Genomic DNA, 144,179 nt, shown 5'->3' with positions numbered 1-144,179 from the left:
TGAAACTATATCCAAAAATTATGATTAAACTCAAAGTGGAAGTATGTTTTCTAAAATGGTCATCTAGACGTCGTTCTTTCGACTGAAATGACTACCTTTACAAAAACAACTTGTAACTTATTTTTCCGACTATAAACCTATACTTTTTTGTTTAGATTCATAAAATAGAGTTCAATATGAAACCATAGCAATTTGATTCACTCAAAACGGATTTAAAATGAAGAAGTTATGGGTAAAACAAGATTGGATAATTTTTCTCATTTTAGCTACGTGAAAATTGGTAACAAATCTATTCCAACCATAACTTAATCAACTTGTATTATATATTATGTAATCTTGAGATACCATAGACACGTATACAATGTTTCGACCTATCATGTCGACACATCTATATATATTTCGGAACAACCATAGACACTCTATATGTGAATGTTGGAGTTAGCTATACAGGGTTGAGGTTGATTCCAAAATATATATAGTTTGAGTTGTGATCAATACTGAGATACGTATACACTGGGTCGTGGATTGATTCAAGATAATATTTATCGATTTATTTCTGTACATCTAACTGTGGACAACTAGTTGTAGGTTACTAACGAGGACAGCTGACTTAATAAACTTAAAACATCAAAATATATTAAAAGTGTTGTAAATATATTTTGAACATACTTTAATATATATGTATATATTGTTATAGGTTCGTGAATCAACCAGTGGCCAAGTCTTACTTCCCGACGAAGTAAAAATCTGTGAAAGTGAGTTATAGTCCCACTTTTAAAATCTAATATTTTTGGGATGAAAATACATGCAGGTTTTATAAATGATTTACAAAATAGACACAAGTACGTGAAACTACATTCTATGGTTGAATTATCGAAATCGAATATGCCCCTTTTTATTAAGTCTGGTAATCTAAGAATTAGGGAACAGACACCCTAATTGACGCGAATCCTAAAGATAGATCTATTGGGCCTAACAAACCCCATCCAAAGTACCGGATGCTTTAGTACTTCGAAATTTATATCATATCCGAAGGGTGTCCCGGAATGATGGGGATATTCTTATATATGCATCTTGTTATTGTCGGTTACCAGGTGTTCACCATATGAATGATTTTTATCTCTATGTATGGGATGTGTATTGAAATATGAAATCTTGTGGTCTATTGTTACGATTTGATATATATAGGTTAAACCTATAACTCACCAACATTTTTGTTGACGTTTAAAGCATGTTTATTCTCAGGTGAATATTAAGAGCTTCCGCTGTTGCATACTAAAATAAGGACAAGATTTGGAGTCCATATTTGTATGATATTGTGTAAAAACTGCATTCAAGAAACTGATTTCGATGTAACATATTTGTATTGTAAACCATTATGTAATGGTCGTGTGTAAACAGGATATTTTAGATTATCATTATTTGATAATCTACGTAAAGCTTTTTAAACCTTTATTTATGAAATAAAGGTTATGGTTTGTTTTAAAAATGAATGCAGTCTTTGAAAAACGTCTCATATAGAGGTCAAAACCTCGCAACGAAATCAATTAATATGGAACGTTTTTAATCAATAAGAACGGGACATTTCAGTTGGTATCCGAGCGTTGGTCTTAGAGAACCAGAAAATTTGCATTAGTGTGTCTTATCGAGTTTGTTAGGATGCATTAGTGAGTCTGGACTTCGACCGTGTTTTCTTTAAAAATGATTGCTTAACATTTTTGTTGGAAACTATATATTTTTAACATATGAATATTATGTGATATATTAATCTCTTAACGTGTTTGATATTATGTGATAGATGTCTACCTCTAGAACAAGTCCCATTGACTCACCTAATAATAATGAAGAGTCAAATGTAAATTGGAATGATTTGTGGACTGATTCACAAGTTCCCGAAGAGGAACCGGAAGGAGAGTCGGAACCGGAAGAAGAATCGGAACCGGAAGAAGAATCGGAACCGGATGAAGAAATAGAACCGGTGGGGGAAATAATAAAACGGTTAAGTAAAAGAAAATCCTCAACCAACCGACCAAAGTTAATTATGGTCAATGGTGTTTCCGCCAAGGAAGCAAAATATTGGGAGGATTACCAATTCTCCGATGAATCGGATTCCGACGAGAATTCCGATGATGTTATAGAAATTACCCCAACTGAATTTAAAAAGGCAAAAGAAAATAATAAGGGAAAGGGCATAAAAATAGAGAAATCTAATTCCAACCCCGATGAACTTTATATGTATCGTCAACCCCCGAAGTCCTTAAGTTGTAACAATGACCCGGGAACCTCTAAACCACCAGGTTTTTCTAAACCAATGTGGACAACGACGGCTCGTATTAGGGGAACATCATATATCCCTAGAAACTTGGCAAAACGAACCAAAACCGAAGAAGAAGAAACGAGCGAGTCGGAATAAGATAGTTGTATTCGTGTGGTGTAATATATGGAATATAATGTTCTTATGCTTTATGATATATGTAAAAATTGCTTGTATTAATAAGTATTTTTTTATGAATCTAACTCTTGTCTATTTTACAGTTTAAAAACACAAAATGGATAGACAACCCAATATTTTAAGAGACCTACCCGGAGACATGATTGATGAAATCTTGTCTAGAGTCGGCCAGAATTCTTCGGCACAACTATTTAAGGCTAGATCAGTTTGTAAGACATTCGAAGAACGTTCCAAGAATGTCTTGGTTTATAAGAGACTTTCGTTTGAAAGATGGGGGATATCACATTGGGAAACCCATAAGTTACGATGTGTTTACTTTGACGCATATATTGCGGGGAACCCAAATGCTATTTTACGCAACGGGTTAAGAAATTATTTTGACTCAATATATCCGAATATTGGACTTCGTGATTTAGAAAAAGCGGCTAACATGCAACATAAAGAAGCATGTTATGCTTACGGATTAGTAATGTTCGCTTCTCACCAAAGTGAGAACAAGAACATCGGGCTACAACTATTAAACAAAACGTTTCCACAAGTGACGGAGTCGGTAATTGGGGTAAGAAATGAGGTTTTTAGATTATTACGGGACTGTTGGACATTACGTAACCCTCGTCCCTTTGATGACGTTACAACACGCTGTCTTATCAACGGCCATAACAGTTATGTTGCACAAGACCAAGGATGGGAAGTAGTCCTAGTAAAACCAGAATGCATGACTTGTTTCTGGACGTATGAATTACGTGTCTTTATTGCCTTTGCTGAACGACTTGTGTACTAGCTAGAATTGTCTTCACAACTATCTTGTATCAAAGTTATTGTGTGCTATATTTCATGCTTTATGTAAAATAAGCGGTATTGTAAGTTTGTAAAATATTGTATAAAAGTTTGAACGCGAAATATTATTATAATCAGTTTTTCATATAGAATTGTAGTAGTTGAATTGTATATTAGCTACTAAGTATGAACTTAACGGGTAGGTACTACCCGAATTTAAACTTATAAAACGCTAATATGAAGAAAAAGCTTTTATAAATGAGTTCATATTATGCTACGAAATACTATTAACTACTCTTAATATTCTGTATGATTAACTTGTTCCATTTAACTATTTTGAAGGAAATGGCACCGACTACTCGACACACCGTGAATATGAATGAAGAGGAATTCCGTACTTTTCTAGCTTCAAACATAGCCGCAGTACAGGCTGCGCTACATACCAACAATAACCTTGGATCTAGCAGTACAGGAAATCGTGTAGGATGCACCTACAAAGAATTCACTGCCTGCAAACCTTTGGAATTTGATGGAACCGAAGGACCGATCGGATTGAAACGGTGGACCGAGAAGGTTGAATCGGTGTTTGCCATAAGTAAGTGTACTGAAGAGGACAAAGTGAAGTACGCTACGCATACCTTCACAGGTTCTGCGTTAACATGGTGGAATACCTATCTAGAGCAAGTGGGACAAGATGATGCGTACGCACTACCGTGGTCAGCATTCAAGCACTTGATGAACGAGAAGTACCGTCCCAGAACCGAGGTCAATAAGCTCAAGACAGAACTTAGAGGGTTACGAACCCAAGGATTTGATATTACCACGTACGAAAGACGATTCACAGAATTGTGCCTATTGTGTCCGGGAGCATTCGAAGATGAGGAAGAGAAGATCGACGCGTTTGTGAAAGGATTACCGGAAAGAATCCAAGAAGATATAAGTTCACACGAGCCCGCCTCCATACAACAGGCATGTAGAATGGCTCACAAACTAGTGAACCAGATTGAAGAAAGAATTAAAGAACAGACTGCTGAAGAGGCCAATGTGAAGCAAGTCAAAAGAAAGTGAGAGGAAAACGGTGATAAGAATCACCAATACAACAACAACAGCAATTACAACAATAATCGCAACAATTATCCCAACAATCGCAACATCAATCGCAACTACAACAAACGGCCCAACAACAACAACAACAACAACAACAGCAACTACAACAATCATCCCAACAACAATAATAACCGCAACAACAACAACAATCAGAAGCAACTATGCCAAAGGTGTGAAAAGAATCACTCGGGGTTCTGCACCAAATTTTGCAACAAGTGTAAAAGAAATGGTCATAGCGCGGCGAAGTGTGAGGTCTACGGACCAGGGGTTAATAGAACGAAAGGAACAAATGGTGTCGGAACGAGTAATGGCGGAGCAAGTAGTGTCGGAGCAAGTTATGCCAATGTAGTTTGTTATAAATGTGGAAAACCAGGCCACATTATTAGAAATTGCCCGAACCAGGAGAACACGAATGGACAAGGCCGTGGAAGAGTTTTCAATATTAATGCGGTAGAGGCACAGGAAGACCCGGAGCTTGTTACGGGTACGTTTCTTATTGACAATAAATCTGCTTACGTTTTATTTGATTCGGGTGCGGATAGAAGCTATATGAGTAGAGATTTTTGTGCTAAATTAAGTTGTCCATTGACGCCTTTGGATAGTAAATTTTTACTCGAATTAGCAAATGGTAAATTAATTTCAGCAGATAATATATGTCGGAATCGAGAAATTAAACTGGTTAGCGAAACATTTAAGATTGATTTGATACCAGTAGAGTTAGGGAGTTTTGATGTGATAATCGGTATGGACTGGTTGAAAGAAGTGAAAGCGGAGATCGTTTGTTACAAAAATGCAATTCGCATTATACGAGAAAAAGGAAAACCCTTAATGGTGTACGGAGAAAAGGGCAACACGAAGCTACATCTTATTAGTAATTTGAAGGCACAAAAACTAATAAGAAAAGGTTGCTATGCTGTTCTAGCACACGTCGAGAAAGTACAAACTGAAGAAAAGAGCATCAATGATGTTCCCATTGCAAAAGAATTTCCCGATGTATTTCCGAAAGAATTACCGGGATTACCCCCACATCGATCCGTTGAATTTCAAATAGATCTTGTACCAGGAGCTGCACCAATAGCTCGTGCACCTTACAGACTCGCACCCAGCGAGATGAAAGAACTGCAAAGCCAATTACAAGAACTTTTAGAGCGTGGTTTCATTCGACCAAGCACATCACCGTGGGGAGCTCCTGTTTTGTTTGTCAAGAAGAAAGATGGTACATTCAGGTTGTGTATCGACTACCGAGAGTTGAACAAACTTACCATCAAGAACCGCTACCCACTACCGAGAATCGACGACTTATTTGATCAACTACAAGGCTCGTCTGTTTATTCAAAGATTGACTTACGTTCCGGGTATCATCAAATGCGGGTGAAAGAAGATGATATTCCAAAGACTGCTTTCAGAACACGTTACGGTCATTACGAGTTTATGGTCATGCCGTTTGGTTTAACTAATGCACCAGCTGTGTTCATGGACCTTATGAACCGAGTGTGTGGACCATACCTTGACAAGTTTGTCATTGTTTTCATTGATGACATACTTATTTACTCAAAGAATGACCAAGAACACGGTGAACATTTGAGAAAGGTGTTAGAAGTATTGAGGAAGGAAGAATTGTACGCTAAGTTTTCAAAGTGTGCATTTTGGTTGGAAGAAGTTCAATTCCTCGGTCACATAGTGAACAAAGAAGGTATTAAGGTGGATCCGGCAAAGATAGAAACTGTTGAAAAGTGGGAAACCCCGAAAACTCCGAAACACATACGCCAGTTTTTAGGACTAGCTGGTTACTACAGAAGGTTCATCCAAGACTTTTCCAGAATAGCAAAACCCTTGACTGCATTAACGCATAAAGGGAAGAAATTTGAATGGAATGATGAACAAGAGAAAGCGTTTCAGTTATTGAAGAAAAAGCTAACTACGGCACCTATATTGTCATTGCCTGAAGGGAATGATGATTTTGTGATTTATTGTGACGCATCAAAGCAAGGTCTTGGTTGTGTATTAATGCAACGAACGAAGGTGATTGCTTATGCGTCTAGACAATTGAAGATTCACGAACAAAATTATACGACGCATGATTTGGAATTAGGCGCGGTTGTTTTTGCATTAAAGACTTGGAGGCACTACTTATATGGGGTCAAAAGTATTATATATACCGACCACAAAAGTCTTCAACACATATTTAATCAGAAACAACTGAATATGAGGCAGCGTAGGTGGATTGAATTATTGAATGATTACGATTTTGAGATTCGTTACCACCCGGGGAAGGCAAATGTGGTAGCCGATGCCTTGAGCAGGAAGGATAGAGAACCCATTCGAGTAAAATCTATGAATATAATGATTCATAATAACATTACTACTCAAATAAAGGAGGCGCAACAAGGAGTTTTAAAAGAGGGAAATTTAAAGGATGAAATACCCAAAGGATCGGAGAAGCATCTTAATATTCGGGAAGACGGAACCCGGTATAGGGCTGAAAGGATTTGGGTACCAAAATTTGGAGATATGAGAGAAATGGTACTTAGAGAAGCTTATAAAACCAGATACTCAATACATCCTGGAACGGGGAAGATGTACAAGGATCTCAAGAAACATTTTTGGTGGCCGGGTATGAAAGCCGATGTTGCTAAATACGTAGGAGAATGTTTGACGTGTTCTAAGGTCAAAGCTGAGCATCAGAAACCATCAGGTCTACTTCAACAACCCGAAATCCCGGAATGGAAATGGGAAAACATTACCATGGATTTCATCACTAAATTGCCAAGGACTGCAAGTGGTTTTGATACTATTTGGGTAATAGTTGATCGTCTCACCAAATCTGCACACTTCCTACCAATAAGAGAAGATGACAAGATGGAGAAGTTAGCACGACTGTATTTGAAGGAAGTCGTCTCCAGACATGGAATACCAATCTCTATTATCTCTGATAGGGATGGCAGATTTATTTCAAGATTCTGGCAGACATTACAGCAAGCATTAGGAACTCGTCTAGACATGAGTACTGCCTATCATCCACAAACTGATGGGCAAAGCGAAAGGACGATACAAACGCTTGAAGACATGCTACGAGCATGTGTTATTGATTTCGGAAACAGTTGGGATCGACATCTACCGTTAGCAGAATTTTCCTACAACAACAGCTACCATTCAAGCATTGAGATGGCGCCGTTTGAAGCACTTTATGGTAGAAAGTGCAGGTCTCCGATTTGTTGGAGTGAGGTGGGGGATAGACAGATTACGGGTACGGAGATTATACAAGAAACTACCGAGAAGATCATCCAAATTCAACAACGGTTGAAAACCGCCCAAAGTCGACAAAAGAGCTACGCTGACATTAAAAGAAAAGATATAGAATTTGAAATTGGAGAGATGGTCATGCTTAAAGTTTCACCTTGGAAAGGCGTTGTTCGATTTGGTAAACGAGGGAAATTAAATCCAAGGTATATTGGACCATTCAAGATTATTGATCGTGTCGGACCAGTAGCTTACCGACTTGAGTTACCTCAACAACTCGCGGCTGTACATAACACTTTCCACGTCTCGAATTTGAAGAAATGTTTTGCTAAAGAAGATCTCACTATTCCGTTAGATGAAATCCAAATCAACGAAAAACTCCAATTCATCGAAGAACCCGTCGAAATAATGGATCGTGAGGTTAAAAGACTTAAGCAAAACAAGATACCAATTGTTAAGGTTCGATGGAATGCTCGTAGAGGACCCGAGTTCACCTGGGAGCGTGAAGATCAGATGAAGAAGAAATACCCGCATCTATTTCCAGAAGATTCGTCAACACCTTCAACAGCTTAAAATTTCGGGACGAAATTTATTTAACGGGTAGGTACTGTAGTGACCCGAACTTTTCCATGTTTATATATATTAATTGAGATTGATGTTTACATGATTAAATGTTTCCAACATGTTAAGCAATCAAACTTGTTAAGACTTGATTAATTGAAATATGTTTCATATAGACAATTGACCACCCAAGTTGATCGGTGATTCACGAACGTTAAAACTTGTAAAAACTATATGATGACATATATATGGATATATATATATATAGTTAACATGATACTATGATAAGAAAACATATCATAAAGTATATTAACAATGAACTACATATGTAAAAACAAGACTACTAACTTAATGATTTTAAACGAGACATATATGTAACGATTATCGTTGTAAAGACATTTAATGTATATATATCATATTAAGAGATATTCATACATGATAATATCATGATAATATAATAATTTAAAATCTCATTTGATATTATAAACATTGGGTTAACAACATTTAACAAGATCGTTAACTTAAAGGTTTCAAAACAACACTTACATGTAACGACTAACGATGACTTAACGACTCAGTTAAAATGTATATACATGTAGTGTTTTAATATGTATTTATACACTTTTGAAAGACTTCAATACACTTATCAAAATACTTCTACTTAACAAAAATGCTTACAATTACATCCTCGTTCAGTTTCATCAACAATTCTACTCGTATGCACCCGTATTCGTACTCGTACAATACACAGCTTTTAGATGTATGTACTATTGGTATATACACTCCAATTATCAGCTATTAGCAGCCCATGTGAGTCACCTAACACATGTGGGAACCATCATTTGGCAACTAGCATGAAATATCTCATAAAATTACAAAAATATGAGTAATCATTCATGACTTATTTACATGAAAACAAAATTACATATCCTTTATATCTAATCCATACACCAACGACCAAAAACACCTACAAACACTTTCATTCTTCAATTTTCTTCATCTAATTGATCTCTCTCAAGTTCTATCTTCAAGTTCTAAGTGTTCTTCATAAATTCCAAAAGTTCTAGTTTCATAAAATCAAGAATACTTTCAAGTTTGCTAGCTCACTTCCAATCTTGTAAGGTGATCATCCAACCTCAAGAAATCTTTGTTTCTTACAGTAGGTTATCATTCTAATACAAGGTAATAATCATATTCAAACTTTGGTTCAATTTCTATAACTATAACAATCTTATTTCAAGTGATGATCTTACTTGAACTTGTTTTCGTGTCATGATTCTGCTTCAAGAACTTCGAGCCATCCAAGGATCCATTGAAGCTAGATCCATTTTTCTCTTTTCCAGTAGGTTTATCCAAGGAAATTAAGGTAGTAATGATGTTCATAACATCATTCGATTCATACATATAAAGCTATCTTATTCGAAGGTTTAAACTTGTAATCACTAGAACATAGTTTAGTTAATTCTAAACTTGTTCGCAAATAAAAGTTAATCCTTCTAACTTGACTTTTAAAATCAACTAAACACATGTTCTATATCTATATGATATGCTAACTTAATGATTTAAAACCTGGAAACACGAAAAACACCGTAAAACCGGATTTACGCCGTCGTAGTAACACCGCGGGCTGTTTTGGGTTAGTTAATTAAAAACTATGATAAACTTTGATTTAAAAGTTGTTATTCTGAGAAAATGATTTTTATTATGAACATGAAACTATATCCAAAAATTATGATTAAACTCAAAGTGGAAGTATGTTTTCTAAAATGGTCATCTAGACGTCGTTCTTTCGACTGAAATGACTACCTTTACAAAAACAACTTGTAACTTATTTTTCCGACTATAAACCTATACTTTTTTGTTTAGATTCATAAAATAGAGTTCAATATGAAACCATAGCAATTTGATTCACTCAAAACGGATTTAAAATGAAGAAGTTATGGGTAAAACAAGATTGGATAATTTTTCTCATTTTAGCTACGTGAAAATTGGTAACAAATCTATTCCAACCATAACTTAATCAACTTGTATTATATATTATGTAATCTTGAGATACCATAGACACGTATACAATGTTTCGACCTATCATGTTGACACATCTATATATATTTCGGAACAACCATAGACACTCTATATGTGAATGTTGGAGTTAGCTATACAGGGTTGAGGTTGATTCCAAAATATATATAGTTTGAGTTGTGATCAATACTGAGATACGTATACACTGGGTCGTGGATTGATTCAAGATAATATTTATCGATTTATTTCTGTACATCTAACTGTGGACAACTAGTTGTAGGTTACTAACGAGGACAGCTGACTTAATAAACTTAAAACATCAAAATATATTAAAAGTGTTGTAAATATATTTTGAACATACTTTAATATATATGTATATATTGTTATAGGTTCGTGAATCAACCAGTGGCCAAGTCTTACTTCCCGACGAAGTAAAAATCTGTGAAAGTGAGTTATAGTCCCACTTTTAAAATCTAATATTTTTGGGATGAAAATACATGCAGGTTTTATAAATGATTTACAAAATAGACACAAGTACGTGAAACTACATTCTATGGTTGAATTATCGAAATCGAATATGCCCCTTTTTATTAAGTCTGGTAATCTAAGAATTAGGGAACAGACACCCTAATTGACGCGAATCCTAAAGATAGATCTATTGGGCCTAACAAACCCCATCCAAAGTACCGGATGCTTTAGTACTTCGAAATTTATATCATATCCGAAGGGTGTCCCGGAATGATGGGGATATTCTTATATATGCATCTTGTTATTGTCGGTTACCAGGTGTTCACCATATGAATGATTTTTATCTCTATGTATGGGATGTGTATTGAAATATGAAATCTTGTGGTCTATTGTTACGATTTGATATATATAGGTTAAACCTATAACTCACCAACATTTTTGTTGACGTTTAAAGCATGTTTATTCTCAGGTGAATATTAAGAGCTTCCGCTGTTGCATACTAAAATAAGGACAAGATTTGGAGTCCATATTTGTATGATATTGTGTAAAAACTGCATTCAAGAAACTGATTTCGATGTAACATATTTGTATTGTAAACCATTATGTAATGGTCGTGTGTAAACAGGATATTTTAGATTATCATTATTTGATAATCTACGTAAAGCTTTTTAAACCTTTATTTATGAAATAAAGGTTATGGTTTGTTTTAAAAATGAATGCAGTCTTTGAAAAACGTCTCATATAGAGGTCAAAACCTCGCAACGAAATCAATTAATATGGAACGTTTTTAATCAATAAGAACGGGACATTTCACATATGAATCATATTAAGATATTGATACACTTGGTTAATTATGTTAAATGATAAGTAAATATATTATTAAGTGTATTAACAATGAAATACATATGTAAAAATAAGACTACTAACTTAATGATTTCGAAACGAGACATATATGTAACGATTATCATTGTAACGACATTTAACTGTATATACATCATACTGAGATATATTATATATCATAATATCATGATAATATAACAATTTAACATCTCATTTGTTATAATAAACAATGGGTTAACAACATTCAACAAGATCATTAACCTAAAGGTTTCAAAACAACATTTACATGTAACGACTAACGATGACTTAACGACTCAGTTAAAATGTATATACATGTAGTGTTTTAATATGTATTCATACACTTTTGAAAGACTTCAAGACACTTATCAAAATACTTCTACTTAACAAAAATGCTTACAATTACATCCTCGTTCAGTTTCATCAACAATTCTACTCGTATGCACCCGTATTCGTACTCGTACAATACACAGCTTTTAGATGTATGTACTATTGGTATATACACTCCAATGATCAGCTCTTAGCAGCCCATGTGAGTCACCTAACACATGTGGGAACCATCATTTGGCAACTAGCATGAAATATCTCATAAAATTACAAAAATATGAGTAATCATTCATGACTTATTTACATGAAAACAAAATTACATATCCTTTATATCTAATCCATACACCAACGACCAAAAACACCTACAAACACTTTCATTCTTCAATTTTCTTCATCTAATTGATCTCTCTCAAGTTCTATCTTCAAGTTCTAAGTGTTCTTCATAAATTTCAAAAGTTCTAGTTTCATAAAATCAAGAATACTTTCAAGTTTGCTAGCTCACTTCCAATCTTGTAAGGTGATCATCCAACCTCAAGAAATCTTTGTTTCTTACAGTAGGTTATCATTCTAATACAAGGTAATAATCATATTCAAACTTTGGTTCAATTTCTATAACTATAACAATCTTATTTCAAGTGATGATCTTACTTGAACTTGTTTTCGTGTCATGATTCTGCTTCAAGAACTTCGAGCCATCCAAGGATCCGTTGAAGCTAGATCCATTTTTCTCTTTTCCAGTAGGTTTATACAAGGAACTTAAGGTAGTAATGATGTTCATAACATCATTCGATTCATACATATAAAGCTATCTTATTCGAAGGTTTAAACTTGTAATCACTAGAACATAGTTTAGTTAATTCTAAACTTGTTCGCAAACAAAAGTTAATCCTTCTAACTTGACTTTTAAAATCAACTAAACACATGTTCTATATCTATATGATATGCTAACTTAATGATTTAAAACCTGGAAACACGAAAAACACCGTAAAACCGGATTTACGCCGTCGTAGTAACACCGCGGGCTGTTTTGGGTTAGTTAATTAAAAACTATGATAAACTTTGATTTAAAAGTTGCTATTCTGAGAAAATGATTTTTATTATGAACATGAAACTATATCCAAAAATTATGGTTAAACTCAAAGTGGAAGTATGTTTTCTAAAATGGTCATCTAGACGTCGTTCTTTCGACTGAAATGACTACCTTTACAAAAACGACTTGTAACTTATTTTTCCGACTATAAACCTATACTTTTTCTGTTTAGATTCATAAAATATAGTTCAATATGAAACCATAGCAATTTGATTCACTCAAAACGGATTTAAAATGAAGGAGTTATGGGTAAAACAAGATTGGATAATTTTTCTCATTTTAGCTACGTGAAAATTGGTAACAAATCTATTCCAACCAAAACTTAATCAACTTGTATTGTATATTATGTAATCTTGAGATACCATAGACACGTATACAATGTTTTGACCTATCATGTCGACACATCTATATATATTTCGGAACAACCATAGACACTCTATATGTGAATGTTGGAGTTAGCTATACAGGGTTGAGGTTGATTCCAATATATATATAGTTTGAGTTGTGATCAATACTGAGATACGTATACACTGGGTCGTGGATTGATTCAAGATAATATTTATCGATTTATTTCTGTACATCTAACTGTGGACAACTAGTTGTAGGTTACTAACGAGGACAGCTGACTTAATAAAATTAAAACATCAAAATATATTAAAAGTGTTGTAAATATATTTTGAACATACTTTGATATATATGTATATATTGTTATAGGTTCGTGAATCAACCAGTGGCCAAGTCTTACTTCCCGACGAAGTAAAAATCTGTGAAAGTGAGTTATAGTCCCACTTTTAAAATCTAATATTTTTGGGATGAGAATACATGCAGGTTTTATAAATGATTTACAAAATAGACACAAGTACGTGAAACTACATTCTATGGTTGAATTATCGAAATCGAATATGCCCCTTTTTATTAAGTCTGGTAATCTAAGAATTAGGGAACAGACACCCTAATTGACGTGAATCCTAAAGATAGATCTATTGGGCCTAACAAACCCCATCCAAAGTACCGGATGCTTTAGTACTTCGAAATTTATATCATATCCGAAGGGTGTCCCGGAATGATGGGGATATTCTTATATATGCATCTTGTTAATGTCGGTTACCAGGTGTTCACCATATGAATGATTTTTATCTCTATGTATGAGATGTGTATTGAAATATGAAATCTTGTGGTCTATTGTTACGATTTGATATATATAGGTTAAACCTATAACTCACCAACATTTTTGTTGAAGTTTAAAGCATGTTTATTCTCAGGTGAATATTAAGAGCTTCCGCTGTTGCATACTAAAATAAGGACAAGATTTGGAGTCCATGTTTGTATGATATTGTGTAAAAACTGCATTCAAGAAACTGATTTCGATGTAACATATTTGTATTGTAAACCATTATGTAATGGTCGTGTGTAAACAGGATATTTTAGATTATCATTATTTGATAATCTACGTAAAGCTTTTTAAACCTTTATTTATGAAATAAAGGTTATGGTTTGTTTTAAAAATGAATGCAGTCTTTGAAAAACGTCTCATATAGAGGTCAAAACCTCGCAACGAAATTAATTAATATGGAACGTTTTTAATCAACAAGAACGGGACATTTCACAGTAGGGGTTCCATGCATAACTGTATGTGTTATAGAATGCTTCAGCTGGGTTATAAGTAGGATACGGTGGTTGGATCTCTATAGACTAGGGAGGAAATAAGAGCTTTGGAGTAGGAATATAGTTTCTACCTATATGTTGGCAATGAGCTATGATGTGGTTTTTGTAGTGACCCGAACTTTTTCATGTTTATATATATTAATTGAGATTGATATTTACATGATTAAATGTTTCCAACATGTTAAGCAATCAAACTTGTTAAGACTTGATTAATTGAAATATGTTTCATATAGACAATTGACCACCCAAGTTGATCGGTGATTCACGAACGTTAAAACTTGTAAAAACTATATGATGACATATATATGGATATATATATATAGTTAACATGATACTATGATAAGAAAACATATCATGAAGTATATTAACAATGAACTACATATGTAAAAACAAGACTACTAACTTAATGATTTTTAAACGAGACATATATGTAAAGATTATCGTTGTAAAGACATTTAATGTATATATATCATATTAAGAGATATTCATACATGATAATATCATGATAATATAATAATTTAAAATCTCATTTGATATTATAAACATTGGGTTAACAACATTTAACAAGATCGTTAACCTAAAGGTTTCAAAACAACACTTACATGTAACGACTAACGATGACTTAACGACTCAGTTAAAATGTATATACATGTAGTGTTTTAATATGTATTTATACACTTTTGAAAGACTTCAATACACTTATCAAAATACTTCTACTTAACAAAAATGCTTACAATTACATCCTCGTTCAGTTTCATCAACAATTCTACTCGTATGCACCCGTATTCGTACTCGTACAATACACAGCTTTTAGATGTATGTACTATTGGTATATACACTCCAATGATCAGCTCTTAGCAGCCCATGTGAGTCACCTAACACATGTGGGAACCATCATTTGGCAACTAGCATGAAATATCTCATAAAATTACAAAAATATGAGTAATCATTCATGACTTATTTACATGAAAACAAAATTACATATCCTTTATATCTAATCCATACACCAACGACTAAAAACACCTACAAACACTTTCATTCTTCAATTTTCTTCATCTAATTGATCTCTCTCAAGTTCTATCTTCAAGTTCTAAGTGTTCTTCATAAATTCCAAAAGTTCTAGTTTCATAAAATCAAGAATACTTTCAAGTTTGCTAGCTCACTTCCAATCTTGTAAGGTGATCATCCAACCTCAAGAAATCTTTGTTTCTTACAGTAGGTTATCATTCTAATACAAGGTAATAATCATATTCAAACTTTGGTTCAATTTCTATAACTATAACAATCTTATTTCAAGTGATGATCTTACTTGAACTTGTTTTCGTGTCATGATTCTGCTTCAAGAACTTCGAGCCATCCAAGGATCCATTAAAGCTAGATCCATTTTTCTCTTTTCCAGTAGGTTTATCCAAGGAAATTAAGGTAGTAATGATGTTCATAACATCATTCGATTCATACATATAAAGCTATCTTATTCGAAGGTTTAAACTTGTAATCACTAGAACATAGTTTAGTTAATTCTAAACTTGTTCGCAAACAAAAGTTAATCCTTCTAACTTGACTTTTAAAATCAACTAAACACATGTTCTATATCTATATGATATGCTAACTTAATGATTTAAAACCTGGAAACACGAAAAACACCGTAAAACCGGATTTACGCCGTCGTAGTAACACCGCGGGCTGTTTTGGGTTAGTTAATTAAAAACTATGATAAACTTTGATTTAAAAGTTGTTATTCTGAGAAAATGATTTTTATTATGAACATGAAACTATATCCAAAAATTATGGTTAAACTCAAAGTGGAAGTATGTTTTCTAAAATGGTCATCTAGACGTCGTTCTTTCGACTGAAATGACTACCTTTACAAAAACGACTTGTAACTTATTTTTCCGACTAGAAACCTATACTTTTTTTGTTTAGATTCATAAAATAGAGTTCAATATGAAACCATAGCAATTTGATTCACTCAAAACGGATTTAAAATGAAGAAGTTATGGGTAAAACAAGATTGGATAATTTTTCTCATTTTAGCTACGTGAAAATTGGTAACAAATCTATTCCAACCATAACTTAATCAACTTGTATTATATATTATGTAATCTTGAGATACCATAGACACGTATACAATGTTTCGACCTATCATGTCGACACATCTATATATATTTCGGAACAACCATAGACACTCTATATGTGAATGTTGGAGTTAGCTATACAGGGTTGAGGTTGATTCCAAAATATATATAGTTTGAGTTGTGATCAATACTGAGATACGTATACACTGGGTCGTGGATTGATTCAAGATAATATTTATCGATTTATTTCTGTACATCTAACTGTGGACAACTAGTTGTAGGTTACTAACGAGGACAGCTGACTTAATAAACTTAAAACATCAAAATATATTAAAAGTGTTGTAAATATATTTTGAACATACTTTGATATATATGTATATATTGTTATAGGTTTGTGAATCAACCAGTGGCCAAGTCTTACTTCCCGACGAAGTAAAAATCTGTGAAAGTGAGTTATAGTCCCACTTTTAAAATCTAATATTTTTGGGATGAGAATACATGCAGGTTTTATAAATGATTTACAAAATAGACACAAGTACGTGAAACTACATTCTATGGTTGAATTATCGAAATCGAATATGCCCCTTTTTATTAAGTCTGGTAATCTAAGAATTAGGGAACAGACACCCTAATTGACGCGAATCCTAAAGATAGATCTATTGGGCCTAACAAACCCCATCCAAAGTACCGGATGCTTTAGTACTTCGAAATTTATATCATATCCGAAGGGTGTCCCGGAATGATGGGGATATTCTTATATATGCATCTTGTTATTGTCGGTTACCAGGTGTTCACCATATGAATGATTTTTATCTCTATGTATGGGATGTGTATTGAAATATGAAATCTTGTGGTCTATTGTTACGATTTGATATATATAGGTTAAACCTATAACTCACCAACATTTTTGTTGACGTTTTAAGCATGTTTATTCTCAGGTGATTATTAAGAGCTTCCGCTGTCGCATACTTAAATAAGGACAAGATTTGGAGTCCATGCTTGTATGATATTGTGTAAAAACTGCATTCAAGAAACTTATTTTGTTGTAACATATTTGTATTGTAAACCATTATGTAATGGTCGTGTGTAAACAGGATATTTTAGATTATCATTATTTGATAATCTACGTAAAGCTTTTTAAACCTTTATTGATGAAATAAAGGTTATGGTTTGTTTAAAAATGAATGCAGTCTTTGAAAAACGTCTCATATAGAGGTCAAAACCTCGCAACGAAATCAATTAATATGGAACGTTTTTAATCAATAAGAACGGGACATTTCAGTTGGTATCCGAGCGTTGGTCTTAGAGAACCAGAAAATTTGCATTAGTGTGTCTTATTGAGTTTGTTAGGATGCATTAGTGAGTCTGGACTTCGACCGTGTTTTCTTTAAAAATGATTGCTTAACATTTTTGTTGGAAACTATATATTTTTAACATATGAATATTATGTGATATATTAATCTCTTAACGTGTTTGATATTATGTGATAGATGTCTACCTCTAGAACAAGTCCCATTGACTCACCTAATAATAATGAAGAGTCAAATGTAAATTGGAATGATTTGTGGACTGATTCACAAGTTCCCGAAGAGGAACCGGAAGAAGAGTCGGAACCGGAAGAAGAATCGGAACCGGAAGAAGAATCGGAACCGGATGAAGAAATAGAACCGGTGGGGGAAATAATAAAACGGTTAAGTAAAAGAAAATCCTCAACCAGCCGACCAAAGTTAATTATGGTCAATGGTGTTTCCGCCAAGGAAGCAAAATATTGGGAGGATTACCAATTCTCCGATGAATCGGATTCCGACGAGAATTCCGATGATGTTATAGAAATTACCCCAACTGAATTTAAAAAGGCCAAAGAAAATAATAAGGGAAAGGGCATAAAAATAGAGAAATCTAATTCCAACCCCGATGAACTTTATATGTATCGTCAACCCCCGAAGTCCTTAAGTTGTAACAATGACCCGGGAACCTCTAAACCACCAGGTTTTTCTAAACCAATGTGGACAACGACGGCTCGTATTAGGGGAACATCATATATCCCTAGAAACTTGGCAAAACGAACCAAAACCGAAGAAGAAGAAACGAGCGAGTCGGAATAAGATAGTTGTATTCGTGTGGTGTAATATATGTAATATAGTGTTCTTATGCTTTATGATATATGTAAAAATTGCTTGTATTAATAAGTATTTTTTTATGAATCTAACTCTTGTCTATTTTACAGTTTAAAAACACAAAATGGATAGACAACCCAATATTTTAAGAGACCTACCCGGAGACATGATTGATGAAATCTTGTCTAGAGTCGGCCAGAATTCTTCGGCACAACTATTTAAGGCGAGATCAGTTTGTAAGACATTCGAAGAACGTTCCAAGAATGTCTTGGTTTATAAGAGACTTTCGTTTGAAAGATGGGGGATATCACATTGGGAAACCCATAAGTTACGATGTGTTTACTTTGACGCATATATTGCGGGGAACCCAAATGCTATTTTACGCAACGGGTTAAGAAATTATTTTGACTCAATATATCCGAATATTGGACTTCGTGATTTAGAAAAAGCGGCTAACATGAAACATAAAGAAGCATGTTATGCTTACGGATTAGTAATGTTCGCTTCTCACCAAAGTGAGAACAAGAACATCGGGCTACAACTATTAAACAAAACGTTTCCACAAGTGACGGAGTCGGTAATTGGGGTAAGAAATGAGGTTTTTAGATTATTACGGGACTGTTGGACATTACGTAACCCTCGTCCCTTTGATGACGTTACAACACGCTGTCTTATCAACGGCCATAACGGTTATGTTGCACAAGACCAAGGATGGGAAGTAGTCCTAGTAAAACCAGAATGCATGACTTGTTTCTGGACGTATGAATTACGTGTCTTTATTGCCTTTGCTGAACGACTTGTGTACTAGCTAGAATTGTCTTCACAACTATCTTGTATCAAAGTTATTGTGTGCTATATTTCATGCTTTATGTAAAATAAGCGGTATTGTAAGTTTGTAAAATATTGTATAAAAGTTTGAACGCGAAATATTATTATAATCAGTTTTTCATATAGAATTGTAGTAGTTGAATTGTATATTAGCTACTAAGTATGAACTTAACGGGTAGATACTACCCGAATTTAAACTTATAAAACGCTAATATGAAGAAAAAGCTTTTATAAATGAGTTCATATTATGCTACGAAATACTATTAACTACTCTTAATATTCTGTATGATTAACTTGTTCCATTTAACTATTTTGAAGGAAATGGCACCGACTACTCGACACACCGTGAATATGAATGAAGAGGAATTCCGTACTTTTCTAGCTTCAAACATAGCCGCAGTACAGGCTGCGCTACATACCAACAATAACCTTGGATCTAGCAGTACAGGAAATCGTGTAGGATGCACCTACAAAGAATTCACTGCCTGCAAACCTTTGGAATTTGATGGAACCGAAGGACCGATCGGATTGAAACGGTGGACCGAGAAGGTTGAATCGGTGTTTGCCATAAGTAAGTGTACTGAAGAGGACAAAGTGAAGTACGCTACGCATACCTTCACAGGTTCTGCGTTAACATGGTGGAATACCTATCTAGAGCAAGTGGGACAAGATGATGCGTACGCACTACCGTGGTCAGCATTCAAGCACTTGATGAACGAGAAGTACCGTCCCAGAACCGAGGTCAATAAGCTCAAGACAGAACTTAGAGGGTTACGAACCCAAGGATTTGATATTACCACGTACGAAAGACGATTCACAGAATTGTGCCTATTGTGTCCGGGAGCATTCGAAGATGAGGAAGAGAAGATCGACGCGTTTGTGAAAGGATTACCGGAAAGAATCCAAGAAGATATAAGTTCACACGAGCCCGCCTCCATACAACAGGCATGTAGAATGGCTCACAAACTAGTGAACCAGATTGAAGAAAGAATTAAAGAACAGACTGCTGAAGAGGCCAATGTGAAGCAAGTCAAAAGAAAGTGGGAGGAAAACGGTGATAAGAATCACCAATACAACAACAACAGCAATTACAACAATAATCGCAACAATTATCCCAACAATCGCAACATCAATCGCAACTACAACAAACGGCCCAACAACAACAACAACAACAACAACAGCAACTACAACAATCATCCCAACAACAATAATAACCGCAACAACAACAACAATCAGAAGCAACTATGCCAAAGGTGTGAAAAGAATCACTCGGGGTTCTGCACCAAATTTTGCAACAAGTGTAAAAGAAATGGTCATAGCGCGGCGAAGTGTGAGGTCTACGGACCAGGGGTTAATAGAACGAAAGGAACAAATGGTGTCGGAACGAGTAATGGCGGAGCAAGTAGTGTCGGAGCAAGTTATGCCAATGTAGTTTGTTATAAATGTGGAAAACCAGGCCACATTATTAGAAATTGCCCGAACCAGGAGAACACGAATGGACAAGGCCGTGGAAGAGTTTTCAATATTAATGCGGTAGAGGCACAGGAAGACCCGGAGCTTGTTACGGGTACGTTTCTTATTGACAATAAATCTGCTTACGTTTTATTTGATTCGGGTGCGGATAGAAGCTATATGAGTAGAGATTTTTGTGCTAAATTAAGTTGTCCATTGACGCCTTTGGATAGTAAATTTTTACTCGAATTAGCAAATGGTAAATTAATTTCAGCAGATAATATATGTCGGAATCGAGAAATTAAACTGGTTAGCGAAACATTTAAGATTGATTTGATACCAGTAGAGTTAGGGAGTTTTGATGTGATAATCGGTATGGACTGGTTAAAAGAAGTGAAAGCGGAGATCGTTTGTTACAAAAATGCAATTCGCATTATACGAGAAAAAGGAAAACCCTTAATGGTGTACGGAGAAAAGGGCAACACGAAGCTACATCTTATTAGTAATTTGAAAGCACAAAAACTAATAAGAAAAGGTTGCTATGCTGTTCTAGCACACGTTGAGAAAGTACAAACTGAAGAAAAGAGCATCAATGATGTTCCCATTGCAAAAGAATTTCCCGATGTATTTCCGAAAGAATTACCGGGATTACCCCCACATCGATCCGTTGAATTTCAAATAGATCTTGTACCAGGAGCTGCACCAATAGCTCGTGCTCCTTACAGACTCGCACCCAGCGAGATGAAAGAACTGCAAAGCCAATTACAAGAACTTTTAGAGCGTGGTTTCATTCGACCAAGCACATCACCGTGGGGAGCTCCTGTTTTGTTTGTCAAGAAGAAAGATGGTACATTCAGGTTGTGTATCGACTACCGAGAGTTGAACAAACTTACCATCAAGAACCGCTACCCACTACCGAGAATCGACGACTTATTTGATCAACTACAAGGCTCCTCTGTTTATTCAAAGATTGACTTACGTTCCGGGTATCATCAAATGCGGGTGAAAGAAGATGATATTCCAAAGACTGCTTTCAGAACACGTTACGGTCATTACGAGTTTATGGTCATGCCGTTTGGTTTAACTAATGCACCAGCTGTGTTCATGGACCTTATGAACCGAGTGTGTGGACCATACCTTGACAAGTTTGTCATTGTTTTCATTGATGACATACTTATTTACTCAAAGAATGACCAAGAACACGGTGAACATTTGAGAAAGGTGTTAGAAGTATTGAGGAAGGAAGAATTGTACGCTAAGTTTTCAAAGTGTGCATTTTGGTTGGAAGAAGTTCAATTCCTCGGTCACATAGTGAACAAAGAAGGTATTAAGGTGGATCCGGCAAAGATAGAAACTGTTGAAAAATGGGAAACCCCGAAAACTCCGAAACACATACGCCAGTTTTTAGGACTAGCTGGTTACTACAGAAGGTTCATCCAAGACTTTTCCAGAATAGCAAAACCCTTGACTGCATTAACGCATAAAGGGAAGAAATTTGAATGGAATGATGAACAAGAGAAAGCGTTTCAGTTATTGAAGAAAAAGCTAACTACGGCACCTATATTGTCATTGCCTGAAGGGAATGATGATTTTGTGATTTATTGTGATGCATCAAAGCAAGGTCTCGGTTGTGTATTAATGCAACGAACGAAGGTGATTGCTTATGCGTCTAGACAATTGAAGATTCACGAACAAAATTATACGACGCATGATTTGGAATTAGGCGCGGTTGTTTTTGCATTAAAGACTTGGAGGCACTACTTATATGGGGTCAAAAGTATTATATATACCGACCACAAAAGTCTTCAACACATATTTAATCAGAAACAACTGAATATGAGGCAGCGTAGGTGGATTGAATTATTGAATGATTACGATTTTGAGATTCGTTACCACCCGGGGAAGGCAAATGTGGTAGCCGATGCCTTGAGCAGGAAGGATAGAGAACCCATTCGAGTAAAATCTATGAATATAATGATTCATAATAACATTACTACTCAAATAAAGGAGGCGCAACAAGGAGTTTTAAAAGAGGGAAATTTAAAGGATGAAATACCCAAAGGATCGGAGAAGCATCTTAATATTCGGGAAGACGGAACCCGGTATAGGGCTGAAAGGATTTGGGTACCAAAATTTGGAGATATGAGAGAAATGGTACTTAGAGAAGCTCATAAAACCAGATACTCAATACATCCTGGAACGGGGAAGATGTACAAGGATCTCAAGAAACATTTTTGGTGGCCGGGTATGAAAGCCGATGTTGCTAAATACGTAGGAGAATGTTTGACGTGTTCTAAGGTCAAAGCTGAGCATCAGAAACCATCAGGTCTACTTCAACAACCCGAAATCCCGGAATGGAAATGGGAAAACATTACCATGGATTTCATCACTAAATTGCCAAGGACTGCAAGTGGTTTTGATACTATTTGGGTAATAGTTGATCGTCTCACCAAATCAGCACACTTCCTACCAATAAGAGAAGATGACAAGATGGAGAAGTTAGCACGACTGTATTTGAAGGAAGTCGTCTCCAGACATGGAATACCAATCTCTATTATCTCTGATAGGGATGGCAGATTTATTTCAAGATTCTGGCAGACATTACAGCAAGCATTAGGAACTCGTCTAGACATGAGTACTGCCTATCATCCACAAACTGATGGGCAGAGCGAAAGAACGATACAAACGCTTGAAGACATGCTACGAGCATGTGTTATTGATTTCGGAAACAGTTGGGATCGACATCTACCGTTAGCAGAATTTTCCTACAACAACAGCTACCATTCAAGCATTGAGATGGCGCCGTTTGAAGCACTTTATGGTAGAAAGTGCAGGTCTCCGATTTGTTGGAGTGAGGTGGGGGATAGACAGATTACGGGTCCGGAGATTATACAAGAAACTACCGAGAAGATCATCCAAATTCAACAACGGTTGAAAACCGCCCAAAGTCGACAAAAGAGCTACGCTGACATTAAAAGAAAAGATATAGAATTTGAAATTGGAGAGATGGTCATGCTTAAAGTTTCACCTTGGAAAGGCGTTGTTCGATTTGGTAAACGAGGGAAATTAAATCCAAGGTATATTGGACCATTCAAGATTATTGATCGTGTCGGACCAGTAGCTTACCGACTAGAGTTACCTCAACAACTCGCGGCTGTACATAACACTTTCCACGTCTCGAATTTAAAGAAATGTTTTGCTAAAGAAGATCTCACTATTCCGTTAGATGAAATCCAAATCAACGAAAAACTTCAATTCATCGAAGAACCCGTCGAAATAATGGATCGTGAGGTTAAAAGACTTAAGCAAAACAAGATACCAATTGTTAAGGTTCGATGGAATGCTCGTAGAGGACCAGAGTTTACCTGGGAGCGTGAAGATCAGATGAAGAAGAAATACCCGCATCTATTTCCAGAAGATTCGTCAACACCTTCAACAGCTTAAAATTTCGGGACGAAATTTATTTAACGGGTAGGTACTGTAGTGACCCGAACTTTTTCATGTTTATATATATTAATTGAGATTGATATTTACATGATTAAATGTTTCCAACATGTTAAGCAATCAAACTTGTTAAGACTTGATTAATTGAAATATGTTTCATATAGACAATTGACCACCCAAGTTGATCGGTGATTCACGAACGTTAAAACTTGTAAAAACTATATGATGACATATATATGGATATATATATATAGTTAACATGATACTATGATAAGAAAACATATCATGAAGTATATTAACAATGAACTACATATGTAAAAACAAGACTACTAACTTAATGATTTTTAAACGAGACATATATGTAAAGATTATCGTTGTAAAGACATTTAATGTATATATATCATATTAAGAGATATTCATACATGATAATATCATGATAATATAATAATTTAAAATCTCATTTGATATTATAAACATTGGGTTAACAACATTTAACAAGATCGTTAACCTAAAGGTTTCAAAACAACACTTACATGTAACGACTAACGATGACTTAACGACTCAGTTAAAATGTATATACATGTAGTGTTTTAATATGTATTTATACACTTTTGAAAGACTTCAATACACTTATCAAAATACTTCTACTTAACAAAAATGCTTACAATTACATCCTCGTTCAGTTTCATCAACAATTCTACTCGTATGCACCCGTATTCGTACTCGTACAATACACAGCTTTTAGATGTATGTACTATTGGTATATACACTCCAATGATCAGCTCTTAGCAGCCCATGTGAGTCACCTAACACATGTGGGAACCATCATTTGGCAACTAGCATGAAATATCTCATAAAATTACAAAAATATGAGTAATCATTCATGACTTATTTACATGAAAACAAAATTACATATCCTTTATATCTAATCCATACACCAACGACTAAAAACACCTACAAACACTTTCATTCTTCAATTTTCTTCATCTAATTGATCTCTCTCAAGTTCTATCTTCAAGTTCTAAGTGTTCTTCATAAATTCCAAAAGTTCTAGTTTCATAAAATCAAGAATACTTTCAAGTTTGCTAGCTCACTTCCAATCTTGTAAGGTGATCATCCAACCTCAAGAAATCTTTGTTTCTTACAGTAGGTTATCATTCTAATACAAGGTAATAATCATATTCAAACTTTGGTTCAATTTCTATAACTATAACAATCTTATTTCAAGTGATGATCTTACTTGAACTTGTTTTCGTGTCATGATTCTGCTTCAAGAACTTCGAGCCATCCAAGGATCCATTAAAGCTAGATCCATTTTTCTCTTTTCCAGTAGGTTTATCCAAGGAAATTAAGGTAGTAATTATGTTCATAACATCATTCGATTCATACATATAAAGCTATCTTATTCGAAGGTTTAAACTTGTAATCACTAGAACATAGTTTAGTTAATTCTAAACTTGTTCGCAAACAAAAGTTAATCCTTCTAACTTGACTTTTAAAATCAACTAAACACATGTTCTATATCTATATGATATGCTAACTTAATGATTTAAAACCTGGAAACACGAAAAACACCGTAAAACCGGATTTACGCCGTCGTAGTAACACCGCGGGCTGTTTTGGGTTAGTTAATTAAAAACTATGATAAACTTTGATTTAAAAGTTGTTATTCTGAGAAAATGATTTTTATTATGAACATGAAACTATATCCAAAAATTATGGTTAAACTCAAAGTGGAAGTATGTTTTCTAAAATGGTCATCTAGACGTCGTTCTTTCGACTGAAATGACTACCTTTACAAAAACGACTTGTAACTTATTTTTCCGACTAGAAACCTATACTTTTTTTGTTTAGATTCATAAAATAGAGTTCAATATGAAACCATAGCAATTTGATTCACTCAAAACGGATTTAAAATGAAGAAGTTATGGGTAAAACAAGATTGGATAATTTTTCTCATTTTAGCTACGTGAAAATTGGTAACAAATCTATTCCAACCATAACTTAATCAACTTGTATTATATATTATGTAATCTTGAGATACCATAGACACGTATACAATGTTTCGACCTATCATGTCGACACATCTATATATATTTCGGAACAACCATAGACACTCTATATGTGAATGTTGGAGTTAGCTATACAGGGTTGAGGTTGATTCCAAAATATATATAGTTTGAGTTGTGATCAATACTGAGATACGTATACACTGGGTCGTGGATTGATTCAAGATAATATTTATCGATTTATTTCTGTACATCTAACTGTGGACAACTAGTTGTAGGTTACTAACGAGGACAGCTGACTTAATAAACTTAAAACATCAAAATATATTAAAAGTGTTGTAAATATATTTTGAACATACTTTGATATATATGTATATATTGTTATAGGTTTGTGAATCAACCAGTGGCCAAGTCTTACTTCCCGACGAAGTAAAAATCTGTGAAAGTGAGTTATAGTCCCACTTTTAAAATCTAATATTTTTGGGATGAGAATACATGCAGGTTTTATAAATGATTTACAAAATAGACACAAGTACGTGAAACTACATTCTATGGTTGAATTATCGAAATCGAATATGCCCCTTTTTATTAAGTCTGGTAATCTAAGAATTAGGGAACAGACACCCTAATTGACGCGAATCCTAAAGATAGATCTATTGGGCCTAACAAACCCCATCCAAAGTACCGGATGCTTTAGTACTTCGAAATTTATATCATATCCGAAGGGTGTCCCGGAATGATGGGGATATTCTTATATATGCATCTTGTTATTGTCGGTTACCAGGTGTTCACCATATGAATGATTTTTATCTCTATGTATGGGATGTGTATTGAAATATGAAATCTTGTGGTCTATTGTTACGATTTGATATATATAGGTTAAACCTATAACTCACCAACATTTTTGTTGACGTTTTAAGCATGTTTATTCTCAGGTGATTATTAAGAGCTTCCGCTGTCGCATACTTAAATAAGGACAAGATTTGGAGTCCATGCTTGTATGATATTGTGTAAAAACTGCATTCAAGAAACTTATTTTGTTGTAACATATTTGTATTGTAAACCATTATGTAATGGTCGTGTGTAAACAGGATATTTTAGATTATCATTATTTGATAATCTACGTAAAGCTTTTTAAACCTTTATTGATGAAATAAAGGTTATGGTTTGTTTAAAAATGAATGCAGTCTTTGAAAAACGTCTCATATAGAGGTCAAAACCTCGCAACGAAATCAATTAATATGGAACGTTTTTAATCAATAAGAACGGGACATTTCAGTTTTGATGAACTTGCCAATCTTCAAATGCTCGATATCTAGCATTTTCATACTCTTGTGAAGCTATAAACCTTTGCATTTCTGTCATTTCATTTCCCCCTCCCACATTACCTGGCTGTTGATTTCTTTCAACCTGTGGATGTCTTCCATTATATGCTACTGCGGCGTTATTTCGCCTCTTCAAAACCTTAGCACCATGATATACATTTAAACCAATTGTATCGTGGGGTTCTGGTTCTTCGATTAATAATCCCCCCGACTTATATCCACATCGAGATACTCAGCAATTAATGTAATAAATATACCACCTCCTATTATACTGTGCGGTCTCATCCCCCTAACCATAGCTGATAAATAATAACCCACACAATAAGGTATACTTACAGCGCTTTGTGGGTCTCGAATACACATGTGGTAAAATAAATCTTGCTTATTTACCTTTTCCTTATTTTTACCTCGCTGTGTAATCGAGTTCGCTAGAAACCTGTGAATTACTCTTAATTCAGCTCTATCAATATCAAGATAAGAGTAATTTCCCCCTTTAAATCGGTGATGGCTAGTCATTTGACTCCATACACCATGCGTATCAAAATTTTCATCAATCTTCCTACCATTTAATATCAACCCTTGACAATCGGCAGATGCTAGCTCCTCAGGCGTATATATACGTAAGGCCTGAGCCATGTCTAGTAGAGACATGTGGTGCATCGAACCTTCTAACAAAAATCTAATAAAAGTTCGATCGGTTAAACTAGCTACCCGATCATTTATTTCTATACTACACAATAATTCTTCACACCATACTTTATATACAGGTCTACGCATGTTGAATAATCGTACCCAATCGTTAAAAGTAGAATTACCATACCTCTGTGTAAGTAATTCTCTAATCCATTCGGCCAATCCTACAGCTTCTAACGGTTCCTATTCTATTACCCTAGGTACTTCAACAGCTTTAGAATGAAGAGTGTGCAAGCTCCTTTGGTATTTTAGATAATCTATCCAACGTCTGTCTAATCTCATGTTCGGGTGCAAATCTTCCACGTGCATATCTGAAAATGTCATAACTGGATGAGGTATATCTTGTTTGTAATAGTTATCAACATCTTCTTGTTCCGCATTCTCAGGAGGAGCAATGCGAGCTTGGGATGAAGATTCACCCCTTTCAGTCTGTAAAACACATCAAACACAATTTTTGTGCATCCAAATATGCATTAGTGTCAGTAAAATCATCAATCAAAATAATTACAATGACATGTTCAATTTATATCAAACTTATGCTCATTTTCATATTTTTATCAAATCTACACTTTTTCAAATAAGCATATACGAAAATGTTCACCAAGTTCATAAGCATTCAACTTAAATAACATGTAAAAATAATCATTATTAGCAATTAAACAAGTTTCAAATGGCATTATCTCTCAAAAATCAAGTTCATAAATTTTAGACTTGAAAAAGTCCACTTTAATTCTCAAAAATCATGTTTAGGCTCAAAGTTTGGATCATTTAACTACCTAAACATGTTACACTACTTAATTTAGCAATAATTCATGACAAAAATTGGCCATAACCTGTTTATATCAAAAATCCCCAATTTTGCTCAAGAACACAAACCCTAGATTACTCAAAATTTGAAGTTTAAGGCTTCTAATCATGTTAAATAGCATCAATCTAGGTTATACAAGCATAATACACAAGTAATTTAAGCATAATTACACTAAAAAGCATCAAAATTGAATTGGGTATAAATTTGTTCAAGAACACTAATTTTCGGATTAAGTGGTGTTTAGGTGTAGAAATTTACCGTTTTCCTTGAGTAATTCCTTGATAGCATCCTTCTCAACATGATTTTTGTAAAAAATGTGATGATTTTTGGTGAAAAAATTCGATTTTAGGAGTGTTTGTGTGTGTTTTTTCGCTGAAAAATAATGAAAATGGGGAAGGGACTGGTCTGCTGATCCGTTTTATTTTTTTCTGGAATTTTAGAACTCCGCGAGTCGCGGTGTTTTCCTTTTACAAACTCCGCGAGTCGCGGTGTTTGTATTTTTTTTAATAAAAACCTTAACTTATAAAACAATTAATTAATTAATTCTAAAATTTTGTTTCCCTTGTTATTTAGGATGAGGTCGTTTCGGAACGATATTCTAGTCCGTCCCTTGACAAAATTTTAAAATTTGTCTATTTAAAGCGCGGTTTTAAAAGCAAAGATTTTTGGGTTTTTTTAATGTTTTTGACATACTTTAATTCAATAAGATTAAAAATAATGATAATAAAAGTTCTCGTCCCTCCTTCGGGTAAAGCAATTTCGGTTCAACGACCTAGTCTTCAACTCACGACGAATTTTAAAAATCATATTTTTAACTTAGCGAAATAAAGTAAATTTTTGTTTTTCAATTCACACCAAACTTAAATTTAAAATGCATAAAATTAAAAATTCACACCAAACTTAATTAAAAATTCATATTATAAATTCACACCAAACTTATATTATATTTTTGTTTTTATACATACAAAATTATATTAAAAATATCAATTTTTCAAATATTTACAATTTTAAATATATTAATTTAAAAAGTTTACAATATTATTTTAATTTTTATATATTAATTTTAAAACATGGTAAAAATAAAATTAAAAATCTTTTTGGCTTTTATCCCACTTTAATCAATCAAATATTATCAAAAATATGCGCCCCTCTTTTCGGTAAAGTAATTTCGGTTCCATGACCTAATTTAACTCATGACGAATTTTTGAAATATTTTGGGTTGATTGATTAAAGATATTTATACCTTAAGAATAAACGTTAAATTTCGCAGTGATGTAATAAATTTTTGTATGATATCAATAATTTCGGTCGCAAGACCTAATTTCATTGAATACCAATTTAATACTTTATAGCGAACAAATTAGCGTTTATTATCAAAAGGTTAAAAATAAAAATAAAATAAAAATAAAAACTGTACAAACTTACCTGTGAAATAGATTTCTTAGTGATATGCTCTAGCCCACTCATAAGATAGTCGGACTAATTGATTTTCCATGGCTACATAGGCGTAACCTCGAGCATTTAACGTTTTTTCTTCTAAACATATGAACGGTCCATCTCTGCATAAAGTAACAAATTCGGTATTTGAATAGGTTTGATTATTTGAACATTTACCTTCGTGTGACCATTTTCCGCATTTGTGACATTTTTCAAGGTGTCGTGCTCTTCTTTTCGCTGCGGATTTTGATTTTCCTTTACCAAATTGTAACTTATTATCTTCGCATCTGGATTCTTTTCTTACTCCGTCCAATTTACCTCTGATTAATGATACTATTTCACTCGGAAGTGTGTCATTATTACATTTAGTGATCAAAGCGTGTAGCATTAGACCATGGTTTAGTTCACAGGAAGTCTTCATTTCGTAAAAACCTAAAAAAAATAAAAATTCAGAATGGGGGGAGAAGACTAGTTCTTTAGGGTCTGCTAGGGAAAGACCATCCGGGTTCCATTTTCGAGAACTACACGAAAACAGAAAATTTAACTCTAACAGAAATACATATTATTATTTAAAGACTTGATTCTCCCCACACTTAGTTAGCTGTGGTATCAAAATTGTAATTAACTTCGTTGTCAATTTCCATCGGACTATCTATGTAATGTTTAACTCTGTGACCATTAACTTTAAATTCAATCCCATTTAAATTTATTAATTCTATCGTTCCGTATGGGAAAACTCTTTTGACTATGAATGGTCCAGACCATCTTGATTTCAATTTTCCAGGAAATAGCTTGAATCGTGAATTGAAAAGAAGAACTCTGTCTCCTTCTTTAAATTCTTTTGAACTTCTGATTCTTTTATCATGCCATTTCTTTGTTCTTTCCTTATAGATTAACGAATTTTCGTATGCTTCATGTCTTAATTCTTCTAATTCGTTTAATTGACTTAATCGTAGATGTCCGACTTCATGTAAATCAAGATTACATGTCTTTAAAGCCCAAAATGCTTTGTGTTCAATTTCTACTGGAAGATGACATGTTTTTCCGTAAACGAGTCTAAAAGGTGTGGTACCAATTGGAGTTTTGTAGGCTGTTCTAAAAGCCTAGAGTGCATCCTCCAATTTAATGGACCATTCCTTCGGATTTGATCCTACGGTTTTCTCTAGAATACGTTTTAAAGCTCGGTTGGTATTTTCAACTTGTCCACTTGTTTGTGGATGATATGCGGTGGAGATTTTATGAGTTACTCCATATCTTTTGAGAACTTTCTCAAGTTGATTATTACAGAAATGAGTACCCCGATCACTTATTAAAGCTTTCGGTGTTTCAAACCTTGCAAAAAGACGTTTTAAAAAGTTGAATACAACTCGTGCATCGTTAGTTGGGAGAGCCTGTGCTTCCGCCCATTTAGATACATAATCAATGGCTACGAGAATATAGAGATTATTATGAGATTTTGGAAATGGACCCATAAAGTCAATACCCCAAATGTCAAATACTTCACATACTTGAATGACATTTTGTGGCATTTCATCACGTTGACTTATTTTTCTGGCCCTTTGACAAGCATCAGAGGATTTGCAAAGAAGGTGTGCGTCTTTGTAAATTGTAGGCCAATAGAATCCAGCATCGTAAACTTTTCTTGCTGTGAGTTGAGGCCCATAATGCCCTCCTGTTGGTCCTGTGTGACAATGGTTTAAGATTTTACTAGCTTCATCTCCGAATACACATCGGCGTATTATTCCATCGGGACAACTTTTAAACAAATGTGGATCTTCCCAGAAATAGTGTTTTATATCACTGAAGAATTTCTTTCTTTTTTGGTACGATAATCCTTTTTCAAGGAATCCACATACTAAGTAGTTTGCATAGTCTACAAACCATGGAATATCATTATAATCTATCTTCAATAGATATTCATCAGAAAAGTTGTCTTGTATGGCCGATTCATTTAGAACTTCTAATTCGAGATTTTCAAGAAGAGAAAGATGATCAGCGGCGAGATTTTCTGCTCCTCTTTTATCTCGGATTTCAATATCGAATTCTTGTAAGAGTAAGATCCAATGGATTAATCTTGGTTTAGCATCTTGTTTCGAAAATAGGTATCTAAGAGCAGAATGGTCAGTATAGACCACCGTTTTAGCTAGAACGAGATATGATCGAAATTTGTCAAAAGCAAAGACAATAGCAAGGAGTTCTTTTTCAGTAGTTGTATAATTTGTTTGTGCTCCTTGTAACGTCTTACTAGCATAATATATAGGTTGAAATCGTTTTTCAATCCTTTGTCCTAAAACGGCTCCCATTGCAAAATCACTTGCATCGCACATTAGTTAAAACGGTAAATTCCAATTTGGTGTTATCATGATCGGCGCATTAGTGAGTTTCTCTTTAAGAATATTAAAATATTTGATACATTCCTCTGAAAAGATGAATGGAGCATCCTTTTCTAGGAGTTTATTCATAGGAGTGGCAATTTTAGAAAAATCTTTTATGAAACGTCGGTAAATACCGGCATGCCCTAGAAAACTCCTAACTCCTCTAACATTGGTGGGATGTGGAAGTTTAGCAATTACATCTACTTTAGCTCTATCCACTTCAATTCCTTCCTTTGAAATTTTATGTCCAAGAACGATGCCTTCTTTAACCATGAAATGGCATTTCTCCCAATTAAGAACTAGATTTGATTGTTCGCATCTAATAAGCATTCATTCCAGATTAACTAAACATGTTTCAAATGTATCACCGAAGACTGAAAAGTCATCCATGGAAACTTCCATGCATTCTTCTATCATGTCGTGAAAAATCGCCATCATGCACCTTTGAAAGGTTGCAGGGCGTTACAAAGTCCAAATGGCATGCGTTTGTAAGCAAAAGTACCATAAGGGCACGTGAACGTGGTTTTCTCTTGATCTTCGGGTGCAATTGGAATTTGAAAGTATCTGGAAAAACCATCTAGAAAACAATAGTAACTGTTTCCGGCTAACCTTTCCAACATTTGATCAATAAAAGGTAAGGGAAAGTGATCTTTTCTGGTGGCGTCATTTAATTTTCTATAATCAATACAAACACGCCATCCTGTTACAGTCCTAGTAGGAATAAGCTCATTTTTCTCATTTGTAATGACAGTCATGCCACCCTTCTTAGGCACGCATTGAACTGGGCTTACCCATGGACTATCAGAGATTGGATAAATTAAACCTGCATCAAGCAGTTTAATAATTTCTTTTTAACAACATCTTGCATATTAGAATTTAGTCTTCATTGGCGTTGCACATACGTTTTATGACCTTCTTCCATGAGGATTTTATGTGTGCAATACGAAGGACTTATTCCTTTAATATCATGAATCTTCCATGCAATGGCTGGTTTATGAGCTTTCAACACAGAAATGAGTTGTGATTTCTCATTTTCAGTAAGAGAAGACGATATTATTACAGGTAATTCAGATTCACCATGTAAATAAGCGTATTCTAAATGGTTTGGAAGTGGCTTTAACTCTAATGTCGGAGGTTCTTCTATCGATGATTTGTATCGATATCCGTCTTCTTCTTTTAGCATTTGAATTTCTTCTGTTGTTGGTTCATATCCATTAGCTATTAGTGTAGCTAACATTTCAGTTTCATCAATTGGTTCAGTTCCTTCTCCTAAATAACATTCTCCTGTTCCTTGTAATTCTGGAAATTCTTCTAACAATTCTGCATGTGAATCTATAGTTTGAATATAATAACATGTATCATCTGCAGATTACGGTTGTTGCATTGCTCTATCAACTGAAAAGGTAACACTCTCGTCCTCTATACTTAGGGTCAGTTTCTTACCGAACACGTCTATCATTGCTTTAGCCGTGTTTAAGAATGGTCTTCCTAATATGAGAGGAACTTGAGAATCTTCTTCCATGTCCAGAACAACAAAATCTACTGGAAATACTAAAGTACCAACTTTAACTAGCATGTTCTCCATTATCCCTCTAGGATATTTTATTGATCTATCGGCTAGTTGTATGCTTATTCTTGTTGGTTTCAATTCTCCAAGGTCTAGTTTAGCGTATAGTGAATACGGCATTAAATTTATACTAGCACCTAAGTCTGCCAATGCTTCTATTGAACTAAGACTACCCAAAAAACATGGAATTGTGAAACTTCCTGGATCAGATAGTTTTCCTGGTATCTTATTCAACAGCACTGCTGAACAATTAGCATTCATAGTAACGGCCGAGAGTTCTTTCATTTTCTTTCTATTTGTGATTAAATCTTTCAGAAATTTAGCATATCTAGGCATTCCTGAAATTACATCAATGAAAGGAAGATTTACATTTATCTATTTAAACATATCCAAGAATTTGGATTGCTCGGCTTCAAGTTTCTCTTTTTTCATTTTACTCGGGTAAGGAAGTGGTGGTTGGTATGGTTTAACATAAGGTTTATCCTTAATTGTGTTATCTTCATTAACCTTTTCAACTACCGGTTCTTTTTCCTTATCTTGGTCAGGTTGTGGTTCTTGTGGAGTAGGAATAGCTTCATCAGAAATTACAGGTATTTCAGGTGGTTTAAGTGTTGTACCACTTCTTGTGGTAATGACTTTAGCTGTTTCATTCCGGGGGTTTGCATTTGTATCACTAGGTAAACTTCCCGGTTTTCTTTCACCTATTAACCTTGCTAGGTTACTCACTTCTTGTTCCAAATTTTGAATAGAAGCTTGTTGATTTCTAAATGCTTGAGCGTTTTGTTCATTGGTTTGTTTCTGAGATGTGAAAAACTGTGTTTGAGTTTCAACTAGCTTCGTCATCATATCTTCTAAATTTGGCTTTTTAACATCGGTTTGTGGTGGTTTGTTTTGAAAATTAGGTCTTTGCTGGTTGTAAGTATTATTGGATACTTGTTGATTGCTAGGACCTTGTTGGTTGTTGTATGGAATATTTCGGTTATAGTTCTGATTTTGATTGTAGATTGGTCTTGGCGGTTGATAATTATTCTGATATATATATATATATATATATATATATATATATATATATATATATATAACAGGCCTTTGGTTTATGTATGAAACATTCTCTCTTTGTTCCATTGTTAGTTCAATACTGATACAATCTTTTGTCAAATGTGGTCCTCCACACTGCTCACAACTAATTCGTATTGAGTGAATATCTTTAGTCATCTTCTCCATTCGTCTCTCGACAGCATCTATCTTTGCGGAAATGGAATCAAAGTCATGGCTAGAATCGGCTCTAGCTGCTTTAGATGATCTAACGATATCTTTTTCTTGATGCCACTCATGTGAGTGGGAAGCAGTGTTATCAATAATTTTGTAAGCGTCAGTTGCTGTTTTCTTCATAATGGAACCACCAGCTGCTATATCTATGTCATTTCTTGTAGTGATGTCGCATCCTTGGTAGAATATTTGTACTATTTGACAGGTGTCTAAACCATGTTGCGGACATCCTCTTAATAACTTTCCAAATCTTGTCCACGCCTCATATAGAGTTTCATTTGGCTTTTGCGTGAACGTAACAATTTCTCCATGAAGTCTTACGGCTTTAGATGCCGGAAAGAATTGTTTAAGAAATTTTTCAACTAAAACGTCCCATGTATCAATCGCCCCTTCAGGTAACGATTCTAACCAATCTTTGGCTTCTCCCTTTAAAGTCCAGGGAAATAACATGAGATATATCTGTTCATCCTCAACTTCTCTTATTTTAAATAAAGTACAGATCCTATTAAAGGTACGAAGATGTTCATTTGGATCTTCCTTCGGCGCACCACTAAATTGGCATTGATTAGTCACCATGTGTAGAATTTGTCATTTGATTTCATAATCTGGCGCATTAATGTCTGGATGAGTAATTGCGTGACCTTGGCCAGTGCGTTTAGCTCGCATTCGGTCTTCCATACTTAGAGGTTCCAGATTTTCCATGATTGAATTTGTTGAATCTGAATCACTAGAGGATTCTGATTTAATGGTTCGTTTCTCAACAATCTCTGTTTGAATGATTGGTGGTTCCAGAGGAAAAATTAATGGTTCAGGATCTATGAATCGTCCCTGAATATTCTCCGGATTCTCAATTGTGAGGTCGGGTTCAAAATATGGACTATCGGAAATTTGAATTGGAGTACTTGGTCGACTGGATGACGATTCTAAAGAAAAATCAACGGCGGTAATATTAGCTAGATGTCTTGATTGAGTTACAGGTGGTGAACGTACAAAAGGTGGCGAACGTCTTGCTCGGTGCATTCACTGAATATCCTATTAGTTTTTAAAAGGAAAGAAAAATTATATAAGCTATCCAATTAATAGACTTTTCTGATTTTGCCCACGTTTCGAATAGCCAAAAGATGCAGCAGAGGGGCAGGATTCGTTTGGTCTCAATATAATTGAGTACTGTTTGGCTCCAATAACCCGGTCCACGTACAAATCCAACTATTACTACGAACCAGAAAATTTTGATGTCTATCAATTTAACCACTTAAAATAAATTTTCGTAATTTTAAGAAATTTAGAGAAGAAGTAGAATAAAAATCTATGTCCTAAAACTAGAATGGCGAGAAATGAGAAAGAAAAAAAGCGCGTCGAAAAAGGTCGAAAAAGAAAAGGGTTGAAAAATAAAAGGCGTCGAAAAATAAGAAAGAAAAAGAGTGACTTATAAAACTTTAAAACACTCGACTAACCCAACCTTATTATTATCACTAACTTAAAATTTAAATTGCAAATTGAGATTACTAATTTGAGTGATAATTGATACATAGGTAAAATGTGTCGAAAAATAAAAATAAGAAAGTAGCGCGTTGAAACCTAAAAAGAAACTAAAAACTAAAAACTAAAAGTTGCGTCTAAAAATATTAAGGCTTACAAGTAAAACTATATCCCAAATGGCAATAACTTAAAAAGGTACTAAAACTTAAAAAGGCGTCGCAAAATTCTAAGGCACCTAAATCTTAGTCTAAAGAAAAAGCACTTAAGGAATTTTACGGCAAATCCTAAAAATCTATAAATAAAAATAAGCTACGGCAAAATACTAGACTTAAAACTAGCTACGAGCGAAAAATACAAAAAATTATGCTAAAACAAATAAAAAGGGACAAAATATAAAAATATACTAAAAGTTGTAAAAATTACAATTTTATAAAAATATTATTTTTATATTATTTATTTAATAAAACCATTAATTTTATAAACTAATTAAACTAATTAAACTTAAAATACAAATTAATAAATAAACTAAACTAAATTATATAAAAATATAACCCTAATTAGGGTTTAATTTAAATAATAATAATAAAAACCCGTAATTAATGCGAATTCAGGGCTTCCTATGTGACCTGTCTGGGCGGCTCCGCGAGTCGCGGTGAACCCAGTTCAAAACCCCCGCAAGTCGCGGAGATTGCAGGCTCAAAAGAGACAGGTCAAGTTTCGACAGGTCAGTTTTTTTATTTATTTGTTTTTATATTTTTCTGTTTTATATTTTCTGTTTTAATAATTAAATAAAATATTTATATAAATTATATAAAAACTTATGTTTTAAAAACTAAAATAAAAATAGAAATACTTTATAATTTTATAAAAATCTTAAAAATAGATTTATATATATATATTTTTTTCGTTTTTTTTCGGTTTTTTTTATGTTTTAAATAAAAATAAAGTATTTAAATAAGACTTATATTTTTATAAATAAAAATAAAGAAACTTTATAAAACTTAAATATTTAACAAACTCTTAAAAATATTTATATTTTTATTTTCTTTTTATGTTTTCGAATATTTAAAACGTATTTTTTCAAAAGCGTATTTTTTATAAAAGTAAACTAAAAATAATTTTTTTTTTTAATATTAGCGTTGCGCTTCCGGCTTTTAAGCAAGAAATCGATTCCCCGGCAGCGGCGCCAAAAATACTTGATGTTTTCGCTAAGGGGTATAAAATACTATTAAATTTTACAAGGAAATATTATTAAATACGATACAATTTTACATAAGATATTTATTTATTTATAGAATGGATATACTTAAACCTTGTTACAACACTTATAAGCAGTGTACCTAATCGTACAGTAGTGTAGTTTTTAGTAAGTCCGGTTCGTTCCACAGGGAATCTTTTAAACAAAGCTTAACGCTATATTAGCTTTAATTTTATAAAAATACAAATATATATAAGTAATATTATTATTATAAAGGGGGGTTTTTACCGTTTAATGATCGGTTTGTCGATTTTTAAAACTTTAGTTGCAGTTAAAACCTAATGTAAAATATTAAATAAATAAAAGACTTAATTTAAAGCGTAAAGTAAATAACGATAATGAAATTGCGATAAATAAAAGTGCGATAAAATAAAATTGCGATGATTAAAAAGTACGATAATTAAAAGTGTAATTAAATATAATAACAATAAATAAAAGTGCGATAATTAGAAGTGCAATTAAATATAAAATAAAGGAAATAAAATATGAAATAAAATAATTATGCTTATTTAAACTTCCGTAATCATGATGTTTGACGTGTTGATTTTAGTTTTATGCCCATGGGTTAATTGTCCTTTGTCATGGATTATTCAATATGTCCTCTGGTTTTTGTCCATAACAGTCCATCAGTCATAAATATAAAGTGCGAGTATCCTCGTCAAATTATCCTTATACCCGAAGTCAAATATTCCAACTAATTGGGGACTTAAACTGTAACAAGGTTTTAATACTTTGTTTAATAATTACACCAGGTTATCGACTGCGTGTAACCCAAGGTTTTAATACTTTGTTATCAATTATGCCAAGTATCCTTATACATAATTTCACCCCTGTTTTAATAATTCTAGTGACTATTAATCCATTCCCGTGTCCGGTTAAATGAACGATTATTCGTACATATAAATACCCCGCCCATCGTGTTCGATTGAGTGTATATGGTTATTTATAGGGACGTCCAATTGTAAATCTTTATATTAAAATTAATAAACTATCATTTAGTTAAACAAATATAAAGCCCATAGTCTAATTTCCACAAGTGTCGTTCTTTTGTCCAAACCCCAATTATGGTACAAAGCCCAATTATGATTACTTCGATTTAAATAAGCATAATAATAACTTAGCTACGAGACATTAAATTAAAAAGGTTGAACATAACTTACAATGATTAAAAATAGTGTAGCGTTACACGGACAGAATTTCGACTTACACCCTTACAACATTCGCTAAATACCCTTATTATTATTAATTAAAATTAAAATTAAAATTAAAATATAAATTATATATATATATTTACGTATATGATAGAGAGATTGATATATATGGATATTTAAAACGTCGAATTGCGCTGGCTTTTATAGGCATTTTTGTCCAGGGAGGCTCCGCGAGTCGCGGCCTTTTTGGCTGAGTTTGTTTCTACAGCTCATCTCATTTTGGAACCTTTCTTGCCGACGGTTTTAATATATAAATAATATATATATAATATATATAATTAATTATATATTATATTATATTTATATACATAGTTAACTTGTAATTTTTAGTCCGTTGCGTCGAGCGTTGAGAGTTGACTCTGGTCCCGGTTCCGGATTTTCGAACGTCCTTGCGTACAATTTAATATCTTGTACTTTGCGTTTTGAATCTTGTACTCTTGTAATTCTGAGACGTTTCTTATCAATAATTGGAACCTCTTTGATTATATTTTGTACTTTTGAGCTTTTTGGTCGTTTGCGTCTTCAATTTGTCGAATCTGTCTTTTGTCTTCACCTTTTATTATTTAAACGAATATCACTTGTAAATAGAACAATTGCAACTAAAAGATTGTCTTTCTTGAGGAATAATGCTATGAAATATATGTTCGTTTTTAGCATTATCAGATGCATAACATGATCTTTCTCGGTTTTCGAATATATCAAGATATCATCTATGAAGACAATCACAAACTTGTCAAGATACTGATGACACACCCTATTCATTAAATCCATAAACACTGCTGGCACGTTTGTTAACCCGAATGGCATAACTGAAAATTCATAATGACCATATCTAGTTCTGAATGCTGTTTTCGGTATATCGTTCTCTGCAACACGTACCTGATGATATCCTGAACGTAAATAAATCTTTGAAATGTAGGAAGCACCCTATAACTAATCGAATAAATCATCTATTCTCGGTATCGAATACTTATTCTTTATTGTTCTCTTGTTTAAATCACGATAATCTATACACATGTGAAGCGACCCATCTTTCTTTTTCACAACTAAAATAGGAGCACCCCACGATGAAGAACTTGGTCGAATAAACCCCTTATCTAACAATTCCTGAATCTGAGACATCATTTCTCGGATTTCTGACGAAGCTAATCTGTAAGGAGCTTTTGCAACTGGCGTAGCACCTGGAACTAAATCGATTTTATACTCTACTTCACATACAGGAGGTAACCCTGGTAAATAATCTAGAAACACTTCTGGAAATTCTGACACAACGGGAATATCGGTCACCTGCTTCTTTTCTTTCTTAACATCGATCACATAAGCTAAGAACGAATCACACCCTTTCGATATCGCCTTCTGAGCTTTCAGGAGGGAAACTATAGGGAAGTTAAATCCACTGCGCTCTCCCCTAGCTATCACTCGAGATCCATCAGCCAAACGGAAAGAAATCATATTCTTATCACACTTAATATTAGCCCTATTAGCTCTTAACTAGTTCATGCCTATGACTACATCAAAGCTAGGTATAAGCATCAACTAACAGGTTAAAGGGAAGGAATGGCCGTCGATTTCGATGGTAATTCCAGACATATATGATGTGCATGGAACCATTTTACCATCAACTACTTCTATCCCCAAAGGCGCATCTAACATCCTAACAGGCAACTTCAACTTATCACAGAAGCCTAAGGACATAAAAGAACGATTAGCTCCTGAATCAAATTACACATGAGCTGCCAAGGAATTAACCAAGAACATACCGGTAATAACGTCATCGGTAGCGGTTGCAGCTTCTGCCGTCATCTGAAATGCCCTTGCCTCTGCTGTTGGAGGATTCTTTCTCTTCTGCCCTGCAGTAGAAGTAGAAGATCCCCCATAAGTAACCGATCTAGCCCTGACCCTGCCGCAGAACTGGCTCTTGACACAGATGGACAATTCGCTGATCTATGTCCTTCTTGATGGCAACTCCAACAAACATTAGATTTAAAGGAACAAGCTGTTGATTCATGACCTAACACTCCACATTTCAAACACCTTCTGGTCATTGGAGAACATGGACTGACATGGGTCGACTTACAAACATTACACCACCCAGACTGACTTGAACCCGTTCCGCTCATACCAGACTTAATTTTCTGTTTAAACCCGCCTGACTTTTTACCAAGAAAACCGGATTTCTTACCCGACTGCTGAGTCGACTGTCCACCCGATTGACTTTCTGATTTTCCCCCAAACGATCCACCCCTCGAACTTTCTCTTTTCGCTGCAATGATGTCACCCTCAGTAATCTTAGCCATCTCATGAGCCTGTGACAAAGTCATTGCAAATCTCGCAACTGTTCTAAACTCTGACTTAATCACCCGCATAAAATGCTGAATCTTATCCTTCTCAGTCGGTATACTTTCTGTCATTCTCATATTCAGAAACTCTGTTTTTAATCTTTCCATCTCATACTCAGAACAATACTGCTCACGCACCTTAGCAGCAAATTATTCCCAGGTTATTTGACTGATTTGTTCTTTGGATAAATATGCGGTGATAGAGTCCCACCATTTCATTGCTTCACCTTTGAGAAGCCTACTAGCAAACAGTACCATAGATTCAGGCTCACAAAAACATGCTTCCAACGCTCACTCTACTTCTGTTAACAAATTGAGTGTCATTGTAGGGTTTGTGTGACCGTTGTACTCCGGCGGTTTACAATCCAGAAGCTGTTTATATGAACACTTCTTTCTCATTTCGGGAACTTGAAATGGGTATATCATCTGATTCGGAAATGACTGGTTAAACGGGAATGGTATTTGGAGGTTTTGATAGGTGGTTTGAGGAAACTGTGACTGAGAACTTCCACCAGCTTGAGTATAAAGGTTTGAAGGAAAAGTTGTGTTCAACGCAGTGGTATTAGGGTGCCATTGCGCCCATTCTTGTTCTAATTCTTTAATTTTCTCCTGAGCTTCTAGTAATCGACTTTGAAGGTTTATAACCTCTTGTGAGGTTTCCTCTTCTGATGATACATGTCCATCTTCCTCGGGAGCTCTGAAAATACCAGTTCCAGGGAGAGTGGGGCCAGTAGCGTTTGCTTCATTATCTACCATTACTGCACTACCACAACACTCACACCAAAACTTAGTATAAACTCTGTTAGTACTAACAACTAACACATAACATGTCCTAATACTCATTTAACCCATCCCCATCATGTTATGTTTGACATGACTCAACTAAGTTTGGGAACATGACATTTAAATCACAATGCTCACGCTGCCAAACTAAGCTCTGATACCAACTTGTGACACCGCTAATAATTTTTTTTATATATACATATACGTGGTGGAACATTTATTAATTAAATACAATTTACACTTACCAGTGTCACGTGACAACATACAAAATACATATTTTAAATGGAAGAGTCGTAAATGTATGATGTTTACAAAAGAACACATTTTAACTAAGTAAAATCACATCAGAGTTGACTCCTGTCAAACATAACATTCACATGCCCGTCTTCTCCCCAAAATGCATCATTTACAAAAGCTAACAACCTGCAGGGAGGAGATGGAAGGGAATTAGCATGAAGCTAAGTGAGTACGACTAACTACAGGCAATAGTATACAGAAACCATTATACTAATTATGTCACAAAGTCTAACACACAAACATCACCCAAGTGCCGTCTACAGAGACTATGGTGGCTCGGCCAAACCATTAACCACCAGCTGATCGGACTGGGCTTACCAGAAGTTCCTCCACCACCGTGTGTGTATATATATAATCCACACGCGACGGACGCGTCATTCACATATATACACCTCTATTGTCTAGGCTACCACATGAGGAACCCAACCCGTAGGTTGATCTCTCCTACCGAGGCTAACACATAATTGGTTCGCACTGGGCTCCAGCAGACAAGCATCAACTAACATGCAGTCATCACAATGTACTAACTAACCACAACAGTAAGTATATCTAACAAGCATGGCAATCATATTATAACATGCTACTCTATACTAATTTCTCCAGTTAGTCCCACTCACCAATTACCAGCAACCAGCTCAGATAATCTACTACTGAGTGGCTTCTTTATCCTTATCACCTGAACATAAGGCAAATCAAGTTATTTACTGTCTGTTAACAACAAATAACACAGTACAGAAATTTTTGTATCAAAAAGCGTCCGCTAAATTTTTTTTGCTTAACACTATGCATTTTCAAAATTTACATCCTGATCATCAAAATACAAATGGACAGCATAACGGCTAAAAATCAACACTTAGTAAAATATTTCACTGCCAAAGACACTCGGTCGACTGTCATACACAGTCGGCCAATTGTCTACACTCACTCGGCCGAGTGTCTATTCACCCGGTCGATGGTATTTCACAGACACACTTAGCCGTGGGTCATACACACTTGGTCGATGGTCGAGTCGGTCGGTCGAGTGTCAGGAGACACTCAGCCGACTGTGTTTATCTGCAGAAGCTGAAGAACAAAATGACGGGTTTCACCTAAAATCGACCAATTCTTGCTCTAGAGCTCGATTATGACCTCAAAACTGACCAAATCGAAGACACTAAACATGTAGAAACATAAACCCACAAGATTTGGACTCAAACAACATCAAATCTAACCATTTTGACCCAAATTACACACTTTGTAAAAACTTTACACAAAACTCAATTTTCACAAAGATTAAAGCATGAAATGTTTTGATTCTTATCTTGATAGAATCAGTAAATCACAAAGAACACAAAGATGCAATTGATTTGAGCTCTAAAACAAAGATTGAAGATCTAGGGTTTGGTTAGGTGAAAGGAAGGAAGAACGAGATGTGTTTGTGTGTGTGTGAAAGTTCTGGAAACCAAATGAGAAAAAAGGAAGCACTAGTCATCTAATGTGAGTTAAATCCTACACTGTGCAACACACGAGTATTTATCAGTTATCTGATATCTTTCGTATATCATTTGGCAACCCAAACGAAGTCCAAATTAAATAAACAAACCTGTTCTGTGACCCTTGTCACAAACTGGTCCTAACCACATCATTAAATAATAATAATAAAAAAATTGAATAAAAATAAAAGCATATAATAACACAATACTAACTTAAGGGTAATATAGTAATCTTACAGCTAGGCCCGGTTGAGGATGTTACAAATCTACCCCCTTAAGAAGATTCCGTCCTCGAAATCTGGTCAAGGTCAAACAACTGAGGATAGCGTGCCCTCATTAACTCCTCGGTTTCCCATGTCAGGTTAGAACCTAAACTGTGCCGCCATTCCACTAACACCATAGGAATCTGTTTCTTTCTTAACTTGGTGACTTTCCTGTCTACTATTCGAATTGGCTCTTCTACTAATTTCTTTCTTAAATCCACTTTCAAATCCTTCAGTGGAAGAATCAAACTTTCATCGTCTATCTTACACTTCCTTAAATAACACACATTAAACGTGTTGTGAATTCCGGCTAATTCAGAAGGAAGATCTAAAACTACCGTTTGATCGTTCAAAATTTCTATGATCGGAAATGGCCCAATAAACCTTGGTGCTAGTTTACCACGTTTACCAAACCTGATCACCCCTTTCCATGGCGAGACTTTCAGATATACACGATCACCTACATTAAATATCACTGGACGTCTGCGCGGATCAGTACACATCTTTTGTCGGTCTCTGGCTACTTTTAACTTCTCACGTGCAATTTCGACCTTTTCTGCTGTTATCTGAACAATTTCGGGACCTGCAAATTGTTTCTCACCTGCTTCTAACCAACACGTAGGAGTTCTACACTTGTGACCATACAACATTTTGTACGGTGGCATTCCAATACTCGAATGATACGAATTGTTGTAAGCAAACTCTATTAATGGAAGATGTGAATCCCAAGAATCACCATATTCTAAGACACACGCTCTCAACATGTCTTCTAATGTCTGAATCGTCCGTTCACTCTGACCGTCTGATGTGTAAAATCTAGTATATAATTTATCTCTGGAAAATGCCAGTTTAAAGATTACTACACACTAACGGGCAGTGTACCCGATCGTGCAATAGTATAAAGTTGGTAATTCCAAAATCGTTCCAAGGACCGTTAAAATGTGAGAATTAAGATTGCAACTAATGGAAATAAACTAAGTTAATCTATGAAAATTTAAAGTACGAGATAATTGGTTTTTGTGGCTATTTAACGATTAGCCAAATCAAGGATAGATCAAAAGTAAAAGACCATATTTTTAGTTTTTAATTTTAAATAAATTAAATTGCAGACTCAACGAAAAATAAAGATAATTGAATTCAATAGATAAAAGAATGTTCGCCTAGATCTTCTATTTGCAGTGTCGGATGATTTGTTATTAAGCACTAGTTCTATTTATCAATACATGCAATTACAGAGTCGGTTTACCCAGAGTTCTCTTTTAGCAAACACGTCAAACTAGAATTTATTGGCTTAGGGTTCTCTGGAACCAAAGACCTCTTTCGTTTGTGACTTAGTAATTAACTAATTATAAGATTAAAATTCAATTGGTTACGTGTTCGCTCCACACAATTCACCCCTATTTTGTTCAATCTATGTTACCCGGTTTACCCCTTGGTCCAGTAAGCACCCAATTGATTAAGACAAATCAATTGAAAATCAGTTCACTAAATTGAAACAGGGTTCCCTTTGTTCAAACAAGATCACTAATCAATCCAAATAACAAATATCAAATCCCATAAGAATGATTCTTAATCAAAACTCATAATTATCATGTATTAATCAAATTAAACGTTTAAGTATCATCCAAACACATACGAATATTCAATCTAGACAAACATTAATGACTTAGCCAACAATCATGGCTAAAAACAAAATCACAAATAAACAATTAAGAGTATTCATTATGATGATAAGAATTAAACCTAATGAAAATTGTGTTCTTGAATGATGAACGGATCGAGACGCGTTTCCGGAATGATTGAGTTGATCGAATGATATTGGGGTTCCCCAATAATCACCGAAATTCGCCCAAAAGTTGCTGGAATTCGTCTGGATGGAATAATGAATAATTAAGGTATTTTTCCGGCTTAAATACCCCCACAAAATCGTCTGGGCCGACCTACTGCAGCCGCGACCCTCAGTTGTCGTGCCGCGACATTTAACGTGAACTGGGACATTCTTAAATCCCCTCATGAGCTTGAAACTAGGCGAATGCCGCGCCGCGGCTGAGATTGTCGCGCCGCGACCTAACACTGGTTCTGAACCCTTCTTTAGCCCCTTTCCTGATATCGAATCCTTTTGATTACCGCGCCGCGACCTAACCCTCGGCGCCGCGACATTAAACGTGCTCTGGCATTCACGTTTCTTCTGCACTTTTTCATCACTTAAATTAACTCAAAACCTCAATACCTGATATGTATTTCCCATTTCCAACCTCAGGGCACCAATAATAATAATCGATTAACAACATGCCTCAAAAACTCCATAAAACGCCACTCTTTTACAATAAACTCTTCAAACTCGGACGTTCTCAATATCATCAAAATACCGCCAAATCGTATCCGAACGGACTAAAATGTGATCGATATTGCTAAGGAAAACGTGTATAAAATATGCGATATCAAAACACCCCACACTAGAGTTTTTCTTGTCCTCAAGCAATTGAACTCGAAAATAATCTTTGATAGTGCTCCAAATGAACATATATTAGGCACAATATCCTTCCAATATGTAAAGCTTTTAGTTGCAATTGTTCTATTTTTATGTAATATTCGTTTAAATAAATAAGTGCGAAGACAAAAGAAGAAAACGATGATTTGAAGACGCAAATGACCAAAAAGCTCAAATGTACAAGATATAATTCAAGTGGTTCAATTTATTGAAGAGAAACGTCCAAAAATGATAAGATTACAAGCCGCAAAATGCAAAGTACAAGATATTAAATAGTACGCAAGGACGTTCGAAAATCCGGAACCGGGACCTGAGCCAACTATCAACGCACGATGCAACGGAGCTAAAATTACAAGTCAACTATGCACAAGAATATAATATAATATTTAAATAATTATATAAATTATTTATATATTATATATTATATTAAATAACGTCGATAAACTAGCAAACAAAAAATATGTGAGCTGAATCTGACGGCCATGCGATCTCATGAGAAATAGGCATAAAACTCATGCGAGTACATGAGCCCATGCGAGTGCATGAGATTTGCACTAAAATCTCATGCGACCGCATGAGTTACTGTAGCAGGCCAAGTTCTATAAAAAGTCAGTTTTTCGGACGAGTTAGGGACACAAAAATCAATCTCTCTTCTCTATGTAATATATTTATATTATAATTATAATTTTAATTTAAAATTAATAATAAATTATGGTTTAGTTGGGTTATTGTAAGAAATGTTTTACGGGTTTTAAAGTCGGAACTCTGTCCGGGTAACGCTACACAATTAATCACCACTGTAAGCTATGTTCTTCCTTTTTAAATTAATGTCTCGTAACTAAGTTATTATTATGCTTATTTGAGCCGAAGTAATCGTGATGTTGGATTAAAATATTAAGATGAGGTTATTAGATTTTGTACCATAATTAAGGTTTGGACAAAAGACCGACACTTGTGGACATTGGACTATTAACTATTAATAGATAGGGGGTATTGTCTAATCGAATGACAACTCATTAGAATCTGTCGAACCTATCTTCAAATTAGTTAATCTAATAATTATTAAAATGATTATGTATGTTCTATTTAGTGACATTTATACTGAAATGTCCCGTTCATATTGATTAAAAACGTTCCATATTAATTGATTTCGTTGCGAGGTTTTGACCTCTATATGAGACGTTTTTCAAAGACTGCATTCATTTTTAAAACAAACCATAACCTTTATTTCATAAATAAAGGTTTAAAAAGCTTTACGTAGATTATCAAATAATGATAATCTAAAATATCCTGTTTACACACGACCATTACATAATGGTTTACAATACAAATATGTTACATCGAAATCAGTTTCTTGAATGCAGTTTTTACACAATATCATACAAACATGGACTCCAAATCTTGTCCTTATTTTAGTATGCAACAGCGGAAGCTCTTAATATTCACCTGAGAATAAACATGCTTTAAACGTCAACAAAAATGTTGGTGAGTTATAGGTTTAACCTATATATATCAAATCGTAACAATAGACCACAAGATTTCATATTTCAATACACATCCCATACATAGAGATAAAAATCATTCATATGGTGAACACCTGGTAACCGACAATAACAAGATGCATATATAAGAATATCCCCATCATTTCGGGACACCCTTCGGATATGATATAAATTTCGAAGTACTAAAGCATCCGGTACTTTGGATGGGGTTTGTTAGGCCCAATAGATCTATCTTTAGGATTCGCGTCAATTAGGGTGTCTGTTCCCTAATTCTTAGATTACCAGACTTAATAAAAAGGGGCATATTCGATTTCGATAATTCAACCATAGAATGTAGTTTCACGTACTTGTGTCTATTTTGTAAATCATTTATAAAACCTGCATGTATTCTCATCCCAAAAATATTAGATTTTTAAAAGTGGGACTATAACTCACTTTCACAGATTTTTACTTCGTCGGGAAGTAAGACTTGGCCACTGTTGATTCACGAACCTATAACAATATATACATATATATTAAAGTATGTTCAAAATATATTTACAACACTTTTAATATATTTTGATGTTTTAAGTTTATTAAGTCAGCTGTCCTCGTTAGTAACCTATAACTAGTTGTCCACAGTTAGATGTACAGAAATAAATCGATAAATATTATCTTGAATCAATCCATGACCCAGTGTATACGTATCTCAGTATTGATCACAACTCAAACTATATATATTTTGGAATCAACCTCAACCCTGTATAGCTAACTCCAACATTCACATATAGAGTGTCTATGGTTGTTCCGAAATATATATAGATGTGTCGACATGATAGGTCGAAACATTGTATACGTGTCTATGGTATCTCAAGATTACATAATATACAATACAAGTTGATTAAGTTATGGTTGGAATAGATTTGTTACCAATTTTCACGTGGCTAAAATGAGAAAAATTATCCAATCTTGTTTTACCCATAACTTCTTCATTTTAAATCCGTTTTGAGTGAATCAAATTGCTATGATTTCATATTGAACTCTATTTTATGAATCTAAACAGAAAAAGTATAGGTTTATAGTCGGAAAAATAAGTTACAAGTCGTTTTTGTAAAGGTAGTCATTTCAGTCGAAAGAACGACGTCTAGATGACCATTTTAGAAAACATACTTCCACTTTGAGTTTAACCATAATTTTTGGATATAGTTTCATGTTCATAATAAAAATCATTTTCTCAGAATAACAACTTTTAAATCAAAGTTTATCATAGTTTTTAATTAACTAACCCAAAACAGCCCGCGGTGTTACTACGACGGCGTAAATCCGGTTTTACGGTGTTTTTCGTGTTTCCAGGTTTTAAATCATTAAGTTAGCATATCATATAGATATAGAACATGTGTTTAGTTGATTTTAAAAGTCAAGTTAGAAGGATTAACTTTTGTTTGCGAACAAGTTTAGAATTAACTAAACTATGTTCTAGTGATTACAAGTTTAAACCTTCGAATAAGATAGCTTTATATGTATGAATCGAATGATGTTATGAACATCATTACTACCTTAATTTCCTTGGATAAACCTACTGGAAAAGAAAAAAATGGATCTAGCTTCAATGGATCCTTGGATGGCTCGAAGTTCTTGAAGCAGAATCATGACACGAAAACAAGTTCAAGTAAGATCATCACTTGAAATAAGATTGTTATAGTTATAGAAATTGAACCAAAGTTTGAATATGATTATTACCTTGTATTAGAATGATAACCTACTGTAAGAAACAAAGATTTCTTGAGGTTGGATGATCACCTTACAAGATTGGAAGTGAGCTAGCAAACTTGAAAGTATTCTTGATTTTATGAAACTAGAACTTTTGGAATTTATGAAGAACACTTAGAACTTGAAGATAGAACTTGAGAGAGATCAATTAGATGAAGAAAATTGAAGAATGAAAGTGTTTGTAGGTGTTTTTGGTCGTTGGTGTATGGATTAGATATAAAGGATATGTAATTTTGTTTTCATGTAAATAAGTCATGAATGATTACTCATATTTTTGTAATTTTATGAGATATTTCATGCTAGTTGCCAAATGATGGTTCCCACATGTGTTAGGTGACTCACATGGGATGCTAAGAGCTGATCATTGGAGTGTATATACCAATAGTACATACATCTAAAAGCTGTGTATTGTACGAGTACGAATACGGGTGCATACGAGCAGAATTGTTGATGAAACTGAACGAGGATGTAATTGTAAGCATTTTTGTTAAGTAGAAGTATTTTGATAAGTGTACTGAAGTCTTTCAAAAGTGTATAAATACATATTAAAACACTACATGTATATACATTTTAACTGAGTCGTTAAGTCATCGTTAGTCGTTACATGTAAGTGTTGTTTTGAAACCTTTAGGTTAACGATCTTGTTAAATGTTGTTAACCCAATGTTTATAATATCAAATGAGATTTTAAATTATTATATTATCATGATATTATCATGTATGAATATCTCTTAATATGATATATATATACATTAAATGTCTTTACAACGATAATCGTTACATATATGTCTCGTTTAAAAATCATTAAGTTAGTAGTCTTGTTTTTACATATGTAGTTCATTGTTAATATACTTTATGATATGTTTTCTTATCATAGTATCATGTTAACTATATATATATATATCCATATATATGTCATCATATAGTTTTTACAAGTTTTAACGTTCGTGAATCACCGATCAACTTGGGTGGTCAATTGTCTATATGAAACATATTTCAATTAATCAAGTCTTAACAAGTTTGATTGCTTAACATGTTGGAAACATTTAATCATGTAAATATCAATCTCAATTAATATATATAAACATGGAAAAGTTCGGGTCACTACAGTACCTACCCGTTAAATAAATTTCGTCCCGAAATTTTAAGCTGTTGAAGGTGTTGACGAATCTTCTGAAAATAGATGCGGGTATTTCTTCTTCATCTGATCTTCACGCTCCCAGGTGAACTCGGGTCCTCTACGAGCATTCCATCGAACCTGAACAATTGGTATCTTGTTTTGCTTAAGTCTTTTAACCTCACGATCCATTATTTCGACGGGTTCTTCGATGAATTGAAGTTTTTCGTTGATTTGGATTTCATCTAACGGAATAGTGAGATCTTCTTTAGCAAAACATTTCTTTAAATTCGAGACGTGGAAAGTGTTATGTACAGCCGCGAGTTGTTGAGGTAACTCTAGTCGGTAAGCTACTGGTCCGACACGATCAATAATCTTGAATGGTCCAATATACCTTGGATTTAATTTCCCTCGTTTACCAAATCGAACAACGCCTTTCCAAGGTGCAACTTTAAGAATGACCATCTCTCCAATTTCAAATTCTATATCTTTTCTTTTAATGTCAGCGTAGCTCTTTTGTCGACTTTGGGCGGTTTTCAACCGTTGTTGAATTTGGATGATCTTCTCGGTAGTTTCTTGTATAATCTCCGGACCCGTAATCTGTCTATCCCCCACTTCACTCCAACAAATCGGAGACCTGCACTTTCTACCATAAAGTGCTTCAAACGGCGCCATCTCAATGCTTGAATGGTAGCTGTTGTTGTAGGAAAATTCTGCTAACGGTAGATGTCGATCCCAACTGTTTCCGAAATCAATAACACATGCTCGTAGCATGTCTTCAAGCGTTTGTATCGTTCTTTCGCTCTGCCCATCAGTTTGTGGATGATAGTCAGTACTCATGTCTAGACGAGTTCCTAATGCTTGCTGTAATGTCTGCCAGAATCTTGAAATAAATCTGCCATCCCTATCAGAGATAATAGAGATTGGTATTCCATGTCTGGAGACGACTTTCTTCAAATACAGTCGTGCTAACTTCTCCATCTTGTCATCTTCTCTTATTGGTAGGAAGTGTGCTGATTTGGTGAGACGATCAACTATTACCCAAATAGTATCAAAACCACTTGCAGTCCTTGGCAATTTAGTGATGAAATCCATGGTAATGTTTTCCCATTTCCATTCCGGGATTTCGGGTTGTTGAAGTAGACCTGATGGTTTCTGATGCTCAGCTTTGACCTTAGAACACGTCAAACATTCTCCTACGTATTTAGCAACATCGGCTTTCATACCCGGCCACCAAAAATGTTTCTTGAGATCCTTGTACATCTTCCCCGTTCCAGGATGTATTGAGTATCTGGTTTTATGAGCTTCTCTAAGTACCATTTCTCTCATATCTCCAAATTTTGGTACCCAAATCCTTTCAGCCCTATACCGGGTTCCGTCTTCCCGAATATTAAGATGCTTCTTCGATCCTTTGGGTATTTCATCCTTTAAATTTCCCTCTTTTAAAACTCCTTGTTGCGCCTCCTTTATTTGAGTAGTAATGTTATTATGAATCATTATATTCATAGATTTTACTCGAATGGGTTCTCTGTCCTTCCTGCTCAAGGCATCGGCTACCACATTTGCCTTCCCCGGGTGGTAACGAATCTCAAAGTCGTAATCATTCAATAATTCAATCCACCTACGCTGCCTCATATTCAGTTGTTTCTGATTAAATATGTGTTGAAGACTTTTGTGGTCGGTATATATAATACTTTTGACCCCATATAAGTAGTGCCTCCAAGTCTTTAATGCAAAAACAACCGCGCCTAATTCCAAATCATGCGTCGTATAATTTTGTTCGTGAATCTTCAATTGTCTAGATGCATAAGCAATCACCTTCGTTCGTTGCATTAATACACAACCGAGACCTTGCTTTGATGCATCACAATAAATCACAAAATCATCATTCCCTTCAGGCAATGACAATATAGGTGCCGTAGTTAGCTTTTTCTTCAATAACTGAAACGCTTTCTCTTGTTCATCATTCCATTCAAATTTCTTCCCTTTATGCGTTAATGCAGTCAAGGGTTTTGCTATTCTGGAAAAGTCTTGGATGAACCTTCTGTAGTAACCAGCTAGTCCTAAAAACTGGCGTATGTGTTTTGGAGTTTTCGGGGTTTCCCACTTTTCAACAGTTTCTATCTTTGCCGGATCCACCTTAATACCTTCTTTGTTCACTATGTGACCGAGGAATTGAACTTCTTCCAACCAAAATGCACACTTTGAAAACTTAGCGTACAATTCTTCCTTCCTCAATACTTCTAACACCTTTCTCAAATGTTCACCGTGTTCTTGGTCATTCTTTGAGTAAATAAGTATGTCATCAATGAAAACAATGACAAACTTGTCAAGGTATGGTCCACACACTCGGTTCATAAGGTCCATGAACACAGCTGGTGCATTAGTTAAACCAAACGGCATGACCATAAACTCGTAATGACCGTAACGTGTTCTGAAAGCAGTCTTTGGAATATCATCTTCTTTCACCCGCATTTGATGATACCCGGAACGTAAGTCAATCTTTCAATAAACAGACGAGCCTTGTAGTTGATCAAATAAGTCGTCGATTCTCGGTAGTGGGTAGCGGTTCTTGATGGTAAGTTTGTTCAACTCTCGGTAGTCGATACACAACCTGAATGTACCATCTTTCTTCTTGACAAACAAAACAGGAGCTCCCCACGGTGATGTGCTTGGTCGAATGAAACCACGCTCTAAAAGTTCTTGTAATTGGCTTTGCAGTTCTTTCATCTCGCTGGGTGCGAGTCTGTAAGGAGCATGAGCTATTGGTGCAGCTCCTGGTACAAGATCTATTTGAAATTCAACGGATCGATGTGGGGGTAATCCCGGTAATTCTTTCGGAAATACATCGGGAAATTCTTTTGCAATGGGAACATCATTGATGCTCTTTTCTTCAGTTTGTACTTTCTCGACGTGTGCTAGAACAGCATAGCAACCTTTTCTTATTAGTTTTTGTGCCTTAAAATTACTAATAAGATGTAGCTTCGTGTTGCCCTTTTCTCCGTACACCATTAAGGGTTTTCCTTTTTCTCGTATAATGCGAATTGCATTTTTGTAACAAACGATCTCCGCTTTCACTTCTTTCAACCAGTCCATACCGATTATCACATCAAAACTCCCTAACTCTACTGGTATCAAATCAATCTTAAATGTTTCGCTAACCAGTTTAATTTCTCGATTCCGACATATATTATCTGCTGAAATTAATTTACCATTTGCTAATTCGAGTAAAAATTTACTATCCAAAGGCGTCAATGGACAACTTAATTTAGCACAAAAATCTCTACTCATAGAGCTTCTATCCGCACCCGAATCAAATAAAACGTAAGCAGATTTATTGTCAATAAGAAACGTACCCGTAACAAGCTCCGGGTCTTCCTGTGCCTCTACCGCATTAATATTGAAAACTCTTCCACGGCCTTGTCCATTCGTGTTCTCCTGGTTCGGGCAATTTCTAATAATGTGGCCTGGTTTTCCACATTTATAACAAACTACATTGGCATAACTTGCTCCGACACTATTTGCTCCGCCATTACTCGTTCCGACACCATTTGTTCCTTTCGTTCTATTAACCCCTGGTCCGTAGACCTCACACTTCGCCGCGCTATGACCATTTTTTTTACACTTGTTGCAAAATTTGGTGCAGAACCCCGAGTGATTCTTTTCACACCTTTGGCATAGCTGCTTCTGATTGTTGTTATTGTTGCGGTTATTATTGTTGTTGGGATGATTGCTGTAGTTGCTGTTGTTGTTGTTGTTGTTGTTGGGCCGTTTGTTGTAGTTGCGATTGATGTTGCGATTGTTGGGATAATTTTTGAGATTATTGTTGTAATTGCTGTTGTTGTTGTATTGGTGATTCTTATCACCGTTTTCCTCCCACTTTCTTTTGACTTGCTTCACATTGGCCTCTTCAGCAGTCTGTTCTTTAATTCTTTCTTCAATCTGGTTCACTAGTTTGTGAGCCATTCTACATGCCTGTTGTATGGAGGCGGGCTCGTGTGAACTTATATCTTCTTGGATTCTTTCCGGTAATCCTTTCACAAACGCGTCGATCTTCTCTTCCTCATCTTCGAATGCTCCCGGACACAATAGGCACAATTCTGTGAATCGTCTTTCGTACGTGGTAATATCAAATCCTTGGGTTCGTAACCCTCTAAGTTCTGTCTTGAGCTTATTGACCTCGGTTCTGGGACGGTACTTCTCGTTCATCAAGTGCTTGAATGCTGACCACGGTAGTGCGTACGCATCATCTTGTCCCACTTGCTCTAGATAGGTATTCCACCATGTTAACGCAGAACCTGTGAAGGTATGCGTAGCGTACTTCACTTTGTCCTCTTCAGTACACTTACTTATGGCAAACACCGATTCAACCTTCTCGGTCCACCGTTTCAATCCGATCGGTCCTTCGGTTCCATCAAATTCCAAAGGTTTGCAGGCAGTGAATTCTTTATAGGTGCATCCTACACGATTTCCTGTACTGCTAGATCCAAGGTTATTGTTGGTATGTAGCGCAGCCTGTACTGCGGCTATGTTTGAAGCTAGAAAAGTACGGAATTCCTCTTCATTCATATTCACGGTGTGTCGAGTAGTCGGTGCCATTTCCTTCAAAATAGTTAAATGGAACAAGTTAATCATACAGAATATTAAGAGTAGTTAATAGTATTTCGTAGCATAATATGAACTCATTTATAAAAGCTTTTTCTTCATATTAGCGTTTTATAAGTTTAAATTCGGGTAGTACCTACCCGTTAAGTTCATACTTAGTAGCTAATATACAATTCAACTACTACAATTCTATATGAAAAACTGATTGTAATAATATTTCGCGTTCAAACTTTTATACAATATTTTACAAACTTACAATACCGCTTATTTTACATAAAGCATGAAATATAGCACACAATAACTTTGATACAAGATAGTTGTGAAGACAATTCTAGCTAGTACACAAGTCGTTCGGCAAAGGCAATAAAGACACGTAATTCATACGTCCAGAAACAAGTCATGCATTCTGGTTTTACTAGGACTACTTCCCATCCTTGGTCTTGTGCAACATAACCGTTATGGCCGTTGATAAGACAGCGTGTTGTAACATCATCAAAGGGACGAGGGTTACGTAATGTCCAACAGTCCCGTAATAATCTAAAAACCTCATTTCTTACCCCAATTACCGACTCCGTCACTTGAGGAAACGTTTTGTTTAATAGTTGTAGCCCGATGTTCTTGTTCTCACTTTGGTGAGAAGCGAACATTACTAATCCGTAAGCATAACATGCTTCTTTATGTTGCATGTTAGCCACTTTTTCTAAATCATGAAGTCCAATATTCGAATATATTGAGTCAAAATAATTTCTTAACCCGTTGCGTAAAATAGCATTTGGGTTCCCCGCAATATATGCGTCAAAGTAAACACATCGTAACTTATGGGTTTCCCAATGTGATATCCCCCATCTTTCAAACGAAAGTCTCTTATAAACCAAGACATTCTTGGAACGTTCTTCGAATATCTTACAAACTGATCTCGCCTTAAATAGTTGTGCCGAAGAATTCTGGCCGACTCTAGACAAGATTTCATCAATCATGTCTCCGGGTAGGTCTCTTAAAATATTGGGTTGTCTATCCATTTTGTGTTTTTAAACTGTAAAATAGACAAGAGTTAGTTTCATAAAAAAAATACTTATTAATACAAGCAATTTTTACATATATCATAAAGCATAAGAACACTATATTACATATATTACACCACACGAATACAACTATCTTATTCCGACTCGCTCGTTTCTCCTTCTTCGGTTTTGGTTCGTTTTGCCAAGTTTCTAGGGATATATGATGTTCCCCTAATACGAGCCGTCGTTGTCCACATTGGTTTAGAAAAACCTGGTGGTTTAGAGGTTCCCGGGTCATTGTTACAACTTAAGGACTTCGGGGGTTGACGATACATATAAAGTTCATCGGGGTTGGAATTAGATTTCTCTATTTTTATGCCCTTTCCCTTATTATTTTCTTTTGCCTTTTTAAATTCAGTTGGGGTAATTTCTATAACATCATCGGAATTCTCGTCGGAATCCGATTCATCGGAGAATTGGTAATCCTCCCAATATTTTGCTTCCTTGGCGGAAACACCATTGACCATAATTAACTTTGGTCGGTTGGTTGAGGATTTTCTTTTACTTAACCGTTTTATTATTTCCCCCACCGGTTCTATTTCTTCATCCGGTTCCGATTCTTCTTCCGGTTCCGATTCTTCTTCCGGTTCCGACTCTTCTTCCGGTTCCTCTTCGGGAACTTGTGAATCAGTCCACAAATCATTCCAATTTACATTTGACTCTTCATTATTATTAGGTGAGTCAATGGGACTTGTTCTAGAGGTAGACATATATCACATAATATCAAACACGTTAAGAGATTAATATATCACATAATATTCATATGTTAAAAATATATAGTTTCCAACAAAAATGTTAAGCAATCATTTTTAAAGAAAACACGGTCGAAGTCCAGACTCACTAATGCATCCTAACAAACTCGATAAGACACACTAATGCAAATTTTCTGGTTCTCTAAGACCAACGCTCTGATACCAACTGAAATGTCCCGTTCTTATTGATTAAAAACGTTCCATATTAATTGATTTCGTTGCGAGGTTTTGACCTCTATATGAGACGTTTTTCAAAGACTGCATTCATTTTTAAAACAAACCATAACCTTTATTTCATAAATAAAGGTTTAAAAAGCTTTACGTAGATTATCAAATAATGATAATCTAAAATATCCTGTTTACACACGACCATTACATAATGGTTTACAATACAAATATGTTACATCGAAATCAGTTTCTTGAATGCAGTTTTTACACAATATCATACAAACATGGACTCCAAATCTTGTCGTTATTTTAGTATGCAACAGCGGAAGCTCTTAATATTCACCTGAGAATAAACATGCTTTAAACGTCAACAAAAATGTTGGTGAGTTATAGGTTTAACCTATATATATCAAATCGTAACAATAGACCACAAGATTTCATATTTCAATACACATCCCATACATAGAGATAAAAATCATTCATATGGTGAACACCTGGTAACCGACAATAACAAGATGCATATATAAGAATATCCCCATCATTCCGGGACACCCTTCGGATATGATATAAATTTCGAAGTACTAAAGCATCCGGTACTTTGGATGGGGTTTGTTAGGCCCAATAGATCTATCTTTAGGATTCGCGTCAATTAGGGTGTTTGTTCCCTAATTCTTAGATTACCAGACTTAATAAAAAGGGGCATATTCGATTTCGATAATTCAACCATAGAATGTAGTTTCACGTACTTGTGTCTATTTTGTAAATCATTTATAAAACCTGCATGTATTCTCATCCCAAAAATATTAGATTTTTAAAAGTGGGACTATAACTCACTTTCACAGATTTTTACTTCGTCGGGAAGTAAGACTTGGCCACTGTTGATTCACGAACCTATAACAATATATACATATATATTAAAGTATGTTCAAAATATATTTACAACACTTTTAATATATTTTGATGTTTTAAGTTTATTAAGTCAGCTGTCCTCGTTAGTAACCTATAACTAGTTGTCCACAGTTAGATGTACAGAAATAAATCGATAAATATTATCTTGAATCAATCCACGACCCAGTGTATACGTATCTCAGTATTGATCACAACTCAAACTATATATATTTTGGAATCAACCTCAACCCTGTATAGCTAACTCCAACATTCACATATAGAGTGTCTATGGTTGTTCCGAAATATATATAGATGTGTCGACATGATAGGTCGAAACATTGTATACGTGTCTATGGTATCTCAAGATTACATAATATACAATACAAGTTGATTAAGTTATGGTTGGAATAGATTTGTTACCAATTTTCACGTGGCTAAAATGAGAAAAATTATCCAATCTTGTTTTACCCATAACTTCTTCATTTTAAATCCGTTTTGAGTGAATCAAATTGCTATGATTTCATATTGAACTCTATTTTATGAATCTAAACAGAAAAAGTATAGGTTTATAGTCGGAAAAATAAGTTACAAGTCGTTTTTGTAAAGGTAGTCATTTCAGTCGAAAGAACGACGTCTAGATGACCATTTTAGAAAACATACTTCCACTTTGAGTTTAACCATAATTTTTGGATATAGTTTCATGTTCATAATAAAAATCATTTTCTCAGAATAACAACTTTTAAATCAAAGTTTATCATAGTTTTTAATTAACTAACCCAAAACAGCCCGCGGTGTTACTACGACGGCGTAAATCCGGTTTTACGGTGTTTTTCATGTTTCCAGGTTTTAAATCATTAAGTTAGCATATCATATAGATATAGAACATGTGTTTAGTTGATTTTAAAAGTCAAGTTAGAAGGATTAACTTTTGTTTGCGAACAAGTTTAGAATTAACTAAACTATGTTCTAGTGATTACAAGTTTAAACCTTCGAATAAGATAGCTTTATATGTATGAATCAAATGATGTTATGAACATCATTACTACCTTAATTTCCTTGGATAAACCTACTGGAAAATAAAAAAATGGATCTAGCTTCAATGGATCCTTGGATGGCTCGAAGTTCTTGAAGCAGAATCATGACACGAAAACAAGTTCAAGTAAGATCATCACTTGAAATAAGATTGTTATAGTTATAGAAATTGAACCCAAGTTTGAATATGATTATTACCTTGTATTAGAATGATAACCTACTGTAAGAAACAAAGATTTCTTGAGGTTGGATGATCACCTTACAAGATTGGAAGTGAGCTAGCAAACTTGAAAGTATTCTTGATTTTATGAAACTAGAACTTTTGGAATTTATGAAGAACACTTAGAACTTGAAGATAGAACTTGAGAGAGATCAATTAGATGAAGAAAATTGAAGAATGAAAGTGTTTGTAGGTGTTTTTGGTCGTTGGTGTATGGATTAGATATAAAGGATATGTAATTTTGTTTTCATGTAAATAAGTCATGAATGATTACTCATATTTTTGTAATTTTATGAGATATTTCATGCTAGTTGCCAAATGATGGTTCCCACATGTGTTAGGTGACTCACGTGGGCTGCTAAGAGCTGATCATTGGAGTGTATATACCAATAGTACATACATCTAAAAGTTGTGTATTGTACGAGTACGAATACGGGTGCATACGAGCAGAATTGTTGATGAAACTGAACGAGGATGTAATTGTAAGCATTTTTGTTAAGTAGAAGTATTTTGATAAGTGTACTGAAGTCTTTCAAAAGTGTATAAATACATATTAAAACACTACATGTATATACATTTTAACTGAGTCGTTAAGTCATCGTTAGTCGTTACATGTAAGTGTTGTTTTGAAACCTTTAGGTTAACGATCTTGTTAAATGTTGTTAACCCAATGTTTATAATATCAAATGAGATTTTAAATTATTATATTATCATGATATTATCATGTATGAATATCTCTTAATATGATATATATACATTAAATGTCTTTACAACGATAATCGTTACATATATGTCTCGTTTAAAAATCATTAAGTTAGTAGTCTTGTTTTTACATATGTAGTTCATTGTTAATATACTTTATGATATGTTTTCTTATCATAGTATCATGTTAACTATATATATATATATCCATATATATGTCATCATATAGTTTTTACAAGTTTTAACGTTCGTGAATCACCGATCAACTTGGGTGGTCAATTGTCTATATGAAACATATTTCAATTAATCAAGTCTTAACAAGTTTGATTGCTTAACATGTTGGAAACATTTAATCATGTAAATATCAATCTCAATTAATATATATAAACATGGAAAAGTTCGGGTCACTACATATACGACATCTTTTACGATCATTTATTTAATTATTTGGGTTGGGTAATTGATTATTCATTCTGATCAAGTGGGTAAATTAATATTCATATCTCATTAAAACAGGGGTGGATTACATACAAGGATAATTGGTGTAATTGTAAACAAAGTATTAAAACCTTGGATTACGCGCAGTCGATAACCTGGTGTAATTATTAACAAAGTATTAAAACCTTGTTACAGTTCGAATCCCTAATTAGTTGGAATATTTGACTTCGGAAATAAGGTTAATTTGACGAGCATTTTATAATTATGACCGATGGACTATTATGGACAAAAACCAGATAGTTATCAAATAAACCAGGACAAAGGACAATTAACCCGGGCACCAATTAATTAAAATCAAAACGTCAAACATCAAGATTACGGAAGTTTAAATAAGCATAATACTTTTATTTCATATTTCATCGTACCTTTATTTACTGTCATTTTAATTACTGCAATTTACTTTACTGCAATTTAAATTCTGTCATTTATATTATCGTCATTTATCTTTACGCTTTATTTAAAATCGACAAACCGGTCACTAAACGGTAAAACCTCCTTTTTATAATAATAATAATATTACAAATATAGTTTTAAAAATATAGCGTTAAACTTGGCTAGTTCCCTGTGGACGAACCGGACTTACTAAAAACTACACTACTGTACGATTAGGTACACTGCCTATAGTGTTGTAGCAAGGTTTAGGTATATCCACTCTATAAATAAATAAATAACTTGTGTAAAATTGTATTGTATTTAATAGTATTTCGTAGTAAAAATATAACTATTTCGTACCCCTCTGCTTTAACATCAAGTTTTTGGCGCCGCTGCTGGGGACCCGGCGAAACGCTATATTTTTACGCTATAATTCTTATCTCTAATTTTGTAAAAATATTTTGTATCTATATAAAAACATAAAAAAATAAAATAAAAAAATACTATATATATATATCTATATATATAAAAGTGTTAATTAAAAAGTTTTTATAATTTTAAAAAAATTAATTTTCTATTTTTAGTTTATAATAAAAAAATTAATAAGTGTTTTTATATAAGTTTATTTTAAATTTTTATAAATATGGTGTAACATTTACAAAAATAAAAAAAAATAATAAAAAAAAAGTTTGAAATCAAAATAATTAATAAAATTATTAAACGGGCCGAAGCTGTTCGAAGCCCGAATGAATTCTGGAATTGTTGGGCCATGCGATCGCATGACCCAGAAGACAAGAACCCATGCGGTCGCATGAGCTGTTCTGACAGGCCAAATCAGAGGCATTTATTACGCAGTTAGGGTTTTAAATTTATTATTATTATTTAATTTTTAGGGTTTAATTAAAATATTAATTAGTAATTTAGTTTTATTTTTAGTTTTAATTAGTTTTATTAAGTTTAATAATTATTATTAATTATATAAATTAATACTTTTATAAAATAATAATATAAAAATAATATTTTTATAAAAATAAATAATTTTATCATTTTTTATATTTTTATAAATTGTATCTTTTTGATATTATAATTCGTTTAAATTGTATATTTTTCGTTCGTAATTAGTTTTAAGACTAGTATTTTGCCGTAGTTATTTTTATTTCTAGATTTTTAGGCTTTGCTGTAAAATCCCTTAAGTACTTTTTCTTTAGATTAAGATTTAGACGCTTTAGAATTGTACGATGTCGCTTATCACTTTAGTATTAAATAGATTTTAGTGTCTTTTAAGTTATCGCCGTTTTGGATTTAGAATTCCTTTAAGCTTTAATACCTTTAGATGTAAGTTTTAATTTTTAGTTTTTAGACTTTTAAGTTTCGACGCTGCATTTTATTATTATTATTTTTCGATTTTTATTTTTCGACGCTTATTTTTCGACCTTTTATTTTTCGACGTTTTTCGACGCGCTCTTTTTCTTTCTTATTTCTCGACGCTCTAGTTTTTAGGACATAGAATTTTTTATTTCTTCTCTAAAATTTCAAAACGTAAAATTATTTTAAGCGGTTAAATTGATAGACATCCTAAATTTTCTGATTCGTAGTAATAGTTGGATTTGTTAGTGGCGAGTTGTGGGGTTCCGATTTAAAGGGTCCTGGCTACCCGCTGCATCTATTGGCTATTCGAAACGTGGGCAAAATCAGAAAAGTCTATTGATTTGATAACTTATATAATTTTTATCTTTTATAACTAATAGGATATTCAGTGAATGCACCGAGCAAAACGTTCACCACCTTTCATACGTTCACCACCTGTAACCAGATCAAGACATCTAGCCAATATTGTCGCCGTTGATTTTTCTTTAGAATCGTCATCTAGTCGACCAAGTACTCCAATTCAAATTTCCGATAATCCATTTTTTTGAACCCGACCTCACAATTGAGAATCCGGAGGATATTCAGGGACAATTCAGAGATCCTGAACCACTAATCATTCCTCCTGAACCACAAATTACTCATCCATAAATTGTCGAGGAAGAAACCATTAAGTTAGAATCCTCTAGTGATTCAGATTCAACAAATTCAATCATGGAAAATCTGGAACCTCTAAGTATGGAAGACCGAATGAGAGCCACACGTACGGGCCAAGGTCACGCCATTATTAAGCCAGACATTAATGCGCCAGATTATGAAATCAAAGGACAAATCCTACACATGGTAACTAATCAATGCCAATATAGTGGTACGCCAAAAGAAGATCCAAATGAACATCTTCGAACCTTTAATAGGATCTGTACTCTATTCAAAATCAGAAAAGTTGAGGATGAATAGATCTATCTCATGTTGTTTCCCTGGACTTTAAAGGGAGAAGCCAAAGATTGGTTAGAATTGTTACTTGAAGGGGCGATTGATACATGGGATGTCTTAGTTGAAAAATTTCTTAAACAATTCTTTCCGGCATCTAAAGCCGTGAGACTTCAAGGAAAAATTGTTAGGTTCACGCAAAAGCCTAAAGAAACTCTATATGAGGCGTGGACAAGATTCGGAAAATTGTTGAGAGGATGTCCTCAACATGGTTTAGACACTTATCAAATTGTACAAATATTCTATCAAGGATGTGACATCACTACACGAAAAGACATCGACATAACAGCTGGTGGTTCCATTACGAAGAAAACCGCAACTGAAGCTTACAAAATTATTGATAACACAGCCTCCCACTCACATGAGTGGCACCAGGAAAAAGATATCTTTCTTTCATCTAAAGCGGCTAGAGCCGATTCTAGCCATGAATTTGATTCCGCTTCGGCAAAAATAGATGCTTTCGAGAGACGAATGGAAAAGATGACTAAAGATATTCACGAAATACGAATCAGTTGTGAGCAATGAGGTGGATCACACTTAACGAAAGATTGTCACATTGAGCAAACGATGGAACAACGAGAGAATGTTTCCTACATGAACCAAAGGCCGGGAAATAATTATCAAAATAATTATCAACCGCCAAGGCCGAACTTTAATCGAAATCAAAACATTCTTTAAAATCCAATTAGACCCAACAATAATTCGTACAACCAATAAGGTCCGAATAACCAACAGACTCAAAACAATACTTTCAATCATCAAAGACCTGGCTTGTATAAACCACCACAACAAACCGAAGAGAAAAAGTCAAATCTAGAAGAAATGATGGCAAAGCTAATGGAATCTCAAACACAATTTATTACATCTCAATCCCAAACAAATGCGAGGTTTGATTAGTCATTAAGAACTCAACAAGCTTCCATTTTGAATCTAGAAAAACACGTAGGTACTCTTGCTAGCATGATGAGTGAGAGGGAAGAAGGAAAGCTACCGAGTAATACTGAAGTAAATCCTCGAAATGAGAATGTTAATATGGTGTCAACGAATTCTGAAAAACCAACACCAGAAGATGGGAAGGTTTTAGATGCAAGTAACAATGAAGAAGTTACACCACCACCACCACCCGAGTATGTAAAGCCAGTGGTGGCACCATACAGACCACTCATCCCGTTTCCAAGAAAAGGAGTTGAGTATGAGCAAGTAATAGGTAATAAAGTTTGTGATATCTCTGAAAAGAAGAAGAAGAATAAGAAAGTACAAGAAACAAAAATCGTAAAAATAAACCAGGTTAAGACAGTTCCACCGAAACCTCCACCCAGGGTGGGTGATCCGGGTGAATTTATTGTTCATTGTCTACTTGGTGATTGTGTCATGTATGATGCACTAGCAGATTTAGGTGCGAGTGTGAGTGTTATGCCTCTTTCATTATATAAGAGATTAGGAGTAGGTGAGTTAAGTCCAACAGAGATGAGTGTCCGACTCTTTGATCAAACCATTAGGCACCCAGTTGGAATTGCTGACAACCTACCCGTTCAAGTGGATAATTTAACCTTTCTAGTAGAATTTATTGTCATTGACTTAGAAAAGGACTCAAACATTCCTCTAATTTTAGGTCGACCATTCTTAGCGTCCACCTGGGCGTTATTTGATGTAAGAAAAGGTAGAATGACACTTAGTAATGATGAAAAATCGATCACCTTTGTGAGTCGAAAGTCTAAATCTCCACCAACCAAAACCGTTGAACCAACAAAAACGATTGGTAAGAACCATGTTGTTTTACCAACTCCAACGGTAGTGCTTAACAGTAATAAAATGCCTAAGTGTGGGGAAGATGAAGTAACGCCTAATGATGACTTGATAACAAAGAACCCCGTTATTGGTACGAAATTAAATGATCCCATTATTAATAGTTCAATGAAGAAACTTATTAAACGGATTCGCGATGCTAGAACCAAGGGGAAATTTAAGTTATGTAACCGGTTAGTATCCAATCTTTCGCCTAAATAAAAAGCAAAACTAATTGAATTTGTGGATATTATACATGAATCCAACCAATGGCTTAAAGCAAAAGTCACAGATATGCAAGTTGATTATGGTCCTAGAGAAATTGTCGATGAAGTTTACCACAATTTCGACACCACAACTACCTAAGTGTGGGGAGATTCAAATGTTCTAAGAAATAATGCTGTCTAGGGTTAGTTGTTCTGTTCTCGTGTAGTTCCGAGAATGGAATCTGATTGGTCTTTTTCACTAGCAGACACTAAAGAACTAGTTTTCTCCCCCCATTCTGAATTTTTGTTTTGTAGGTTTTGTATGAAATTAATACGCTTTTTCAATTTAAGTTTTGTGTGAATTCAAAAACAAAATTTACTTTATTTCATTAAGTTTAAAAAAAATGATTTCTAAAATTCATCGTAAGTTGAAGACTAGGTCATGGAACCGAAATTGCTTTACCCGAGGGCGGGGCGAAAAATTTTGTTATCATTATTTTTAATTTTATTGATCTAAAGTATACAAAAAAATTAAAATAAAAATCCAAAAACCTTTGCTTTTAAAACAATCGCTTTAAAAACGACAAATTTTAAATTTTGTCGAGGGACGGACTAGGTAAACATACCGAAACTACCTAAAGTAAAAGGAAACAAAATTTTAAAAAATTATTCATTTAAATTGTTTTAATAAATAAAGGTTTTATATATATATATATATATATATATATATATATATATATATATATATATATATATATATATATATTATATGTTTGTAGTTTATCTTATGTACAAAACAGGGTAAAACAACGCATTTTCAAAGACTGACATTATAGTTCAGCAAAAGCTACTAATTTTAACGACAAGACGTAAAATATCAAATGTGATATAAAACAATATGTTTGCAAACTCGATATTTTTAATCATTTTTCTACACTAATCACCCTCATGAATTTAAATTTTTACTGATTTCTTGCAAATGAGGGCATTGCATTATCTCAAGTGTGGGGAAGGGTTATAAATTCTCTCGGGTTTACACTTAGTTTAATTGCCAAATTTTGTGAAAATTTGAAAATTTTTTAACTAAATGAATTCAAAATCATGTTTATACATATTTATGAACGATAAAACTAAGTTGTAATACCGAAATTATTGTTACCCCGGAGAGAACATAAATGGAGAAACAATCCAAAACGTTAGAATTCATTTAAAATGGAATAGAGGAGAATAAAAAGGCAAAGAAAAAAAAATAAAAGCTAAGTGTGGGAAGAATTTACCAAGTTATTTAAAACACATATCACATATGTTTGTACAAGATTATTACAGGTACTTTTGTTTTGGACGATTTTAATCAGTTTTACCTAATTTACTGTAATATATTTGAAAGAATAGATGGATCTACACGATGAATCAATTCCATCATTAAAAGGAAGTAAAGTCTTCCAAAAAAGACACGCGCTTCTTGATTTAGGTCAAGAAGTTGTCGTTCAGAGCAGCTGTAGGTTGACGAAAAATCTAGAAAAGTCATCTCTAAAATCAGCAGGAAATCCACGAACCTCAGCATCAAACAGGGTCGCCAAGTGGTCAGACTTATCCTAACCATGAGAGGATCTGTCTCGTAAAATGGGGAGGGCGCCGTGCAAATTAGCTTGATAAGACTAATGAATCAGACCCCCAGAAAGGATAATATCCTTAAAGATTAAAAATCAGCTTTTAAGCCTGATATTACTCAATCCTTGAGATTGACTTTAAAGATCGAGAATTACAAACTCATGAAATTCAATGATATCTAAACTCGAGCTTGAACGAGAAAATATTTTGATCAAAATTAAAACCGATTTGTTTTCTAAAAACCCATTTTCAATGCGTTCATTACCATTGAACGTAAAATCCTAGGAATTCACTTGGAATTCATTAGGTCACCTGAACCAAATCGGGTGTCAACCGTAAGAACGGTGGTTGCATAGCATGGTCGAAGATAGGACCTTGTGCCAGACCGAAAAATTATAGGGTGATCTTTACTATTGCTCATACAAAGGATAGTAATTGCATCCGACACGTTGTGAACCATGAACATCTGCATGTCACGGGACATTGCCTTAACAGTTGCTTGTTCAACGCTTTCCTTTACAACCGGATGGTAGTTTACCGAAAGGTAATATACGGAGCAAGTATACTAGACGTGTTGCTTTCCCAATACAAGGTTAGCAAGTGGGTGACACAAAACCATAAGTTTTGAGCTAAAATTTTCAAATCTGAAACCCACAAAACTCACAAAAACATTTTGCAAACACCGATGAAAGGTTATTCCGGAAAACTTATCTAGGATAAAATCTAGAATGAATTTTTAAAAGATCAAATATTTTCATAAAGATCCAATTTCCTTAAGGATCTAAATTTTCATAGTCATGTGGGACTGTAAACTACATCGTTACTATCATTGTTTATACCGCCGTATCAAAATCATTGATGTATAAAGTGTGAGAATAAAAAAAAAGTGATTCGAGTGAAGTGTGATCTAATTTCAAGTTCTGTATTGCTTGAGGACAAGCAACGCTCAAGTGTGGGGATATTTGATAGTGCTCTAAATGAACATATATTTAGGCACAATATCCTTCCAATATGTAAAGCTTTTAGTTGCAATTGTTCTATTTTTATGTAATATTCATTTAAATAAATAAGTGCGAAGACAAAAGAAGAAAACGACGATTTGAAGACGCAAATGACCAAAAAGCTCAAATGTACAAGATATAATTCAAGTGGTTCAACTTATTGATGAGAAACGTCCAAAAATGATAAGAGTACAAGCCGCAAAACGCAAAGTACAAGATATTAAATAGTACGCAAGGACGTTCGAAAATCCAGAACCGGGACCTGAGCCAACTATCAACGCGCGACGCAACGGAGCTAAAATTACAAGTCAACAATGCACAAGAATATAATATAATATTTAAATAATTATATAAATTATTTATATATTATATATTATATTAAATAACGTCGATAAACTAGCAAACAAAAAATATGTGAGCTGGATCTGACGGCCATGCGATCGCATGAGAAATAGGCATAAAACTCATGCGAGTGCACTCACATGAGATTTGCACTAAAATCTCATGCGACCGCATGAGTTACTGTAGCAGGCCAAGTTCTATAAAAAGTCAGTTTTTCGGACGAGTTAGGGACACAAAAATCAATCTCACTTCTCTATGTAATATATTTATATTATAATTATAATTTTAATTTAAGATTAATAATAAATTATGGTTTAGTTGGGTTATTTTAAGAAATGTTTTACGGGTTTTAAAGTCGGAACTCTGTCCGGGTAACGCTACGCAATTAATCACCACTGTAAGCTATGTTCTTCCTTTTTAAATTAATGTCTCATAACTAGGTTATTATTATGCTTATTTGAGCCGAAGTAATCGTGATGTTGGATTAAAATATTAAGATGGCGTTATTAGATTTTGTACCATAATTAAGGTTTGGACAAAAGACCGACACTTGTGGACATTGGACTATTGACTATTAATAGATAGGGGGTATTGTCTAATCGAATGACAACTCATTAGAATCTGTCGAACCTATCTTCAAATTAGTTAATCTAATAATTATTAAAATGATTATGTATGTTCTATTTAGTGACATTTATACGACATCTTTTACGATCATTTATTTAATTATTTGGGTTGGGTAATTGATTATTCATTCTGATCAAGTGGGTAAATTAATATTCATATCTCATTAAAACAGGGGTGGATTACATACAAGGATAATTGGTGTAATTGTTAACAAAGTATTAAAACCTTGGATTACGCGCAGTCGATAACCTGGTGTAATTATTAACAAAGTATTAAAACCTTGTTACAGTTCGAATCCCTAATTAGTTGGAATATTTGGCTTCAGGAATAAGGTTAATTTGACGAGCATTTTATAATTATGATCGATGGACTATTATGGACAAAAACCAGATAGGTATCAAATAAACCAGGACAAAGGATAATTAACCCGGGCACCAATTAATTAAAATCAAAACGTCAAACATCATGATTACGGAAGTTTAAATAAGCATAATACTTTTATTTCATATTTCATCGTACCTTTATTTACTGTCATTTTAATTACTGCAATTTACTTTACTGCAATTTAAATTCTGTCATTTATATTATCGTCATTTATCTTTACGCTTTATTTAAAATCGACAAACCGGTCACTAAACGGTAAAACTCCCTTTTTATATTAATAATAATATTACAAATATAGTTTTAAAAATATAGCGTTAAACTTGGCTAGTTCCCTGTGGACGAACCGGAGTTACTAAAAACTACACTACTGTACGATTAGGTACACTGCCTATAGTGTTGTAGCAAGGTTTAGGTATATCCACTCTATAAATAAATAAATAACTTGTGTAAAATTGTATTGTATTTAATAGTATTTCGTAGTAAAAATATAACTATTTCGTACCCCTCTGCTTTAACATCAATCTTCTACCATATAATAATTTCTTCAAACATGTATGTAGAACCAAACGAACAACCAACAAACCAACAACTAGCGTGGGCACGATTTTGGAGTAGAAAACAACCATGGTTCCCACTTGCATTCCCCCGAAATTAACTTCCCAAACCTCAAACAATATGTAATGAATATAGTAACCAAAGATATTCTCGAATAACGTACCATAATGATGAAGTATAAAATCTCGAACTATAATATAAGTCTTCAAAGAAACCGGGAATCAAGTGGGAATCGAGCACCAAAAATCTAGCAATCGAACATGTGTACCAAAAAGAACCCACGGGCTACCTCGCAATTGGTCAACCCAATGCCTCCCACAGTACCTAACATCGTAAGATGTCGGTAAGAAAATAATGTGCTTAGGAGGATACACATTACGTCCAGATATCATCGATAATCATGAGGTAATCATCTAATCCGTTAAGTTAATCATAAAGATTGAGGTTCATCAGTCTAAAAAGCTGATATCTTACCTTTCCGGAGGTTATCCAAATGGGGATCTGATCAATCACATATTTGTGTATCATGGTGCGCTCCCCATTTGACGAGACAGATCTCCCTTATCGAGATAAGTCTGACTACCAGTTTTCCTGTTTGATGTTGAGGCCTGGTAGATTTCCAATCGATGTTAGAAATGACTTTTCAAGATTTTTCGTCACCCTACAACTGGTCTGGACTACAACTTCTGAAATAAATCAGCAAGCGTGTCGATTTGGAGACTTTACTCCTAGGGTTATATAAAGTGGTCAGTGCAACATTGTCCTTGTTAGGAGAAACAATGAGGATCGCCCTATTAAAGTTTTTGATCTAGCGCGTGGCCCGGTTTTCACCACACGATACAATCACCGTTCATACGGTTAACACCCACCTTGGTGCAAGTGACCTACGATTGAATTCTTAAAGAATTCGTAGGATTTCACATTCAATGGTAATGAACGTGGTTGGAATTAATTCCAAGTTGCCTACTTCCCACATGACAAGCTTTTCTGCTTGTTTTAAGAAAGGTAGGAAGTAGATACTACCCTTCCGATAAATCTCAAAAACCGTTGGGTGCCATAGCTTTTGGCTATGGGTTGTGTTGTCTAAGCAAACACAAGCACGTAGCTATTGTTCCTAAAAAGGACAATACTGGTGAAGCTCAAGGCTCCTCTTCCCATAGTATCACACCATTAGATGATGTAATAATAAAATGGTATAGTTTCGGAAGTCTGCTATACCAAGTAACCAAAAGTTTTTGATCTGGCACGTGATTTGGTCACAATCACGCTATGCAATCACCGCTCTCTCACGGTTTACACCCGTTTTGGTACAGGTGACCTACTATTAAGTTCCCCGAACTCGTAGGATTTTATGTCCAAGAAAATGAACATGTGGAACACTTTTGGCTTCTTTTGAAATCACGAAATATGCTATAGAATACCAAGCCACATCAAAAAAATTTTCATAACAAAGGTTTTGGTCGAATTTTCAACTATTTTTCTACTTTTTTTTTTATATATTTTTAAATTAACTTTTCTCATTTTTTTATTTTCCCCTAATTTTTCAATTTTTTTGTTTCCGGCCAAAACCTGTGAAACTGTCAAGTCTTTTTATATCAAAACTAATATGACGATGACTCAATTAACAACCAACTCGAGAGATTTTACATCCCCCACCCCACACTTGAGATCAAGTAATGTCCCCATCACTTGAGATCAAAAATAGATTAAAATCGAAAGGGTTATGTGAGAAAGAAAATATAAAACTTATCGAGCTTAACCACGGATCGCAGAATGCCAATGACAGATGGCGCTGAACTAACTGCCAGCATAAGAACATCTTCCATTCCGGATCATCACACCAATATCATCAATCTTGTAATTTTGCTGAACTTAATGCCAGACTTGAAAATTCGTTTCACCAACAAACCTAAGAAAAGAAAAACAAAAGAACTACATAAACAGGACAAGGTGGCACCACCCGATGCCTAAACGCCTTGCCCCTAAAATAAGTTTTCAAAGTACATAAGCAGAATACGTAATTATCCAAATACTGACCAAAGGAAAGGAAATAGTTTTAAACAAATTACAACATGATCAACGGGCTCGCAGGCCCTCCTCACAGAAAACCATCATACGGCCAATTGTCGTACGGGTACTGCTGCTGAAACCTCCGATGCGCATCCTCCAACGATTTCTGCTCACTATATATCGGGGCCTGTACTCGTGGCTGAACTGGACTACGATAATATACGGGTGTCTGAGAAGTAGTACCATAATAATGATCCGGGTTGAAGTAGAAAAGACGATCATTGTGCCTTTGCCAATCGTTCCCATAAGCAATCCATTGCTGGTCATGCACGAACTCGGCCAACCTTTCTTCTTATCGTAACGTACTCGCCTCGACCCGCTGTTGACTAGCCCACATACGATCATTATGTGTGACGCCCCATACAAAACCATCGTGTACGATTCGTCAACAACAGGATCTTTACACGGTCAAATACTACATGCTATTTGAAAACCAGTTTTGCATTCATAAAAAGATAGCGTTTACAAAAGATAACGTGACACAGAGGTCATTACAAAGCCATTATTCAAATAACATAAGTTGTGAATGCAAGATAAAAATTTCATGATTGAGACATCTCTAAGTAATGCATCGGAAATCTAACACAGCATGTCCATAACAGCAAGTCTATAACACCAAGACAACAAGTCTAACAGCGGAAGCAACATCATCTAAGCACCTGAGAAATACACGCTTAAAAGTCAACATGAATGTTGGTGAGCTATAGTTTGTTTGTAATCAGTAATGTAGACCACGAGATTTCAGTGCTTCAACAAGCAGTTTAAATCAGTAATTCGAATCAGTATGATAAAGTATATGCTTATTCGTGGGCACCCGGAAACTTACTTAACGTAATAATAATACCCCCTAAAAGTACACTTGGCAAGTGCGTATGTCCTCGAAGTATTAAACACCCGTTAAATGCTAGCGCGACTAGCCCGAGTGGGGATGTCAAACCCTATGGATCCATATCTAAGATTCGCTTCCACTGGTTCAAAAACCAATAACTAAACGTTACCGTGCTAAGGGGAAAGTTTATGCCGTTATATAACCCACACATATGTAAAGTTTAAGTACTCATCTAAAGTAAGTAAAACATAAAAAGCGCATGTATTCTCAGTCCCAAAAATAGTAAAGTAGAAAAAGGGAAGCTATAACTCACAGTGAATAAGCAGTAAAAGTTGATACGAAAAGTATGCAAGTAGTAAGTCGATCCGAAAGGTCGTCAACCTAAGTCAAAGGTTACTAGGTCAGTATATTGTCCCAAAAGGTTTAAAAGTGCATAAATTAAGTTTAAGTGTCATCATCATCATCATTCATCAAAGCTAAAGTAAGTTTAACAAGAATAGAGATCGAAACAAAAGGCTGATTTTAGACAGCTGTTATGTCCTCTCTACAAATCGAAAAGATGTGTAGTCAGTGGCTATGGCTCCGTATGTGAGTCCTCTAACCGCTTCCCAATTTTCAGAACCTAACTCATCTTCTTTTGACCGTGGCGACGATTTAAGTGCGAGTAGATCAGAAATTTCAGCATAACGTTACAAGGGCCTAGTGACTTTCAGAAGGTTATAAATCCTAAACCGTATATCGGATTAAGTTGAGGCCTAAACGAAAAGTCATATAATAGAAACAAAATATCTGAAAATTAATTTTCCAGAAGCCCAGGAGTCTGATCAGACCCCGAAAAATAGAAAACAAGTGCTCCAGTGAGGTTCTTGGTGCTTGATGCTCATCACGGTTCTCATCCTTGATTCTTGTAAGCTTTAAGTGTACAACTCTTTGATTTTTTAGCATCACTTTGACCAAGGTTCAACCATTAACACACAACTAAAAGTAAAATCTATCATTCTACAAGTTTTGAACATCAAGATTGCCTCTTTATTGCATGAATCCAATAAAGCTTCAACCTTTGTCCATTTTACACAAGTTCATGCATCTATATCATATGTGATGATGAAGACTTGATCTTTATCATCACAACAAACACAAAAAGCTTCCAAGTAAGTGAGATCTACAATAATAACTTAGATCTCAAGTATTAAGAAAATCGTAAGCTAGAAAGCTTGGATCTTTACAAGGTTAATGAGACCATAAGCTAGAAAGCTAAGATCTTTAACAAAATAATGAACGTAATGAGACCATAAGCTAAAAAGCTAAGATCTTTAACATAATAATGAAACTCTAAGCTAAAAAGCTTGGCTTTTTACTATTCTTGAAGATCTTGAAGCATAAAGCTTGGATCTTTAAGATACATGAAGATTACAAACACAAGTTTAAATCTTTATAACAAAATAAAAAGATTAAAGCTAAAAAGATTTAGATCTACAAAATAAGTGAAGATTCAAAGCTAAAAATCTTGAATCTTCCATGTTCTTGAAGGATTCAAATCCATGTTTGAATCTACAAGATGTAATCAAGATCAAAAGCTAAAAAGCTTGACCCTTTAATGATGATAATGAATTCGTGAAAGAGAAGGGAAGAAGAAGAAGAAAAATCAAAAACTTACACTTTTTAGAGTGAGAAAGACTAGAGAGAAGATAAGAGAGTAAGTGTGTGTAAATTGTGAATAAGAGCAAGTGTGAATTGTGAGGAAATAGCTTAGTATTTATAGGGAAATGAGGGTGTGGGAGGCTCCTTTGGCCGTCACTTTTGGGAGGGGACAAGGGGGGACAAGTTTGCTTTTTGGTTAATGGTTGTCTAAAGTTGGTGCATATGTTAGGATCCCATGCAACATTAAGGGTAATGGTGGACATAAATGCTAGTATGTTCCCTCTAATAAATGGGCATTTGTCTTTCATTAATATGGGTCACTAACTTATTATAATTAGGCTAATTAAATAGTCCACTAGCTAGTGTAGGGTGGGCTAAAGTCCAACAAGGTAGAATGTCCAACAAGACCAACTAGTGTGCTCTAGTAAATTACTAGGCGTAATTAAGCATCCAAAAATCCAAGTAATTGTTATTATAAAATAATAATTAGTATTACGTAGTCATAATATTCCATTTATGACCAAAGTTAAACGTGTACCAAGTACATAGCTCGTTTCAAACGTCAAGTGATACCAACGGTCGTAAAAGCATTCGGGGATCAAGTTAAGTGATTACACACTTAATAGCACGTTGTAAGATATTAATGAAAGTAATTAATCATTAAATAAGATCTCAGAGCATAAACTAGCTCAATACGCACATATACACAGTTTCGCGAAAGTAACAAGCATAAAAGCAAGTCGAAAAAGTCGGGTCGTTACATTACCCACCTATTAAAGAAAATTTCGTCTCGAAATTTTGAGGTGTGACCAACAATGGTACCGTATTTGAATAAGAAGGAGTGTATCAAATTTTCGTGAGACTCGTGGGCTCAGAAGTGAGTTATTTACCTTAAAAGGTACTTGGGCGTATAAAAGTAAGAATAGGTATATGCCATTAATTAAGTCTCTTGTCCTAAGAGATCCGCAAATTTATTTCGTTTCTTGCTTACACGAATATGTCATCTGAATATATTCCCACAAAAGGAAAGATGATGTTTTTAGCCCTACAGGCATCTTCCGTAAGCTGGATGCATGAAATACATCATGAATGTTTCTAAACTCATCTAAAATATTGAGCGCTTATGTCGCAATACAAAGCTGATAGATAGAGTGGAAAACATGGCGATCACAACATACTGCGTGTGAACTTATCCTTGGGATGGAATGAAAGCACAGTTTCATAATGTAACTTTATCCTTTCAGTTACATGTTGAATTTAGGGTTAACATTAACTTAGAACAACATATAGTTGCAACCAACGAAGGAAGGAATATGTAGAGTATCCACATCAGTGTCGTAAATCTTTTAAGCAGTCCCCTTACAAGAGGATAAAAGGATTCATAGGTTCTCAAAGTATCTTATATTACATTTCCAAAAGAAAATCGTACGAAAGGTGTGATCTTTGAACGAGAGTGAACTCTTCGAGCGGTTCGTTTGGAATTTATCCTTATACTTAAGGGGATGCGCTTATGAGAAGATACGTGAACTCTTGGTCCTAAAGAATGGTTTACTCCGAGTGAAAATAATCCCAAAAGTGATTTCTTGTACGTCAATATACTGATTCATAGAGATGATGTTTACGAGGGTGTTACGATTAGTCATGAAACATTGAGAGTAGAAACCTAACTAGCGCCTTTCCTACAATAGGGTGACCACTGAGCGTACCTCAGAAAACTGATTTATCGGCCCGCGTTTTTGCCATGTCTAACCTTAAAATGAACATTTTATGAGCGCAAAGACTTACTAACAAATTTTATAAAACTGCCATCCAAAGTGGCTCAAGAGTTTTTAACAAAGATCTTAATGATAAGCTTCATCCCTATCGAAGGACGAGAAGAAGTGTGATCCATACATGGAGTAGTCTAATACGAAAAACCTTTAATAAAATCAACCAAGGAAGTTTTGAAAAACCTTTAAACGTTTGATGTGACAACATAAATGGAACGAAGTTCCTAGTAAATTTAGAAGTATGTACAACGTGTACCATTTTGCACAAAACTATTTGACTTAAGTTAAACAACTCAATAAAGGAGCAATTTTTAAATAATTTTGGAGGTATAACTTGGTATGTACTAATCAAAAATAAGTAAAGGTAAATTTATTAACTTAAGTATATACATACATATATGATTTCATAAATCGCATAAGTGACAGGAAAATTTTATTATTTTTATTTGTCCATAAATCTCATGAGGACTGCGTAAATAAACAACGTGTAAAAATTTTGATGAACATAGTTTTTCGTATTTCAGAGGTTACGAGTTGAAAAAGATTGAGTGAAAAATCTTTGAATCATCGGGCGACATGTCACTAGGTGATAAAAACTTAATGAATTAAATGTAGTTTTGATAATTTTCAGGACATAAGTCTTTGGGCAAAAAATGTTCACATGTGAAGCCATTGCTAAAAAGTAAGGTATGAAGGATAGAGCGTGAGGACGAGAAGTTAATCGCTTCTTGACTTTGCAAAATGCCAAACAGGTTATGACTAATACTAAAGTCGGAATACTGATGGTGTTTGTATCACTAAATGAGAGTCCCATGGAATAAGTCAGGACTTAGAGTTATGTAAGAAAGAGCATCGTTCCAACAGGCGTGGCAAATAATATCCTTGGGGTAACGTAATAGCTTTGAATGGTTTAAGTGTTAGTGGATGTCCGAAGGGTCTGCATGACGTGGTAGTAAGTGCCTTCAGCACATACACACACACACACACACACACACACACACACATGAATTTCTCAATTTCGACGGTTGTCATTCTTCATGATGACTTGGATACGAATAAGCAACGAAAAATTTTATATAATAAGCAACAAAAATTTTATAGAAATCGTTTAAGGTGACAACGTAAGAAAAGAAACGAAGTTCTTAGTAAACTGGGGTTATGTACAATACGTACCATTCAAAGTAAGATATCTTTTGAATAGAAGATTTGATTTGTAAAAGTGAAAGTAAAATTTCATATGTATTTGTCAAATAAGTAATCATTTACTTTATTTTATATAACATATATGATTTCAAAAATTTGCACAAATGGTAAATAAAATAAATTTACTTTTATAAAACCTTGAGAGGATCGTATCGTAAAATAGTGTGTGAAAAATTTTGGCAAATTTTTTTTTCATATTTTGGAGGTTACAAGTTGGAAAAAAATTGATGAGGATTGAGCAAAAGATTTTGAAAATTTCGGGTGATCTTTGAGGTACTAAAAACCATTGAGTTTAAATGTGGTTGATGACTATTGGTAGGGCATAAGTCTTTCGACCAAAAATGCTTAAGTGTAAAGTTGTTGCTTATAAGTGAGATACGAAAGGGAGAGTATGAGGATGAGAATTAACCACCCATTGATTTTGGAATATTTCGAACTGGTATGACTAATATCGAAGTAAGAAGGATGATGGTGTGATTATCATCGATTAAGTATTCTCTCGGAATAAGTTAGGATTCAGAGTCACGTAAGAATGAGTATCAAATAAGATTCTTGGGTAGTCCTTAACATAGAATTCGAATCGCTGAAGTGACAGGATACAATTTCCTCTATGTATCATTGTGCAGGTTGGTCCATTGTATCGGTTCCTTTCATGGCTAAGCAGATTTGGTGAGATGGTCAACAATTACCCAGATAGTGTCCTAGCCGCCTACTTTTTTTGGTAGCTTAGTGATGAAATCCATTGTTATTCTTTCTCATTTCCATTGTGGGATTTCTGATTGTTGAAGTAACCTAAATAGCTTTTGGCTCACCATTCTCGCGAGGTATATGAATAATCTTCTCACTATAAAAACTTTCACTTTCATCCTTGAAAGCCAGTCCATTCCAACTATTTCATCAAAGCTTCCTAACTTTATGAGTATCAGGTTAATCTTAAAGTCCATTCCAACTTTCTACATCAAGCTTCCCAAGTTGATGGGTGTTGGGTTAATCTTAAGTTTCGTTCCAACTAAATCTTATTATACTACCGTGAAAAATTCTATCAATCTTCTCAAATAACTTCTGTTTGTGCGTAGGTAACTAATTCTTTCCAACTACTACTTTGAAATTTCCAAGTTTTGTTGACGTGAGGTCATCCCCAGATGACCCACCTGTTAAATTTAAGGTACTACCCTAAATTATTCCTCTATCTCTGCCAGCTTACCATTAGCTTGTCCTATAGAATACCTAACTCTCATGGTTGTTAATGGCTTATTAGTCATAACACTGAGGTCCTTAGATATAAGGTTTCTATCACTCTAGTATTAAATAACTTCGAGGCAATAAAACTTTGTGACGAATCGTACCCTAACTATAATCAAGATCCATACGAGTCTCCATAGCTGAGATAACGATTGCTCTACCGCAAGTAAGTCCAACTTTTTTCCTATTTGAGAACTTTTTCCTTAAGTGTCCAGGGTGTCTATATCATTAACAAATTTTTGGGTTATCAATTCTGCAATCAAGGCCCTGCTTGTACAGTATCTGGGCTACGCAGTTATTCTTTCCCGACCTCTAATAGACCATAATGCGTATACTCAAGTCGTTCCTACCAAAATTTTCTCTGAATCACTTCATATTCCTTATATAGTAACATTGGGACTTCTGCATGATTTACTTCAATATAATCATGCTGGCCTGGCGTCATTATATTGTACTAAATCATACGTTCATTCCAATATCACCCCATACGGTCAATGTAACGTGATCACTTCAAGTTCTACTCAATTTTATCTAACGGCGCTTTATCTATGCTATCTCAAAACAAAATCTACATAATCAATCTCACAGTTTCTTGGTGTGGGTGCGTAGGTTCCGTAGATCATGTAGCATTGCCTAAATGTCCCGAAATTTCTTCAAAATATTCGGGTTCATGTAGTGTCGTTAGGTTCCTTTCTAGAAATTCAAGCTGGGTCTCGTGTCGAGTTGTACGTGTAGCAAGTAGTAATACGATATGTTTTGAGGCGGTTCCCAAGTCTTTGGGTATTGCTGAGCATCAGTAGATGACACTCTGACCTTGTGAAAGGAGATGTCCTTCCTGACTTCTCCAATGCCTAGGAGTGTTAGGGACCTAAGTCCAGAAGTGTCGTTAGATCATCGAGTAGTGGTGAAGAATGAAAGAGATAAGTGACGGTCATGAAAGCGTACGAGATACGGGTCACCTTACGGAAACTGAACATCCTTCTAATGTTCATACGTTGTACGTGGCTAATTAGGGGGAGCTCGGGCGGTGGGACGAGGTGTGGTTACTCCGAAAAATCCTCACATATCTCTTCCTCCGAGGATCAACTTTAGCGGGCGTGTAATCCGAGGGGTACTCCTCCTAGATTGCGTGAAGTAATGTTTCAATCTCTGGAACGGTGGAACGGTAGTAACAGGTGGATTACAATACTAGTCCTCAGGGTTAGACGAGTGAGAAATGAGTTCAGAAAAACATCTGAACTAGGTAGGATAAATTCTCCAAGTTGGTACAGCAAAAAGCAGACGGGTAGCAAGTACGTAATCAGGCATAGTAACTATAGTAGCCTAGAGCGTCTACAACAGTACATAGCATGGCAGTAATAGCAGTATCAACAGAAGCATCATGCAAAAAGTAGATAGTAGCATGCAGTAGCGAGAATAAGCAGCAACATACAGTAAGTTCACATAGCAGTGAAAGTAGGCAGTAGCATGCAGTTCATATAGCAGTAAAAGTAAGCATGCAGTAGTAGTAAGTAGTAACATGCAGTAATAAAATACAGTAGCATGCAGCAGTTCCGCAGAAACAGGTAAACAAGCAAGTTGTAGATTAGTCCTATTAGTGAATCCTACTCGGCCTGGTCTAAACTCACTAATGCAACCTAATTCGCTACAACCAATGCTCTGATACCAAATGTGACACCCCGTACAAAACCATCGTGTACGATTCGTCAACAATAGGATCTTTACACGGTCAAATACTACATGCTGTTTGAAAACCAGTTTTGCATTCATAAAAAGATAGCGTTTACAAAAGATAATGTGACACAGAGGTCATTACAAAGCCATTATTCAAATAACATAAGTTGTGAATGCAAGATAAAAGTTTCATGATCGAGACATCTCTAAGTAATGCAGCGGAAATCTAACACAGCATGTCCATAACAGCAAGTCTATAACACCAAGACAGCAAGTCTAACAGCAGAAGCAATATCGTCTAAGCACCTGAGAAATACACGCTTAAAAGTCAAAACGAATGTTGGTGAGCTATAGTTTGTTTGTAATCAGTAATGTAGACCACGAGATTTCAGTGCTTCAACAAGCAGTTTAAATCAGTAATTCGAATCAGTATGATAAAGTGTATGCTTATCCGTGGGCACCTGTTAACTAACTTAACGTAATAATAATACCCCCTAAAAGTACACTTAGCGAGTTCGTATGTCCTCGAAGTATTAAACAACCGTTAAATGCTAGCGCGACTAGCCTGAGTGGGGATGTCAAACCCTATGGATCCATATCTAAGATTCGCGTCCACTGGTTCAAAAACCAATGACTAAACGTTACCGTGCTAAGGGGAAAGTTTATGCCGTTATATAACCCACACATATGTAAAGTTTAAGTACTCGTGTAAAGTAAGTAAAACATAAAAAGCGCATGTATTATCAGTCCCAAAAATAGTAAAGTAGAAAAAGGGAAGCTATAACTCACATTGAATAAGCAGAAAAAGTCGATACGAAAAGTATGCAAGTAGTAAGTTGGTCCGAAAGGTCGTCAACCTAAGTCAAAGTTTACTAGGTCAGTATATTGTCCCAAAAGCTTTAAAAGTGCATAAATTAAGTTTAAGTGTCATCATCATCATTCATCAAAGCTAAAGTAAGTTTAACAAGAATATAGATCGAAACAAAAGGCTGACTTTGGACAGCTGTTACGACCTCTCTACAAATCGAAAAGACGCGTAGTCAGTGGCTATGGCTCCATATGTGAGTCCTCAAACCGCTGAACAATTTCAGAACCTAACTCGTCTTTGTTTGACTGTGGCGATGGTTTAAGTGCGAGTAGGTCAAAAATTTCAGCATAACGTTACAAGGGTGTAGTGACTTTCGGAAGGCTATAAATCCTAAACCGTATATCGGATTAAGTCGAGGCCTAAACAAAAAGTCATCTACTCAAAACGAAATATCTGAAAATTAATTTTACAGAAGCCCAGGAGTCTGATCAGACCCCGAAAAACAGCAAACAAGTGCTCCGGTGAGGTTCTTGGTGCTTGATGCTCATCACGGTTCTCATTCTTGATTCTTGTAAGCTTCAAGTGTACAACTCTTTGATGTTTTAGCATCACTTTGACCAAGGTTCAACCATCAACACACAACTAAAAGTAAAATCTATCATTCTACAAGTTTTGAACATCAAGATTGCCTCTTTATTGCATGAATCCAATAAAGCTTCAACGTTTGTCCATTTTACACAAGTTCATGCATCTATATCATATGTGATGATGAAGACTTGATCTTTATCATCACAACAAACACAAAAAGGTTCCAAGTAAGTGAGATCAATAATAATAACTTAGATCTCAAGTATTAAGAAAACCCTAAGCTAGAAAGCTTGGATCTTTACAAGGTTAATGAGACCATAAGCTAGAAAGCTAAGATCTTTAACAAAATAATGAAAGTAATGAGACCATAAGCTAAAACGCTAAGATTTTTAACATAATAATGAAACCCTAAGCTAAAAAGCTTGGATCTTTAGTGTTATTGAAGATCTTGAAGCATAAAGCTTGGATCTTTAAGATACATGAAGATTACAAACACAAGTTTGAATCTTTATAACAAAATAACAAGATTAAAGCTAAAAAGATTTAGATCAACAAAATAAGTGAAGATTCAAAGCTAGAAAGCTTGAATCTTCCATGTTCTTGAAGGATTCAAATCCATGTTTGAATCTACAAGATGTAATCAAGATCAAAAGCTAAAAAGCTAGACCCTTTAATGATGATGATGAATTCGTGAAAGAGAAGGGAAGAAGAAGAAGAAGAAAAATCAAAAACTTACACTTTTTAGAGTGAGAAAGACTAGAGAGAAGATAAGAGAGTAAGTGTGTGTAAATTGTGAATGAGAGCAAGTGTGAATTGTGAGAAAATAGCTTAGTATTTATAGGGAAATGAGGGTGTGGGAGGCTCCTTTGGCCGTCACTTTTGGGAGGGGACAAGGGGGGGGGGACAAGTTTGCTTTTTGGTTAATGGTTGTCTAAAGTTGGTGCTTATGTTAGGATCCCATGCAATATTAAGGGTAATGGTGGACATAAATGCTAGTATGTTCCCTCTAATAAATGGGCATTTGTCTTTCATTAATATGGGTCACTAACTTATTATAATTGGGCTAATTAAATAGTCCACTAGCTAGTTTAGGGTGGGCTAAAGTCCAACAAGGTATAAAGTCCAACAAGACCAACTAGTGTGCTCTAGTAAATTACTAGGCGTAATTAAGCATCCAAAAACCCAAGTAATTGTTATTATAAAATAACAATTAGTATTACATAGTCATAATATTCCATTTATGACCAAAGTTAAACGTGTACCAAGTACATAGCTCGTTTCAAACGTCAAGTGACACCAACGGTCGTAAAAGCATTCGGGGATCAAGTTAAGTGATTACACACTTAATAGCACGTTGTAAGATATTAATGAAAGTAATTAATCATTAAATAAGATCCTAGATCATAAACTAGCTCAGTACGCACATATACGCAGTTTTGTGAACGTAACAAGCATAAAAGCATGTCGAAAATGTTGGGTCGTTACATTATGTGATCGTTGATTTCCTTGAAAATCATTAAAACTATTCGACACATTGATTTGCACATTATCAACCCTCGAGACCAAGCTATCCCAAACTTCCTCGGAAATACCCCAAGGCTGACCCCCTGCAGGAACATTCGGAGCAACCTGCTCCGCATCATCACCTCCTTGATTATTACCACCAGTCTCAGGTGCTCGTTGCCGAACATACTCCACCAAGCTAACTCAATTCACATCCCACATCACAAAATTTGCACTAATATAAAACCTTAAATTAAAAGGTTTCATCACCTGCAATGGTTTGGTCAATTTCGTACACCTGCTAAAATCAATGTTGAAAAACCTTGCAATTTTCGTAATAAAATGACCACCAAGAAGTTGCCTTGATGCTCTGGTGTCCCTCGTGTGATTAGACAAATAAGTAGCAAACAACATACACAAATCAACATGTGCATCAGCCCGAACTCGATGCGTAATCCACAACTCGGTCGAATTGACTTTATCGTTCCCATTTCGTCGACCGCAAAAAGTACACGACAACAATTTATGAAGTAACTTAAGCTGTCTATTCTGAATATCGGACCCCTTTGACTCATTAGAAACGAAAGGAGTCAAACCCGAGATTTCATACCAAAAGTCTCGCTCGTTATAATCTTCCGGATTGCCCGATAAACTCAGTTTCCTTTTTCAAATATCTTTTCAAAGCCGCATCATCCAATTCTTCATACAAGTTAAGTGCTCGAGCCAAATCAGTACGGCCCATAGCTCGGTTTTTACCCCCCAATTGAAACGTCATAAACCCTTGATCCGTCGGATCCCTTCGAGAACGTACACTTAAAGAGGAGAAAAACTCCACAACTAACTCACGATATAAATTGTCTCTCAAGGACATCGCACGCTCCCAAGTACCAAGATAAACTCTTCCTGTAGTTTGTACCATCGCTAATAGATTAGTAATCTCATCCCTTATCTCACTAGTCGCTTTATCCAACTCACTCCTACTAAAATACCAGGTTGCTTGTATACTTCGAGCCGAAATAAACTCAAAATATTCGGAATAGTTTTCCCCAACTTTTTGCAACCAAACTTCTGGGTTAGTTCTCCTCTCTTCTGCATCCCTACGGGATTGAGCCGTGGAGGATGAAGGCACATCAACTCTGCTTCTCTGCACACATGAAACAAAAACCAAACCAAACACAAAACCTTGAAAAGTTAGCGTTAGGACAATAATAATCATCAAACCAACATGTTCCACATAATTGCACCAACTTCCGTTTATTACTCGTTTCAACTTCAATTAGGCATTTAAACAAAAGCAAGTGTTTACAACATGTGTTTTTGTTACATTGTACCAAATTCAAACAAATTCTCAAAATAAACATACCACACAAGTGCCCCATTAAACTATCACCACTTAACTCGAATTCACAAACTCGTCTAATTAATTAACCAACCCATGATAAACCATCCCAATAATCATTAGTTAACTTCTAAACTTGCAAGAAGATTAAACAATTCCAACTAACCAAATAAACATCTCAAAAATCATAAAAATCATTATCAAGCTTCACAAATCACCAAAGTCACATACGACCCGCCCAAATCACCCCACACTATCTTAAATCATGTATCTAGTAGCAAACATCTCCCTCACAAACAAAATCCCCAAACATTCAACATGAAATTCGGATTTATCACTACCCTAATCTCAAGAATCAATGTTATGCATAAACTACACAAATATTCATGAAGAAAACACATAAATATCATATTCATAAACAATTCATTACATATTAAAGAATAAAAGTCTCAATTAAACAAACCCCACAAAATTTCAAACATGAACCCTAAAATTAATGAAATTAATCTAAGAATTATGAGAGAAAAATATAGAGAAAAGTAAAATCGGACCTTAACCGGCATGATTTAACAATGGATTGAAGAAATTAATGAAGAATTAGAGTTAATTGAAATTAGGGTTTAGGTGCTCTAAGTATGCTTGATAGGTAAGTATGAGAAAAGTGGGTGAAAATAGATCCAAAAACCCCTAAAAAGAGGTTATAATCCCGTTGGGTTTCATATTGGGTCGGGTTGACCCTTTTGTTTTAAAATTTTGACCGACAGAATATGAATCTGGGCTGCAGAACGGTCGCGCCGCGACCTTAGTTGCCGCGCCGCGGCGATACACTATGCCTAATACTAATTTTTTTTCTCATTCGATAACCTCAAAACCCTTGAAAACTCGCGCCGCGACAAATAATCCTCGTGACGCAGAAATGATCGTGATCAGGAACCACTTTAAATGGCTTACTGATCCTGAAATTAGTTAAACATCCCGCCGCGGCCATAAGAGTCGCACCGCGGCAATGAGCGTGACCTGATACTTCGATGTTTTAACACCTTTAGCAACTACAATTCACCTTTCAAAAAACAAACAACCAATAAAAGCAGCTAGCAATCTACCACAATCAATCAAATAGCATTATAGACATAGCAAACCCGCGATCAAACCTACAGATACAAACTATAATACAATGTGAACCATATTTAACGAGGCGTTCACACGACTCGTCCCCAACTTCAAGTGACGTTGGGATAGGGTTCAACGTGAACCCCATCATCAATCTCAAACGGACCATCGAAATATTTCTTAACTCGATGTTCGTTAACCTTGAAGGTAGTACCACTCGCATTTTTTAACTAAATCGTACCGTATGGGTACACCTTAACAACCTCAAATGGTCCCGTCTACCGGGACTTAAGTTTTCCCGGTAAAAGCTTCAATCTAGAGTTAAAAAAAAGCACTCGATCGCCTTCATTAAACTATTTCGGACCCTTTAATCTTCTATCATGCCATTGCTTGGTTTTCTCCTTATAAATCAATGAATTTTCATACGCATCAAGGCGTAATTCACCAAGCTCATTCAATTGCCCTGCATGGGGTAGTTGGGGGCAGTTATTGACAACACCCGCCCCCATAACTGAAACTTTGGTTAATTAACATTCTTAACCGTTTGGTTCGGTTAAAAGCGGTTTGGTTAATTCGGTTAATATGGTTAAGGTGTAGATATAAAATGGTTAATTTGGTTAACCATTCACAACAAATAAAAATTAATGAGTTTGGACAATGAATAACGATATATACCGTTTTGATGACACTAAATAACGAATTATATTGTTCAAAGTCGTATATCCTAAATAAACTAAATGTTCACGTAGAAGGAAAACGCCAAACATTCAAGTTAAATTGAACCAAATTATGATTTAAATACTACTCCTATTGTATTATATATGCATACATCTCTTATGATATAATATATAGTTACGACATAACAAAGCAAACGTTAATGACGTTGTAAACATACTCTAATGAAATCTGTATCTGAATTGGGCAGTCATATTCTTTAAGGTCAGTCGACGAGAGGAAAATCTTTCTTTTTAATCTTCGGATATAAAGAATTATGAGGTGATACAATTCATAACAATATATAAGTCTGATTCTTCTCACAATTTTAATATTTGACTGTTATTCAAAATTTTATTTTATATATACCGTTAAATATTAATTATAAAAACAAAATTATATATATATATATATATATATATATATATATATATATATATATATATATATATATATATATATAGTATAATGGTGCGGTGCGGTGCGGTTAAATCGGGGTGGATAATCTATATTTCCATAACCGCCCCACAAAATTCGGTTAATCCAACAACGTTAACAGTTATGTTTTTAGTTTGGTTAATTCGGTTCGATTTTAACGGTTAAAACAGTTATGGTTTGGTTAATTCGGTTTTCTGCTCAATCCCTACCCTTAGGCGTCCGACTTCCTTTAAATCCAAATTGCACTATTTAAGTGCCCACATCGCCTTATGCTCAATCTCCAACGGAAGATGGCACACTTTTCCATAAACTAACCGATAAGGAGTGGTACCAATCGGTGTTTTGTAGGCGGTTCTAAACGCCTACAAAGCTTCATCGAGCTTATTCGCCCACTCCTTCGGATTCGACCCCACAGTTTTCTCAAGAATTCCCTTAAGAGCTCGATTGGTATTCTCAACTTGTTCGCTCGTTTGGGGATGGTATGAAGTATAAACTTTATGGAGAACTCCATATCGCTTCAATACCTTCTCCATTTGGGCGTTACAAAAATGAGTACCCCTATCGCTAATTAATACTTTAGGAGTTCCAAATCGAGAGAATAAACGCTGAAGGAAAGAAATCACAACTCGTGCATCGTTTGTGGCCAAAGCTTGCGCTTCGGCCCATTTATACACGTAGTCAATGGCAACGAGTATGTAACTATAATTATGAGATTTTGGAAATGGCCCCATAAAGTCAATTCCTCAAACGTCAAATACTTCTCATACTTGGATGCTTTGTTGAGGCATCTCATCCCGCTTGGTGACTTTACCGGCCCTTTGACAAGAATCGTATGATTTACAAATCAGGTAAGCATCTTTGAAGATTGTCGGCCAAAAGAATCGGCATCATAGACCTTACGCCCCGTGATTTAGGGTCCAAAATGACCACTGGTCGGCCCACTATGGCACTCGGTTAAAATTCGCATACACTCTTCACCAGAAACACACCGGCGGATAACCCCATCGGGATAACAACGAAAGAGATAGGGATCCTCCCAGAAATAGTACTTAAGGTTACTAAAGAATTTCTTCCTCTTTTGATGTGACCACCCTTTTTTCAAGAATTTCCCTACGAGATAATTAGCAATGTCCACATACCATGGCTCGTCCACCTTGTCCATCATCATGAGATATTCATCGGGAAAATCATCATGGATACTTGACTCATGAAGGACTTCGATATTTGGATTCTCGAGTCTAGACAAGTGGTCGGCCGCGAGATTTTTAGCACCCTTCTTATCCCGGATCTCGATATCGAATTCTTGTAAAAGCAAGATCCATCTAAGCAGTCGAGGTTTGGCATCCGATTTTGCGAAGAGGTACTTAAGAGCAGAATGGTCTGTAAAAACAATAGTCTTAGACAAGACTAAGTAGGACTGGAACTTATTGAACGAAAAGACCACATCAAGGAGCTCTTTTTCAGTAGTAGTGTAATTTAACTGCGCTCCTTGCAAGGTCTTGCTTGCATAATAGATGGGTCGGAAATGTTTCTCGACACTTTGCCCAAAACAGAGCCAACAGTAAAATCGGATGCATCACACATAAGCTCGAACGGAAGAGACCAATTCTGAGCAATTATGATAGGTGCATTGATGAGTTTCTCCTTAAGAAGTTCGAATGCATTTTGGCACTCTTCAGAGAAGTTCAAAGGTGTGTCCTTTTCGAGGAGTTTGTTCATCGGGTTGGCGATTTTAGAAAAATCCTTAATGAACCGCCGATAAAAACCGGCGTACCCGAGGAAACTCCGAACACCCTTAACATCGGTGGGAGGTGGAAGGTTCTTAATAGCAGTTGTAATGACCCGACAAAATCGTCATTGACAGCACCGTTAACTTAGGTCCCGTTGCGTGGTCATAGTCCCTAAATGAGACACGTTTGACCAAAATTATGTCGCATTCATTTGAAACGTATAAGACTTACAAAGTTTAGTTTACCAAACGGATCGACAACAAATTTAAGTTTACAAAAGTAGTAATGTATAAATGAAATAACTTGCGACATAATTAGTTGAAAATCACGGTTGCTATAAATAGTGTAAGTATGTAAACAATTGCTTGAATCCAAAGGTGCTATCACTAGCATATGCATGTATGCTTGACCCCAAGCAAGTAATCAAAGTGTGCGAAAGCATATATCAAGTAGCCAAGTATGAACCTGAGAAACATATAGAAAACTGTCAACGAAAAACGTTGGTGAAATTATAGGTGTATCTGTAAACGTTATATTTTGAACCACAAGATTTAGTATTTCCATAACGTTGATTATCTAAATCGTTTGCATTTTAAAAGTATGTTCGTGAGCACCCAATTATCAAGGCTTAACTTTCCTTCCATAGAACCCCATCACAATAGTGTTAGAACATACACTGTTTCTCGAAAATACATTCCATCCGAAATAGCGGTAGCGAACCGTCCGAATGAGGATTTGTCAAACCCGTATGGCCATACAACATAAGTTCTCGCTTACACCCGGCAAGTGTAACTAATGATAATCGAATTGAGGATTTTTGGTTCAAACTCGCTATGGAATGTTTGTTTCATCGAACTTGTGTTCAAAACATAAAAGTAAGTAGTACAAGATGTAACAAGGTATATGTTTCTCAGCCCACGATTTAAAATTATAAAAGTTACTGAAAAGGTGGGACTATGATCTCACCTCGAGTGCACGAGTATAAAGGTACTTCACAAAGTAAACGTGTGCATGAAAGTTGTTTAGCCTTGACCTAAACAAGTAAGTTGTATCAATTAACCGGTCACGACACAAGGTCGGGCGAAATGTGTTCAACTAGTCCTATAGCTCGTTATGACTCGATTAATATAACATGTGAATCACGTTGTCAAGTTTCATGCAAGAAAAAAGTATAAAAGACGGTTTTGCCTAAGTATTTGGTTAAGTTTGACTAAAAGTCAAACTTTGGTCAAGTCAAGGTCAACGAAAAAGTCAACACGTTCGGGTCGGGTCCCGAACTATTTTTCTGAGGTTTTTAATCATATATGAGCATGTTAGAACAAGTTACACGTCAATCGGGGGTGCGTAGCATAGTTAGAATTTAACGGTAAACGACCAACCAAAATCAGAACCTGGTAGTTCATCTGGACGGCGTCCAGAATGGCTGGACGGAGTCCAGATGTGAAGGCCTGGACGGCATCCAAGAATCTGGACGGCGTCCAGATTAGTGCCCAGGTCCTGTTTTGCTGAAACACACAAGTGCACGAACCAAACTTCAAACAAACATAAATTGTGAACCGAAAACACTTAAAACATGTATCTTATATCGTTGGAAAGGTATTTTGACGAAGAATACAACTAATCACATATCATCAAACAATTACATCATTTAAATGACCAAATCTTCATCAAATGATCGTCAAAAGTTCATCATTGAAGTTTCAAGTTCGTAAAACGTATTTTATGATTCGGGAAACCAATTTACACATACGATATGCCGTTTCAAAGGTAATTAAACATATATTGCAACTAAACACTTACTAACAACATTAAAAAGCATTCAATGTATCAAAAGTTCATTTTAAAGGCTATCAAACCCTAACCAAGAATCACAAAATCAATAATCATGTTAGTGAAGTTTTCCAAGTCAACCTACACATCAAAATGAAGTTAACGTTGCTAGTAACACATTTAATACATGAACTTTAACATTAAAACAACATTTAATCATCCAAAATTCAAGATTAAGCACACCTATTTCAAGTTCATGCTAGTTTATGTAAAACAACAAGATCGAGCAAATAATTCATATATTCATGCTAGACACGAGCCATAGACACTAACTAACACCATTTCAAGTCAAAAACACGAATTAGAGAAATCTAGAGTTTTAGAAATGTTACCTAAACGAGATGAAATTAGTACCAAAATGTAGAGGATGATGAGAGGATCACGAATATGTAATTTGTTTTGTTGTAAGCCTCCTATATCGAATTTAGATGATGAATGAATGATTTGGGTGTTTGAGTTCAAAAATGGAAGTAGAGAAAAGAGATAAAGAGATGAGGAGGTGAAAATGAAATGAATGGTGGAAAGAGTGGGTTGACTAGTTGACCTAGTCAACTAGTTTGCCCACTTGGCAATTTCGGTCCCTCAAGTTTCAAAGCGAGTGTGTGAATTTTTTTTTTTTTTTTTTTTTTTTTTTTTTTTTTTTTTTTTTTTTTTTTTGAAAGGCAATGTTAGTGGTTAGAGTTAATTCACGAAAATCCCCCCCCCGAGACTCGAACCCTTGGTCTCCTCGAACACCATGTTAACATGGTGACCAATGAGGCAAAGCCCCATTGGCGAGTGTGTGAATTAACCGAACGAATATTTTAAAAATGCTAGAGTAACCGGGAGATGTTATAACCAAATAACGGAAATATTTAGAACGTTAGTCAACGAAAGGTACGAATTTAGATAACAGAAGATATTATCTAAAAAAAAGACGGGCGTTAAAATAATTTAACGGAAAAATGCGGGATGTTACATTACCTACACCTTAAAGAAATTTCGTCTCGAAATTTAGTTGGAAGTAGTAGTCGTTGTTTCTCCCTCGAGATCTTGCGTTGTCAATTCTACGGATAAGTGAAGGTACTTCCTTGGGTATTTCAACAAACTTCGAAAATCGGGGTTTTACCCTGTTTCAAAATTTGGTTTCACGATTCATAGTTTCAACCGGTCCTCCTAGGAAGTGAAGTTTATCATCGATAATAAGGTCATCGAAGAGGATAACAAGTTCTTGTTTCACAAGACACGTCTTTAAGTTTGATACACAGAATGTAGGGTGAACGGAATTTGTTTGAATTGAAAATTTGAAACGGTAAGTAACGGGCCCAATACGCCCCAAGATTTTAAAAGGATTAATGTATCGAGGATTTAGCTTCCTACGTTTCCCGAAACGGATTATACCTCCTCAATGTGCGACTTTTAACGTTACGTGGTTTCCCACTTGGAATTCGAGAGGTTTACGTCTAACATTTGCATGGCTCTTTTGGCGACTACGGATCGTCTTGGGCCTCTCTTGGATTTGAACGATCTTAACAGTTATTTCATGAATGAGTTCGATTCCGGTGGTTTAATTGTCGCCTACGCCGGCCCAACAAATTGTAGAACGATAATTGCGGTCATATAAAGTTTCGAAAAGGTGCGGCGTTAATACACAAAAGAAAATTTTGTAGTAAGAGAATTTGACTAAAGGCAAGTACTTTTCCTCAAGTAAATTTGAAGTCGATAACACGAACTCGTATTATGGTTTCCAAGGTTTGAATCGTATGTTTGTTTGGTCCTTCGGGATGTGGTTGATGTGTTGTACTCATGTTAAATGTGGTCCCGAGGCTTTTTTTTTGTAAGGCACTCCGAAATTTAGAAGTGAAACGAGGATCTCGATCCGAAACGAGGTACATTTCTTTAAGATATATTTGAACAAGTTTGTTGGAACAAGTTTCTTATCGGTTTCTGAATACGTTCGTTAGGACTATTCACCCTCTTGGTGAATACTAGTATAACGTGAAGAGTCACTCTCTCCATTGAGAATTTAGAATAAAGATTTCCTTATACGGAAGTACGAGTGTGATGTGAGAGAAGTTTCCGCCTCGATGTGAGCATAACCAGCATATCGTAGTTCGTCGATAAAACTGCGCGAAGACGAGATAGTATACACGTGTAACATAAGTTTGAAGTTGCAAGAATTTGTCATTCATTCGGAAGCATAAATATGGTTCGACAATAATCGACGATGTGTCCCGGGTATGGTTGTTATCAGTATTCTCGGAGTTTTCGGTTGTTCAAACAAGAAAAATGAAGTCATGTACATGGCACATGGTGGTGATTAGGTTGATCGAGTCCAATCACCATCACGAGTCATTAGAACTTTGGTATGACTTACCATAATATAACCACGTTGATCGAGTGTCGTTTTATTACGCTAACTCATGCCTCTATTCCCACATCACTCCATAGATTCAAATTCACGTAATCATGAAGATTTAAAATGAATAGAGTGTAACGGCATCTCTAACGTGACTCGTGTTAATCGAAAGAAATAGTGCAACTCTGTAGATGCATTTCCCGAGGGAAGTTTATAAATGATTGTTCACGTCAATGCGGTTCAAGTCAAACAATAATGTCTTTTAGGTACGAAAAGTGTAACGAGTTATGATATCGAGTAGTACGCAACCGTAGTGATAAGTAGTGATGACGATACTCACCTAGAGTAGGGATGGTAGTAACAAGAAATGGTAGATAGTGAAGAACACTGGTATGACACCGATAGTGAGTTGAAACGGTGGCGAATAACAATCTGGGAGACAGAGTTCCCGAACAAGTGTGACTAATGAAGTCGTCATCATCCTTACGCGTATGAATCTTGAATTTACGTGTGTTACCAGAAAGTGGTAGAATACGGATTCGTATGATGAAAAACTTGGTACCATTAAGAAGTTTGCCTAAGAATGATTCAAGTATAATGCACAAGTAGTCAAGTAAGTGCTATCTATAGCAAATGTATGTCAGAATGCAATGGCTAACTATCCAGTTGTAGTCTAGATTCACTAATGCATCCTAACGACTCTGTCAGACACACTAATGCATATCCTAGTTCCCTATAACCAACTCTCTGATACCATCTGTAGAGACCTGAAAAAATCGTCATTGACGGCGCCGTTAACTTAGGTCCCGTTGCGTGGTCATAGTCCCTAAATGAGACACGTTTGACCAAAATTATATCACATTCATTTGAAACATATAAGACTTACAAAGTTTAGTTTACCAAACGGATCGACAATAAGTTTAAGTTTACAAAAGTAGTAATGTATAAATAAAACAACCTGCGACATAATTAGTTGAAAATCACGGTTGCTATAAATAGCATAAGTATGTAAAAAAATTTCTGAATCCAAAGGTGCTATCACTAGCGTATGCATGTATGCTTGATCCCAAGCAAGTAATCAAAGTGTGCGGAAGCATGTATCAAGTAGCCAAGTATGAACCTGAAAAACATATATAAAACTATCAACGAAAAACGTTGGTGAAATCATAGATGTATTTGTAAACGTTATATTTTGAACCACAAGATTTAGTATTTCCATAACGTTGATTATCTAAATCGTTTGCATTCAAAAGTATGTTCGCGAGCACCCAATTATCAAGGCTTAACTTTCCTTCCATAGAACCCCATCACAATAGTGTTAGAACATACACTGTTTCTCGAAAATACATTCCATCCGAAATAACGATAGCGAACCGTCCGAATGAGGGTTTGTCAAACCCGTATGGCCATACAACATAAGTTCTCGCTTACACCCGGCAAGTGTAACTAATGATAATCGAATTGAGGATTTTTGTTCAAACTCGCTGTGGAATGTTTGTTTCATCGAACTTGTGTTCAAAACATAAAAGTAAGTAGTACAAGATGTAACAAGGTATATGTTTCTCAGCCCACGATTTAAAAGTATAAAAGTTACTGAAAATGTGGGACTATGATCTCACCTCGAGTGCACGAGTATAAAGGTACTTCACAAAGTAAACGTGTGCATGAAAGTTGTTTAGCCTTGACCTAAATAAGTAAGTTGTATCAATTAACCGATTACGACACAAGGTCGGGCGAAATGTGTTCAACTAGTCATATGGCTTGTTACGACTTGATTAATATAACATGTGAATCATGTTGTCAAGTTTCAAGCAAGAAACAAGTATAAAAGACGGTTTGAACGATTGCCTAAGTATTTGGTTATGTTTGACTAAAAGTCAAACTTTGGTCAAGTCAAAGTCAATGAAAAAGTCAACACGTTCGGGTCGGGTCCCGAACTATTTTTTTGAGCTTTTTAATCATATATGAGCATGTTAGAACAAGTTACATGTTAATCGGGGGTGCGTAGCATAGTTAGAATTTAACGGTAAACGACCAACCAAAATCAGAACCTGGTAGTTCATCTGTACAGCGTCCAGAATGGCTGGACGGAGTCCAGATGTGAAGGCCTGGATGGCGTCCAAGAATCTGGACGGCGTCCAGATTAGTGCCCAGGTCCTGTTTTGCTGAAACACACAAGTGCACGAACCAAACTTCAAACAAATACAAATTGTGAACCGAAAACACTTAAAACATGTATCTTCAAACAAATACAACTAATCACATATCATCAAACAATTACATCATTTAAATGACCAAATCTTTGTCGAATGATCGTCAAAAGTTCATCATTGAAGTTTCAAGTTCGTAAAACGCATTTTATGATTCGGGAAACCAATTTACACATACGATATGCCGTTTCGAAGGTAATTAAACATAAATTACAACTAAATACTTACTAACAACATTAACAAGAAGTCAATGTATCAAAAGTTCATTTTAAAGGCTATCAAACCCTAACCAAGAATCACAAAATCAATAATCATGTTAGTGAAGTTTTTCAAGTCATCCTACACATTAAAATGAAGCTAACGATGCTAGTAACACATTTAATACATGAACTTTAACATTAAAACAACATTTAATCATCCAAAATTCAAGATTAAGCACACCCATTTCAAGTTCATGCTAGTTTATGCAAAACAACAAGATCGAGAAAATAATTCATATATTCATGCTAGACACGAGCCATAGACACTAACTAACACCATTTCAAGTCAAAAACACGAATTAGAGAAATCTAGAGTTTTAGAAATGTTAACCAAACGAGATGAAATTGGTACCAAAATGTAGAGGATGATGAGAGGATCACGAATATGTAATTTGTTTTTTTGTAAGCCTCCTAGATCGAATTTGGATGATGAATGAATGATTTGGGTGTTTGAGTTCAAAAATGGAAGTAGAGAAAAGAGAGAAAGAGATGAGGAGGTGAAAATGAAATGAATGGTGGAAAGAGTGGGTTGATTAGTTGACCTAGTCAACTAGTTTGCCCCCTTGGCAACTTCGGTCCCTCAAGTTTCAAAGCGGGTGCGTGAATTAACTGAACGAATATTTTAATAACTCTAGTGTAACCGGGAGATGTTATAACCAAATAATGGAAATATTTAGAACGTTAGTCAACGAAAGGTACAAATTTAGATAACGGAAGATATTATCTAAAAAAAAAAGACAGGCGTTAAAATAATTTAACGGAAAAATGCGGGATGTTACAGCAGTTACCTTTGCGGGATCCACCTAAATACCGTTCCTAGAAATCTTGTGCCCGAGGACTATGCCCCCTTGCACCATGAAATGGCACTTTTCCCAATTGAGCACAAGATTAGATTTATCACACCTTACCAACATCCACTCTAAATTAAGAAGGCATGAATCGAAAGTGTCACCGAAGAATGAAAAGTCATCCATGAACACCTCCATGCAATCGTCTATCATATCATGGAATATGGCCATCATGCACCTTTGAAAAGTGGCCGGAGCATTACAAAGGCCAAAGGGCATGCGACGGTATGAGAATGTGCCATACGGGCACGTGAAAGTGGTTTTCTCTTGGTCCTCGGGCGAGATAGGAATTTGAAAATAGCCCGAAAAACCATCAAGAAAACAATAAAAGCTATTTTCCGCTAATCCTCTAGCATTTGATCCATGAAAGGTAACGGGAAGTGGTCTTTGCGTGTGGCGTCGTTCAACTTACGATAGTCAATACAAACACACCACCCCGTGGCAGTCCTAGTGGAAATTAACTCGTTTTTATCATTGGTGGTAACAGTCATACCACCTTTCTTAGGTACACCGTGTACCGGGCTAATCCACGGACTTTCAAAAATCGGGTAAATCAGACCAGCATCGAGGAGCTTAATGATCTCTTTCTTCACGACATCTTGAATGTGCGGGTTCAACCTCCTTTGACGTTGCACCACAGGTTTGGAGTTATCCTCCATTACGATTTTGTGGGTGCAATAGGAGGGACTAATACCCTTGATTTCGTGAATTTTCTACGCAATGGCCGGTTTATGGGCCTCTAGTATGGTCACAAGTTCAGTTTTCTGACCTGTAGTAAGAGAAGAAGAAATAATTACCGGGAGCTTAGATTCCTCCTGCAAATAAGCGTATTCCAAATGATCTGGAAGTGGCTTCAATTCTAACTCGGGAGGTTCTTCAATTGAAGACTTGCTCCGGTAATCAGCATCACGATCGAGTTCCTTGATACAACACTATAGGCAGTGTACCTAATCGTAGAGTAGTGTAGTTTTTAGTAAGTCCGGTTCGTTCCACAGGGAGCTGGTGATACTTACTATATTTTTAACTATATTTATACAAAATATATATAATTATATAAGTAGTAATATTATTATAAAAGGGGGGTTTTACCGTTTAATGACCGGTTTGTCGATTCTATATTTTAAGCGTAAAGATAAATGACGATAATTAAAGTGCGTAAAATAATGACAATAAATAAAATGACAGTAAATAAAATTGCGAGTAATAAAATGACAGTAAATAAAGATACGATGAGAAATATAATAAAAGAATTATGCTTATTTAAACTTCCGTAATCATGATGTTTGACGTGTTGATTTTAATTTATTACCATGGGTTAATTGTCCTTTATCTTGGTTTATTTGATACGTCTATCTGGTTTTTGTCCATAATAGTCCATCGGTCATAAATATAAAGTGCGAGTATCCTCGTCAAATTACCCTTATACCCGAAGTCAAATATTCCATCTGATTAAGGATTTAAACTGTGACGCAGTTATCACTTCTGTCAACAATTACACCAGTTATCACTGTATGTAATCCACCCCTGTTTTAATTAGTTTATGAATATTAATTCATCCACTTGATCAGAATGAAAAATCAATTACCCAACCCAATTGATTAATTAAATGATTATAACAGATTCCATATGAACATCACTAAATAGGACAACCATAATCATTATTAATTATTAGGTTAATTAATTTGAAGATAGGTTCGACAGACTCCAATGAGTTGTCACTCAATTAGACAATACCCCCCATCTATTAATAGTCAATAGTTCAATTTCCACAAGTTTCGGTCTTTTGCCCAAACCTTAATTATGGTACAAAGCCCAATTACCCAATTTTAGTAATTAGCCCATCATCATGATTACTTCGTTTTAAATAAGCATAATAATAACTTAGCTACGAGACATTAATGTAAAAAGGTTGAACATAACTTACAATGATTAAAAATAGCGTAGCGGTACACGGACAGAATTTTGACTTACACACTCAAATGATCTCTATCATAAATCTTATTATTATCATAATTTAAAATTAAAATTAAGATTATTGTTATATCTTATTAAGTTAACATTATGATAGAGATATAGAATATAGATATTGATAATTGATATAGATATTTGATCGGATAAAAAAAAAGATAGAAAAGTTCTTCCTCGTTCATCGTTACATAGATCCCTTTTATAGGCGAAATTAGAAATTGAATTTTCATTTACGACCCCTGAACTATGCTCAATTAACAACTTTTTATTATTTAATATTATTCTTATTATGAATTATTTAAATATTATATTTTATTCTTGTGCATAGTTGACTTCTAATTTTTACACCGTTGCGTCGAGCGTTGAGAGTTCGTTCATGTCCCGGTTCCGGATTTTCGAACGTCCTTTCGTACAATTTTATATCGTGTACTTTGCGTTTTGTAACTTGTACTCTTGTCATTTTTAGATGTTCTTCATCAATAATTTGAACCTTTTTAATTGTATCTTGAACATTTGAGCTTTTTGGACCTTTTCGTCTTCGAATCTTCGTTTTCGCCTTTTGTCTTCGCACTTATTTAATATAACCGATTATTACTTGAAAATGGAACAATTGCAACTAAAATCTTGTCTTTCTTGGGGGATTTTGCTATGAAATATATGTTCCTTTTTAGCCTTATCAATATCCCCACACTTGAGCGTTGCTTGTCCTCAAGCAATACAGTCTTGAAATAATATAATACATCACACGAATCACTTCTTTATTCTTCACACTTTGTACATCAGTGATTTTGATAGAGCGGTATAAACAATGATATTAACAATAGAACCATGGTTAAAGGTGGGTGTGTCATCCACAGTTTCCTTGGGTTTAGGTCAACGACACTTGCAATCAAATAGCCGATTTACTTTCGGTTTCCAAAGCAAAGTGCACATTTGAAAGGCGGTTTACAGTCCCACATGACTATAAAAATGTAGATCCTTAAAGGAAATTAGATCTTTATGAAAACATTTGATCTTTTGAAAATTCAAGCTAGATTTTACCCTAGACAAGTTTTCTGATTTGATCCACCATTGGTGTTGCAAAATATATTTGTGGATCAATATTTTGGCTAAAAACATTTAGGTTCGTGTAATCCACTGCTATCCCGGTATCGGAAAGCACACATCCAGTTTACTTGTTCCGTATATTACCTTTCGGCAAACTACCGTCCGGTTGTAAAGGAAAGCGATGAACAAGAAACTGTTAAGGCAATGTCTAATGATATGCTTTTGGTTATGGTCTTTTAACGTGTCGGATGCTAGTACTATCCTTGGTAGGAGCAATAGTAAAGATCATCCTATGATTTTTCGGTCTGGCACAAGGTCCTGTCTCCGACCATGCTATGCAACCACCGTTCTTACGGTTGACACCCGATTTGGTTCAGGTGACCTAATGAATTCCAGGTGAATTTCTAGGATTTTACGTTCAATGGTAATGAACGCATTGAAAATGGTTTTCAGAAAACAAATCGGTTTGTATTTTTGATCAAAATATTTTCTCGTTCATGCTCGAGTTTAGATATCATCGAATTCCATGAGTTTGAATTCTCAATCTTTAAGGTCAATCTCTAGGATTGAGTATTATCAGTCTTAAAAGCTGATTTTTAATCTTTAAGGAGATTATCCTTTTCTGTGGATCTGATTCATTAGTCTTATCAAGCTAATTTGCACGGTGCCTCCCCATTTTACAAGACAGATCCTCTCATGGTTAGGATAAGTCTGACCACTTGGCGACCCTGTTTGATGCTGAGGTCCGTGGATTTCCTGCTGATTTTAGAGATGACTTTTCTAGATTTTTCGTCAACCTACAGCTGGTCTGAACGACAACTTCTTGACCTAAACCAAGAAGCGCGTGTCTTTTTCGGAAGACTTTACTTCCTTCAAATGATGGAATTGATTCATCGTGTAGATCCATCTTTCTTTCAAAAGTATTATAGTAAATCGGGTAAAACTGATTAGTATTATCCAAAACAAAAGTACCTGCAATAATCTTGTACAAAAATATGTGATAGATAGTTTTTAATTGAATAACTTGGTACATTCTCCCCACACTTAGTTTCTTTCTTTGCCTTTTTATTCTCCTTTATTCCATTTTAAATGAATTCAAGCGTTTTAAGTTGTTTCTCAATTTATGTCCTTTTCGAGGTAACGATAATTTCGGTATTATCACCTAGTTTTCATCGTTCATAAATATGTATAAACATGATTTTGAGTTCATTTAATTGAAAATTTTTCAAATTTTCACAAAATTTGGCAAATAAACTAAGTGTAAACCCGAGAGAATTTATAACCCTTCCCCACACTTGAGATCATGCAATGCCCTCATTTGCATGAAATCAGACTATAATTATAAATTCATGAGGGTGATTAGTGTAGAAAAGTGATTAAAAATACCCAGTTTGTAAGCATATTATTTTACATCACATTTGATATTTTGCGCCTTGTCATCAAAATTAGTAGCTTTTTGTTGAACTTAATGACAGTCTTTGAAAGTGCGTTGTTTTACCCTGTTGTGTACATAACATAAAATACAAACATATATACATATTTTTGAAGTTTGGTATATAACCCCTACGTTCAAAAATTAATATAATATTTTTTTTTTTTTTTTTTTTTTTTTTTTACTTCTAGAATTTTTAGGCTTTGCCGTAAAATTCCTTAAGTGCTTATTCTTTAGACTAAGTTTTAGGTGCTTTAGAAATTTTGCGACGCCATTAAAATTTTTAATATACTAGTAAATTACTTTATACACTTGGTTACCATTAAAAATACTAGTAAAGCAGTAGTTGTATTAGAATCTAGTGCTCTCTGATAATAAAGAACAGCCCTGGTCTTATATACTGACTACCCAATTCTAGTAAAATTTTTCAAAATTTTCAATTAAATGAATTCAAAATCATGTTTATACATATTTATGAACGATAAAACTAGGTTTTAAAACCGAAATTATTGTTACCTCGGAAAGGACATAAATTGAGAAACAAACTAAAATGTTAAAATTCATTTAAAATGGAATAGAGGACGATAAAAAGGAAAATAAAAGCCAAGTGTGGGAAAATTTACCAAGTTATTTTAAACATATGTCACATATATCTGTAACAAATAACTGAAAATACTTTTGCTTTGAACTAAACTAAACTGTTTTACCCAATGAAAGAAAAGAAGAGATGGATCTACACGATGAATCAATTCCATCATTAAAAGGAAGTAAAGTCTTCCTAAAAAGAAACGCGCTTCTTGATTTAGGTCATGAAGTTGTCGTCCAGACCAGCTGTAGGTTGACGAAAAATCTAGAAAAGTCATCACTAAAATCAGCAGGAAATCCATGGACCTCAGCATTAAACAGGGTCGCCATGTGGTCAGATTTATCCTAACCATGAGAAGGATTTATCTCGTACAATGGGGGGCACCGTGCAAATTAGCTTGATAAGACTAATGAATCAGATCCCCAGAAAGGATAATCTCCTTAAAGATTAAAAATCAGCTTTTAAGACTGATATTACTCAATCCTAGAGATTGACCTTAAAGATTGAGAATTCAAACTCATGGAATTCAATGATATCTAAACTCGAGCTTAAACGAGAAAATATTTTGATCAAAATTATAAACCGATTTGTTTTCTGAAAACCCTATTTTCAATGCGTTCATTACCATTGAACGTAAAATTCTAGGAATACACCTGGAATTCATTAGGTCACCTGAACTAAATCGGGTGTCAACCGTAAGAACGGTGGTTGCATAGCATGGTCAAAGACAGGACCTTGTGCCAGACCGAAAAATTATAAGGGTGAGCTTTACTATTGCTCCTACCAAGGATAGTAATTGCGTCCGACACGTTATAGACCATAATCAAAAGCATGTCACGGGACATTGCCTTAACAGTTGCTTGTTCAACGCTTTCCTTTACAACCGGACGGTAGTTTACCGAAAGGTAATATACGGGACAAGTAAACTGGACGTGTTGCTTTCCAAATACAAGGTTAGCAAGTGGGTGACACAAAACCGCAAGTTTTGAGCTAAAATTTTCAAATATGAAACCCACCAAACCCACAAAAGCATGTCGCAAACACCGGTAAAGGGTTATTCCGGAAAACTTATCTAGGGTAAAAACTAGATTTAATTTTCAAAAGATCAAATGTTTTCATAAAGATCCAATTTCCTTAATGGATCTAAATTTTTATAGTCATGTGGGACTGTAAACCATATCGTTACTACCATTGTTTATACCGCCGTATAGAAATCACTGATGTACAAAGTGTGAAGAATAAAGAAGTGATTCTAGTATTTCAAGACAATATTGCTTGAGGACAAGCAACGCTCAAGTGTGGGAATATTTGATAATGCTAAAAACGAACATATATTTCATAGCATTATTCCTCAAGAAAGACAAGCTTTTAGTTGCAATTGTTCTATTTACAAGTGATATTCGTTTAAATAATAAAAGGTGAAGATAAAAGACAGATTCGACGAATTGAAGACGCAAACGACCAAAAAGCTCAAAAGTACAAAAGACAATCAAAAAGGTTCCAATTATTGATAAGAAACGTCTCGAAATTACAAAAGTACAAGATTCAAAACGCAAAGTACAAGATATTAAATTGTACGCGAGGACGTTCGAAAATCCGGAACCGGGACCAGAGTCAACTCTTAACGGTCGACGCAACGGACTAAAAATTACAAGTTAACTATGTATATAAATATAATATAATATATAATTAATTATATTAATTATATATATATTATATATATATATTAAAAACCGTCGGCAGAGAAAACTCCAAGGACTGAGCTGTAAAATTAACCTCCGCGACTCGCGGAGTTTGAAGGGGATTTTGCCGCGAGTCGCGGAGCCCCAAATTTCAACTCTGGCTATAAAGCAAACCGAATTCTGATCAAATTTCATATTCTATTTCTCTCTTCTCTCATATATACGATATATATATATATATATATATATATATATAATTTATATTTTAATTTTAATTTTAATTATAATTCTAATAATAAGGGTATGTTAGCGAATGTTGTAAGGGTGTAAGTCGAAATTCTGTCCGTGTAACGCTACGCTATTTTTAATCATTGTAAGTTATGTTCAACCTTTTTACATTAATGTCTCGTAGCTAAGTTATTATTATGCTTATTTAAAACGAAGTAATCATGATGTTGGGCTAATTACTAAAATTGGGTAATTGGGCTTTGTACCATAATTGGGGTTTGGACAAAAGAACGACACTTGTGGAAATTAGACTATGGGTTATTAATGGGCTTTATATTTGTTTAACTAAATGAAAGTTTGTTAATGTTAATATAAAGATTTACAATTGGGCGTCCCTATAAATTACCATATACACTCGATCGGACACGATGGGCGGGGTATTTATATGTACGAATAATCGTTCATTTAACCGGACACGGGAATGGATTAATAGCCACTAGAATAATTAAAACAGGGGTGAAATTACATTCAAGGGTAATTGGTGTAATTGTTAACAAAGTAGTAAAACCTTGGTTTACACGCAGTCGATAACCTGGTGTATTCATTAAACAAAGTATTAAAACCTTGTTACAATTCGAATCCCCAATTAGTTGGAATATTTAACTTCGGGTATAAGAATAATTTGATGAGGACACTCGCACTTTATATTTATGACTGATGGACTGTTATGGACAAAAACCAGACGGACATATTAAATAATCCAGGACAAAGGACAATTAACCCATGGGCATAAAACTAAAATCAACACGTCAAACATCATGATTACGGAAGTTTAAATAAGCATAATTCTTTTATTTCATATTTAATTTCCTTTATTTTATATTTAATTGCACTTCTAATTATCGCACTTTTATTTATTGTTATTTAATCGCACTTTTAATTATCGTACTTTTTAATTATCGCAAGTTTATTTTATCGCACTTTTATTATTCGCAATTTCATTATCGTTATTTACTTTACGCTTTAATTTAAGTCTTGTATTTATTTTATATTTTACATTAGGTTTTAACTGCGACTAAAGTCTTAAAATCGACAAACCGGTCATTAAACGGTAAAAAACCCCCCCCTTTATAATAATAATATTACTTATATATATATTTGTATTTTTATAAAAGTAAACTAATATAGCGTTGAGCTTTGTTTAAAGATTTCCCTGTGGAACGAACCGGACTTACTAAAAACTACACTACTGTACGATTAGGTACACTGCCTATAAGTGTTGTAGCAAGGTTTAAGTATATCCATTCTATAAATAAATAAATATCTTGTGTAAAATTGTATCGTATTTAATAGTGTTTCCTAGTAAAATATAAACTATTTTATATACACCTCGCATAACATCAAGTTATTTTTGGCGCCGCTGCCGGGGAATATCTTAAAAGCCGGAAGCGCAACGCTAATATATAAAAAAAAAAAAAAAAGATTTTTATTTTACTTTTATTAAAAGTCGCTTTTGTAAAAATACGTTTTAAATATTCGAAAAATATAAAAAGAAAAACAAAAATATAAGTATTTTTAAGATTTTGTTAAATATTTAAGTTTTATAAGTTTCTTTATTTTTATTTTAGTTTATAAAAATATAAGTTTAATTTTAATATCTTTTATTTATATAAAAACAAAAAACAGAAAATAAAATAAATAGAAAAAATAAATAAAGAAAAACGCGTAAAAATTTAAATCTGTCAACTGAATTTCTGAACCCCGCGACTCGCGGGGTTTGAAGCATAAAATACCGCGACTCGCGGAGCCTTTCTGACACGCGCACAGAAGCCCTAATTCTGCATTAATTACGGTTTTAATTAATTATTATTATTATTTAAACCTAATTATTATTATTATTATTATTATTAGTTTTATTTTTACTTTTACTTTTTATTTATATATTTTAGTTAAATTAGTTTTATTAAATTGTAAAATTAGTAGTTTTATTAAAATAATAATATAAAAATAATATTTTTATAAAAATTGTACTTTTTACAACTTTTTATATATTTTTATATTTTGTCCATTTTTAATCATTGTAGCGTAATATTTGTATTTTTTTAGCTAATATTTAATTTTAAACTTAGTTTTTGCTATAGTTATTTTTACTCCTAGATTTTTAGGCTTTGCCGTAGAATTCCTTAAGTGCTTTTTCTTTAGACTAAGATTTAGGTGCTTTAGAATTTTGCGACGCCTTTTTAAGTTTTAGTTTCTTTTTAAGTTATTTCTATTTGGGATTTAGTTTTTCCTGTAAGCTTTAATATTTTTAGACCTTTTACTATGTACCAATTATCATTCCAATTAGTAATTTCAATTTGCGATTATAATTTTAAGTTAGTTGTAATAATAAGGTTAGGTTAGTCAAGTATTTTTAAGTTTTTATAAGTTTCTTTTATTTTTCCGTCACCTTTTATTTTTCAACCATTTTTTCTTTTTGAACCTTTTTCGACGAACTCTTTTTCTTTTTTATTTCTCGCTATTCTAGTTTTAGGACTTAGAATTTTTTCTACTTCTTATCTAAATTTCTTAAAATTACGAAAATTTATTTTGAGTTGTTAAATTAATAGACATCAAAATTTTCTGGTTCGTAGTAATAGTTGGATTTGTACGTGGACCGGGTTATTGGAGCCAAACAGTCCTCAATTATATTGAGACCAAACGAATCCTGCCCCTCTGCTGCATCTTTTGGCTATTCGAAACGTGGGCAAAATCAGAAAAGTCTATTGATTGGATAACTTATTATAATTTTTCTTTCCTTTTAAAAACTAATAGGATATTCAGTGAATGCACCGAGCAAGACGTTCATCACCTTTTGTACGTTCACCACCTGTAACTCGATCAAGACATCGTTTAACAAATATAACCGCCGTTGATTTTTCTTTAGAATCGTCATCTAGTCAACCAAGTACTTCAGTTCAAATTTCCGATAATCCATTTTTTGAACCCGACCTCACAATTGAGAATCCGGAAAATATTCAGGAACGGTTCATAGATCCTGAACCATTAAACTTTCCTCCGGAACCACCAATCATTCAAACAGAGATTGTTGAGGAACGAACCATTAAATCAGAATCATCTAGTGATACCGATTCAACAAATTCAATTATGGAGAATCTGGAACCTTTAAGTATGGAAGACCGAATGAGAGCTAAATGCACTGGCCAAGGTCACGCAATTACTCATCCAGACATTAATGCGCCAGATTATGAAATCAAAGGACAAATTCTACACATGGTGACTAATCAATGCCAATTTAGTGGTGCGCCGAAGGAAGATCCAAATGAACATCTACGTACCTTTAATAGGATCTGCACACTATTTAAAATCCGAGAAGTGGAGGATGAACAGATATATCTCATGTTATTTCCCTGGACTTTAAAGGGAGAAGCCAAAGATTGGTTGGAATCGTTACCTGAAGGGGCGATCGATACATGGGATGTTTTAATTGACAAATTTCTTAAACAATTCTTTCCTGCATCTAAAGCCGTAAGACTTCAAGCAGAAATTGTTACGTTCACACAGAAGCCAAATGAAACTCTATATGAGGCGTGGACAAGATATGGAAAGTTATTAAGAGGATGTCCGCAACATGGTTTAGACACCTGTCAAATAGTACAAATATTCTACCGAGGATGCGACATCACTACAAGAAAAGACATAGATATAGCAGCTGGTGGTTCTATTATGAAGAAAACTGAAACTGATGCTTACAAAATTATTGATAACACTGCTTCCCACTCACATGAGTGGCACCAAGAAAAAGATATCATTAGATCATCTAAAGCAGCTAGAGCCGATTCTAGCCATGACTTAGATTCCATTTCGGCAAAGATAGATGCTTTCGAGAGACGAATGGAAAAGATGACTAAGGATATTCACTCAATACGAATTAGTTGTGAGCAGTGTGGAGGACCACATTTGACAAAAGATTGTCTCAGTATTGAATTAACAATGGAACAAAGAGAGAATATTTCATACATAAACCAAAGGCCTGGAAATAATTATCAGAATAATTATCAACCGCCAAGACCGATTTACAATCAAAACTAGAATTATAACCGAAATATTCCATACAACAACCAACAAGGTCCTAGCAATCAACAAGTATCCAATAATACTTATAATCAGCAAAGACCGAATTTTCAAAACAAACCACCACAACAAACCGATGATAAAAAGCCGAATTTAGAAGATATGATGACGAAGCTAGTTGAAACTCAAACGCAGTTTTTCACATCTCAAAAACAAACCAATGAACAAAATGCTCAAGCATTTAGAAATCAACAAGCTTCTATTCAAAATCTGGAACAAGAAGTAAGTAACCTAGCAAGGTTAATAGGTGAAAGAAAACCGGGAAGTTTACCAAGCGATACAAATGCTAACCCCCGGAATGAAACAGCTAAAGCCATTACCACAAGAAGTGGTACAACACTTAAACCACCTGAAATACCTGTAACTTCTGATGAAACTATTCCTACTCCACAAGAACCACAACCTGATCAAGATAAGGAAAAAGAACCGGTAGTTGAAAAGGTTAATGAAGATAACACAGTTAAGGATAAACCTTATGTTAAACCATACCAACCACCACTCCCTTACCCGAGTAAAATGAAGAAAGAAAAACTTGAAGCCGAGCAATCCAAATTCTTGGATATGTTTAAACAGATAAATGTAAATCTTCCTTTCATTGATGTGATTTCAGGAATGCCAAGATATGCTAAATTCTTGAAAGATCTAATCTCAAATAGAAAGAAAATGGAAGAACTCTCGGCTGTTACTATGAATGCTAATTGTTCAGCAGTGCTGTTGAATAAGATACCAGAAAAACTATCTGATCCAGGAAGTTTCACAATTCCATGTTTTCTGGGTAGTCTTAGTTCAATAGAAGCATTGGCAGACTTAGGTGCTAGTATAAATCTAATGCCGTATTCACTATACGCTAAACTAGACCTTGGAGAATTGAAACCAACCAGAATAAGCATACAACTAGCCGATAGATCAATAAAATATCCTAGAGGGATAATGGAGAACATGCTAGTTAAAGTTGGTACTTTAGTATTTCCAGTAGATTTTGTTGTTTTGGACATGGAAGAAGATTCTCAAGTTCCTCTCATATTAGGAAGACCATTCTTAAACACGGCTAAAGCAATGATAGACGTGTTCGGTAAGAAACTGACCCTAAGTATAGAGGATAAGAGTGTTACCTTTTCAGTTGATAGAGCAATGCAACAACCACAATCTGCAGATGATACATGTTATTATATTCAAACTATAGATGCACATGCAGAATTATTAGAAGAATTTCCAGAATTACAAGGAACTGGAGAATGTTCTTTAGGAGAAGGTAATGAACCAATTGATGAAGCTGAAATGTTAGCTACACTTATAGCTAATGGATATGAACCAACAACAGAAGAAATTCAAATGCTAAAAGAAGAAGACAGATATCGATATAAATCATCGATAGAAGAACCTCCGAAATTAGAGTTAAAGCCACTTCCAAACCATTTGGAATACGCTTATTTACATGGTGAATCTGAATTACCTGTAATAATATCGTCTTCTCTTACTGAAAATGAGAAATCACAACTCATTTCTGTGTTGAAAGCTCATAAACCAGCCATTGCATGGAAGATTCATGATATTAAAGGAATAAGTCCTTCGTATTGCACACATAAAATCCTTATGGAAGAAGGTCATAAAACGTATGTGCAACGCCAACGAAGACTAAATCCTAATATGCAAGATGTAGTTAAGAAAGAGATTATTAAACTGCTAGATGCAGGTTTGATATATCCAATTTCTGATAGTCCATGGGTAAGCCCAGTTCAATGCGTACCTAAGAAGGGTGGCATGACTGTCATTACAAATGAGAAAAATGAGCTTATTCCTACTAGGACTGTAACAGGATGGCGTGTATGTATTGATTATAGAAAATTAAATGACGCCACCAGAAAAGATCACTTTCCCTTACCTTTCATAGATCAAATGTTGGAAAGATTAGTCGGAAATAGTTACTATTGTTTTCTAGATGGATTTTCCGGATATTTTCAAATTCCAATAGCACCTGAGGACCAAGAGAAAACCACATTCACGTGCCCTTATGGTACTTTTGCTTACAAACGCATGCCATTTGGACTTTGTAACGCCCCTGCAACCTTTCAAAGGTGTATGATGGCGATTTTTCACGACATGATAGAAGAATGCATGGAAGTATTCATGGATGACTTTTCAGTCTTCGGTGATACATTTAAATCATGTCTAGTTAATCTGGAACGAATGCTAATTAGATGCGAAAAATCAAATCTAGTACTTAATTGGGAGAAATGCCATTTCATGGTTAAAGAAGGCATCGTTCTTGGACATAAAATTTCAAAAGAAGGAATTGAAGTGGATAGAGCTAAAGTAGATGTAATTGCTAAACTTCCAGGAGTTAGGAGTTTTCTAGGGCATGCCGGTTTTTACCGACGTTTCATAAAAGATTTTTCTAAAATTGCCACTCCTATGAATAAACTCCTAGAAAAGGATGCGCCATTCATCTTTTCAGATGAATGTATCAAATCTTTTAATATTCTTAAAGAAAAACTCACTAATGCACCGATCATGATAACACCAAATTGGAATCTACCATTTGAACTAATGTGCGATGCAAGTGATTTTGCAATGGGAGCCGTTTTAGGACAAAGGATTGAAAAACGATTTCAACCTATATATTATGCTAGTAAGACATTACAAGGAGCACAAACGAACTATACAACTACTGAAAAAGAACTCCTTGCTATTGTCTTTGCTTTTGACAAATTTCGATCATATCTCGTTCTAGCAAAAACGGTGGTCTATACCGACCATTCTGCTCTTAGATACCTATTTTCAAAACAAGATGCTAAACCAAGATTAATCCGTTGGATCTTACTCTTACAAGAGTTTGATATTGAAATCCGAGATAAAAGAGGAGCAGAAAATCTCGCCGCTGATCATCTTTCTCGTCTTGAAAATCCCGAATTAGAAGTTCTGAATGAATCGGCCATACAAGACAACTTTCCTGATGAATATCTATTGAAGATAGATTATAAAGAAATCCCATGGTTTGCAGACTATGCAAACTACTTAGTTTGTGGATTCCTTGAAAAAGGATTATCGTACCAAAGACGAAAGAAATTCTTCAGTGATATAAAACACTATTTCTGGGAAGATCCACATTTGTTTAAAAGTTGTCCCGATGGAATAATACGCCGATGTGTATTTGGAGATGAAGCTAGTAAAATTTTAAACCATTGTCACACAGGACCAACAGGAGGGCATTATGGGCCTCAACTAACAGCAAGAAAAGTTTATGAAGCTGGATTCTATTGGCCTACAATTTACAAAGACGCACACCTTCTTTGCAAATCCTGTGATGCATGTCAAAGGGCCGGAAAAATAAGTCAACGTGATGAAATGCCACAAAATGTCATCCAAGTATGTGAAGTATTTGACATTTGGGGTATTGACTTTATGGGTCCATTCCCAAAATCTCATAATAATCTATATATACTCGTAGCCATTGATTATGTATCTAAATGGGCGGAAGCACAAGCTCTCCCAACTAACGATGCACGAGTTGTAGTCAACTTTTTAAAACGTCTTTTTGCAAGGTTTGGAACACCGAAAGCTTTAATAAGTGATCGGGGTACTCATTTCTGTAATAATCAACTTGAGAAAGTTCTTAAAAGATATGGAGTAACTCATAAAATCTCCACCGCATATCATCCACAAACAAGTGGACAAGTTGAAAATACCAACCGAGCTTTAAAACGTATTCTAGAGAAAACCGTAGGATCAAATCCGAAGGAATGGTCCATTAAATTGGAGGATGCACTCTGGGCTTTTAGAACAGCCTACAAAACTCCAATTGGAACCACACCTTTTAGACTTGTTTATGGAAAAGCATGTCATCTTCCAGTAGAAATTGAACACAAAGCATTTTGGGCTTTGAAGACATGTAATCTTGATTTACATGAAGCCGGACGTCTACGATTAAGTCAACTAAACGAATTAGAAGAATTAAGACATGAAGCATACGAAAATTCGTTAATCTATAAAGAAAGAACGAAGAAATGGCATGATAAAAGAATCAGAAGTTCAAAAGAATTTAAAGAAGGAGACAGAGTTCTTCTTTTCAATTCACGATTCAAGCTATTTCCTGGAAAATTGAAATCAAGATGGTCTGGACCATTCATAGTCAAAAGAGTTTTCCCATACGGAACGATAGAATTGATAAATTCAAATGGGATTGAATTTAAAGTTAATGGTCACAGAGTTAAACATTACATACATGGTCCGATGGAAGTCGACAACGAAGTTAATCACAATTTCGACACCACAGCTAACTAAGTGTGGGGAGAATCAAGTCTTTAAAGGATAATATGTATTTCTGTTAGAGTTAGATTGTCTGTTTTCGTGTAGTTCTCGAAAATGGAACACGTATGGTCTTTCCCTAGCAGACCCTAAAGAACTAGTCTTCTCCCCCCATTCTGAATTTTTATTTTTTTTTAGGTTTTTACGAAATGAAGACTGCCTGTGAACTAAACCATGGTCTAATGCTACACGCTTTGATCACTAAACGTAATAATGACATACTACCGAGTGAATTAGTATCAGTAATCAGAGAAAGAATGGACGGAGTTAGAAAAGAATCCAGATGCGAAGATAATAAGTTACAATTTGGTAAAGGAAAATCAAAATCCGCAGCGAAAAGAAGAGCACGACACCTAGAACGATGTCACAAATGCGGAAAATGGTCACATGGAGGTAAATGTTCAAATAATCAAACCTATTCAAATACCGAATTTGTTACTTTATGCAGAGAAGGACCGTTCATATGTTTAGAAGAAAAGACACTGAATGCTCGAGGTTACGCCTATGCAGCCATGGAAAACCAATTAAACCGACTATCTTATGAATGGAATAGATCATATAACTAAGAAATCTATTTCACAGGTATGTCTGTACAGTTTATATTTTTATTTTTTTTTATTTTTAACCTTTTGATAATAAACGCTAATTTGTTCGCTAAAAAGTATTAAATTGGTATTGAATAAAATTAGGTTTGGCGACCGAAATTATTGATATCATTCAAAAATTTATTACATCACTGCGAAATTTAACGTTTATTCTTAAGGTATAAATATCTTTAATCAATCAACCCAAAATATTTCAAAAATTCGTCATGGGTTAAATTAGGTTTTGGAACCGAAATTACTTTACCGAAAAGAGGGGCGCATATTTTTGATAATATTTGATTGATTAAAGTGGGATAAAAAGACAAAAAGATTTTTAATTTTATTTGTACCATGTTTTTAATCTTAATATTTAAATCTTAAATTAATATTGTAAACTCTGTAAAAACAATATATTTAAAATTGTAAATATTTGAAAAATTAATATAAGTTTGATATGAATTTATAAATTTTTAAATTAAGTTTGGTGTGAATTTTTAATTTTTAAAATATAAATTTTTAATTTTATGCATTTCAAATTTTAAGTTTGGTGTGAATTTTTAATATTAATTTTGAATTTCATATTTAAGTTGTGTGAATTTAAAAACAAAAATTTACTTTATCTCATTAAGTTAAGAATATAATTTTTTAAAATTCGTCGTAAGTTGAAGACTAGGTCTTTGAACCGAAATTGCTTTACCCGAGGGAGGGACGAGAACTTTTATTATCATTATTTTTAATCTTATTGAATTAGAGTATGCCAAAAACATTGAAAAAACCCAAAAATCTTAGCTTTTAAAACAATCGCTACAAAAAGACAAATTTTAAAATTTTGTCGAAGGACGGACTAGGACATCGATCCGAAACGACCTCGTCCTAAATTACAAGGGAAACAAAATTTTAAAATTAAATACTTAATTGTTTTATAAGTTAAAGAATATAAAAAAAAAAAAAAAAAAAAAGAGCAAACTCCGCGACTCGCGGAGTTTGAAAGGGAAATCTCCGCGAGTCGCGGAGAGACTAAAAACCGGAAAAAAAATATAACTGAACAACAGATCAGTCCCAACTCCCCCACACAAAAACACTGCGAATTTCACAGCGAAAAAACCCGAAAAAACCCGAGAAAAAACCCCAAAAATCACAATTTTTAACCGTTAATCACCAAATCTTTTGCTAAAATCATGTTGAGAAGGATGCTATCTAAGAATTACTCAAGAAAAATGGTAAATTTCTACACCTAAACACCATTTAATTCGAAAATTGGTGTTCTTGAGTCATTTTTTCCCCAATTTGATTTTGATGCTTTTTAGTGTAATTAGACTTAAATTGTTTATGTATTATGCTTGTATAACCTAGATTGATGCTGTTTAACATGATTAGAAGCCTTAAACTTCAAATTTTGAATAATCTAGGGTTTGTGTTCTTGAGCAATTTGGGGCTTTTTGATATAAACAGGTTATGGCCGATTTTTGTCATGAATTGTTGCTAAATTGAGTAGTGTAACATGCCTAGGTAGTTAAATGATCCAAACTTTGAGCCTAAACATGATTTTGAGAATTAAAGTGGACTTTTTCAAGTCCAAAATTCATGAACTTGATTTTTGAAAGATAATGCCATTTGAGACTTGTTTGATTGCTAGTAATGATTATTTTGACATGTTATTTGAGTTGAATGCTTATGAACTTGGCGAACATTTTCGTATATGCTTATATGAAAAAGTGTAGATTTGATAAAAATGTGAAAATGAGCTTAAGTTTGATATAAATTGATAATGTCATTGTAATTATTTTGATTAATGATTTTGCTGACACTAATGCATATTTGGATGCACAAAATTTGTGTTTGATGTGTTTTGCAGAATGAAAGGGGTGAATCTTCATCCCAAGCCCGCAATGCTCCTGCTGAGAATTTGGAACAACAGGAGGTAGATAACTACTACAAGCAGGATGTACCTCATCCAGTCATGACCTTTTCCGATATGCACTTGGAAGAGTTGCACCCGAACCTGAGATTTGACAGACTTTGGATAGATTATCCAAAATATCAACGGGGTTTGCATACTCTTCACTCTAAGGTTGTTGAGGTACCGAGGGTCATAGAATGGGGACCCTTAGAAGCTGTAGAATTGGCCGGGCCAATTAGGGAATTACTTGTACAGAGGTATGGTAATTCTTCTTTTAATGACTGGATATGTTTATTCACCATACGCAGACCTGTATATAAAGTATGGTGTGAAGAATTGTTATGTAGTATAGAGTTGAATGATCGGGTAGCTAGTTTAACCGATCGTTCTTTTATTAGATTTTTGTTAGGCGGTTCGATGCGCCACATGTCTTTACTGGACATGGCTCAGGCTTTACGTATATATGCCTGAGGAGTTAGCGTCTGCCGATTGTAGAGGATTGATACTAAACGGTAGAAAGATAGATGAGAATTTTGATACACACGGTGTGTGGAGTCAAATGACAAGCCATCACCGTTTCAAAGGGGGAAATTACTCTTATTTGGATATAGATAGAGCCGAATTAAGAGTGATACATAGGTTTTTAGCTAATTCGATTACACAAAGGGGTAAAAACAAGGAAAAAGTAAATGAACAGGATTTGTTTTACCATATGTGTATTCGAGACCCACAGAGCGCTGTAAGTATACCATATTGTGTGGGTTATTATTTATCAGCTATGGTTCGGGGGATGCGACCACATAGCATAATAGGAGGTGGTATTTTTATTACTTTGATTGGTGAATATCTCGGTGTGGATATAAGTCGGGGGGGATTATTACTAGAAGAGCCGGAACCCCGCGATACTATAGGTTTAAATGTATACCATGGTGCGAAAGTTTTGAAGAGGCGAAATAACGCCGCAGTACGATACCATGGTAGACATCCACAGGTGGAGAGAAACCAGAAACAAGGTAATGTAGGAGGGGGGAATGAGATGCAAGAAATGCATAGGTTTATAGCTTCTCAGGAATACGAAAATGCTAGACAGAGAGCATTTGAAGATTGGCAAGTTCATCAGAACCAGATCATAGCTCATTGCCAACATATAGGTAGAAACTATATTCCTACACCGAAACCCGTCTTCCCTCCTTGGTCGATAGAGATGCAGCCACCATATCCTACGTATGACCCTGCCGAAGCATTCTATAGTACTTATGGTTATGCCTGGAACCCCTATTGGTACCAATATCATCCTTAGTTTACTTATTATTTTTTTTATTTTGTAATTTGTAATTATTGATACATTTAATATTTTTGTTAATATTGTAATCATTTTTATAATTATCTAACTTTTATTCTTAGATTTTAATAATTTTTGAATGTGGGGTAATATACCAAACTTCAAAAATATGTATATATGTTTGCAGTTTATCTTATGTATATACATATTTTTGAAGTTTGGTATATAACCCCTACGTTCAAAAATTAATATAATATTTTTTTTTTTTTTTTTTTTTTTTTTTACTTCTAGAATTTTTAGGCTTTGCCGTAAAATTCCTTAAGTGCTTATTCTTTAGACTAAGTTTTAGGTGCTTTAGAAATTTTGCGACGCCATTAAAATTTTTAATATACTAGTAAATTACTTTATACACTTGGTTACCATTAAAAATACTAGTAAAGCAGTAGTTGTATTAGAATCTAGTGCTCTCTGATAATAAAGAACAGCCCTGGTCTTATATACTGACTACCCAATTCTAGTAAAAATTTTCAAAATTTTCAATTAAATGAATTCAAAATCATGTTTATACATATTTATGAACGATAAAACTAGGTTTTAAAACCGAAATTATTGTTACCTCGGAAAGGACATAAATTGAGAAACAAACTAAAATGTTAAAATTCATTTAAAATGGAATAGAGGACGATAAAAAGGAAAATAAAAGCCAAGTGTGGGAAAATTTACCAAGTTATTTTAAACATATGTCACATATATCTGTAACAAATAACTGAAAATACTTTTGCTTTGAACTAAACTAAACTGTTTTACCCAATGAAAGAAAAGAAGAGATGGATCTACACGATGAATCAATTCCATCATTAAAAGGAAGTAAAGTCTTCCTAAAAAGAAACGCGCTTCTTGATTTAGGTCATGAAGTTGTCGTCCAGACCAGCTGTAGGTTGACGAAAAATCTAGAAAAGTCATCACTAAAATCAGCAGGAAATCCACGGACCTCAGCATTAAACAGGGTCGCCATGTGGTCAGATTTATCCTAACCATGAGAAGGATTTATCTCGTACAATGGGGGGGCACCGTGCAAATTAGCTTGATAAGACTAATGAATCAGATCCCCAGAAAGGATAATCTCCTTAAAGATTAAAAATCAGCTTTTAAGACTGATATTACTCAATCCTAGAGATTGACCTTAAAGATTGAGAATTCAAACTCATGGAATTCAATGATATCTAAACTCGAGCTTAAACGAGAAAATATTTTGATCAAAATTATAAACCGATTTGTTTTCTGAAAATCCTATTTTCAATGCGTTCATTACCATTGAACGTAAAATCCTAGGAATACACCTGGAATTCATTAGGTCACCTGAACTAAATCGGGTGTCAACCGTAAGAACGGTGGTTGCATAGCATGGTCAAAGACAGGACCTTGTGCCAGACCGAAAAATTATAAGGGTGAGCTTTACTATTTCTCCTACCAAGGATAGTAATTGCGTCCGACACGTTATAGACCATAATCAAAAGCATGTCACGGGACATTGCCTTAACAGTTGCTTGTTCAACGCTTTCCTTTACAACCGAACGGTAGTTTACCGAAAGGTAATATACGGGACAAGTAAACTGGACGTGTTGCTTTCCAAATACAAGGTTAGCAAGTGGGTGACACAAAACCGCAAGTTTTGAGCTAAAATTTTCGTCTTCGAATCTTCGTTTTCGCCTTTTCGTCTTCGAATCTTCGTTTTCGCCTTTTGTCTTCGCACTTATTTAATATAACCGATTATTACTTGAAAATGGAACAATTGCAACTAAAATCTTGTCTTTCTTGGGGGATTTTGCTATGAAATATATGTTCCTTTTTAGCCTTATCAATATCCCCACACTTGAGCGTTGCTTGTCCTCAAGCAATACAGTCTTGAAATAATATAATACATCACACGAATCACTTCTTTATTCTTCACACTTTGTACATCAGTGATTTTGATAGAGCGGTATAAACAATGATATTAACAATAGAACCATGGTTAAAGGTGGGTGTGTCATCCACAGTTGCCTTGGGTTTAGGTCAACGACACTTGCAATCAAATAGCCGATTTACTTTCGGTTTCCAAAGCAAAGTGCACATTTGAAAGGCGGTTTACAGTCCCACATGACTATAAAAATGTAGATCCTTAAAGGAAATTAGATCTTTATGAAAACATTTGATCTTTTGAAAATTCAAGCTAGATTTTACCCTAGACAAGTTTTCTGATTTGATCCACCATTGGTGTTGCAAAATATATTTGTGGATCAATATTTTGGCTAAAAACATTTAGGTTCGTGTAATCCACTGCTATCCCGGTATCGGAAAGCACACATCCAGTTTACTTTTTCCGTATATTACCTTTCGGCAAACTACCGTCCGGTTGTAAAGGAAAGCAATGAACAAGAAACTGTTAAGGCAATGTCTAATGATATGCTTTTGGTTATGGTCTTTTAACGTGTCGGATGCTAGTACTATCCTTGGTAGGAGCAATAGTAAAGATCATCCTATGATTTTTCGGTCTGGCACAAGGTCCTGTCTCCGACCATGCTATGCAACCACCGTTCTTACGGTTGACACCCGATTTGGTTCAGGTGACCTAATGAATTCCAGGTGAATTTCTAGGATTTTACGTTCAATGGTAATGAACGCATTGAAAATGGTTTTCAGAAAACAAATCGGTTTGTATTTTTGATCAAAATATTTTCTCGTTCATGCTCGAGTTTAGATATCATCGAATTCCATGAGTTTGAATTCTCAATCTTTAAGGTCAATCTCTAGGATTGAGTATTATCAGTCTTAAAAGCTGATTTTTAATCTTTAAGAAGATTATCCTTTTCTGTGGATCTGATTCATTAGTCTTATCAAGCTAATTTGCACGGTGCCTCCCCATTTTACAAGACAGATCCTCTCATGGTTAGGATAAGTCTGACCACTTGGCGACCCTGTTTGATGCTGAGGTCCGTGGATTTCCTGCTGATTTTAGAGATGACTTTTCTAGATTTTTCGTCAACCTACAGCTGGTCTGAACGACAACTTCTTGACCTAAACCAAGAAGCGCGTGTCTTTTTCGGAAGACTTTACTTCCTTCAAATGATGGAATTGATTCATCGTGTAGATCCATCTTTCTTTCAAAAGTATTATAGTAAATCGGGTAAAACTGATTAGTATTATCCAAAACAAAAGTACCTGCAATAATCTTGTACAAAAATATGTGATAGATAGTTTTTAATTGAATAACTTGGTACATTCTCCCCACACTTAGTTTCTTTCTTTGCCTTTTTATTCTCCTTTATTCCATTTTAAATGAATTCAAGCGTTTTAAGTTGTTTCTCAATTTATGTCCTTTTCGAGGTAACGATAATTTCGGTATTATCACCTAGTTTTCATCGTTCATAAATATGTATAAACATGATTTTGAGTTCATTTAATTGAAAATTTTTCAAATTTTCACAAAATTTGGCAAATAAACTAAGTGTAAACCCGAGAGAATTTATAACCCTTCCCCACACTTGAGATCATGCAATGCCCTCATTTGCATGAAATCAGACTATAATTATAAATTCATGAGGGTGATTAGTGTAGAAAAGTGATTAAAAATACCCAGTTTGTAAGCATATTATTTTACATCACATTTGATATTTTGCGCCTTGTCATCAAAATTAGTAGCTTTTTGTTGAACTTAATGACAGTCTTTGAAAGTGCGTTGTTTTACCCTGTTGTGTACATAACATAAAATACAAACATATATACATATTTTTGAAGTTTGGTATATAACCCCTACGTTCAAAAATTAAATAATAAAAAGTTGTTAATTGAGCATAGTTCAGGGGTCGTAAATGAAAATTCAATTTCTAATTTCGCCTATAAAAGGGATCTATGTAACGATGAACGAGGAAGAACTTTTCTATCTTTTTTTTTATCCGATCAAATATCTATATCAATTATCAATATCTATATTCTATATCTCTATCATAATGTTAACTTAATAAGATATAACAATAATCTTAATTTTAATTTTAAATTATGATAATAATAAGATTTATGATAGAGATCATTTGAGTGTGTAAGTCGAAATTCTGTCCGTGTACCGCTACGCTATTTTTAATCATTGTAAGTTATGTTCAACCTTTTTACATTAATGTCTCGTAGCTAAGTTATTATTATGCTTATTTAAAATGAAGTAATCATGATGATGGGCTAATTACTAAAATTGGGTAATTGGGCTTTGTACCATAATTAAGGTTTGGGCAAAAGACCGACACTTGTGGAAATTGAACTATTGACTATTAATAGATGGGGGGTATTGTCTAATTGAGTGACAACTCATTGGAGTCTGTCGAACCTATCTTCAAATTAATTAACCTAATAATTAATAATGATTATGGTTGTCCTATTTAGTGATGTTCATATGGAATCTGTTATAATCATTTAATTAATCAATTGGGTTGGGTAATTGATTATTCATTCTGATCAAGTGGATGAATTAATATTCATAAACTAATTAAAATAGGGGTGGATTACATACAGTGATAACTGGTGTAATTGTTGACAGAAGTGATAACTGCGTCACAGTTTAAATCCTTAATCAGTTGGAATATTTGACTTCGGGTATAAGGGTAATTTGACGAGGATACTCGCACTTTATATTTATGACCGATGGACTATTATGGACAAAAACCAGATAGACGTATCAAATAAACCAGGACAAAGGACAATTAACCCATGGTAATAAATTAAAATCAACACGTCAAACATCATGATTACGGAAGTTTAAATAAGCATAATTCTTTTATTATATTTCTTATCGTATCTTTATTTACTGTCATTTTATTACTCGCAATTTTATTTACTGTCATTTTATTTATTGTCATTATTTTACGCACTTTAATTATCGTCATTTATCTTTACGCTTAAAATATAGAATCGACAAACCGGTCATTAAACGGTAAAACCCCCCTTTTATAATAATATTACTACTTATATAATTATATATATTTTGTATAAATATAGTTAAAAATATAGTAAGTATCACCAGCTCCCTATGGAACGAACCGGACTTACTAAAAACTACACTACTCTACGATTAGGTACACTGCCTATAGTGTTGTAGCAAGGTTTAGGTATATCCCATCCGTAAATTAATAAAACTTGTGTCATATTTTGTAGTATTTTGTATTAAAAATTTAATAGTATTTTATACCCCTCCACTACCACATCAAGTTTTTGGCGCCGCTGCCGGGGAAGGCTAAAACACTATATTTTTAATTTATAAAATTAAAAAAAAAAAAAATTATATTCGCACTTTGAAAGGTCGTGTAAAATATCGCCAAGTATTATATCTAGATAGGTTTGAAAACTTAAAAACTTCATGGTTTATAGCCATATATTTGATATTTGATAAGTGCAATTATTTGACATATAAAATAAGCTTTAAATACAAGATAACTTTCTATCCCTAATTTATCTTTGATGACCAATAAGTGGTACGAAAGATAACTTTCAAAAGTGCTTATTCTTTTATGTGTACTTTATTGAGAGCATATTACACAAGTTATTTTGATATACTACGCAAGTGGACTGCATCATTTCAAACTTATTTAAAAACCACAACTTTTTGATATAATGTTCAAGATTTCGATGGTGTCATTTGGACCCAGAGATGACAACGTGGCTCCGCCACTGCCCACTAGTTAAAAAAAAAAAAAAAACATTAGTCGTTCCTTTTTATGCTATCAATATCAATAATACAAGTGTGATATTAAAAAGGTGATGGGAATGGATGGAAAAGGATCCAACGTTTCTTTTTTTTATTATTGATTGGTAAAGGGTGGGACAACATGGTTGTTGAGGATTACACCCACAGCTGTCCACAATTGAAATTAAATCAAGTAGCTGGCTAATACATCTAAAATAACCGAATATATATTGAAAGTGGGGACGATTTTTCTTGGATCCAAAAATCCTACGTACTCTTATTTAGATCGAATTATATACAACTTGAATTGGGCCATAGACAATTCCACTAAACCCTTAAATGAACATGAAACACTTGGGCCGATTCTTGATAAGATGGGTTTTGAAACAATGATATCACCTTTGTTCGGGTTTTGTTCAAAGTTTTTTTTTTTTACCTTTAGATTTTTTGGACTCAGTCACAACTTTTAGTTTTAAGTCTAGTTTTTTTTTTTTTTTTTTTTTTTTTTTTTTTTTTTACTTCTAGAATTTTTAGGCTTTGCCGTAAAATTCCTTAAGTGCTTATTCCTTAGACTAAGTTTTAGGTGCTTTAGAAATTTTGCGACGCCATTTTTCGCGCTACTTTCTTATTTTTTTTATTTTTTATTTTTTTTTTCGACGCCTTTTACCTATGTATCAATTACAATTCCAATTAGTTATTTCAATTTGTAGTTTTAATTTTAAGATAGTGATAGTTATAAGGTTGGATTAATCGCGTGTTTTTAAAGTCTTATAAGCCACTCTTCGCCTTTTTCGTTTTTCGACACTTTTCGACGCGCAATCTATTTCTCTCTTATTTCTCGCCATTCTAGTTTTTAGGACTTAGAATTTTTTCTACTTCTTCTCTAAATTTCTTAAAATTACGAAAATTTATTTTAAGTGGTTAAATTGATAGACATCAAAATTTTCTGGTTCGTAGTAATAGTTGGATTTGTACGTGGACCGGGTTATTGGAGCCAAACAGTCCTCAATTATATTGAGACCAAACGAATCCTGCCCCTCTGCTGCATCTTTTGGCTATTCGAAACGTGGGCAAAATCAGAAAAGTCTATTGGTTGGATAACTTATTATAATTTTTCTTTCCTTTTTAAAACTAATAGGATATTCAGTGAATGCACCGAGCAAGACGTTCACCACCTTTTGTACGTTCACCACCTGTAACTCGATCAAGACATCGTTTAACAAATACAGCTGCCGTTGATTTTTCTTTAGACTCGTCATCAAGTCGACCGAGTACTTCAACTCAAATTTCCGATAATCCAATTTTTGAAACCAATATCACAATTGAGAATCCGGAGAATACTCAGGGACAATTCCGAGACCCTGATCCATTAATTATTCCTCCGGAACCACCAATCATTCAAACAGAGATTGTTGAGGAAGAAACCATTAAATCAGAAACCTCTAGTGATTCAGATACAACACTTCCAATCATGGAAAATCTAGAACCTCTAAGTATGGAAGACCGAATGAGAGCTACACGCACGGGCCAAGGTCATGCCATTATTAAACCAAAAGTTAATGCTCCAGATTATGAAATTAAAGGACAAATCCTACACATGGTAACTAACCAATGCCAATTCAGTGGTGCACCGAATGAAGATCCTAACGAACACCTTCGTACGTTTAAAAGAATTTGTACACTATTCAAAATCCGAGAAGTGGAAGATGAGCAGATCTATCTCATGTTGTTTCCCTGGAGTTTAAAGGGAGAAGCCAAAGATTGGTTAGAATCGTTACCTGAAGGGGCGATTGACACATGGGATGTTTTAGTTGAAAAATTTCTTAAACAATTCTTTCCGGCATCTAAAGCCGTGAGACTTCAAGGAGAAATTGTTACGTTCGCGCAAAAGCCAAATGAAACATTATATGAGGCGTGGACAAGATTCGGAAGGATGTTGAGAGGATGTCCTCAACACGGTTTAGACACTTACCAAATAGTACAAATATTCTACCAAGGTGTCAACGTTGCTACACGAAAAGACATCGACATAACAGCTGGTGGTTCCATTATGAAGAAAACCGCAACTGAAGCTTACAAAATTATTGATAACACAGCCTCCCACTCGCATGAGTGGCACCAAGAAAAAGATATCTTTCGATCATCTAAAGCGGCTAGAGCCGATTCTAGCCATGACTTTGATTCCGTTTCCGCAAAAATAGATGATTTCGAAAGACGAATGGAAAAGATGAATAAAGATATTCACGCAATACGAATCAGTTGTGAGCTATGCGGTGGACCACACTTATTGAAAGATTGTCACATTGAACCAACATTGGAACAACGAGAGAATGTTTCCTATATGAACCAAAGGCCTGGAAATAATTATCAAAATAATTATCAACCGCCAAAGCTAAACTTCAATCGAAATCAAAACATTCTTTACAATCCAAAAGGACCCGAAAATAACTGGTATAACCAACAAGGTCCGAATAACCAACCAACTCAAAACAACACTTTCAATCAACAAAGACCTGGCTTATATAAACCACAACAACAAACCGAAGAGAAAAAGTCAAATATGGAAGAAGTGGTATTCAAGCTAGTTGAATCTCAAACACAATTTATTGAAACTCAAACCCAAACGAACGAGAGATTTGATCAGTCATTAAGAACTCAACAAGCTTCCATTTTGAATCTAGAAAAACACGTAGGTACTCTTGCTAGCATGATGAGTGAGAGGGAACAAGGAAAGCTACCGAGTAATACTGAAGTAAATACTCGGAATGAGAATGTTAATATGGTTTCAACGAATTCTGAAAAACCAGCACCAGAAGATGGGAATGTTTTAGATGAGAGTAACAATGAAGAAGTTACACCACCACCACCCGAGTATGTAAAGCCAGTAGTGGCACCATACAAACCACCCATCCCGTTTCCAAGAAAAGGAGTTGAGTATGAGCAAGTGATAGGTAATAAAGATTGTGATACCTCTGGAAAGAAGAAGAAGAAGAAAAAGAATAAGAAAGTGCAAGAAACAAAAGCCGTAAATATAAACCCGGTGAAGACAGTTCCACCAAAACCTCCACCTAGGGTAGGTGATCCGGGTGAATTTATTGTTCCTTGTCTACTTAGTGATTGTGTCATGTATGATGCACTAGCAGATTTAGGTGCAAGTGTAAGTGTTATGCCTCTTTCCTTATATAAGAGATTAGGTGTAGGTAAGTTAAGTCCAACGGATATGAGTGTTCGACTCTTTGATCAAACCATTAAGCACCCAGTTGGAATTGCTGACAACCTACCCGTTCAAGTAGGCAATTTAACCTTTCTAGTCGAATTTATTGTCATTGACATAGAAGAGGACCCAAACATTCCTCTAATTTTAGGTCGGCCATTCTTAGCGTCCACCAAGGCGTTATTTGATGTAGGAAATGGAAGAATGACACTTAAAAGTGGTGACAAATCGATCACCTTTATGATTCGAAAGTCTAAATCTCCACCAGCCAAAACCGTTGAACCAGTAAAAACAATTGGTAAGAACCATGTGGTTTTACCAACTCCAACGGTAATACTTAGCAATAATGAAACGCCTAAGTGTGGGGAAAATGAAGTAACACCTAATGATGACATGATAACAAAGAACCCCGTTGTTGATACGAAATTAAATGATCCCGTTATTAATAGTTCAATGAAGAAACTTATTAAACGAATTCGCGATGCTAGAACCAAGGGGAACTTTAAGTTATGTAACCGGTTAGTATCCAATCTATCACCTAAAGAAAAGGCGAAACTAGTTGAAATTATGGATATTACACAGGAATCCGACCAATGGCTTAAAGAAAAAGTCACGGATATGCAAGTTGATTATGGACCAAGAGAAATTGACGATAAAGTTAATCACAATTTCGACACCACAGCTACCTAAGTGTGGGGAGATTCGAATGTTATAAAAAGAAAATGCTATCTAGAGTTAGTTGTTCTGTTCTCGTGTAGTTCCGAGAATGGAATCCGATTGGTCTTTTCCGCTAGCAGACACTAAAGAACTAGTTTTCTCCCCCCATTCTGAATTTTTGTTTTTTTTAGGTTTTATATGAAATTAATATGCTTTTAAGTTTTGTGTGATATTTAAAAACAAAATTTACTTTAATTCATTAAGTTTAAAAAAATGATTTCTAAAATTCGTCGTGAGTTAAAGACTAGGTCGTTGAGCCGAAATTGCTTTACCCGAGGGCGGGGCGACAAATTTTGTTATCATTTAATTGTATTGATCTAAAGTATGCAAAAAAAAAAAAAAAAAAAAAAAAATATTATATTAATTTTTGAACGTAGGGGTTATATACCAAACTTCAAAAATATGTATATATGTTTGTATTTTATGTTATGTACACAACAGGGTAAAACAACGCACTTTCAAAGACTGTCATTAAGTTCAACAAAAAGCTACTAATTTTGATGACAAGGCGCAAAATATCAAATGTGATGTAAAATAATATGCTTACAAACTGGGTATTTTTAATCACTTTTCTACACTAATCACCCTCATGAATTTATAATTATAGTCTGATTTCATGCAAATGAGGGCATTGCATGATCTCAAGTGTGGGGAAGGGTTATAAATTCTCTCGGGTTTACACTTAGTTTATTTGCCAAATTTTGTGAAAATTTGAAAAATTTTCAATTAAATGAACTCAAAATCATGTTTATACATATTTATGAACGATGAAAACTAGGTGATAATACCGAAATTATCGTTACCTCGAAAAGGACATAAATTGAGAAACAACTTAAAACGCTTGAATTCATTTAAAATGGAATAAAGGAGAATAAAAAGGCAAAGAAAGAAACTAAGTGTGGGGAGAATGTACCAAGTTATTCAATTAAAAACTATCTATCACATATTTTTGTACAAGATTATTGCAGGTACTTTTGTTTTGGATAATACTAATCAGTTTTACCCGATTTACTATAATACTTTTGAAAGAAAGATGGATCTACACGATGAATCAATTCCATCATTTGAAGGAAGTAAAGTCTTCAGAAAAAGACACGCACTTCTTGGTTTAGGTCAAGAAGTTGTCGTTCAGACCAGCTGTAGGTTGACGAAAAATCTAGAAAAGTCATCTCTAAAATCAGCAGGAAATCCACGGACCTCAGCATCAAACAGGGTCGCCAAGTGGTCAGACTTATCCTAACCATGAGAGGATCTGTCTTGTAAAATGGGGAGGCACCGTGCAAATTAGCTTGATAAGACTAATGAATCAGATCCACAGAAAAGGATAATCTCCTTAAAGATTAAAAATCAGCTTTTAAGACTGATAATACTCAATCCTAGAGATTGACCTTAAAGATTGAGAATTCAAACTCATGGAATTCGATGATATCTAAACTCGAGCATGAACGAGAAAATATTTTGATCAAAAATACAAACCGATTTGTTTTCTGAAAACCATTTTCAATGCGTTCATTACCATTGAACGTAAAATCCTAGAAATTCACCTGGAATTCATTAGGTCACCTGAACCAAATCGGGTGTCAACCGTAAGAACGGTGGTTGCATAGCATGGTCGGAGACAGGACCTTGTGCCAGACCGAAAAATCATAGGATGATCTTTACTATTGCTCCTACCAAGGATAGTACTAGCATCCGACACGTTAAAAGACCATAACCAAAAGCATATCATTAGACATTGCCTTAACAGTTTCTTGTTCTCACTTTCCTTTACAACCGGACGGTAGTTTGCCGAAAGGTAATATACGGAACAAGTAAACTGGATGTGTGCTTTCCGATACCGGGATAGCAGTGGATTACACGAACCTAAATGTTTTTAGCCAAAATATTGATCCACAAATATATTTTGCAACACCAATGGTGGATCAAATCAGAAAACTTGTCTAGGGTAAAATCTAGCTTGAATTTTCAAAAGATCAAATGTTTTCATAAAGATCTAATTTCCTTTAAGGATCTACATTTTTATAGTCATGTGGGACTGTAAACCGCCTTTCAAATGTGCACTTTGCTTTGGAAACCGAAAGTAAATCGGCTATTTGATTGCAAGTGTCGTTGACCTAAACCCAAGGCAACTGTGGATGACACACCCACCTTTAACCATGGTTCTATTGTTAATATCATTGTTTATACCGCTCTATCAAAATCACTGATGTACAAAGTGTGAAGAATAAAGAAGTGATTCGTGTGATGTATTATATTATTTCAAGACTGTATTGCTTGAGGACAAGCAACGCTCAAGTGTGGGGATATTGATAAGGCTAAAAAGGAACATATATTTCATAGCAAAATCGCCCAAGAAAGACAAGATTTTAGTTGCAATTGTTCCATTTTCAAGTAATAATCGGTTATATTAAATAAGTGCGAAGACAAAAGGCGAAAACGAAGATTCGAAGACGAAAAGGTCCAAAAAGCTCAAATGTTCAAGATACAATTAAAAAGGTTCAAATTATTGATGAAGAACATCTAAAAATGACAAGAGTACAAGTTACAAAACGCAAAGTACACGATATAAAATTGTACGAAAGGACGTTCGAAAATCCGGAACCGGGACATGAACCAACTCTCAACGCTCGACGCAATGGTGTAAAAATTACAAGTCAACTATGCACAAGAATAAAATATAATATTTAAATAATTCATAATAAGAATAATATTAAATAATAAAAAGTTGTTAATTGAGCATAGTTCAGGGGTCGTAAATGAAAATTCAATTTCTAATTTCGCCTATAAAAGGGATCTATGTAACGATGAACGAGGAAGAACTTTTCTATCTTTTTTTTTATCCGATCAAATATCTATATCAATTATCAATATCTATATTCTATATCTCTATCATAATGTTAACTTAATAAGATATAACAATAATCTTAATTTTAATTTTAAATTATGATAATAATAAGATTTATGATAGAGATCATTTGAGTGTGTAAGTCGAAATTCTGTCCGTGTACCGCTACGCTATTTTTAATCATTGTAAGTTATGTTCAACCTTTTTACATTAATGTCTCGTAGCTAAGTTATTATTATGCTTATTTAAAACGAAGTAATCATGATGATGGGCTAATTACTAAAATTGGGTAATTGGGCTTTGTACCATAATTAAGGTTTGGGCAAAAGACCGACACTTGTGGAAATTGAACTATTGACTATTAATAGATGGGGGGTATTGTCTAATTGAGTGACAACTCATTGGAGTCTGTCGAACCTATCTTCAAATTAATTAACCTAATAATTAATAATGATTATGGTTGTCCTATTTAGTGATGTTCATATGGAATCTGTTATAATCATTTAATTAATCAATTGGGTTGGGTAATTGATTATTCATTCTGATCAAGTGGATGAATTAATATTCATAAACTAATTAAAACAGGGGTGGATTACATACAGTGATAACTGGTGTAATTGTTGACAGAAGTGATAACTGCGTCACAGTTTAAATCCTTAATCAGTTGGAATATTTGACTTCGGGTATAAGGGTAATTTGACGAGGATACTCGCACTTTATATTTATGACCGATGGACTATTATGGACAAAAACCAGATAGACGTATCAAATAAACCAGGACAAAGGACAATTAACCCATGGTAATAAATTAAAATCAACACGTCAAACATCATGATTACGGAAGTTTAAATAAGCATAATTCTTTTATTATATTTCTCATTGTATCTTTATTTACTGTCATTTTATTACTCTCAATTTTATTTACTGTCATTTTATTTATTGTCATTATTTTACGCACTTAAATTATCGTCATTTATCTTTACGCTTAAAATATAGAATCGACAAACCGATCATTAAACGGTAAAACCCCCCTTTTATAATAATATTACTACTTATATAATTATATATATTTTGTATAAATATAGTTAAAAATATAGTAAGTATCACCAGCTCCCTGTGGAACGAACCGGACTTACTAAAAACTACACTACTCTACGATTAGGTACACTGCCTATAGTGTTGTAGCAAGGTTTAGGTATATCCCATCCGTAAATTAATAAAACTTGTGTCATATTTTCTGATGTCGTACGAGGTGTATATAAAATAGCTTATATTTTACTAGGAAAAACTATTAAATACGATACAATTTTACACAAGATATTTATTTATTTATAGAATGGATATACTTAAACCTTGCTACAACACTTATAGGCTGTGTACCTAATAGTAAAGTAGTGTAGTTTTTAGTAAGTCCGGTTCGTTCCACAGGGAAATCTTTAAACAAAGCTCAACGCTATATTAGTTTACTTTTATAAAAATACAAATATATATTTAAGTAATATTATTATTATAAAGGGGGGTTTTTACCGTTTAATGACCGGTTTGTCGATTTTAAGACTTTAGTCGCAGTTAAAACCTAATGTAAAATATAAAATAAATACAAGACTTAAATTAAAGCGTAAAGTAAATAACGATAATAAAAAGTACGATAATTAAAAGTGCGATTAAATAACAATAAATAAAAGTGCGATAATTAGAAGTGCAATTAAATATAAAATAAAGGAAATTAAATATGAAATAAAAGAATTATGCTTATTTAAACTTCCGTAATCATGATGTTTGACGTGTTGATTTTAGTTTTATGCCCATGGGTTAATTGTCCTTTGTCCTGGATTATTTAATATGTCCGTCTGGTTTTTGTCCATAACAGTCCATCAGTCATAAATATAAATTGCAAGTGTCCTTGTCAAATTATTATTATACCCGAAGTTAAATATTCCAACTAATTGGGGATTCAAATTGTAACAAGGTTTTAATACTTTGTTTAATGAATACACCAGGTTATCGACTGCGTGTAAACCAAGGTTTTACTACTTTGTTAACAATTACATCAATTACCCTTGAATGTAATTTCACCCCTGTTTTGATTATTCTAGTGGCTATTAATCCATTCCCGTGTCCGGTTAAATGAACGATTATTCGTACATATAAATACCCCGCCCATCGTGTCCGATTGAGTGTATATGGTAATTTATAGGGACGCCCAATTGTAAATCTTTATATTAACATTAACAAACTTTCATTTAGTTAAACAAATATAAAGCCCATTAATAGCCCATAGTCTAATTTCCACAAGTGTCGTTCTTTTGTCCAAACCCCAATTATGGTACAAAGCCCAATTACCCAATTTTAGTAATTAGCCCAACATCATGATTACTTCGTTTTAAATAAGCATAATAATAACTTAGCTACGAGACATTAATGTAAAAAGGTTGAACATAACTTACAATGATTAAAAATAGCGTAGCGTTACACGGACAGAATTTCGACTTACACCCTTACAACATTCGCTAACATACCCTTATTATTAGAATTAAAATTAAAATTAAAATATAAATTATATATATATATAAGTTTTACGTATGATAAGAAGAAAAAAAGATGATGATTTTGATCAGAATTCGGTTGGCTTTATAGGCAGAGTTGAATTTTGGGGCTCCGCGACTCGCGGCAAAATCCCCTTCAAACTCCGCGAGTCGCGGAGGTTAATTTTACAGCTCAGTCCTTGGAGTTTTCTCTGCCGACGGTTTTTAATATATATATATATATAATATATATATAATTAATATAATTAATTATATATTATATTATATTTATATACATAGTTAACTTGTAATTTTTAGTCCGTTGCGTCGAGCGTTAAGAGTTGACTCTGGTCCCGGTTCCGGATTTTCGAACGTCCTCGCGTACAATTTAATATCTTGTACTTTGCGTTTTGAATCTTGTACTCTTGTAATTTCGAGACGTTTCTTATCAATAATTGGAACCTTTTTGATTGTCTTTTGTTCTTTTGAGCTTTTTGGTCGTTTGCGTCTTCAATTCGTCGAATCTGTCTTCTGTCTTCACCTTTTATTTTTTAAACGAATATCACTTGTAAATAGAACAATTGCAACTAAAAGCTTGTCTTTCTTGAGGAATAATGCTATGAAATATATGTTCGTTTTTAGCATTATCAAATATTCCCACACTTGAGCGTTGCTTGTCCTCAAGCAATATTGTCTTGAAATACTAGAATCACTTCTTTATTCTTCACACTTTGTACATCAGTGATTTCTATACGGTGGTATAAACAATGGTAGTAACGATATGGTTTACGGTCCCACATGACTATAAAAATTTAGATCCATTAAGGAAATTGGATCTTTATGAAAACATTTGATCTTTTGAAATCTAGTTTTTATCCTAGATAAGTTTTCCGGAATAACCCTTTACCGGTGTTTGCAAAATATTTTTGTGGGTTTGGTGGGTTTCAGATTTGAAAATTTTAGCTCAAAACTTGCGGTTTTGTGTCACCCACTTGCTAACCTTGTATTTGGAAAGCAACACGTCCAGTTTACTTGTCCCGTATATTACCTTTCGGTAAACTACCGTCCGGTTGTAAAGGAAAGCGTTGAACAAGCAACTGTTTAAGGCAATGTCCCGTGACATGCTTTTGATTATGGTCTATAACGTGTCGAACGCAATTACTATCCTTGGTAGGAGCAATAGTAAAGCTCACCCTTATAATTTTTCGGTTTGACACAAGGTCCTGTCTTTGACCATGCTATGCAACCACCGTTCTTACGGTTGACACCCGATTTAGTTCAGGTGACCTAATGAATTCCAGGTGAATTCCTAGGATTTTACGTTCAATGGTAATGAACGCATTGAAAATAGGGTTTTCAGAAAACAAATCGGTTTGTAATTTTGATCAAAATATTTTCTCGTTTAAGCTCGAGTTTAGATATCATTGAATTCCATGAGTTTGAATTCTCAATCTTTAAGGTCAATCTCTAGGATTGAGTAATATCAGTCTTAAAAGCTGATTTTTAATCTTTAAGGAGATTATCCTTTCTGGGGATCTGATTCATTAGTCTTATCAAGCTAATTTGCACGGTGCCCCCCCATTGTACGAGATAAATCCTTCTCATGGTTAGGATAAATCTGACCACATGGCGACCCTGTTTAATGCTGAGGTCCGTGGATTTCCTGCTGATTTTAGTGATGACTTTTCTAGATTTTTCGTCAACCTACAGCTGGTCTGGACGACAACTTCATGACCTAAATCAAGAAGCGCGTTTCTTTTTCGGAAGACTTTACTTCCTTTTAATGATGGAATTGATTCATCGTGTAGATCCATCTCTTCTTTTCTTTCATTGGGTAAAACAGTTTAGTTTAGTTCAAAGCAAAAGTATTTTCAGTTATTTGTTACAGATATATGTGGCATATGTTTAAAATAACTTGGTAAATTTTCCCACACTTGGCTTTTATTTTCCTTTTTATCGTCCTCTATTCCATTTTAAATGAATTTTAACATTTTAGTTTGTTTCTCAATTTATGTCCTTTCCGAGGTAACAATAATTTCGGTGTTAAAACCTAGTTTTATCGTTCATAAATATGTATAAACATGATTTTGAATTCATTTAATTGAAAATTTTGAAAATTTTTACTAGAATTGGGTAGTCAGTATATAAGACTAGGGCTGTTCTTTTTTATCAGAGAGCACTAGATTCTAATACAACTACTGCTTTACTAGTATTTTTAATGGTAACCAAGTGTTTAATATAAAAATTTTAAAATCCGAAAGAATTTAACCCCTTCCCACACTTAAGATCTTGCAATGCCCTCATTTGCAAGAAATCAGTAACAATTTAAATTATTGAGGGTGATTTGTGTGAAAATGATTAAATTTTACCAAAGTTTCCAAATATATTGGCGTTTGTTCGCTGAATGATAAATGGTGCACATCATTTGTTCATTCCGTCTTGTTGTTATTTCACATATATTTTGCATCTTGTCGTCAAAATTAGTTGCTTTTGCTGAACTTAATACCAGTCTTTGAAAATGCGTTGTTTTACCCTGTTGTGTACATAAGATAAACTGCAAACATATATACATATTTTTGAAGTTTGGTATATTACCCCACATTCAAAAATTATTAAAATCTAAGAATAAAAGTTAGATAATTATAAAAATGATTACAATATTAACAAAAATATTAAATGTATCAATAATTACAAATTACAAAATAAAAAAAAATAATAAGTAAACTAAGGATGATATTGGTACCAATAGGGGTTCCAGGCATAACCATAAGTGCTATAGAATGCTTCGGCAGGGTCATACGTAGGATATGGTGGCTGCATCTCTATCGACCAAGGAGGGAAGACGGGTTTCGGTGTAGGAATATAGTTTCTACCTATATGTTGGCAATGAGCTATGATCTGGTTCTGATGAACTTGCCAATCTTCAAATGCTCTCTGTCTAGCATTTTCGTATTCCTGAGAAGCTATAAACCTATGCATTTCTTGCATCTCATTCCCCCCTCCTACATTACCTTGTTGCTGGTTTCTCTCCACCTGTGGATGTCTACCATGGTATCGTACTGCGGCGTTATTTCGCCTCTTTAAAACTTTCGCACCATGGTATACATTTAAACCTATAGTATCGCGGGGTTCCGGCTCTTCTAGTAATAATCCCCCCCGACTTATATCCACACCGAGATATTCACCAATCAAAGTAATAAAAATACCACCTCCTATTATGCTATGTGGTCGCATCCCCCGAACCATAGCTGATAAATAATAACCCACACAATATGGTATACTTACAGCGCTTTGTGGGTCTCGAATACACATATGGTAAAACAAATCTTGTTCATTTACTTTTTCTTTGTTCTTACCCCTTTGTGTAATCGAATTAGCTAAAAACCTATGTATCACTCTTAATTCGGCTCTATCTATATCCAAATAAGAGTAGTTTCCCCCTTTGAAACGGTGATGGCTTGTCATTTGACTCCACACACCGTGTGTATCAAAATTCTCATCTATCTTTCTACCGTTTAGTATCAATCCTCTACAATCGGCAGACGCTAACTCCTCAGGCGTATATATACGTAAAGCCTGAGCCATGTCCAGTAAAGACATGTGGCGCATCGAACCGCCTAACAAAAATCTAATAAAAGAACGATCGGTTAAACTAGCTACCCGATCATTCAACTCTATACTACATAACAATTCTTCACACCATACTTTATATACAGGTCTGTGTATGGTGAATAAACATATCCAGTCATTAAAAGAAGAATTACCATACCTCTGTACAAGTAATTCCCTAATTGGCCCGGCCAATTCTACAGCTTCTAAGGGTCCCCATTCTATGACCCTCGGTACCTCAACAACCTTAGAGTGAAGAGTATGCAAACCCCGTTGATATTTTGGATAATCTATCCAAAGTCTGTCAAATCTCAGGTTCGGGTGCAATTCTTCCAAGTGCATATCCGAAAAGGTCATGACTGGATGAGGTACATCCTGCTTGTAGTAGTTATCCACCTCCTGTTGTTCCAAATTCTCAGCAGGAGCATTGCGGGCTTGGGATGAAGATTCACCCCTTTCATTCTGCAAAACACATCAAACACAAATTTTGTGCATCCAAATATGCATTAGTGTCAGCAAAATCATCAATCAAAATAATTACAATGACATTATCAATTTATATCAAACTTAAGCTTATTTTCCCATTTTTATCAAATCTACACTTTTTCAAATAATCATATACGAAAATTTTCGCCAAGTTCATAAGCATTCAACTCAAATAACATGTCAAAATAATCATTACTAGCAATTAAACAAGTCTCAAATGGCATTATCTTTCAAAAATCAAGTTCATGAATTTTAGACTTGAAAAAGTCCACTTTAATTCTCAAAATCATGTTTAGGCTCAAAGTTTGGATCATTTAACTACCTAGACATGTTACACTACTCAATTTAGCAACAATTCATGACAAAAATCGGCCATAACCTGTTTATATCAAAAAGCCCCAAATTGCTCAAGAACACAAACCCTAGATTACTCAAAATTTGAAGTTTAAGGCTTCTAATCATGTTAAACAGCATCAATCTAGGTTATACAAGCATAATACATAAACAATTTAAGCTTAATTACACTAAAAAGCATCAAAATCAAATTGGGGAAAAAATAGCTCAAGAACACCAAATTTTGAATTAAATGGTGTTTAGGTGTAGAAATTTACCGTTTTTCTTGAGTAATTCTTAGATAGCATCCTTCTCAACATGATTTTAGCAAAAAATTTGGTGATTAACGGTTAAAAATTGGGATTTTTGGGGGTGTTTTTCGGGTTTTTTCGGGTCTGTTTTCGCAGTATTTTTGCTGTGTTTTTGAGTTGTGGAGTGTACTGATCGTTCAGCTCTTTTTATTTTTTTTCTGGGTTTTGGTCCCTCCGCGAGTCGCGGAGATTTCCCTTTCAAACTCCGCGAGTCGCGGAGTTTGCTTTTTTTTTTTTTTTTATATATAATCTTTAACTTATTAAAACAATTAAGTAATTAATTTTAAAATTTTGTTTCCCTTGTTATTTAGGACGAGGTCGTTTCGGATCGATGTCCTAGTCCGTCCCTCGACAAAATTTTAAAATTTGTCTTTTTGTAGCGATTGTTTTAAAAGCTAAGATTTTTGGGTTTTTTAATTTTTTTTTTTTTGGCATACTTTAAATCAATAAGATTAAAAATAATGATAATAAAAGTTCTCGTCCCTCCCTCGGGTAAAGCAATTTCGGTTCAAAGACCTAGTCTTCAACTTACGACGAATTTTAAAAATCATATTCTTAACTTAATGAGATAAAGTAAATTTTTGTTTTTAAATTCACACAACTTAAATATAAAATTCAAAATTAATATTAAAAATTCACACCAAACTTAAAATTTGAAATGCATAAAATTAAAAATTAATATTTTAAAAATTAAAAATTCACACCAAACTTGATTTTAAAAATTTATAAATTCATATCAAACTTATATTAATTTTTCAAATATTTTAAATATATTGTTTTTACAAAGTTTACAATATTAATTTAAGATTTAAATATTAAGATTAAAAACATGGTAAAAATAAAATTAAAAATCTTTTTGTCTTTTTATCCCACTTTAATCAATCAAATATTATCAAAAATATGCGCCCCTCTTTTCGGTAAAGTAATTTCGGTTCCAAGACCTAATTTGACTCATGACGAATTTTTGAAATATTTTGGGTTGATTGATTAAAGATATTTATACCTTAAGAATAAACGTTAAATTTCGCAGTGATGTAATAAATTTTTGAATGATATCAATAATTTCGGTCGCCAAACCTAATTTTATTTAATACCAATTTAATACTTTTTAGCGAACAAATTAGCGTTTATTATCAAAAGGTTAAAAATAAAAATAAAAATAAAAACTGTACAGACATACCTGTGAAATAGATTTCTTAGTTATATGATCTATTCCATTCATACGATAGTCGGTTTAATTGATTTTCCATGGCTACATAGGCGTAACCTCGAGCATTCAGTATCTTTTCTTCTAAACATATGAACGGTCCGTCTCTGCATAAAGTAACAAATTCGGTATTTGAATAGGTTTGATTATTGGAACATTTACCTCCATGTGACCATTTTCCGCATTTGTGACATCGTTCTAGGTGTCGTGCTCTTCTTTTCGCTGCGGATTTTGATTTTCCTTTACCAAATTGTAACTTATTATCTTCGCATCTGGATTCTTTTCTAACTCCGTCCATTCTTTCTCTGATTACTGATACTAATTCACTCGGTAGTATGTCATTATTTCTTTTAGTGATCAAAGCGTGTAGCATTAGACCATGGTTTAGTTCACAGGCAGTCTTCATTTTGTAAAAACCTAAAAAAAATAAAAATTCAGAATGGGGGGAGAAGACTAGTTCTTTAGGGTCTGCTAGGGAAAGACCATTCGGGTTCTATTTTCGAGAACTACACGAAAACAGACAATCTAACTCTAACAGAAATACATATTATCCTTTAAATACTTGATTCTCCCCACACTTAGTTAGTTGTGGTGTCGAAATTGTGATTAACTTCGTTGTCGACTTCCATCGGACCATGTATGTAATGTTTAACTCTGTGACCATTAACTTTAAATTCTATCCCATTTGAATTTATTAATTCTATCGTTCCGTATGGGAAAACTCTTTTGACTATGAATGGTCCAGACCATCTTGATTTCAATTTTCCAGGAAATAGCTTGAATCGTGAATTGAAAAGAAGAACTCTGTCTCCTTCTTTAAATTCTTTTGAACTTCTGATTCTTTTATCATGCCATTTCTTCGTTCTTTCTTTATAGATTAACGAATTTTCGTATGCTTCATGTCTTAATTCTTCTAATTCATTTAGTTGACTTAATCGTAGACGTCCGGCTTCATGTAAATTAAGATTACATGTCTTCAAAGCCCAAAATGCTTTGTGTTCAATTTCTACTGGAAGATGACATGCTTTTCCATAAACAAGTCTAAAAGGTGTGGTTCCAATTGGAGTTTTGTAGGCTGTTCTAAAAGCCCAGAGTGCATCCTCCAATTTAATGGACCATTCCTTCGGATTTGATCCTACGGTTTTCTCTAGAATACGTTTTAAAGCTCGGTTGGTATTTTCAACTTGTCCACTTGTTTGTGGATGATATGCGGTGGAGATTTTATGAGTTACTCCATATCTTTTAAGAACTTTCTCAAGTTGATTATTACAGAAATGAGTACCCCGATCACTTATTAAAGCTTTCGGTGTTCCAAACCTTGCAAAAAGACGTTTTAAAAAGTTGACTACAACTCGTGCATCGTTAGTTGGGAGAGCTTGTGCTTCCGCCCATTTAGATACATAATCAATGGCTACGAGTATATATAGATTATTATTAGATTTTGGAAATGGACCCATAAAGTCAATACCCCAAATGTCAAATACTTCACATACTTGGATGACATTTTGTGGCATTTCATCACGTTGACTTATTTTTCCGGCCCTTTGACATGCATCACAGGATTTGCAAAGAAGGTGTGCGTCTTTGTAAATTGTAGGCCAATAGAATCCAGCTTCATAAACTTTTCTTGCTGTTAGTTGAGGCCCATAATGCCCTCCTGTTGGTCCTGTGTGACAATGGTTTAAAATTTTACTAGCTTCATCTCCAAATACACATCGGCGTATTATTCCATCGGGACAACTTTTAAACAGATGTGGATCTTCCCAAAAATAGTGTTTTATATCACTGAAGAATTTCTTTCGTCTTTGGTACGATAATCCTTTTTCAAGGAATCCACAAACTAAGTAGTTTGCATAGTCTGCAAACCATGAGATTTCTTTATAATCTATCTTCAATAGATATTCATCAGGAAAGTTGTCTTGTATGGCCGATTCATTCAGAACTTCTAATTCAGGATTTTCAAGACGAGAAAGATGATCAGCGGCGAGATTTTCTGCTCCTCTTTTATCTCGGATTTCAATATCAAACTCTTGTAAGAGTAAGATCCAACGGATTAATCTTGGTTTAGCATCTTGTTTTGAAAATAGGTATCTAAGAGCAGAATGGTCGGTATAGACCACCGTTTTTGCTAGAACGAGATATGATCGAAATTTGTCAAAAGCAAAGACAATAGCAAGGAGTTCTTTTTCAGTAGTTGTATAGTTCGTTTGTGCTCCTTGTAATGTCTTACTAGCATAATATATAGGTTGAAATCGTTTTTCAATCCTTTGTCCTAAAACGGCTCCCATTGCAAAATCACTTGCATCGCACATTAGTTCAAATGGTAGATTCCAATTTGGTGTTATCATGATCGGCGCATTAGTGAGTTTTTCTTTAAGAATATTAAAAGATTTGATACATTCATCTGAAAAGATGAATGGCGCATCCTTTTCTAGGAGTTTATTCATAGGAGTGGCAATTTTAGAAAAATCTTTTATGAAACGTCGGTAAAAACCGGCATGCCCTAGAAAACTCCTAACTCCTCTAACATTGGTGGGATGTGGAAGTTTAGCAATTACATCTACTTTAGCTCTATCCACTTCAATTCCTTCTTTTGAAATTTTATGTCCAAGAACGATGCCTTCTTTAACCATGAAATGGCATTTCTCCCAATTAAGTACTAGATTTGATTTTTCGCATCTAATTAGCATTCGTTCCAGATTAACTAGACATGATTCAAATGTATCACCGAAGACTGAAAAGTCATCCATGAATACTTCCATGCATTCTTCTATCATGTCGTGAAAAATCGCCATCATACACCTTTGAAAGGTTGCAGGGGCGTTACAAAGTCCAAATGGCATGCGTTTGTAAGCAAAAGTACCATAAGGGCACGTGAATGTGGTTTTCTCTTGATCTTCGGGTGCTATTGGAATTTGAAAATATCCGGAAAATCCATCTAGAAAACAATAGTAACTATTTCCGGCTAATCTTTCCAACATTTGATCTATGAAAGGTAAGGGAAAGTGATCTTTTCTGGTGGCGTCATTTAATTTTCTATAATCAATACATACACGCCATCCTGTTACAGTCCTAGTAGGAATAAGCTCATTTTTCTCATTTGTAATGACAGTCATGCCACCCTTCTTAGGCACGCATTGAACTGGGCTTACCCATGGACTATCAGAAATTGGATATATCAAACCTGCATCTAGCAGTTTAATAATCTCTTTCTTAACTACATCTTGCATATTAGGATTTAGTCTTCGTTGGCGTTGCACATACGTTTTATGACCTTCTTCCATAAGGATTTTATGTGTGCAATACGAAGGACTTATTCCTTTAATATCATGAATCTTCCATGCAATGGCTGGTTTATGAGCTTTCAACACAGAAATGAGTTGTGATTTCTCATTTGCAGTAAGAGAAGACGATATTATTACAGGTAATTCAGATTCACCATGTAAATAAGCATATTCCAAATGGTTTGGAAGTGGCTTTAACTCTAATTTCGGAGGTTCTTCTATCGATGATTTATATCGATATCTGTCTTCTTCTTTTAGCATTTGAATTTCTTCTGTTGTTGGTTCATATCCATTAGCTATAAGTGTAGCTAACATTTCAGCTTCATCAATTGGTTCATTACCTTCTCCTAAAGAACATTCTCCTGTTCCTTGTAATTCTGGAAATTCTTCTAATAATTCTGCATGTGCATCTATAGTTTGAATATAATAACATGTATCATCTGCAGATTGTGGTTGTTGCATTGCTCTATCAACTGAAAAGGTAACACTCTCATCCTCTATACTTAGGGTCAGTTTCTTACCGAACACGTCTATCATTGCTTTAGCCGTGTTTAAGAATGGTCTTCCTAATATGAGAGGAACTTGAGAATCTTCTTCCATGTCTAAAACAACAAAATCTACTGGAAATACTAAAGTACCAACTTTAACTAGCATGTTCTCCATTATCCCTCTAGGATATTTTATTGATCTATCGGCTAGTTGTATGCTTATTCTGGTTGGTTTTAATTCTCCAAGGTCTAGTTTAGCGTATAGTGAATACGGCATTAGATTTATACTAGCACCTAAGTCTGCCAATGCTTCTATTGAACTAAGACTACCCAGAAAACATGGAATTGTGAAACTTCCTGGATCAGATAGTTTTTCTGGTATCTTATTCAACAGCACTGCTGAACAATTAGCATTCATAGTAACAGCCGAGAGTTCTTCCATTTTCTTTCTATTTGAGATTAGATCTTTCAAGAATTTAGCATATCTTGGCATTCCTGAAATCACATCAATGAAAGGAAGATTTACATTTATCTGTTTAAACATATCCAAGAATTTGGATTGCTCGGCTTCAAGTTTTTCTTTCTTCATTTTACTCGGATAAGGAAGTGGTGGTTGGTATGGTTTAACATAAGGTTTTTCCTTAACTGTGTTATCTTCATTAACCTTTTCAACTACCGGTTCTTTTTCCTTATCTTGATCAGGTTGTGGTTCTTGTGGAGTAGGAATAGTTTCATCAGAAGTTACAGGTATTTCAGGTGGTTTAAGTGTTGTACCACTTCTTGTGGTAATGGCTTTAGCTGTTTCATTCCGGGGGTTAGCGTTTGTATCACTAGGTAGACTTCCCGGTTTTCTTTCACCTATTAACCTTGCTAGGTTACTTACTTCTTGTTCCAGATTTTGAATAGAAGCTTGTTGATTTCTAAATGCTTGAGCATTTTGTTCATTGGTTTGTTTTTGAGATGTGAAAAACTGTGTTTGAGTTTCAACTAGCTTCGTCATCATATCTTCTAAATTCGGCTTTTTATCATCGGTTTGTTGTGGTGGTTTGTTTTGAAAATTAGGTCTTTGCTGATTATAAGTATTATTGGATACTTGTTGATTGCTAGGACCTTGTTGGTTGTTGTATGGAATATTTCGGTTATAATTCTGGTTTTGATTGTAAATCGGTCTTGGCGGTTGATAATTATTCTGATAATTATTTCCAGGCCTTTGGTTTATGTATGAAATATTCTCTCTTTGTTCCATTGTTAATTCAATACTGAGACAATCTTTTGTCAAATGTGGTCCTCCACACTGCTCACAACTAATTCGTATTGAGTGAATATCTTTAGTCACCTTTTCCATTCGTCTCTCCACAGCATCTATCTTTGCGGAAATGGAATCTAAGTCATGGCTAGAATCGGCTCTAGCTGCTTTAGATGATCTAATGATGTCTTTTTCTTGGTGCCACTCATGTGAGTGGGAAGCAGTGTTATCAATAATTTTGTAAGCATCAGTTTCGGTTTTCTTCATAATAGAACCACCAGCTGCTATATCTATGTCTTTCCTTGTAGTGATGTCGCATCCTTGGTAAAATATTTGTACTATTTGACAGGTGTCTAAACCATGTTGCGGACATCCTCTTAATAACTTTCCATATCTTGTCCATGCCTCATATAGAGTTTCATTTGGTTTCTGTGTGAACGTAACAATTTCTGCTTGAAGTCTTACGGCTTTAGATGCAGGAAAGAATTGTTTAAGAAATTTGTCAATTAAAACATCCCATGTATCAATCGCCCCTTCAGGTAACGATTCCAACCAATCTTTGGCTTCTCCCTTTAAAGTCCAGGGAAATAACATGAGATATATCTGTTCATCCTCCACTTCTCGTATTTTAAATAGTGTGCAGATCCTATTAAAGGTACGTAGATGTTCATTAGGATCTTCCTTCGGCGCACCACTAAATTGGCATTGATTAGTCACCATGTGTAGAATTTGTCCTTTGATTTCATAATCTGGCGCATTAATGTCTGGATGAGTAATTGCGTGACCTTGGCCAGTGCGTTTAGCTCTCATTCGGTCTTCCATACTTAAAGGTTCCAGATTCTCCATAATTGAATTTGTTGAATCGGTATCAATAGATGATTCTGATTTAATGGTTCGTTCCTCAACAATCTCTGTTTGAATGATTGGTGGTTCCGGAGGAAAGTTTAATGGTTCAGGATCTATGAACCGTTCCTGAATATTCTCTGGATTCTCAATTGTGAGGTTGGGTTCAAAAAATGGATTATCGGAAATTTGAACTGAAGTACTTGGTTGACTGGATGACGATTCTAAAGAAAAATCAACGGCGGTTATATTTGCTAAATGTCTTGATCTAGTTACAGGTGGTGAACGTACAAAAGGTGATGAACGTCTTGCTCGATGCATTCACTGAATATCCTATTAGTTTTAAAAAGGAAAGAAAAATTATAATAAGTTATCCAATTAATAGACTTTTCTGATTTTGCCCACGTTTCGAATAGCCAAAAGATGCAGCAGAGGGGCAGGATTCGTTTGGTCTCAATATAATTGAGGACTGTTTGGCTCCAATAACCCGGTCCACGTACAAATCCAACTATTACTACGAACCAGAAAATTTTGATGTCTATTAATTTAACCACTTAAAATAAATTTTCGTAATTTTAAGAAATTTAGATAAGAAGTAGAAAAAATTTTAAGTCCTAAAAACTAGAATGGCGAGAAATAAGAGAGAAAAAGAGTTCGTCGCAAAAGGTCGAAAAAGAAAAAAAATGGTTGAAAAATAAAAGGTGACGGAAAATTAAAAGAAACTTATAAAAACTTAAAAATAGTTGACTAACCTAACCTTAATACTACAACTAACTTAAAATTATAATCGCAAATTGATATTACAAATTGGAATGATAATTGGTACATAGTAAAAGGTGTCTAAAAATATTAAAGCTTACAGGAAAAGCTAAATCCCAAATGGAAATAACTTAAAAAGAAACTAAAACTTAAAAAGGCGTCGCAAAATTCTAAAGCACCTAAATCTTAGTCTAAAGAAAAAGCACTTAAGGAATTCTACGGC

General features: G+C 34.5%; 1 protein-coding gene and 1 non-coding gene across 2 annotated transcripts; both read right to left on the bottom strand.

The window, feature by feature from the left end:
• Window positions 1–64,684: 64,684 nt before the first annotated feature.
• On the bottom strand, window positions 64,685–64,791 carry LOC139856323 (small nucleolar RNA R71). Its single transcript, XR_011761812.1, has one exon. It is a non-coding gene; the product is annotated as a small nucleolar RNA R71 (small nucleolar RNA).
• A 19,533-nt stretch (window positions 64,792–84,324) lies between these two features.
• Window positions 84,325–140,620, bottom strand: LOC139854996 (uncharacterized). The gene is made up of 5 exons (XM_071844259.1): window positions 139,735–140,620; window positions 137,948–138,681; window positions 85,059–85,558; window positions 84,713–84,958; window positions 84,325–84,613 (listed from the first exon to the last, which is right to left on the bottom strand). The coding sequence occupies exons 1-5, from the start codon at window positions 140,618–140,620 to the stop codon at window positions 84,325–84,327; spliced, it is 2,655 nt and encodes an 884-aa protein (XP_071700360.1).
• Window positions 140,621–144,179: the final 3,559 nt, after the last annotated feature.

This window comes from Rutidosis leptorrhynchoides, chromosome 6, assembly GCF_046630445.1.
Source record: "Rutidosis leptorrhynchoides isolate AG116_Rl617_1_P2 chromosome 6, CSIRO_AGI_Rlap_v1, whole genome shotgun sequence".
In the NCBI taxonomy this organism is placed as follows: domain Eukaryota; kingdom Viridiplantae; phylum Streptophyta; class Magnoliopsida; order Asterales; family Asteraceae; genus Rutidosis; species Rutidosis leptorrhynchoides.
Note: the sequence above shows the minus strand (reverse complement) of the source record. Positions and strands in the feature narration are given on the sequence as shown.

Bases quoted from the DNA above. Each gene is read 5' to 3' on its own strand.
- LOC139854996 (XM_071844259.1), bottom strand. From the start codon at position 140,620: ATGGAAGAAGGTCATAAAACGTATGTGCAACGCCAACGAAGACTAAAT. The intron at 138,682-139,734 runs GTATCAAATCTT...CACGAGTTGTAG, and splicing joins ATTCATCTTTTCAGATGAAT to TCAACTTTTTAAAACGTCTT. The intron at 84,959-85,058 runs GCAATCCGGAAG...TATTCAGAATAG, and splicing joins AAGGAAACTGAGTTTATCGG to ACAGCTTAAGTTACTTCATA.